Source organism: Urocitellus parryii (assembly GCF_045843805.1).
Source record: "Urocitellus parryii isolate mUroPar1 chromosome 10 unlocalized genomic scaffold, mUroPar1.hap1 SUPER_10_unloc_3, whole genome shotgun sequence".
Classification (NCBI taxonomy): domain Eukaryota; kingdom Metazoa; phylum Chordata; class Mammalia; order Rodentia; family Sciuridae; genus Urocitellus; species Urocitellus parryii.
Window position 1 is genome coordinate 19 of NW_027551756.1, and position 103,703 is coordinate 103,721.

The window sequence follows — 103,703 nt, forward strand, 5'->3', positions numbered from 1 at the left end:
AATAAAATTTGCCATCAACACCAGAAGCTCATTTCAGATCCCATGGGTCCCAAGTAGTTAATTTGGTGTATGCTTAATTCTCATAACAAGGCTTATCTAGGAAGCGTTTCTGGCATGAATTATAAGGACACCCACTATAGGTATCAGGAAAGTGCTTACAAGTTTTCTCAGTTTGGTCTACTATGAACCATAGCATTGCTGAACATAAGTGGGACAAGGTGGCCTGGTTGAATTCAGTAATATTAAGGCTGACCGCATAATTGCGGCCAGTGGAAGGGCAATCACCTTGACCCATAATCTGAGAGCCGCTGGTGCCATCCTGCTGCCATGATGCTTGGATGTAGAAGCACCATCTGTGAGTTGAGATAGAAGCTTGAGAGAGATTTATTATTAGTAACAGAAGAAGAGGGTTGGTGAGAAATCTTGAGTTTGGTGGGCCCCAGTGTGGTTGAAGTCCAGGACTGGACATTTGGAACAGGTGCTTTCTTAAGGCAGGAGACATGGTACCAGGGAAGTGGCCTAAGAGCTTGGCTACCATTGGGGTAGTAAGTATGATAGTTTGGGGTCCCCTCCATTAAGGTTCCAACAATTGAGGATGCAGCTCTGGAAGTAAGACTGCATCTTCCCATGTGAAGGTAAAGAGGTAATAAGAGTCAGGATGGAGGGGCACTGTAAAGAAGGCATTTTTTTAAGATCCAGGACAGTAAAGTGAGTGGTCAAAGGGGGGATATGAGAAAGAAAAGTGTGAGGGTTAGAAACCACAGGGTGGATGGGAATAACTGCCTCCTTAATTAGGCAGAGTTCTTGGACTAAGTGATAGGTACCTGAGAGTTTGTGTACCAGCAATATGGGAGTGTTGTAGGGGGAGTCAGTAGGAATGAGGAGTCCCTAGGCAAGTAAGTAGTGTATGATGGGTTTAAGTCCCTCCCTGTGGGTTTTGGAGATGAGAAATTGGGGAGATTGCAAAGGAAATTTAGTTTGCGGTTTCAGTTGGATATGGACTGGCTTTTGATGGGAGGCTATGACCAGCATTGAGATGTCCCAGACCTGGGGATCGACTAGATCGGGGGCAGTGGCAAAGTAGGTACTGTGGGGTTATTAAATAGGGTAAGAATTAGAGGCAGAAGAAGATGGGTGATAGTATTCTTGGGGTGTAGTAGGAGGGTTGCTCCTAATAAATGGAGAACATCTCTGCCTAGGAGACCAACAGGACAGGATGGAATTACCAAAAAAGAATATGTGAAAGGGTGTGCCTCCAGGGCACAGGCCAGCTTAGCAGTTCGGTTTGGAGAGGAGGGTTTGCTATCAATCCCAACAACTGAACAGAGGCCTAGAGTGGGCAGGTAAGACAGAATAGATAGCTCGTGTCCACAAGAAAGGCTATGGACTTATCTGCTACCTGGAGCATTACCCTGGGCTTGGAGAATGTGATGGGGGTCCTTGAGTTCGGGTTTCTTCAGTCTTCTACAAAACCCAAAAGTTCAGAAGGGACAACCTGGCTGGTCATACCCCCATGTAGAAGCACCAAGGAAGGGCCAGCCATGGATCAGTCACTCTTCCAATGTCCTGTCTGCTTACAGGTAGGGCATGGCCTAGAAGGAGGCTGTGGGTTTGGGCATTGGCAAGCCCAGTGACCTTCACATCCACATTCGAAGCAAGCCCCTGGTGAAGAGGAATGCTGGGTCCCCTGTGAAGCTCTCACTTGAGCTGTAGGCCTCAGGGCCTCTGCTAAGGCCTGGGTTTGGAGTTACCTTTTTCTGTAATTATGCCTCCTGGCTAGTTTAACTGACTCCTCCCAGGCATTATAAACTTTTTTAATTTTTTTTTTTAAAGAGAGAGAGAGAGAGAGAGAATTTTTTTAATATTTATTTTTTAGTTTTTGGCGGATACAATATCTTTGTTTGTATGTGGTGCTGAGGATCAAACCCGGGCCGCACGCATGCCAGGCGAGTGTGCTACCGCTTGAGCCACATCCCCAGCCCAGGCATTATAAACTTTAAAGGCCATTTTCATCAGCTCTTGGATAGGGGTCTGAGGGCCTTCCTCAGCTTGTTTGAGCTTTTTTCTAATATCATGGGCCAATTGAGTAATGAAATGGGTTACTAACACTGTAGCCCTGGCAGGAGACTCAGGATCCAGCGTAGTATATTTGGTAAGGGCCTCTATAAGGCGGTTGAGAAATAAGGCTGGATTTTCATCTGGATTCTGTATGACTTCTCTCAGCCTATCAAAGTTAACCACCTTATTGGAAACCACCTGCATGCCTGCTATAAGGTATTGAAGCTTGAGAATGCAGTGATGGTGACCTTGTTGGTCATCTTGATAGTCCCAGTTGGGTTTGGTTAGGGGAATGGCTGCTTCACCTGTGGGGAGAGTCATATCTGTTAAAGGAATTTGATCAGCATGATCTCATGCAGCCTGCTGGATGTGAGCTTGCTCATCAGGGTGTAAGGGTGGAGGACAGAACAACATAGACATCATGCCATGTAAGATCGTAAGCCTGGGAGAGGTATTGGAATTCCTTAATATAAGTAGAAGAGTCATCAGAGAAGGACCCAAGGTACTTTTCAATCTGGGAAAGATCTTGAAGTGGGAATGGAACATGTACTTGGACAATCCCTTTGGCACCAGTCACTTCCCTGAGAGGACAAAAGAACTTTGGGTTATCTGATAAGGGGGCCTAATGGGACTGGGTATGGGCACTGACAGGAGAAGAGAGGGGTGAGTGGGTGAAGGTAATCATAGCTGCAGGAGAAGAGGAAGGAGAGGAGGAGGAGGAGAGGGATGGAGGGGGAGAGGAAAAGTTCATATCAGTAGAAGAGTTGGGCAGAGAAGCCATGGCTGCAGGAGAAGAAGAAGTTGTGGGAAGTTGGGGAGGAGAAGCTGTGATAGCAGGAGGAGGGAGTGGAGGTATGAGAGGGGTCGCAGGAGTGGATTGGTGTGGATAGAGAGGAGGGAGAAGGGAAGGTGGGACTGAGAGCAGCTAGGGTGGTTCTGAGGATGTAAAAGAAGTTGAAGAACAATGGGAGAGAATTTTGGGATTTTTCCTAGCAAGGAATACTTGAGCAGGAGAACAGAACAGAGAGGAGGAAAGGACTGGAGAGCAGAGGGAAGGACAGGAGCATATCTCAGAAACTGAAAGTTTATGCCCACTTCCCAGTCCAGTGACAGAAATTGTCCAATTCAGTGAGGGTTTAAAATCAAAAGTTCCTTCGGGAGGCCATTTTGACCCATTCTCTAAGTCACCACTGGGGCCAGGCCACAGTGAGTAAAAGACCAGGTGGTCACAGTGTAGGTCTTGAGTAAGTCCTTAAGACCTTGGCAACTTGGCAAAACTTGAATATAGACAACCAAAGGACTCTTGGAGTCTAAGGAGATGATTCCCTGTTTCTCATGACCTTCCAGCACCCTTGGGGGTGGGTGGGAGCAGAAAATGCATCCCAAGTTTTGACTGCACTCACCTGAGGAATGGATAAGGGCCAGGCAGGGATTAAGGCATCCCTTTAACCCACTGGGGGCCCACAGAATGGCTCACATAAGAATTGGGGGCCCACGGAATGGCTCACATAAGAACTGGGACATCCCCACGGTTCCTGGGGCTTTGAACAGAATGTGTGGGAGTATATGGCACGTGCGTGACTTACGGGTAGACTGAAGCTGGTTGAGATAGCATTCAGCTTTCTTTCTCACTGATATAAGCATCCGGGGCTTAGTCCACTTTGGATTTAGTAATTTTGAAGGGTTCTATATGTTATGGAGATTTAAGATCAAAACACCTCTAGGACCAGGCAGATCCTGATCTCTGCTTGAAGTCTGGATCTCAGGAGCTTCCCAAGAATTCTACTTATAGGGCAGGGGAGCCAATCTGCAACAGGGCACACTCACTGGGCTGCCACAAATGTGACCTTCATAGGCTTAGTCCCTGAGTGTATTCATACTCACCTGTTCGGTTTCCCAGTCGTCTTCAGCTGGTCATGTGAATATTCACACTTAAAAGGAAAGTAAATTATACTCCCTTCCATATATTTTTTACTTGAATTCCCCAAGTATTATCTTCTCTGTGCCTATTTCAATTATATTCTGCTAGGTTACACCCTAGACCCTTCAGTAGATGCTCGCCAGGACAATATGGCAATTTTTGCTACCATCTACCATGCTCCTGTAGCAGCACACTGAAGCAGAGGCTCATCAAGATGGCTCTCCACTTTCCAGTTGTAAACACAGAGCACTCAAATGTCATTTGGTTGTACAGTTTCTGGATCATCTAAGTTCAGACTATTTTTCTGATCTTGGGATCTTTTCCTTGCCAAATTTTTCTGTTGTGTTTTTGTTTGTATTATACCTCCTCTCTGCAGCGAACCTGCTACACTGCAACTTCTACAATGAGCTTGAATACAATACACTTATTTTTTTTTCAATGCACCCAAATTTCTGAATCTTATGAGACTCTCATTGCACTGATACTGGTCTTGAAAAATGAGCGTCAGGTCCTCATTCCCCTGGTGTTGAAGATTAAATGCTAGAAAAATGGTGAGGCAAGCACAGGAAAAAAGTTTTATTTAGAAGATAGAACAGAAACATAATTCTTCTGGGAAAAGAAGGAGATCCAGAGGTGATATCCATGGGAGGAGGTATATCTTACCCTTTTATGAATTTCAGGTTTCCTTTCTTCTGATGCTCACTCCTCCCATCCTACCTACTGGCCAAAGATGGGAATAACAAAAAGGCAAGAAAGGAGTCACCTAGGTGGTCAATAAGAACTCCTTCCTGGGAGGAACAATTCCCTGGGGGTAGAGGTAAAGTTGGCAAGAGGTTGTGAGAAAGGGGAAGTGTTCTGTATGTATTAGCATTTTGTTTCCTTTTGAATTATCCCATCTTCCCAACCTGATCATCTGTCTACACTGACTGCTCTTTGTTCTTATCTCAGTGTGATACTGTATTTCAGTGAATTCCTTCTTTTGACCCACCTCACTGAGTAATACTCCTGATGTTTGTATCTTACCCAAAGAGTAACTGAAAATACAGCCATCCTATAATGTGCCATCTTAAGAATTTCTCCAGATCTCAAAATATGCATTATTAATCAACTGGAAATCACAAATTCATGGACCATTAAAACTGGAGTGATACTAACTTCCCTATTTATTTAAAGGATGAGAAAACTGATATAAGCAACTTGTCAAGAGTGTCTAGAATTCATTTCTCCTTTTTCAGGTCAATGAGTTAGACTGGATTTCTCCATTCCTGTCTGATAAGATGAACTATAATTCAGTGCATAATATCATAAGTTTTTGTGAAAATTTTCTAATAAAAATAACTATTGATGGCAACTGAAGAGAAAATAATTTAAAAAATTTTATTGGATACTTAAATCAAGGTATACTTTTATTTCCATCCAACTTTTTATATTTGTTCTAATTCTCTATTTGTGACTATAGAATGCATTTTGACATATGATACATAAATGGAGTATAACTTCTCACTCTTCTGGTTGTACATGATTTAGAATTAAACCAATAATGTATTCACATATGCACATAGGGTAATGATGTCTGATTCATTCCTATATTCTTCCACCCCCTTATACCCTTGCCTCCTTTCACTCCCCTATGCCTAAGCCAAAGTACCTCTATTCTTCCCTAGCCACCCCTTATTGTGAATTAGAATCCACATATTAGAGAAAACATTCAGCCTTTGGTTTGGGGGGATTGGCTTATATTGCTTAGCATGGAATTCTCTACCTCCATCCATTTACCAACAAATGCCATAATTTGATTCTTCTTTAAGGCTGAGTAATATTCTAATCTGTACATATACCACAATTTCTTCATCAATTTTTCTCTTGAAGTCACCCAGGTTGATTACATAGTTTAGTTATTGTGAGTTGAGCTGCTGTAAACATCACTATAGTGTACTGATTTTAAGTCCTTTGGGGGGGGGGGAAACAAGGAGTAGGATAGCTGGGTCAAATGGTGATTCCATTCCAAGTTTTCTGAGAAATCTGCATATTGCCTTTCATAGTTGTTGCACCAATTTGCAGCCCACCAACAATGTATGAATGTACTTCCCCCCCCAAAGCCTCACCAACATTTATTGTTGCTTGTATTCTTTATGATTGCTATTCTGACTTGAGTTGAGATGAAATCTCAATGTAGTTTTAATTTGCATTTCTCGATTGATTTTTTTTTTCTTCTTTGAAGTGTCCAGTTCCTTAGCTCATTTATTGATTGGGTCACTTTTTTTTTTGGTTTTAAGTTTTTTGAGTTCTTTATATTTACCTGGAGATTAATGCTCTGTCTGAGGTGCCTGTGGTAAAGATTTATTTTCTGTTCTGTAGACTCTATATTCACATGATTGATTATTTTCTTTGCTGAGAAGAAGCTTTTTAGTTTGAATCCATTCCATTTATTGATTCTTCATTTTATTTCTGGAGCTTTACAAGTCTTGTTAAGGAAGTCAGATCCTAAGCATACATGTGAAGATTTGGGCCTACTTTTTCTTCTACTAGGTGCAGGGACTCTGTTCTAGTGCCTAAGTCCTTGATACATTTTGATTTGAGTTTTGTGCAGGGTGAGAAAGAGGGATTTAATTTTGTTTTGCTGAATATGAATTTCCAATTTTCCCAGCACCATTTGTTGAAGAGAAAAGGCTTTTCTCTAATATATGATTTTGGCACCTTTGTCTAGTATGAGATAACTGTATTAATGAGAGTTTTTCTCTGTGTCTTCTATTCTGTAAAAGGTGCTTTTTCTTGAAATGTGAGAATGGTTCACAGTAAATTAATAGGAATTTAAGAATTTTTTTTTGAGCTGTGACAATCTTTGGTAGGTAATTATGAGGAAGATAATCATCACACAACACAAACTCAGGAGATTCTTCCATAAGCTCCAAGGTGAGAGATCAATGTCTTGGATTGTCAAGAATACTTCACCACTACACCTAAAATTCAACACAAATAAAGATATAATTTCATTCCTAGTATCTATCAAATTTTACTCAGTGTATATACTGTGTATTTATTTTTTTATATTTTATTTTTTAATTAGTTATACATGACAGTAGAATGTATTTTGACATATATACATGGAGATAACTTCTGATTCTTCTGGTTATACATGAAGTAGAATTACATTGTTCATGTAATCATATATGCAGATTCTTATATCCAGCTATAATGTCCCAATGCAAGGACATTATATTATATATCCTACATGGAGTATTAATTAATAATAAGTAAAGTAGGACAGCACATTTCTGAGAAGACATTTTTTCACTTTTCTTATGCTTTCAAAGGAGTCTGTGACCCAAAATTAAGAATTATTTCCTAAATGACACAATCCCTTAGGCCACAAGGTCCAGCTTAATGAAAAAAACAAACAAAAATATGTGTACAAAGACATGAATTGGCGTGAACATCCTTTGTATACAAAGATATGAAATATTGTCCTCTCTATGTGTATTAAGAATTGTAATGCATTATGCTGTTGTGTATTTTAAAAAATAAAATCAATAAAGAATTAATTAAGATGACACAAAAATCAATGTGGTTATCAAATCTTGCCAATCATGGTGATAAGAATACTAACAATGTAGAAAAATGAAAACCAGAGATAATTTCTGCTCTTTACTTTGGAAAACTCTTTTTAAGAGTGACTTGGTTGCATGTGGTGGTGCATGCCCATAATCCCAATGACTCTGGTGGCTGAGGCAGGAGAATCAAAAGTTGTAGGTCAGCCTCATCAAATTAGTGAGGCACTAAGAAACTTAGAAAGACACTGCCTCAAAATAAAAAAATGAAGAAGCCTGCAGTTAATCAGGTATTTTCTCTTCATGTCTAATAATTAACAGTCATTAAATGGTTACAATTTTGTTAGATACTATGCCAAGAAATTTGTACCTAAATACTCAGTTAAACCCTAATTCAATCTAAAGGGGTATTGATATTACTCACATTTAAAAGAGGAGAATTAGAGTTCACAAGCTTGGCCAAATTTGCAATCACACTGTGAACCAAGTTTCCAGCCTCCACAGATGAACTCATTTCCAAATTTGTAATGCTATTCTCTTCAAAGAAAGTATCGATCAGATAGCTTTTCACTTACTTCTGGTAAGGAACCCTCAGCTTTAACTGATGACACCTATGGTCCTTGCATAGTTCTGCTCATCCACAAGACAGCCATTCAAAGAACATAGGCTAAGAATTATAAAACTAGGACCAGGGAGGAGCAAGGGTTGCCAGCCAGAGTTATACTACGAGGCTCTTTCACCAAGACTGTGATGAGCATCACAGATACTCAGCTTCAGAAAGATACCAGCAGGGCCAGGAATCAGCCAAACCTTAGGTAGCTGCTGGTGGAGCAGGATGCAGTGTTCTTGCCACAGGTTAGAAAAGTGGCTGGTACTAAAACAGCTGGTGCAGTCACAATTATTGCTAATGCCATTCTTGTGCTTCTTTTCAAACTTAGAAATTTCAAGAAGATTCATGGCCTCTTTGCTGTAAGAGAAGCTTTCTCCTCCTTCTTTTGAGGATAAGCCTTATTATGTAAGTATGAAGCCTGTGGTGGCTTCTTAACTTGTCCTACTTTTCCCATCCACTTCATCCTGACCACCAAGTGTGGCATAGTCTTTTGTGTTACAAAGATGTCACACCTAAATCAAACCAGGATAAAGAAAACCCTCTTCACAGAGTTTTTTTTTTTCTTGTCAGTAATTAAAAATAGAAATTTATTATTACGAATAATTATTTCAAAAATCTATAAGAGATTTCACATACTGGCATTTTCTTTTCTCTTGTTAATTCAAAACTGCAACCAAAACATCAATCTTTAAAAAGCTCAAAACATAATTTCCCACGTTCAATACAATTTTGACTGTAGTAAAACACAAGCACAGCATGTTCCCATGCATTATTAGTGCACAAGGGCTTACTTCAGGGCTGAGAAGACTTAGGTACAGAAAACCTGTTGACCCTAGAAGGACTTGGACTTTTTCTAAGCCCAGGGGACTTTCTATATCACACCACAATAGAAAGTAAGCAAACACAAATGTATCATGATATTGAATACAACTTACATCACGTTGCTGGAACAACCTTTGCTTACTGTTGTATTGTGTCCTGAACAGAAGTTTTGTTCCAAAAATTCATTATACTGCAAAGCCTATAATACAATGGGTAAATTGTTTCAAATTTCAAAGGCCAAGGTGAAAGAATTTCAAGTTCAAGATCAGCCTGGGCAACTCAATCTAGTCAGACTTTGTCCCAAATTAAATAAAAACAGTTAGAGATATATCAAAGTGTTAGAACACATGCTGAGCATGCACAAAGGCCTGGGTACCTAGTACCCCAAAGAGAAAAAATAAAAGGTGACAAAGAAGTATCTCAGTTATATTCTCAAAATTAATCTTCATTATTATTATTATTATTATTATTTTATTGATCTATGGTAATATTTCTTGTTTGTTTCAATCAACACCAGTTGTAATTTTTGGAAATAGCAATTTGATTGTACTGTTTCAAGACACAGCTTTCTTTGGAGCCAATTAACTTGCTAAAGCTACTATGGCTCTGAGTATTACGTGGTCTTTGTTTCTCTTCTAATTTCCCTTTTAATATAAGTTATGTGTTCCAGTCTCCCATTCCTCATTTATTCCCTTATTGAACTGAATATGTTTTTCATTAATTAGTCAATCCTTCCTCTTTATTGAGATTTCTTCCCACCATTCATCTCTCTGAAACAATTAGGTGACAGAGGAAAACCCCAAACAAATCTCTGACTTTGTGATTACCAAGGCTAAACAAATACTCGTGCATTTCTTGTGAAAGACAGTTCCTGGATAAGAGACATTCAAAGGTCATGGCTGGGAAATGAGAGGATGAGGCTTGATTTTGTTTGTTCCCACCTTAGGAACCCCTCACAAAGACAGATGAAGACAACTTACCATATAGCCATAATGAGGAATACTGAAGTACTGAAGCCAGGAGAGCTGAGGTGCCATGGTTTCAAAATTCAATGACATACCCAAGAAAACCTATGAAAATCAAAACCAAGTATCAGAACTGGTGCAGCGTTTTTATGAGGAACTCTGAACAAGGTCCTCTATAAGAACTCCATCACCATCTAAACATTTCTGCTAGGATCTACTCTTTCTTGAAATTCTTTCACTTACTCTAAATGTTAATCTTTTTCTTTTGAATATCTATACCTTTGTATAGCTAAGGCAGTTTATGGTATTAAAGGAAGGATAATACACCTATAAACTATATTATATGTTTCACTTATTTGGAAGATTTGGGAAAATATACTTATAATCTGTATAATATGTTTTATTTATTTGGAGAATTCTTAATAATCAGGAATATGTCATTAGCTTTCCCCTGTGACTGCACACAATGGAAGATTAAGAAATACAGCTGTCTCTCAGTATCTAAGGAACTGGTTCTAAGATCCACCCATCTCAACCACAGGTACCAAAACTTGTAGATGCTTAAATCCCTTATTTTAAAAATGGCATAGTTTTGTATGTAACCCATGTACATTTTTATGCTGTAAATATACACATCTTGTATATTTTAAATCATTTCCATGTCTAAGGATACTTAGGAACAGATGCCAGAAAATCCTGATCATCACACATCCCCCTCTACTTCCATACAATATGATTTGTTATTTAGAAGGATCTGCACTATATATCCATAACTTTTGGTGTAATTTTGGGGCTCAAAATGCAGGCTTACCATGACCCAAAGCCTAAAATTGATAAAGAAGATAATGTGATAAAGTATGGCTGAAAAAATGGTCAATACCCTCACCTAAAGCTAACAGAAAGCAGTATCACAATGATGATGATAGGAGGGGATGCTTGAGATGAAAAAGAAACACCTATGTGGTCCACATAACACTTGACTTAACTGGTGTGACATGCCCTGGGATATGCAAAACAATGACAGTGTTGTGCTGTGCAAGCATATTTTTACTCTTGAACACTCCATGAATCTCTAAGCATCTCTAAGTAAAATGTGGTTTTATGGTTTCTAAATTTGCACAGAGAAATCTTTACATGTGAATCAGTCAGAGCACAAAATAAACAAAACACCTTAATTTATTGATGAACACTTCATTTACTGAATGACAGTATAGGAAATATAAATAAGACATCACTTTCTCAATGATATACATCGATAGTTGCCAAATTTAGAAACAGAAGAATTAAACTTTGGCAAGCACTTATGCTAATTCTGCTTCATATTGAAAGGCATCTGCTCCTACTGTAGTAGAAAGGACATATCAATGGCTAGGCACTCCTGTTTAGTTCACATCATAGTAGTAAGTAGTTCCATTCATCTGTTGATTCATCATTGTGAGTACAATCTTTAGAATATGTAACATTAGAACTAAGTAACCACTGGAAACAAAATAAGAGCAGAGAAATATTGACATAAGGGATCATCAGGAAGCCAGAAATAATTAAGCTTTATCAGTGGTTCCTACTTTGGTGTGTTGTCAAAAATAGGTATTTCTGGTGTTTTTATGTGAGATATATATGTATGGAAATATTCATGCAATGAAACTGGGAGGAAACCGGAGCATAATACATATGTTTGGGAATTTTCCACTATTTTAAAACTAAAGTTAGAGTCCCATGCTGCACACTCATGAAGTTTCACTCTGACATTGGAGAGTGGTGAATCCAACCAAACCATCTCTGCTATGGGTAAACAGCTGGCAATTCTCTGATACCAGCATCAAAGGCAGGCAGGTAACCAGTCTTTTTTTATGAGGGAATGGGCCAATGAGAGTTCCTCTGGATTATGAAGTTCTAATCAATGAAGGTGAATGTGCATGAAGAAACAAGGAGAGAAATTCCCTCTCAAAGAAACACAGGTTCCTACTCACCAGCATAAACACAAAATATGAAGTCACCAGAAGTGTTTTTCCAGATGCTGCATTCTTATGTATTCCTATAGCCAAGATCATGGAAGTGGCTGAATAAGTCACCATCAAAGCAGTAATCATTGTGATGAGGAAAGCTGTTATCCCCCGTTTCAGCCCTCAGAAAGAAAAGAAGGGGTCAGTGCAACTGTCTAGGTCACCTTGTATTTCAGAATGTTCAACATGCAAAGAACACTATAATTTTCCAGTCAACTAATATCAAAATGAAAAAAGACAAACATGATCCAACTATCATGGTTCACCGTTTCATTTTTCCCTCTTTGTAACTGCACAAAGCTATCATAGTTTTCTTTCATACATTTACTGATGAAGGACCTTTCCATGTAATACCTACTATCCTTTACATGTAATTATGAACAATATCAGAGTTGCTGAGATGGAGAGATATAGGCAACACAAATGGCTAAGGAGACTCAAGAACATATTCATGTACCCAGACATCACCACATTGTTCATTGTTTGCTGCAACTGCATTAGTGAAGAAACTGGGGTTCGGATTCCACAAGTGGATTTGGTGTCTTGGGAAATGGAGAGTTTCTCCATAATGGAAGACTTCCCTAGACAAAGGATCATATGGCTCTATGATACAGAATGGTTAGGTTAAATAACTACTTTATAAATGATAATAAACTCATGCTCTGGGTCATACGATGTGAAGATTTTGAAACAGCTTCAGGAACACCTAAGAGGAGTCTAGGGGGTCTAGATTTCATGAAAAATTCTTTATGACACAACTCTTATTTGTAAAGTGGAAGATTTTAAGCTCTATCAGTGGTTCTTACTCTCGTGTGTTGTCAAAAAATAGGTATTTCTTGTGTGTTTATATGTGTGTGTGCATGTGTGCACGTGTGTGTGTGTGTGTGTATGTGTATGTGAGACAGATGGAAATATTCATGCAATCAAAGTGGCAGGAAACCTGAGCATAATGCAAAAAAACACATCCATATCCACCAAAAAATAGTTTTATTAAATAGTTTTTTTGAATCAATCTACTTTATTTTTTTTTAAGCTTAGCAAATGCCCCCTTTCTTTTCTTTTTTTTTTATTTTTTTTATTGGTCGTTCATAACATTACATAGTTCTTAATACATCATATTACACGGTTGATTCACGTGGATTATGAACTCCCGCTTTTACCCCGTATACAAATTGCTGTATCACATCAGTTTCCCTTCCATTGATTGACTTATTTCAATCTACTTTAAAAGTCACCATCTTTCTTTCACCATAGAAGGAGATGGAGAGAATGTATGTGTATGTTGACTATCTATCTCTCTCAATAAATCTCTATAGATATTAGAGATATTACCTACATATCTATATTTTATCTCCATACAGAGATATATAGAGAGAGATAGGAGAAATGTAGATAGATAGGCAATAAATATCCCAGCTCCTCCAGGATAGTCTTAAGTAGTTTTATAAATTTCCTCAATATTCATGTATGACACACTGCATTTCGTCATAAAATGTAGTTTTAAAACCAGTTTTAATGTTTGGTTGCACTGGTCACAACGGCACAAGGTTGGCTTGGTAAACACAGCTACTTGGGAGACTGAGACAACAGACTCATGGCTAGCCTGGACAATTTATCAAGATTAAAATGTCTCATGTTAAAAATAAAGTGGTATATCCCTTGCCTAACTGGGTTTAAAACCCAGTTACTGCCCTCCCCAAAGTTTGTTTAGGAAAAGACTAAAAAATGCTCACATTTAGCATTAGAGATAATGCTATATTAGAGATAATACAATGTTTAAATAGCTTTTGGCTTAGTTTGTAGTTTGGAGAACTATGAACATCCTTACAAAGAGAAAATAGAAATTAGTATCAGCTCATATCTAAGGCTAAAGACACATCCTCTTTGTCTTGTTACTTACCTAACATCAAGTATACCACAAGAGTAAATATAAAACTTGGAAAAAACCTCTTGAATAGTAAATCAAATACCAGTTTTCCAAGGAAGTAAGATAACACTCGGTAGTATCCACTGATGTATTCAAGTCTTAAAAACAAAAGCACCACACATCCCAGATTAGTCCAAGAGGCACAGCCCAGAGGAGGTGCTGCTGTGGAAACTCCTGCTGTCACCAGGTCTGACACTGTAGCAGCCCAAAGACTCCAGGCTGACCCCCTACACCCTTCTCTACCTTAGGTGCAGCCTCCCTGGGGTATCAGCCCCCAAGGCCCTTGCTGTGACCCTCTCTCATGACAGCACCCCTCCTGCTGCTGCCCACTCTGGCCCGCATCACCCCTCCAGGGACAGAGTCTGCATCTCCTCACTCTCCTCAGAGACTCTGCTTCTCCTCTGTGGCTGGCTCTGCCTGAGGAGCAGTCCTTGAGGGGTTAATCCAAGTGTAACAGAGCCTTTTCTTCTCTCCATACTTCTGAGTATGAAGAAGGTGATATTGATTTTCTCCTAGGCCCCAATGTAGCTACACATCCCTAAACTCCTTTAACTTCTGCTACTCTCATGTTACAAAAGAAAAAAGAAGTCTTCTTCCTTCAATGATCACGTCTCCATAGTGCAGCCCTGTCGGCTACCTAATCCTCATCTTTCCTCTACCTCTTGTCTCTCATAAACTCTTCCACCAGTGTCTTTATTCCTTCACTCTCTGATGATGCCTGTCTTTGGCATGTAAGTATGGGAAAATCTTTTCCATCTTTGAAAACAGAAGAGACAAAACCAGTCTGCTCTTTACTGTAAGGCTCTCCTCTGCCATTTCTACTCCTCCATCCAGTAAGGGAAATTAAATTCTTTGTCAGTTTTACTTTCCACCTCTAATTTGCAGATGATCCCACCCTTTAATCTCTATTGAGCTTCTTAAACTTTTTCCGCAAGTGCCATCATGACCTACTATTTACTAAAAACAAAAAGATAATTTCAGCCCCTTTATTTCTTATTCTCTATGTAACACTGGGATTCACTGACCACATCTAACCATGAAACTCTCTTTTCCCTCAGTAGTAGACCCCACTTCCTCTTGATTTTCTATTCCATCCCTGAATGCTTCTTTTCAATTAATATTAGCAACCCCTATACAGACTTCAAAAGCTAGGTTGCACATTATATGTGTATACAATTTACATTTGTCAATTAAATGAACTAAGAAATAAAAGAAAACAATACTAGTAATCTCCCAGATTACATCCTTGGCTCACTTCTGGATGTTACCAGTTTGACCAGCTGGCTCTGAGGCTACTTCCTAGAGTGGAAACATACTCACATAAAAAGATTCCTCTCTATCAGGAAAATATCCCTGGCTGAGACACTCATGATGCATTGGAACACAATCAGCACATAGAGTGAACAGGCTCTGCAGAAGAGGAAAAAAACACTACAGTTAATTCAATACAATTAGGGAAGTTTTCTATTCACAGAACTTTTTATATCTGTAATGATATAACGTTAAGCAGATTTTTAAAAAATACAGGTTAAAATAGGGAAGTGTGGCCTCGTGAGGTCTCTCCCCAATTCTATGTCTCCACAGTGGTGTCTCTATGACTGTGTATTATAGTACAGTTTTTGAGGTGTGTGACATTTTGCTGAGCTCTTATGTTCAGACACAGCCATTAAAAAGTCTCATCAAGAAATGAGATTTTTAAGGGTACTTATAAAGGTAATTCCACAGGTAACAATCACTGCACTAGCCTAAGTGCTACTCATGTAACAACAAAATTCTAATTCTACCCACCGATCCTACACATCCTTGAAGAAAAAGGGGACAGTAAAACACTAGGCCCTCAATGCCCCTTTTTGTTCCAAAAATCTAGCCAAGTTAGGGGAACAATAAGAACATTCCTGGGACAAAAATTCCAGAAATATATTATCTTGAGGTGCCCTGGCTCTCTCTTCCATATGCCAGGAACTAGGGCAAGTTAGTGTTACCTGTTGAAAGTTACTTTCTTACACTTGTTCCTGGATAGTTATTTCTTAGGATGCTGGTCTTGCAAGTGATAGATGGTAGATAGACATGGGTGGGGGAGAAAAGCAGCTAAGAGGTTAATTCCCTAGGCTGAGCCTGCTGACTCCTCACATGTTTTCTTTAAGAAGAAATTTACCCAAAGCCAGTCAGAGTTATTTCCAGGGCTAAGGAATGGGTATTCAAATTCACCTCCATAGATAAGAGAAACACAAATTACCCTGATCCAGGTCTGGTTGGAAGGAAATGAGACCTCTACACAGAACAGAGATTCCCAGACACAGGAAAGGAGAATTATTAAGACAAGATTCCACCAACCAAAAGTTCTTTAAAACAAGTTCCAAAGAAAACCTGTCAGTAAGGCCAGGATGACTTCAGTTGTTAGCATATCATTATAATATCATCATCATAGCCTCCCTTTCCCCTCAAGTTTCACTTAAATGCCTGTAGATAAAAGCATGCCCTGTAGAGGTTTAGGAATCTAATGTAGTCTCTAAATCAGAGCTGAGAGGTGATACGTGGGTGGGACTTTGTAACAACTTCTCCACTTACCCCCAAGAAACTGAGCTCAATAAATAAACAAGTAAAACCAAATGGTCAATAAAACTCATCATCTTTAAGAAGACTTATCATCTTCCTTGGGGGTGCTTTCTTTTTTAGTAAAATGTGTTAAACTTTTACTGTGGTTTGTATCTTGCTTGAAATTTCCTCTGGTGAGAACATGGAAGCTGAGTACACAAAACAACCCCCAAGGAACAACAGTAAAGGAAAGGAGAAAAGTAAGTTAATGCTGCTAATGTCATTGCTTCACCTATGGAACCTGCCTCCCTGCAGTAACTGATGCAGACCAGAGCACAGTGGAGAGTGAGCTGCTCATCAGGCAGCCATCTCTGAACAGTATGGAGACAGATAAGAGGCATTACTTTCTGGCGAAGTCCCAGCAGCACCGAGTGCAGCAGAGGTACACCAGCCCACTGCCACTGGACCTCCCCCACACGTATTTCTCAATAAACTCTATAACTCCTGTCACATCTGTGAGTGTCTTCCTTGCTCTATAAATATTCTATCCCACTTCCCTAGAACAGATGGGCAGAAATGAGTGCAATTCTCAAGTCCAACAAAACAAAAACATATCAAAGAAACTGGCCCACAAACCACAAAAACAACAAATAGGCTACCTGGGATACCTCAAAATTAAAAACATTTATTCATCAAAGACTCTATAAACACAGTGAAAAGATAGCCCACAGAATGGAAGAAAATACTTGAAAATCATATATCTGATAAATGATTAATATTCCAGGAATAAGAAAAAAACTAAAATAGCAACAATAAGCCCCCAAACAATGCAATTTGAAAATTAGCAAAGGACTTAAACAGACATTTCTCCAAAGATTCAGTGGACATCTATTATTTAAAGAAATGAAAAAATAACATTCCGGTGGGGAGATTTAGAAATTGGAACTCTTGTGAACTGCTGGAGAAAAAACTGTAAAATGGTGCAGCTGCAGTGGAAGGTAGCATAGCAGTTGTTGAAAAAAACTAAAAGAATTACCATTTGATCCAACAAAGCTAGGTACCTACATAAAATACTGGAATCAGGAATTCAAACAAATATTTGTATACCATAGCAGCATTATTCACAACTTAAAGGTGTAAACAACCTGCATTTTGAGAAACAGAAGAATAATAAAGGAAATGTCATATATATTCAATGCACTATTATTCAGCCTTAAGATTGAAAGAAATTCCAACATATTCTGCAACTTGGATGATTATTAAGGACATAATGCTAAAGAAAATAAGGCACCAAAGGAGTAGTAATGTATTAGTCCATGGGTATGAGGATCCTAGACTGGTCAGATTCAGAGATAGAATTATAAGGTGGTTGCCAGGGGTTGGGATTGGTGAATCTGGAGGGTTACTTTTTAATGCATATGGAAATTCCATTTGAGAAGATGAAAAAATGTTCTGGAACTGGATGGTGGTGATAATTTTACGATGTGAATGCGACTGATACCACTGTACTGTATACTTAAAATAGATGAAAGGTCAAAATTTTGTTGAATATTTATCACTACATGCATACCTTTAAAAATATTAACTCTTCAATTCATTTTGTAGTGTGCTTATTTCACTGCCAATAAAAGAATGACATCCATCCCATACTTATTATAAATTCAAATTCATAATGACTCTTTATAAGCTTGAACAAAGTAACAGTATTTAATTTGCTTACTTATGATGGATTTCAGTACAGTCATTTTTTAGCGCAAGGAAAGTGCCACCTATTATGAGTCCCAGTATCAATGCAATGATTATCTTTTCCAAAAGAAAAATGAAAATAAAGTTGTGATTATAGGTTAAAAAATTTCCACATCATTTTTATGATACAATATATGGCTACATAATCAGATCCCTCTGTGGAGATAAACACTTTAAATGACTTGGTCAGGGTCTCTGGGAGAATATAAAGCAGTGTATGTTATTAGATTGCTTTCCAAATTAAATTGAAAATGTTTGGAGAACTCACAGAACAACAGAGCAGACTACTGGACAAGCTAAGATGCCTCCCAGTGTTCACCAGGAACTGCCAGTTCAAGCCCTAGCGCTGATACCAGACAGTATAGCAGAGTGATGCAGGCAACTGACAAAGTCACTTGGGGAATAAATTAATATCTAAGTGGATAAGAGTTCAGAATTGGATAAAACTCTCAACTTTTGTTTCAGAGCACATGCATAGTTTCATATTTCAAGAGGTTCAATTGAAAACAGAAGACTTGACTCATATTGAAAACAAATTAAAAAAAATACATGAACTTTCAGCACTGGGCATGTAGGTCAGCAGTAGAATGCTAGCCTAACAAGTGCAAGACATTGGGTTTGACTCCAGTGCCAAAGAATGGATAAATAATACGTTAAAAGTGTACAAACATAAATTTTGACGATGGTATTTTGCATGATAAAGACTAGTTGTAATTTGGCTCCCACCTATACAACCTCTGGTCAGTTCTGGCCAGCATGGGAAATTGTACTATCATTGTCACCAAAGCACTCAGCCAGTTTTCTCTGGGAACACCCAAGTGCCTCCATTACCATCTCTTATGCTGCTTCTTCAGCCTCAGTCAGTGAGGCCTACGGTCAATGCAGCCACCTGAGCTGACAATTCCTCACCATCCTCACCTACTCAGACTGTGGACAACTCCAAAATCACTTTTGTTTTGAGGATAAAAATTCTCTTAGGGATGCTTCAATCAACAAAAAGTTAAGGGTCATATTATCAAGTTTTACTTGATGAATTGACAAATAATGATTTTGTGGGTTAAAACAAAATACTCTAACATATATGTTGAAAATTTCAAAGTTAAAAAAATAATCAATGTTATAATTGTATCCAGACATGAAGTAATTTGTGAAGAACATTTTAGGCAAGAAGCAAGCCAAAATAGAAAAAAACTAAATCATTATCTGAAAAAAACTGGATGGGGAAGACCACAATCTGCAAATAATACTATTTAAATAGTTTACTTACAAGATGTCCTTAAACATAAGATTGAAATTTAGGAGAAAATTCATTCTGCTGACATATCTTCACTATACTTCATGTCAGCAGATAAAACTTTCAAAATAAATGCTGATGGCTCTGCTAATATGCAGCACACACAGGTACATAGCAGTCTATACTTCATACATGATAATTTATATTCGGTCTTGTTATCTAGAAGTTCTTCATTCATTGTTTCTTTTGCATTCACACTTGATATCTTATACTACCACATCACTAGGATGTCTCCTACAGGCTTAAAGTTCTTTATTTTATGTCAGTTTTCTAATATACTGGCAAATCAGTGAACCCCATGACTATTTCATGTTTTTCAAAGTGTACCTGTGTTATTCTTGCATTAAGAAAGGGAAAGACACAAGGCAAAATAAAATTGCACATTGGAGCAAATGACCAATCTTTGTGCATCTGGCCTCCAGCCTCAGTTTTGAACAGAAGCACTTGGAAAAAATTTTCTCCAAATATTTTATTCTGTTTTTGACCAATTTTATTTAACTAGAATTTCTTAAGGTGTGTTTTGAGAGAAGTTTGTGCAGTCACTAACAAAATAAATACATAGTCAAGTGTTTAATATGCTCATAGAAACAATGACTCTCCAGGAGATTAATGACAAGTCTTCCAAATTGGTGGTTCAGGAAAGGTTTGACATATTAAATGAAATTTTATTCAGATCATCAATTATTTCCAAATAAACCAAATAAAGCCTCTAGTTAGAGATCAATTCTGAGTCATGTAAATAAATAGTAGTTCAAACCAAAGTACAACAATAAGTCAAAAGATACAAGATTTATCATTAGAAAGTCATAAATATTTAACAACTCTATGATCAAAAACTTAGAGAAATAAAAATCATACAAGACTAAAAACCCTATGCAAAGAGTTAGTGGTTAGGATCCAACTACCTTTTTTGTTTTTTAAGTCCATGAGCTTTTCCTGTATTTTCTGCCCCCTTTTTAAAAGTTGTGGAAATGAGATAATATATCTTGCACTTGTAATTTATATGAAATTCAAATTCCAGAGTCATGAATACAATTTTATGTTCATTTGCTTTTATAAGAGCTACGACTATTTTCATGCTAAAATGGCAGGGTTGACCACCTGAGACAAAGACCATATGTGGCCTACAAAGCCTAAAACATTTACCATCTGGTCCTTTATTGAAAAGGGTTTGCCTATTGCTACACTAACACTTCAGTGTTCATAAATTTTAACATGAGTTGTTCTGATAAATTCCAGGAGCTTCAAGGTTCTACCCCTCTTCTAGAGATGGCTACTTCTCTGAACACTACTAAATTTCTCTTGTGAGACTAAGTTTGCTGATGAGGCAAGTAGGCTGAACATGCAACCTGGAGACTCTGGGTCTAGTGTTTTCTCCTTAAGGAAGCTAAGACCCCAAATAGGCACAATTCCTGGTATATTCCAAGGAGCCATATTCTATTCATGCCTATTCATATTCTATTCATAACTACCATATACGTGTCTTGGATGAGATGAAAACCACTTTTAGAGTCAGTAGGAAAAACCTAAGACATAAAACACACTAAAGAATCAATTCATTATATCACCCCACTGTTGAACAATGAGTGACCCAGGTTGATGGATCTGTTACTAGCCACGATTCCAAAATATATCAGATCTATTCTCAAAGAATAAAATATTACCTTTGATTGATAGAGCATGGCCATTTTTGTGTCCTGACAGAATGACAAATTAAAAGTTCAGAAACATTTGGAAAAATTGACCGCATGACTGAAATAGGAATGCAGCCTCTCAATACACCTGGAAGGTGACAATACTTAAATATGAAAACTGTGGTTCTCATGTTAAAAAGTCATTTCAGTAGACAGTAGAGCCTAAAACATGTCATCACTGAAAGTCAATGAAGAAAACCTTTGTATATGTAAAAACACAGTTGTGCTTTATGCACTGCTCCTATATCCCAAATGAAGTAGGGATGACAAATAAATGGAAGGGTGGGTAAAAGACACAGATTATATTGAAGTAGACTATATCAGAACCAAATTGCACCCATGTGAATATTTCACAGTAAGCTTATAAGAATCTCTAAGATTACCTGAAGTATCCAGGGCCACGGATGACCCACCAACTTTCTAAATGAACGCCAGAAAATCCATCTGAACTGATGGCAGAAGGCGGTGACATACTTGATCTCCTTGAAGGACGGGCTTCCATAATTCTGGCCACCTGAAAGTTTCTCTAATTAAGTTTCTGTTTCTCTGAGGAGAGGGGATTTGGTATAAAACTGAGCCAATTCTTCGATCATTTGCAGTTTTCTCATAAACAGCTGTCCAGCCTCATTGACTTTGGAATAAAAGTAGAAAAAGAAGAGAAACTTTATTAAACCAAATAATTTAATCCATTTTTCTGTTACCCAATTCGTGGATAACAAATTTTAAAGCTTACATGTAGAAAAACTACTAGCATTATTATTGCTTTACACATCAAAATAACAGGGAATTAACATGACTTCTTCCTGAATCTTATGGTGACTATAAATGCACAGACCTTTTTATAAATATGGGAACCCTAATCCTTAAAACAGACTCCTTAACATATAAAATTTAAGTCTTAATAAAAATATTTGGTCCTTGTTTTCTATTATTTCCAAAACATGAAGTGCCAATTTCTGTCTCTAAAAATATGACAAAAATTATTATATTTATTTTTTAATGAAAACTCCTTTTACAACTGCGTGTAGCACAAAAGTGGTCATTCATAAATTCAATTAAAAATATCCATAGCACTTATGAATAATAAAGCCTATATGTTAACTGTTATTATAACATTATACTAATAGGAATTCAGAAAGCCATGTTTTAATGAGCCACCACATGGCTGACATTCAGCCAAATCAACCAGGCAAAAATCTATGAATCTAAGATATTCATATACCTTCATAGACCTTCTTTCTGTTTCCTATCACAGGAGAGGAGTCTCCATTGATGACATCCATGAAGAAGTCTGAAGGGTTGTTGTAGAGCTCACAATGATAACCTATCAAAAAAAAAAAAAAAAGCAAACAAAGATGATGTTCATGGAAAGTACAAAGGACCCACTTCCAAAGAGTGAGAGAAGTGAGGCTAGGGTAGACAGAATCTAACATTTTTCTCTGCCATATTTGCTTTCTTCTCACATCACTAATTTTATACTTTCTTATTCATTCACACAATATTTCAACAATGCTTTGTTTCCAAATCATGTGTGTGAGTGTAAACACACATATGTATAATACATACATACATATATCACATGTATGGATATGTATGCATATATACATGTATTTATGTATACATGAATGTGTGTGTTTTTTCTGGGAGTTCAATCTTGGACTCATAATATATTGGTCCTTTTTTTCAAAATCAATCAATTCTTATGACTTCTTAAATATAGACACAAGAAAAAAATGTGTGGGTTTATTGTGTTTTCTGAGTTCATTAAGTAATGCTGAAATAGCACTATGCATGTCAACAAGATTGCTTCTACAACTATTAAATTCAAAGGTTGAAATTATCATTTTCGTGTCATGCTTCCATAATTCAAAATAGACAACAAATTGCCAGAACTGAATTCTTGAGAGAACATGTTCAGCACAGCACACTTAAACTCTCACTTCAACTACTTATGGCACAATCATCTGAACTTGGCCTGAGATCTGACTCTTAAGTTTATCTCCTCTGGGCTTTTTAAACACATACATGTTTAATTTTAAATGGCTGAGAATAAATTTAAAAAATTAAGATAGCTAATGAATATTTAAGAACACTATTTTGGGTCGTGAAAAAATATCTATAATTTCCAAATGTCTCTAAAATGAAGCAGTTTGCTTGCACCATTAAAAAGATCACACAACTTAATCTGAAATAGAACCTGGGAGTCCAGAAATGTTTGTCCACACAGGTCAGACTTAGGACCAGCCATTCCAGTGGCTAATAATAACTCACACCCACTCAAGCCAATTTAATGTTATTAGAAAATAAAGTTGCATCTCCATGAGCCCTCATAAAAGTAGAACACGATCACTATCTGTTACATGGTGGGGGAAGATTTGATGAGGAAGAGAATACTGGCATAATAGGCAAACTTCTTATCCAACAAAACACTAATCAATTCTTAAGAGCATAAATAGTAATTTCCCAGCAAAGAATCTCAGCAGGCAAAAATATGATCAGATGATTGGTCTGTGGTGATTGGTCACCTGTGGTCTGTGCTGTTAACATAATTGCAGCAATCTTTCTTTTCCCCAACCTCACTTTATGAATGCTGTTCTTATTCCCAAGAAATAGAAAGTAGCCAATATAAAACCTACCGACCTGGAGACGTGCTAGTCTCTCCTTGTTTTCTCATTGAGAGATAGGAGACAACTAACCGGCCCCTGAGATGGGGATGTACTGGTTTCCCTGTTCTGTCCTGGAGAAGACAAAGGGACATTCTGGTTTCCTTATTCCACCTCTGAGAGATAAGAAAACTGCCTGTCTATGTTCCCACCAAGCAAACTTGCCTTCCACAAGATCAGGGGATGCTTACTATGTCAGTCAAGACTAAACCCGCCCCTAGTGCACAGCCATGATTCTAGTATATAGAAGGTAAATTCAAGGGGGAGTTGCTGTTGCTCTCCTTCTTTGCTGCTGCTGTCCCTCTCTGTGCAGAGCAGCCTTGTTAGGCTCCTGACAATGAACCCACTTTTTCTCCTCTTCTTCTTCTTCTTCTTCTTCTTCTTCTTCTTCTTCTTCTTCTTCTTCTTCTTCTTCTTCTTCTTCTTCTTCTTCTTCCTTCTCTTTCTCCTTCTCCTTCTCCTTCTCCTTCTCCTCCTCCTTCTTCTTCTCCTTTGCATTACAATTCTTATTATACATATAGAGCACAATTTTTTGTATCTCTGTTTGAAACAGAGATACGAAAAATTGTGGTATATATATGAACCGGCTTCTTAACCCAGTGTATATGTGGTTATCCCTGCACTACTTTTCTTTCACATGCCACCCCAAGAGTATCATGCAGAGAAGTACACAGCAGCATTTTATGGTCTGAGTTTGCTTAGGGATGGACCCAACCCGGGGTCACCCCAAGAAATTTACCAAGAATGTCCAGGCATGCCAGACAGAGAAAGAGTCAGAAAATTTCCAAGAATAAAAAAAAAAAATAGTAAGAGCTAGAAAGTACATGTTCTTGCTAACGATCCTGAGGCAGAAAGAAAACAGATAACATGAGAGTTGGTGACATTGGATTAGAATCCTCAGATTGGATAATGATGAAAATGTGATTGTGAGTTCCGCACTGTGAGGTGCTAAGATGGACTGTTCTTGACTCTTGGAGCTCACTCAGAGGGGGTATTGGATATGATGTCAGAAAACAATTATGTAACAGGAGATTAGAGACCCAGAAAGGGGCAGGAAATGAAGTAAAATGCAGGGAATGTAGGTTCAGGGAGTGGGATGTATTTTTTTTCTAGATCTTCAAAACAAATCCAGAACCCAAGCTCTTCTCTTCACCTCACTTTGAATATAGTGGTCCAGACTCTGTCCTGTCTCAGCAGCTCTGCCCTGGTGACATTTCACTTACCCTTTATGGACTGCATAGCCTTTGCTCTGCTCTGACACTCTCAAAATGCTCTCACATTCCTTAGTGACAGGAAATGCCATAATTTTTACAGTGGCCTATGACATCTACACAGTCTGACACCACCCAAACTCTACCTCACATTATAGTCTAACTATGTGGCCTCCCCCAAATGCACAGGTTGAAGTCCTAACCCTCAGTGTCCCAGAATATGCTCTATCTCAGGGTCCCTGGGCTGCTCCTTCCAACTAGAACTCTTTTCTGCAGATAAAGCTGGTCTCACTCACTTATTCCCAGCTCATGTGTCACATGTTGTGGTCTTCCCTGACCTTCCTGCTATTTAAAACAGCTCCCTACCACCACCATGGATATCTTTCCATATGCTCTTTTTTTTTATTGGTTGTTCAAAACATTACAAAGCTCTTGACATATCATATTTCATACATTAGATTCAAGTGGGTTATGAACTCCCATTTTTACCCCAAATACAGATTGAAGAATCACATCGGTTACACATCCACATTTTTACATAATGCCATATTAGTAACTGTTGTATTCTGCTACCTTTCCTATCCTCTACTATCCCCCCTCCCCTTCCCTCCCATCTTCTCTCTCTACCCCATCTACTGTAATTCATTTCTCTCCTTGTTTATTTTCCCATTCCCCTCACAACCTCTTATATGTAATTTTGTATAACAATGAGGGTCTCCCTCCATTTCCATGCAATTTCCCTTTTCTCTCCCTTTCCCTCCCACCTCATGTCTCTGTTTAATGTTAATCTTTTCTTCCTGCTCTTCCTCCCTGCTCTGTTCTTAGTTGCTCTCAAATACCAAAGAAGACATTTGGTATTTGTTTTTTTTAGGGATTGGCTAGCTTCACTAAGCATAATCTGCTCTAGTGCCATCCATTTCCCTGCAAATTCCATAATTTTGTCATTTTTTTAGTGCTGCGTAATACTCCATGAAGGGCATCTGGGTTGGTTCCACAGTCTAGCTATTGTGAATTGTGCTGCTATGAACATCAATGTGGCAGTATCCCTGTAGTATGCTCTTTTAAGGTCTTCAGGGAATAGTCTGAGAAGGGCAATAGCTGGGTCAAATGGTGGTTCCATTCCCAGCTTTCCCAGGAATCTTCATACTGCTTTCCAAATTGGCCGCACCAATTTGCAGTCCCACCAGCAATGTACAAGAGTACCCTTTTCCCTACATCCTTGCCAGCACTTGTTGTTGTTTGACTTCATAATGGCTGCCAATCTTACTGGAGTGATATGGTATCTTAGGGTTTTTTTTTTTTTTTAAAGATAGAGTGAGAGAGGAGAGAGAGAGAGAGAGAATTATTTTAATATTTCTTTTTTAGTTATCGGCGGACACAACATCTTTGTTTGTATGTGGTGCTGAGGATCGAACCCGGGCTGCATGCATGCCAGGCGAGCGCGCTACCGCTTGAGCCACATCCCCAACCCCCATCTTAGGGTTGTTTTGATTTGCATTTCTCTGACTGCTAGAGATGGTGAGCATTTTTTCATGTACTTGTTGATTGATTATATGTCCTCCTCCGAGAAGTGTCTGTTCAGGTCCTTGGCCCATTTGTTGATTGGGTTATTTGTTATCTTATTGTCTAATTTTTTGAGTTCTTTGTATACTCTGGATATTAGGGCTCTATCTGAAGTGTGAGGAGTAAAAATTTGTTCCCATGATGTAGGCTCCCTATTTTCCTCTCTTATTGTTTCTCTTGCTGAGAAAAAACTTTTTAGTTTAAGTAAGTCCCATTTGTTGATTCTTGTTATTAACTCTTGTGCTATGGGTGTCCTATTAAGGAATTGGGAGCCCGACCCCACAATATGTAGATCAGAGCCAACTTTTTCTTCTATCAGACGCAGAGTCTCTGATTTGATATCAAGCTCCTTGATCCATTTTGAGTTAACTTTTGTGCATGGTGAGCATCCTGTTAATTGTTTCCAAGAAACAAGAAAAAAGTTATATTGTTTATTTCTGAATCCCTTAACCAAGAATATATGGTAGGCAGAAGTTACCAGATTTTAAATTAATGAAAGAGCAATATTCCCATAGCACTTACTTTTTCAGGAGCGAAAAGATACCATTTGCTGTGCTCCAGTCTAAACCAGCTGTGGGTTCATTCAGGAACAAGATGGAAGGATCAGTGATCAGCCCCATTGCTATACTGGTCCTTTTTATTTCTTCTCTAGATCCAACCTAAAACACAAATTATTACATTATTAACAAGGAAGAGAATAATCATTATCATTTGGTGAACTAAACTGTGCTACTCTTGCTAGAGAAATTTATTTCACCATCCTAATTATGAAACAGAAAGTAAATGAACCTGGGAGAAGGAGGAAATTTCTCTTTTACCAGATGAGTAAACTGAAGCTCAGGGCAGAGTTGTTCACTGGCTGGACCTGATATGAAGCCAGTACTTTTTACAGTTCTGTATATTCCTCACCAAGACAAATATTTAGTTTTAAGATAGTAAGTTAGAATACTAAAAAGATATGGCCCGAACTGTGAAATTATTGTCTAAAATAGGAGAAAAGATAGGAAGAGAAAAGGAAATGGATCTGTATGTAGTAAATCATTAGTCTTCTAGCAACACACCTGTTTCCACCCAAAGTTCCCAAGTAGACTTACAATAACAGGATGCACTCCAAAGGGAAAGTTCACTTTCTAACATACCATATTAGTACCTTTCCAATCACCATAATGCTTTGACAATGATACAATCTACACCCTGACTCACTGCAAAATTCCAAATTCACCCTTTCAGACATGTCCAGGGATATGGGATATTTATATCCAGAAGATGGAATATTCCACAGGGCAAATGGCTCAATCTTTGTAACAAGAACTAGTAAATGCCTATGTGTCTGATGAGGGAACTAGGAAGGTTTGGGAGGCAGAAAGTAGGAAATGGTATCAAAATTAAAAGTCTCAGAAGAGATAGTATTCAAATGTTACTCACAGTTCTTGATTGAATTTATTGATAACTAAACTCTAAGATGCTTTTGGAGAGGATTAGGGAAATGTGACTGAATAAAGGCTTAACATAACTGATGATATGAAATATTGTTCATTTTGTTAGTTGATAATTATATTGTAGTAAAGTAGGCAAATGTCCTTATTTTTTTGCAGATGCCTATTAAGTACTCAAGGATGAAATATAACATTATGTAAAATACTTAGAAAAACTACCTGTACTAATTATGGGTATAAGATGTTAACACCTGAGAAATCTAGGTGAACAGTATTTGTAATTATATTTTTATAGTAATTATCCAAAAGTCACTTCATTGGTATAATTAGACTGCCTTCTCTACTGTTTTATAATGTTTAGAAAGACATATAAGGTTAAAAAATTTAAAATTATTAGGACTTCAAGATGGAGGGCCAGAAAGAGGCAGCATCCTGTGTAGCTCCGTGACCTAGGTCTTACCTCGTTGTAATACAACATCTCAGAGAGTGTGAGAGGACCTCTATACAGCGGATTTTCACAAAAATCACCAGCACTGTGACCCCCCATGCAGAAATCAGAGCCTCTGCATTAGAGTAGGACTCCAGACTCTGGACCCAAAGCCTGCAGTTCTAGCTCATGCACAGCTCTCAAGCAGCTTAGCAGAATCAGCTATCAGCACCTCTGCAGAACTCCAGACTGTGCTCGGCTCCCATGCAGGTCACTCAGCTGCTATCTATCCAGAGCACAAGGCCATTGCCCAGCTCCCCCCACTTCTTGAGACACCCTGGCTCTGGACGCAGACCAACTCCATCTTGGAAAATCTTTCTCGCCATATTTGGTGGGCATGGTTCTCAGATTGAATCTCCATCTGAGCAGGTACCTGGTTTCCAACTCCCCTGCTGCCCCAGTGGTGATAATTCAGCACAATAACGACCCAATATAAAAGCAGCTCTCAGTTAGGCAGGTGAGCAGTGTGACCAGGGCACTGCCCACCTGGTATGAGCCTAGGGGTGAGAGGTGCTGCTATTGGGATCTGATAAGAAAGAGAGGGGAAGGGACTAAAGTCTTTAGCATAACAGAGAGACCAGGATCTGGAAAATCTTCAGGCAAGAAAGGAAGATGATACTGGGGGCCCAAGTCAGATGAGCTGTCCCAAAAAGAGACCTGTGAGGTACAATTTCCCTGCTGGAAATGGTGGGTGGCACTCCCCATTTACAGATGCTCTACACCAGGTCCAGTCTTCTCACCCAGGTTACCTACACCATTCTGAGGGCAGAGACACCAGCTTAAAACAGACAACCCAATTTACTGGATGAGAAGAGAAGCAGGAAAGAGACAGATCTCTAAAACTAGCAAAACCCATGTTTTTTTCTTTCAAATATGTTTTTTCTTTTTTCTTCTTTCTCTTCTACCCTTCTATCCTTGGGTCCTCACTTCCCAAACATATGTGAAACCAAGAACTTTGCATGAAATAGGACTTTGAGGACTGAGTCACCTGAATAATATAATATAGAGGAGTTGCATAAGCCCCCCCCCCATTTTACCCCCTTTTTTCTCTTTTTTCCTCTTTCTTTCTTTTTTCCCTTTTTTTCCTTCTTCTTTCATCCTCCAAATTTTACTATTTTTGCATTCTGTATTTTTCTAAATACATGTGTGTTTGTTTTATGTACTCTATTATCTTCCCACATACTTGTCTAACCTAAATTACTTCCTATTTATTCCCCTGCTACTAACCCTCCTCATTAGATTTCTCTTTCACATTTACTAAGACATATTAACTCTATACTCTCACATCTTTCCTCCTCAGAATATCATCCTAGGTCTGACCCCAGGTTCATTGTCCACCACCAAAAACTGTAAAGCTTCTTATGAAACTACTGATTATATTGTAAATAATAATTAAATCCAACATTACTGGACATTGAGACTACATCGTAAATGTCTTAATAACACCAAATTGTTCTTAGGTGATGTATTGTTGATATTGGGATCTGTTAACATTGTCCTTCCTCAAAAAGAGGGAATCTTGGAAAACTACAAGAGCACTACAAATCTATTGGGCAAAAGCAATTAGCACACCAGACCCACAGACCTGGAAAGGAAGACACACGAGCGACATGAAATAAACAAGTGTAGAAAGTACAACAAACAAATCAAGACAACACATCATTAGAAGCACTGGCAGCTAAGCCAGAAAAAACTACAGAGAAAGATTTCAGGATATAGATGGTTAAAATGCATTGTAAATTCAAAGAAGAAATAAGAGAACAAATACAAGCAGTGAAAGATCACTTTGACAATGTGCTACAAAAACAAATCCAAGAAGCAAAAGATCACCTAAATAGGGAGATAGAGGTTCTAGATAAATAAATAAATAAGCAAACAAACAAATCAAATGGAAATCCTTGAAATGAAAGAAACAATGGAATTAAAAGCTCAAATGAAAGCATGGCCAATAGAGTAGACCACTTGAAAGATAGGACATTAGACAATGAAGATAAAATATATAATCTTGAAAAGAACATAGACCCCACAGCAATAATGGTAAGAAACCAGGAGCAGAACATTTAAGAAATATGGGATTGTATAAAAACACCAAATTTAAGAGTTATTGGGATAGAGAAAGGCATAGAGGTCCAAACCAAAGGAATGAACATTCTATTCAATGAAATAATATCATAAAACTTTCCAAACATAATGAATGAATTGGAAATCCATATTCAAGAAGTCTACAGGATGCCAAATGTGCAAAATCACAACAGATCCACACCAAGGAACATTATAATGAAAATACCCAACATACAGAATAAGGAGAGAATTTTAAAAGCCTAAAGAGAAAGAAATCAGATTATGTATAGGGGAAAACCAATTAGAATAATGGCAGATTTTCAACACAGACCCTGAAAGCTAGAAGATCTTGGAACAACATATATCAAGTTCTGAAAGATAATGGGTGCCAACCAAGAATCTTGTATCCAGCAAAATTAAGCTTTAGATTTGAAGATGAAATAAAAACCTTCCATGATAAACAAAAGTTAAAAGAATTTATAGCTAGAAAACTGGCACTACAAAACATCTTTGGCAAAATATTCCATAAAGAGAAAATGAAAACAATGATGAAAATCAGAAGAGGGAGATAGTACACTCAAGGAAAAACTAATCAAAGAAGAAAACCAAGTCAAGTTAAATAACAAAAATAAACAAATATGGCTGAAAATACAAACCATGTCTCAATAATAACTCTAAATGTTAATGGCTTAAACTCACCAATCAAAAGACACAGGCTAGCAGACTGAATTTTAAAAAAGACCTAACAATATGCTGCCTCCAGGAGACTCATCTGATAGGAAAAGACATACACAGACTCACTCACAGGGATTGCAGAAGCAAGCAGGGGTCTCCATCTTCATATCAAATAAAGTAGACTTCAAGCCAAAATTAATCAAAAGGGATAAAGATGGACATTACATAGTGCTCAAGGGACCCATACACCAACAAGAGATAACAATTATAAATATATATGCCCCCAAACTATGGTGCAGCTATGTTCATCAAACTAATTCTTCTCAAATTCAAGAGTCAAAATGACCACAATACAACAATCTTGGGTGACTTTAACACACTTCTCTCACCACTGTATAGATCTTTAAAACAAAAGTTAAATAAAAAATAACTATAGAACTTAATAATATAATCAATGACTTAGGCTTTACTGACATATATATATATATAGACTATTTTAACCTGCATCAAGTGGATACACATTCTTCTCAGAAGCACATGGATTCTTCTCTAAAATAGACCATATAATATGTCAAAAAGAAACTCTTAGAAAATTCAAAAAAGTAGAGAAACTACTATGTATTTTATCAGTTCATAATGGAATGAAATTGTAAATCAGTGACAAAATAAAAAATAAAAATTTCTCCATCACCTGGAGACTAAACAACATGCTACTGAATGAAAAATGGGTTGCAGAAGACATCAAGGAGGACATTAAAAAATTCTAGAGGTAAATGAGATCATAGACACAACAAACTGAAATCTCTGGGACACTATGAAAAGAGAACTAAGAGGAAAATTCATTGCATGGAGTTATTCCTTAAAAGAAGAAGAAGTCAACAAATTAATGAACTCACACTACATCTCAAAGCCCTAGAAAAAGAAAAAAAAATAAGCAGCAAAAGCAGAAGGCAAGAAATAATTAAAATTACAGCTGAAATTAATGAACTCAAAACAAAAGAAACAATTGAAAAATTTGACAAAACAAAAAGTTTGTTCTTTGAAAAAATAAATAAAACTGTCTGACCTTTAGCCATGATAATGAAGAGAAGGAGAGACAGAACTCAAATTAACAGCATATGTGATGAAAAAGATAATATCACAACAGACACTTCAGAAATACAGAGGATAATTAGGAATTATTTTGAAAGGTTATACTCGAATAAAATAGAAGACATTGAAGGCATCAACAAATTTCTTAAATGATACAATTTTCCCATATTGAGTTACGAAGATATACACAATTTAAAGAGACCAATATGAAGTGAGGAAATAGAAGATGCCATCGAAGCTAACCAACCAAGGAAAGCTCAGGACTCGATGGATATGCAGCCAAGTTCTACAAGACCTTTAAAGAAGAACTAATACCCATACTCTTCAATTTATCTCAGGAAATAGAAAAAAAGAGGTAGCACTTCCAAACTCATTCTATGGGGCCAATATCACCCTGATTCCCAAACCAGGCAAAGACACATTAAAAAAAGAAAACTTCAGACCAATATTTCTAATGAACATAGATGCAAAAAATCTCAATAAGATTCTGGCAAATCAAATACAAAACATATCAAAAAGATTGCTCACCATGATCATGTGGAATTCATACCAGACATGCAAGGTTGGTTCAACATACTAATATGAATCAATGTAATTCATCACATCAATAGACTTAAAGATAAGAATAATCTCAATAGATCCAGAAAAAGCATTGGACATAACACAGCACCCCTTTATGTTCAAAACACTACAAAAACTAGGGATAATAGGAACATATCTCAACATCTTAAGGCATCTACGTGAAGGCTCAGGCCAACATCATTCTAAATGGGGAAAAATTGAAGGCATTTCCTCTAAAAACTGGAACAAGACAGGGATACCCTCTTTTATCACTTCTATTCAACATCTTTCTTGAAACACTGGCCAGAGCAATTAGACAGACAATAGAAATAAAAGGGATATGTATATGAAAAGAAGAACTTAAATTACCACTATTTGCTGAAAATATGATTCTATATCTAGAAGACCCAAAAACTCCACCAGAAAACTTCTAGAACTAGTAAATAAATTCAGCAAAGTAGCAGGATATAAAATCAACACCCATAAATCAAAGACATTTCTCTATATTAGTGACAATACTCTGAGAAGAAAATGAGGAAAACTACCCCATTCACAATAACTTCAAAAAATAAAATAAGATACTTGGGAATCAACTTAACAAAAGAGGTGAAGAATCTGTACAATGAAAACTACAGAACCCTAAAGAGAGAAATCAAAGAAGACTTTAGAAGATGGAAATATCTACCTTGCTCTTGGACAGGCAGAACTAATATTATGAAAATGACCATACTACCAAATGCACTATACAGATTTAATGCAATGCCAATCAAAACCCCAATGGCATTCCTCATAGAAATAGAAAAAGCAATCATGAAGTTCATACGAAAAAATAAGAGACCCAGAATAGCTAAAACAATCCTTAGAATGAAGAGTGAGGCAGGTGGCATCACTATACTGGACCTTAAACAATATTACAGAGCAATAGTAACAAAAACAGCACGGTATTGGCACCAAAACAGACTAGTAGACCAATGGTACAGAATAGAGGACACAGAGACTAACTAACAAAATTACAATTATCTTATAATAGACAAAGGTGCCAAAAACATGCACTGCAGAAAAGATAGCCTCTTCAACAAACGATTCTGGGAAAACTGGAAATACATATGCAACAAAATGAAATTAAAACCCTATCTCTCACCATGCACAAAACTTAACTCAAAATAGTTCAAAGACCTTGGAATTAAACCAGGGACTCTCTGTCTAATAGAAGAAAAAGTAGGCCCTATTTTTTATCAAGTGAATTCCGTGCCAACTTTCTTAATAAGACCCCTTAGCACAAGAATTAAAAAGAATCAATAAATGGGATGAAATCAAACTAAAAAGTTTCTTCTCAGCAAAAGAAACATTCTGTGAGGTGAAGAGAGAGCACATCTTGGGAGCAGATTTTTACCCCTTACACATCAGATAGAGCACTAATCACTAGGATACATAAAGAACTCAAAATGCAAGCACCAAAAAAAACCAAATGACATAATCAACAAATGGATGGATCAAGGACCTGAACATACACTTCTCAGAAGAGGATATACAATCAATCAACAAATATATAAAAAAATGCTCATCATCTCTAGCAATTAGAGAAATACAAAACTACTCCAAGATATCATCTCATTCCAGTCATAATGTCAGCTATTATGAAGATAAAGAACAACAAGTGTTGATGAGGATGTGGGGAAAAAGGTGTACTTATACATTGCGGGTAGTACTGCAAATTGGTGCAGCCAATATGGAAAGCAGTATGGAGATTCCTTAGAAATCTGGGAATGAAACCACCATTTGACCCAGCTATTCCTCTCCTTGGATTATTATCCAAAGGACTTTAAGAAAAAAAAAAGCATACTACAAAGCATACCACAGGGACACAGCCACATCAATGTTTATGGCAGCACAATTCACAATAGCTGAAATGTGGAGCCAACCTAGATGGCCTTCAGTGGATGAATGAATAAAAAAGTGGCATATATATAGCAATATTACTCAGCAATAAAAGAGAATAAAATCTTGGCATTTGCAGGTAAATGGATGGTGTTAGAGAAGATAATGCTAAGTGAAGTTAGCCAATTCCTAAAAACAAATGCTAAATGTTTTCTCTGATATAAAGAGGCTGACTCATAGTAAGGTGGAGAGGCGTAGCATGGGAGAAATAGATGAACTGTAGATAGGGACAAGGGGTGAGAGGGAAAGGGAGCGGGTAGGGGATTAGCAAGGATAGTGGAATGTGATGGACATCATTATCCAACGTACATGTATGAAGACACAAATTGGGTGTCAATATACTTTATGTATAAACAGAGATATGAAAAATTGTGGTACATGTGTGTAATAAAAATTGTAAATAAAAAACCCCAAAGTATATGTATGAAAGACATGAATTGGCATGAACTTTCTTTATATACAAAGATGAAAAATTATGCTTTTATGTGTAATAAGAATTGTAATGCATTCCACTGTCATGTATTACAAAAATCAATTAAAAACTTTAAAAAAATATTTCAATCAGTTAGAATGTATGAATGATGAGCCAAATGTGCCTCTGTGTATTTTTCCTAGAAATACAAGCAAGCACCTTAGGGCAGTGAATGCTTAAAAGAGAGTAAGAAAAATATGCACCCATATGGAAAAAAATCAAGTAAATAAACAGCCAAAGTAATGACAATTTAATCACTCTTAAACTAAAACAAATAGTGGCTTCACAGGGTTATTCTTCTAAACAAAATACATTTCACATAAGAAAACTATCAGCAAATATAACAGGAAGCAGCAACCAGTGGTACCCCCTTCTTCATTGCCTCTAGGAGGCAGGTCACAGGGGCTTAATCCAGAGTCACCACATTTTATTTGGCTCATTATCATCACAATCTTCAAATGTCTCATCAGCAAAAGTTTTGTACGGAGTGGTCAACTATAAAACTAACTCTTTCATCTCATTTTTCTTTCTTTATCCTGCACAACCCACAATAGGAGGAGTTTGTTTCTCTATTTTTTGTTACTCTTGCTGACAACTGCATTCCTCAAACCTGAAAGAGCCTGGTTTATAAGAGTCTGGAAATAAATATTGGCAGAGAAAAGGGAAGAAGGGAGAGAATGATGGAGGGGATGAGAAACAAAAGTGCCAAAGAAGCCATGGAAAAATAACCTGGTCACTGAAAAAATTCAATGTAAATCTTAATGAGAGTAAGTATAGTTTTCAAGACAAATTACACCAATATGAAACAGCAAGAATTTTTGGATTTTAGTCATTTATGAATTCCAGAAATATAAAAATATCAACTGAACAGAATTCCCCAGAGGAAGAAAGTGAAAAGAGCAGCTGAAATGAGACAGAGAAAAAGAGAAAGAAGAAAAGTCAGTGCAAAGACATCAAAAGAGCTGTGACTTGAACAATTAGGGTGGGAGGACAGTGGAAAAAGCCATGAGGAGCACTCTCCATAGGGACCAAACTCCATCCCCAGGATCACACCACAGTTCAGATTGCTTTTCCACCTTCATTTCCACCTTCATACTATGTAACCAGTCACCTTTCTCATCATTACAGAAAACAGACACTTTTGACCTCACATGCTCTAGGAAACTTCTGATTAAGGTCACATAGTCCACACAGGAAGGTCCTTGTTCCTGTCTGGTTCTGTTGGTTTTTTTCACATTACCTTGGAATCAGCCACTTTATCCAGACCTAACTCATCAATGACCATTTTAATCCGTTTATCTTTTTCATGTTTTTTCATAGTTGTTGGAAGCCGAAGAGCCGCTGAGAATGCTAAGTTTTCTCTCACCATCAAGGTGCCGAGCACGAGATCATCCTGAAGGGGAAGATGGGATTTCAATGGGACACACTGAGTCTTTTCTAAGACCATCACTCTAGAGTATTTAACATAATTCATGAAAACAATATAAGCAAGGTAAAGTTCTATCTAATGGTGAACTTTCAACTCTACAAATTTCAGTGATTCATACACAGACAGCTGCAGAGCTAGAAGGAGGCATTTTCATCCCCCACCTGCAACCCAGGTAGAACACAGGTAATTATGAAGACTTCTAAACACATCCAAACTTCTTTATGTGAAGATTTGACGAAGGCATCTTCATGGGGATGGAAAGAGATGAAAGAAGGACAAAAAGGACAATAGCAGACCCTTTTGGAAATGATACCAAAAGTAGAATTGACACCACTGCCTAGAAGTCCTCTCCACCTTTCCTATTTGTTCCACCCTCAATCTAAGCAGATATTGTGAAAAGCTGGTGTAAAGAAAGTCAATTCCTTAAGCATGTAAATCCAACTGGTAGCACACAAAACCATAAGCCAAAGCACTTCCCATACAGAAGTAGGGGAAACCCAGAAGGCAGACAAGCTAATACTTACTTGAACCACAAAACCTGAATTATATTTGAAATTGGCAGGTCCAGGGGCTCCATTAATCAAAATGTCTCCAGATAATCCACTTGGATCTTTCCTTGCAGCTAAGACATCCAGCAAGCTACAAAAAGACATATATGTTGTGTTTTCCCCCTAACACAGACCATATCTCTCAGCTATCCTGAATCCAAATTTTGCTCCAGGTAGAAAGAGAACTAGTCAAAAAACTCTATGGTTAAACTAAAATTATACAAATATATATGCGCATATATACTTATATTTAAAACATTTTATTAGTGCATAATGGGTATATATAATAGTGTGGTTCATCATGACATATTCATAAGTGCATATAACACAGTTTGTTTCATTCCAATCCTCAGTACTTCCATTTTCCTCCCTCCCTTCCATTCCCTGATCTCCTTCCTCTACTTATTCATTTTCCTTCTATTTATTTATTTTTAATTGATGCATCATATTTATATACAAATTTGAGATGCATTTTCATATATACATATATACTCATAGCATCATTTGGTCAACCTTATTGCTCCATTCTTCCCCATTATTTTCCCTCTTTTCTATCCCTGTTCCCCCATCTTTACTGATTTCTATTTTTATGACATTGCTTTTTTATTTCTTTTTTCCTCTCTAGCTTCTGCATATGAGAGAATACATTCAACCCTTGATATCCAAAGTCTGGCTTAGTTCACTTAGTATGATGTTCTTTAGGTCCTTCCATTTACTAGCAGATGACATAATTTCATCATTCTGTATGGCTGAGTAGAAGTGTCTCTCTTTTTCTTACTCTCTATGTGCATATATATATATGCATTTACATATATTTACATTTTCACCTTCCTTTACATTCTATGTTAAAAGAAAGCTCCAAAATGTAAAAGCAAGGTAACTGCAGTTTATCCATCAAAGACCTTCCATGTGAGCTTCTTGACTATTTGACTTTGATGGATCTAAACCACTCCTTTCTTTAAACTCATGTCTTCAATTATTCCTTCTGCTCCATCCCCATTTTTAATATCATTCCCTTCTTTTTCCTCCTGATTATCTCATAATATGGTAACAGCTGCATATAAATCACACTTAGCTAGGCTGATGTAATAAGACTTCTTGGTATTTGGAATAAAGCAACAAGCTAGCCCAACTGCATGTTATCTCCAGCACCTAGAAACAGATTGGTACACATACCAAAGGCTTCCACCAAAGTGATGTTTAAAAGCACACTGAAATACAAAGGCTGGCTTATACTTCCTGTTATACTCACAAAGATTTGCTTACACCTGTGCATTCCATAATAGCATTAAGGCCTGGTTTCATGATCCCACTGTAAACACAAAAGCATAATAAATTAAATAAAGTTCTATTAATATAGGGTCTGCATTGAATATAATCAAGGAAGGCTGATGAAATTGCAGATAAAAATAATGAACTGTTGATTAATAAAAGTCTAATATATAAAGGATCACAAGTCAGAATTTATAAGAAAGATGGCTCATGTTCCTTTATATTATTTTCATTTATTCTCTAAACCACTTACTAGTTTTGGAAAATGACACATCCAAGATTAAAGGTTGCTAGAATCTGGGGGTGGAGCTTAATTAATGGAAAAGCCAGCATTTACCATGCTAGAGGTCCTGGGTTCCATTACCAGAAACAATAACAAAAGTTCCTTGATATAAATAACAGTTTCTCATTAAGCTTTTCCATTGCACTTCTTCCTCTTAACATAGTGGAAAGCTCATAATGGTTTCTGAGAAATGTTTGATTATTGTTATGTTTTAGATGTGGTATTCCCCCAAAAGCTCACATGTGAGACAATGCAAGAAGGTTTGAAGGAGAAATTATTTGGTTATAGCCTTAATATAATCAGTGAATCTATCCTTGATGGGATTAATTTAGTGATGACTGGAGACAAATGGGGTGCAGCTGGAGAAAGTGATTCATTGTAGGTGTGGCTATGGGGTATATATTTTGTACCTAGAGAGTAAATTCTCTCCCTCTGCTTCCTGATCATGATGTCAGCTTCTTCCCTCTACCAAAGTTTCACTCCATGATGTTCAGCCTGGAAGAATGGAGCCAGCCTTCTATGGACTAAGACCTCTGAAACCATGAGCCCTGAAAATTTTCTTTCCTTTACAGTTTTCTGGTGAGATCTTTTAGTAATAGCAGTGAAAAAGCTGACTAAAACAATTATAAATACATTGAAATCATCTCACTTTGTACCTAGCAAGTTCTACACAATTAGTCACTAATTTGTATAATATCAGTTGTAGTGTTCTCTCTGCTAAAATCTCCTCAGAGCAAAAATCAACATACCTTAAGTAGAAATAAAAGGCTATAGTGAAGCACTCCATAGATAAAGAAAGCATTACTATGTCTTAACATGGAGACAACATCTTACCAATTAGAAAAAGAAAGAAATAGAGAAAAAGGAAATAGAGAAAGAGAGAGAGAGAGAGAGAGAGAGAGAGAGAGAAAGAGAGAGAGAATGAGAGAAAGAAAGAAAGAAAGAAAGAAAGAAAGAAAGAAAGAAAGAAAGAAAGAAAGAAAGAAAGAAAGAAAGAAAATATGCACACCTTCAAGATAGGTAATTTCCTTCCTTAAGTGCCCAGTAAGAGGACTGGAAAATGGTCAGTTTAGAATGGGGAGCCATCATTCCAGTATGGAACATCCTTTAATGATGCACATAAAAGTCACCAATATTTTCAAAAAAAAGTTAAGTGGGTATGTGGAGTGCTGAATATTCAGATGGAGTAGGAAGGAGTAAAGCAAATTACAGCAGGGCGACAGCAGGTACTGAAACAGATAAAACAGAGGCCTCACTTAGCCTGTTCAGAACCCTGATGTCTATGCCCAGTTCCTCTTAAGAATTTGGAAGCAGGTCAACATATATGTAACAGAGAAAGCAGTGCCTATTCCAAGGGAAAAGATCAAAGAGACAGCTATTTTTTCTCAGATAATAAATCTACAGAAGTTGGTTGATCCTCTGTCACAGCTCTCATGAGGGATGAACATGCCTGCACAACTGCCCCACAGTGCTCACATCCACAGGGACCTTGTCATTCACTGCCTGTGGCACCTGATCAATCACAATTATACTGTGGCTTCTTGGGACAGAGGAGAAACACACTTTTTATTTTGCTCATTTAACTGAAGACCTTCTCACTGAAAAATCAAAAGAAGGAAATGAGAATTCCATAAACATAGAGCAAGATATAACAAAAAAAAATCCCTTGTTTTTTTTGAGCTTTCCCCTCCCAAAGTAAAACATATTAATGACTAGGTATGCTTTCAAGGTGCATTTCTATACAACACTTGATGCATCCTCTTTATTAATAGATACCTATTATCTTCTTCTGAAATGACCAGGAAAAGCTTATTATTTACTAAGGCTTCACTACCAGAGAACTTTTTTTTTCATATTTTTCAATACCAACTCAAATAAAGACTATGTATCCCAAATTATTCAACCACAAACTGATCATAAATGTGTTAAGACAAAGAATTTTATAGATCCCCAAGTTTGGCTTGCTTTGACACTAAACCTTAGCAACACAGAAGACAACTGTGGGTGCTAACATACAATAAGGAGGAAGAGGGATAGATGTTAATTGAATTAGACAAAGGGAAATGAAGTGAAGGCAGAAGAGATATGAGGAGGAAAGATAATGGTATAAATCTGACATAACTTTTCTATGTTCATATATGAATACATGCCAGTGAATCTCCACATCATGTACAACCACACAATGGGGAGTTATATTCCACTTATGTATAATATGTCAAAATAGACTCTACTGTCATGTATATCTAAAAAGAAAAAAAGAAAAATAAATAAAAAAGAAACACTGCAACAACTTTTCTCATGTATCCCTAAACCATGTATTAATAAGTATTTATTAATACTAATCCTTGATGTCCTTTTAACTGTAAAAATTAGAGGAATTGTAAGATTTCCTTTTTTAAAAAAAGTGGCTGTACTTTTAAAAGTCTTGGGAAACAGAAGATAATGGCCTCCTCTTTGTTGAGATACACACTATTCAGCCATAAACACAATTGGAGATTTGAACAGAAAAACGGTGTATGAAGTCAGTATCCACTAGCTTAAAAAGTCAAGCAAGGTAAATGTACCCTCACATAGTAGGCACTTTGCATCTTATCAGAGATAAGATGCTCTCACAACCAGCCAAGCTGTTGTAGGAAAATCCGAGAAGGGTCCTGCATCTGCTGGTATATATTTAAAGGGTAATGTATTCCATTCTTTCCTATTGCAGCCTCAACTTTCAAAAATTACTTCACTGGTGAAGAAAAAGGTTACTAAAAACATTAGCAGGCCATGTTTGTTGTTCCATTAAGGTACACACTGAGGATTTTCTCCACCAATTGTGGTCATTTTGTGGAATTGGCTATCTTCTGTCTGTGGTAGAGTGAGCCATGTGGAACATAGCTGCTTGAGGCTTAAATGAACATTTGCTTTTTTGGGATACTGATCAGTAAAACACAATTCAGAAGACATAAAAATCTTCCAACAATCTTGAAAGATTGATCAAGTGCTCGTTTGTTCAGTTTTGTTTTGGAAGATGTTTAAAAGCTATTTTGGTGACATGTAAGATAGATTATCTTTCCTATTGGTGAAAGGGGTGAAGGAACACCTAAAAGTAGCAGATTTTGATCACCTAAAACATTTACCAAGGGTAGTCCTTGCTTCAGCCATCAGATAAATCTCTTGTCAAAAAGGGGAATGGACTAAATTAATCAATAATTACTCTATTTGAACTCAGGTTCTCCCTCCCTCAGTGAATTCACTTTATTTTTAATTCTGTGTACTTAAATTATATATATATATATATATATAAATTATATGTATACATATAATTTATATTGTGTATATATACATATATATGTGTACATAGATATAAATTATATATGTTTATATATACATATAATATATATTATATATGTTTATTTCTTCTATATGAAGTCTTTATCCCCCTGCCTTTTTGTAATTAATTTATTTAATTTACTTAGGTATATATGACAGCAGAATGCATTCTGATTCATTGTACACATTTTCAGCACAATTTTTCATTTCCGTGGTTCTACACAATGTAGCCTCACTCCATACATGCAGTCATATGTGTACCTAGGGTAATGATGTCCATCTATTTCTACAATCTTTCCTATCCAAATGCACATGCCCCACACTCCCTCCCCTTTGCCCAAGCACTGTTCCTCCATTTTCCCCATGCCTCCTCCATCCCCTTTGTGGATCAACATCCACTTATCAGAGAAAACATTAGGCTTTTGTTTTTTGTGATTGGCTTACTTCGCTTAGCATGATATTCTCCAACTCCATCCATTTACCTGCAAATGCCATAATTGTATTCTCTTTTAATGTTGAGTAATATTCCATTGTGTATATATACCACAGTTTCTTTATCCATTCATCTATTGAGGGCATCTAGTTTGGTTCCACAATTTAGCTATTGTGAATTGTGTTGCTATAAACATTGATGTGGCTCCATCACTGTTGTATGCTGTTTTTATATGCTTTGGATGCAGTTCAAGGAGTGGGATATCTGGTCAAATGGTGGTTCCATTCCAAGTTTTCTGAGGAATCCCCATATTGCTTTCCAGATGGGTTGTACCAATTTGCAGTCCCACCAGCAGTGTATGAGTGTGCCTTTTCCCCCACATTATCACCAACATTTTTATTTTTGTCTGTATTCCTAATAATTGGCATTTTTGACTGTTGTGAGATGAAATCTTAGAGCAGTTTTGATTTGCATTTCTCTAATTACTGGAGATATTGAACATTTTTTAATATATTGTTGATCATTGTATATCTTCTTCTGAGAAATGTCTGTTCACCTCCTTAGCTCATTTATGGATTAGATTGTTTGTTTTCTTGGTATTAAGTTTTTTGAGTTCTTTATATATCCCAGAGAATAGTGCTCTATCTGAAATATGTGCAGCAAAATTTAGTAAAATGTAGAATCTCTTTCCACCTTATTGATTGTTTCTTTTGTTGATAAAAAGCTTTTTAGTTTGAATCCATCCCCTTTATTAATTCTTGATTTTATTTCTTGTGTGATAGGAGTCTTGTTAAGGAAGCTGAGGCCTAATCCAGTGTGATGAAGATTTAGGACTAATTTTTCCTCTGTTAGGCACAGGGTCTCTAGACTAATTCCTAGGTCCTTGATCCAGTTTGAGTTGAGTTTTGTGTATGGAGAGAGATAGGGGTTTATTTTCATTTTGCTGCATATGGGTTTTCAGTTTTCCCAGCACCATTTGTTGAAGAGGTTACCTTTTTTCCAATGTATGTTTTTGATTCCTTTGTCTAGTATGAGAAAATTATGTGGGTTTATCTTTGTCTTCTATTCTGTACCATTGGTCTGCATGTCTATTTTGGTGCCACTACCATGCCATTTTGGTTATATAGCTTTGTAGTATAGTTTAGGGTCTGGTATTGTGTTGCCTCTTGTTTCACTCTTCTTGCTAAGGTTTGCTCTGACTATTCTAGTTCTCTTATTGATTCAAATAAATTTCATGATTGCTTTTTCTATATCTATAAGGAATGATGTTAAAATTTTAATTGGAATCGCATTGAATCTGTATAGAAATTTGGATAGTATGGCCATTTTGACAATATTAATTTTGCCTATCCAAAAGCATGGAAGGTTTTTCCATCTTCTAAGGTCTTCTTCAATTTATTTCTTTAGTATTCTGTAGATTTCTTTGTAGAGGTCTTTTGCTGAGGGCCATTGCCAAGTAGGAATGACGCATTGAAATTTCCTTGCCAGCGTACCCCATGGTGCTTAGAGGACATTCGATGGGACATTGAATGTATGCTTTAGTAAGGTGACCTTGCTCAAAGACCAGGGCGGATCCGGGTTTGGAGCTGATCAGGTTTGAGGAAGTTTCCCGCTCCTTGAGTTTAAGGCGTTCCAGGTTTAAGACAATAGGGGTTTTAGGGAAGTTGGAGGTTGAAGATTATTGCTGCTGGGATTAGGGTGTTCCTGCTGCTTGTTCCCGTTAAGTTCTCCTGAGATTCAAATGGGATTTGGAAAAAAGCCTCATGGAGTAGGAGATTGGAGGAGGCGGCATATTGGAGATTGGAGCAGAACGTGTTTGTAGACGGCCGGTGTGAGTTCGGGAATAAAGATTGCTGTTTGAATCTACAAGGTGTGTGGTGGCTCGTGATTCTGTGCCAAGCCGAGACCTTGGCAGTCTTTCACCTCTTTTGTTAGGTTGATTCTCAATTATTTTATTATTTTGAGGCTATTGTGAAAGGGGTAGTTTTCCTAATTTCTCTTTCAGAGGATTCATCACTGATGTATATAAATGCATTTAATTTATGAATACTGATTTTATATCCTGCTACTTTGCTGAAATCATTGATTAATTCTAGAAGTTTTCTGGTGGAATTTTTTGGATCTTCGAAATATAAAATCATGCCAGCAAATAATGATGGTTTGAATTCTTCTGTTCCTATTTGTATCCCTTTAATTTATTTCATCTAATTGCTCTGGCCTGGGTTTCAAGGACTATGTTAAATAGAAGTGGCAAAAGAGGGCATCCCTCTCTTGTTCTAGTTTTTAGAGGGAATATTTCCAATTTTTCTCCATTTAGAATGATGTTGGCCTTGGGTTTAGCACAGATAGCTTTTACAGTGTAGAGGTACGTTCCTACTATCCCTAGTTTTTCTAGTGTTTTGAACAGAAAAGAGTGCTGCATCTTGTCAAATACTTTCTCTGCATCAATTGATATAATCCTATGATTCTTATCTTTAAGTCTATTGATGTGATGAATTATATTTATTGATTTCTGCATGTTGTACCAACCTTGCATCCCTGGAATGAATCCCACTTGATCATGGTGCACTATTTTATTAATATATTTTTGTATGAAATTTGCCAAAATTTTATTGAGAATTTTTGCATCAATGTTCATCAGGAATTTTGGTCTGAAATTTTCTTTCCTTGATTTGTTTCTGCCTGGTTTTGGCATAAGGATGATACTAGCTACATAGAATGAGTTTGGAAGGGTTCCCTCCTTTTCTATTTCAATGAATAATTTGAGGAGTATTGGCATTAATTCTTCCTTGTAGGTCTTGTAGAACTTAGCTGTGAATCCATCTGGTCCTGGGTTTTTCTTGGTTGGTACAACATTTGTAAATGGCATCTCTTATTTCCTTGCTTAAAATTGATCTGTTTAAATTGTGTATGTCTTCTTTACTCAGCTTGGGTTGATCATATGCCTCTAGAAATTTGTTGGGAATCTTTAAGTTCTCTTATTTTATTGGAATATAAATTTTCAAAATAGTTTCTAATTGCCACTATTGTATTTCAATAGTGTCTGTCATGATATTTCCTTTTTCATTGCAAAATTTTTTGTAATTTGAGTTTTCTCCATCCTTCTTTTTGTTAGAGTGGTTAAGAGTTTGTCAATTTTATTTATGTTTTTGAAGAAGAAGCTTTTTGTTTTGTCAATTTTTTGAATTGTTTCTTTAGTTTAAATTTCATTGATTTCTGCTCTGATTTTAATTATTTCCTGTCTTCTACTACTTTGGGTGTTAGTTTGTTCTTCCTTTTCTAGGGCTTTGAGATATAATGTCAAGTCATTTATTTTTTGACATTTTCTTCTTTTAATGAATGAACTCTGTGCAATGAACTTTACTCTTAGAACAGCCTTCATTGTGTCCCAGAAATTTTGATAAGTTGTGTTGGACTTCTCATTTACCTCTAAGTTTTTTTATCTCCTCCCTAATGTCTCCTGTTATCCATGCATCATTCAATAGCAAATTGTTTACCTCTCTAGGTTTTGGAGTAGCTTCTCTTTTTAATTTTATCATCAATTTCTAATTTCATTCCATTATGTTCAGATATAATGCAGGGTAGTATCTCTATTTTTTATATTTATTTTTTAGTTGTAATTGGACATAATACCTTTTTTTTGTTTACTTATTTTTATGTGGTGCTGAGAGTGGTTTTGCATGTGCTAGGCAAGTGCACTACCGCTGAGCCACAATCCCAGCCCTCTATTTTTTCTCTGTTTGCTAAGACTTGCTTTGTGACATAACATGTGGTCTATTTTGGAGAATGATCCATGTGCTGCTGAGAAGAAAATGTATTTGCTCATTGATGGATAGAATATTCCATATATGTCTGTTAATGAGTAGATTGTGCAACTTCTATTTTAGGAATGATATTTTAAAGTAACTGCAATATGGATCAGCATTTGTGGGAATCAGTTCTACATTGGAACCTTTGGCTCCAGCTTTTTCAACGATTTTTTTCCTCATAAAACTCATCTGAAAACTTTTCTGTAGTATTGCTTTTTGATAGATGCTACTCTTTCAGATTTATCTCCAGTAGTCTGATAGGGCATCATTTGTTTGACACATTCTTAGAAATCCAGTAAGGAGTCTTATCAAGTACAAATGTCTTACTATTGTCCTGTTAATGCACTGAAATACCATCCTAGGGAATGTTCCCCTTTTAATTTCCATTAATGATAGAACAATAAAATTGGGTCCCAAGATGTGAGATAATTGATATGTGCTTCAGTCCATTGTTAGTTGAGGAGATTCTCTTCTTTGTTATTATTCGCTCTTATCCTCAAGAAACCTAACAGAACAAATACAAGTAAAGGAATGACACTGCTAAAGTCAGAGATTCTTTTAATAAAAACAAAGATGAGATCAGTATTTTCTGGAAGGAAACCAAAACTTATTCTATAAGTTCTTAATAATAAAAATATGCAGAACTAGGAGAAAAATATTGCTAATATCCAAATATGTCAGGATATATTTGAAAAAAAAATCAGTGATCAGTTCTCACATGTTGGTGAGGGCAAACTGAGTCTTATTTACTTCTTAAATCATTGTTTATATCAGAGAGTACACCTTCATATAGCCCATCTATGTCTAACAGGGCTTGCTCTATATCAAGGATTAGGTTTTCATCTACTTTTTAAAAAATATTTATTCTTAAGTTTTAGGTAGACACAATATTTTCATTTTAAATTTATGTGGTGCTGAGGATCAAACCCAGTGCCTCGTGCATGCTAGGCGAGCACTCTAACACTGAGTCACAACACCAGCCCTTAAGTCTTTATCTTCTTGTAGTGAAAGTATTGATTACAATATTGATTACAAAGAGACAGCAAGATCTGGTATTGAAGGTTCTTTGGAAGGAGATGCATCTGCTCCAATCTGCTCTGTTTTATCATTTCATTTTTCATAAGGAAATTGTTGTTCTTGTGAAATAGATTGTAATAGCTCTTCAGCTATTCTTATTAACTGGGCTACACAGTCAACAAGTCCACCAGCTATATAGTATAGGAACTGACCCAGACTTCATTTTCTTCTTAACAGATAAAATGTTACTAAAAACTGTAGCAAATGGATTCTTAATGACAATGGATCCTGTGGGGCTAGTAATAGTTCTTTCATTAGTTTAAAGGAGAAATGAGGATCTTGATATGATTGATCTTGATATGATATCTTGATATGATTCTGATGGTGGTCAAGTATAGAATGAAGTCAGTGGTACCACAGGACATTTTGATGATGTTGATGACCATCAAAAAATGAACAACAAAATGTATTTGTTGTACTCTTGTTTGTACTAGTAATGAACTGCTGATAATAGCAATCACCAGACAGATTGTCACAGGCAAGATTAAACAAAACAAAACAAAACAAAAAAAACAGCAAAGCAGATCCTTGAGAAGACAGGAATTCTGAGTTTGTCCACACCAATTTTGCATCTTCTTGTTTTCTTCAGAGAAATGTGTAACAGCCACAGCCAAGGCAAATACTACCCCAGGTAGTACAGACCACTTACAACCTTGATATTCATCTTCAGTTGTGCCATAACTGATAGATACTGTTTCTTTCTAGTCCAGGGTAGAAGAGGACTTATCTTCACCCTTCAATTCTTCTAGTTCTCAAAATGGACTAAAGGAAGAAGGGTTTGTAGATGTTTCCTGCCTGTGTCTTAAAAGGAAACTCACAATTCAAGTTTGATAGTCTAAGTCTTTTAAGATGTAAATTTTCTACCTGGCCTCAGTTTAGAAATGCAAATTTAAGACCTAACAGACTTATTTCAATATCAGGTAAAAAATATAGCTTTTAAAACTATTCTAAATTTAAGTCTATATGTTTATATGCTTATACATAGTCAGTTTGCAAGATACTAAATTGATTTATATTGACAAATGCCTTTCACATGAATTTAGTAAATCTGTGATAAGTAAATTAAACTTGTTTATAAGAATGTCTTTAAAATCTAGTAACTTGTGTTTATGGCTTGCTAACCAATTAGAATGTATGTCTACATATCTGAGGAATATTGTTCATTGTTTTCTATACAACAACCTCTTAGGATCTCTTTGGTGCAGAAATAACTCAAAAATATTAACTATGCTTGCAATCCATGAGTAATTTAAATATAGTTGTTAAAATGAGTATATTAAATGAGAGGTGTTTTGAATTCTTAAAACTGTATCTTTTAAAATAATTTTATTTTTATAAGGGAACATAAATCCAGAACTAAAATCTTAAGCTTTCCACATCTCAGAAATGTTCTGCTTTCTTTCAAAATTATGTAATGCTTACATGTATAGATGACATTCATGGTTTGTCTAAAATGTTAATTGTTTAATAGATCTGAAAATTCATGAGTGAGCCTATACTTATGCTTGTTCAAGGCCTAAGATAAGTCAAGGAAATAACTAATAGTGTAAAAGTCTGTTAACCTGTTCATATTTTCTACTTCTGGTTTCTGGAATGACATAATAAGATATTATGAGCTAAAAATTATAGTTTTGTTGTGGTGGTTCATTAACCACAAATCCTAGTACTATTTTCAAAAAATTAAACATTGGTCTGTCTATACCTTCATTCAGTAACCTAAATGCTATATAAGAATTTCTACATTTTTATCATAAATACTAACTGTACTTTCAAAAATTAAATTTTATGAACAAACTACCCACATAATATTTTTCTTATCACAAGGAACTTCGCTTTCTTTTTAAAAGGTTAAATGGATTTTGTGCTATGTTGATATCGAATATAATAAACTTAAGTTCTAGAGGAATTTAAAGCAACTTTAAAAAGGCATTTACGCTTGGAATCCAACTGCTCTTAACAAAGTTTACAAACGAACTGACTTAAAGAACAAAGATTTTATATTTTATCAAACAATATCTTATATTTTCTGCAGATTTTATTATATTTCTAATTGCTTAGAAGAAAATTAGGTATAAGAAGTTAGGATTTATTCAAATCTTCATTTGTTCTAATCTAAAGACTCCTCTCTCTTTTTTTTTGGTTTGTAACACTAGTTAAATATGTTTTACTGATACAAATGCTCTAAAATTTTAAAAATCTGACAGTTTGAGTATAATGCTGTTAATTATGATAATTGTCTTATATTCTGGAGGTAACTAAGTTGTTTTGCTATGTTGCAAAGTTCTTTAAGTAGTAATGGTAGTGAGTAGCTTCTATAGAAATTCTCCTTTCTCTACTCATTTATTTTCTACTTCAAAAACTAATTGACACAACAATTGCTTAAACATATAATACAATCATTTTTACAATATGCCAGTTGCTTTCGAAGTTAAACTTACACTTGAATGATCCAATCATTTCAGTCCAAGTTTAGTCAAAGGAAATGAAAGAATGAATTAATACATCTTTTCAAAGACTTGAACATAAATGTTTGTGGCAGCTTATTGGTGATAGGTAAAACCTATGAAATTCATTTAATAAAGTAGTATTTTGAAAAGTTAATGCACCTACTTGATATTTGTTAGTATTTCTCTCTGAAATGTTTCTCGGCGGCAAAGTAGAAAGTTGCTCTTCACTTCTTCTTGATGATAGCAGATGTTATGAATACTTAACAGGGTCCCTTGGGTGAATAAATTTGGGTCAACGGATACCATCTTAGGGACGCCACTGGTATTTCTTTGAGACTCTGGGATAAAAATCTGGTAATGGCTGAAAGACCTTTGGAGTTTCTGCCTTTCTGTAGAGGGAAAACGAATAGTAAGTTGATAGTCTAGATAAATGAGTGTATAAGCACTACAAAAAACTACACACTACTACTTTTATGTTTCTTTTGTTTTTGTTACTGGGGATTGAACCCAGAGTTGCTTTACCACTTAACTACATGCCCAGCACTTTAAAATTTATTTTTCAGAATTTTCAGGCAGATCTTGCTAAGTTGTTGAGGCTAAACTTAAACTTGTAAAGTCCCCCCAACCTCACTACCAGGATTTGCATTTACAGGCATGTATCACTGACCTCAGTTAGATAACAGAAGTCCATTTTAAACTGCACTGCAGTGAGTAGATTACTTTCCAATGAATAGCCACATTACCACGATAAGAACAACCATAGAATCTATAATGGGAGAAAGACAACTTTGAATACTTGCACTCCAACTAGATGTGAAATGAATTTCTAATAAGTTAATAGTGAAAATATGAAAATTACTCAAAACTCATGAAACAGGAAAAAGATAAGAGTCTTATATGGCTTGAAAAACCATATAATAATACAACCTAAGTTCTGGAACATCCCACATGATCATACTTATATCTCCTTTTTAAATTGATTGATCATATTTCAGAGTTTATAACATTATTTCTTTATTTACCTGTTTATTATATTTTATAGTTTATAACATTAGTATTACCAAAGGGGTTTACTAAACAGTCAGGGACAGGAGAAACTTCTCTGAATTTATAATTCTAGACTTCATATCTCTAATTGCTATTACATTTAATCAGCTAAGAAGGTATTACAGTTTGGATAGAATATGTCCCATACAGACCATGTGCTAAAGGCTTAATCATCAGTCTATGGTGCCATTGGAGGTAAAAACTTTTGGAGATTGGACCTGATTGGAGAAGGAGGATCACTAGGGATAAATTCTAGATAGATACAAGTTGCCCCTAGTTCCTTCTCTATTCTTTCCTGGATTCCATGAACTAAAAACTTTTCATCCTCCATGCCCTTTCATTGTGATGTTTATGCCTTTTAATATCCCTGGAAGCAACAGAGAGAGCCGACCATGGAATGAAATCTCTGAAACCATGAGCCATAATAAACTTTTCCTCCTTTAAGTTAGTTTTCTCAATTATTTTGTAACAGTGATGGAAAGTTGATTAAAACAAAAAAATTCCAAATTGTTTACAGAAAAATTAATAATTTTCTAGTGGACAAGAATATTAAAGTTTAAGAAGGTTTAAAATTAAGTATTAAAATGATTAAGTAAATCAAACAAATAGTGAAACAGCTCAAGGCTTTAAGGCAGATACTGCACATTAAGTTTATAAATGTTTAAAATGTTTCACTAAACAGTTTATGAAACAACCCTGAAACAATTTTAATTTAATTTAAACAGAGTAAGAACTTAAGGTGAGCTGAGCTTGTAAAAGAGTTTTGAAATGTTAACTGCAATAAACCTAGTTTTCATTTTTAAAAAACAAAGTCATCCATGAAGAGAAAGTTCTTCTTTCTCTCAGCTTATGGTGGACTAGCTGCTCCAAACTAATCATTCTCCTGAGAACAATAGAAAAATAGACCAAACAGGGGCCAGCAGTCAAAGCAGCCAGAGCTTGAGGAACCAAAATCCTGGAAATGAGGAAAAAGCACTGGAGCAAACACAGCACCCACTCTTTCTTCACCAGGCATTTGAACACACATACTATGCATGTGTGAGGCAATATAGGACCATCAGGTAGAAGGAAACTTTCAGAGAGGTCTTCCTGAAACCGCTGCTATTTCAAACATTTTAGCAGACTATCAGCCAGGAAGACAAAATTAAAAGTTGTGAGCCAGCAAAGATAAGGAGCCCTTAAATTCCTAGGTTTTGAGATCCCAGATGTCCTGGGAATATAGGCAAACCAAAATAGACCAGCCTCTGCTCTAAGAAAGTGATCTGCTCAGAATTTACAAAAAGAATGTTAAATATACTCTTAAAGGTGATATCATCAACTTAAATTATCAATAAAAAATTACCAGGCATGCCAGAAAACAAAACCTAAAATTCCAAAAGTGAGAGCATGGAAGTAGACTCATAGGTAATCCAGACTGGAGTTATCAAACATTGACATTGAAACACCTGATGAATATATTTAATAAAATAAACTTAAAAGTAGATATTCACTAAAGAATAATAATCTTTAAAAATAAAATTTAAGAATTAAAGGTGATAAACAATATAGTGATGCACATCAGTAGTACTAGCTACACAAAAGGCCAAAGCACAATGGTAATGAGTTTGAGGCCAGCTTGGAAAAAATAGCAAGACCCATTTCTCATAAGACAAATAAGGAGACTGAGGGTATAACTCTGTAGTTAAAACATATGCTCAAAGCCATAGGTTTATTCACCCTGAGTTTACCTAACTCCATTTGTGTCTCTTTGACTCTATTTCCTCCTTAGCTGTTTTTCTCTGAGCCACTTTTTTTTTCAACTAGATACCTTGGATTCCAGAACAAAAAGCCTGATTGATAAGTATCTTTATCACAAAGGACCAAAATTGCTTCCCTGAAAGCCCATCTAAAAATATTAAGGACCTCTTTAAAAATTTCTAATTTTATGGACCGTGTTATGAGATTCACAGAGCATATCAGCCCATGTAGATGCTGCCCACTACATGGGAACAGTTATTTTGCAACAAAACCAAGTCTGCCCCACAAGAGGAAAAGTCATCTCATAATAGATGCTAAATCACCCCCTACAATCAATGACAGGCCTTCCCAGAGCTTCACAGAATGAGTCTGAGATCATGGCCAATTGCATCATGGCCTGATCAGGATGATTTTACTCTGTGCAACCCCCTCTCCCAGTCATACAAACCCACCAAGACATTGCCTTTGGTCCTCTTTTCTATAAAATCTTCAAGTTGCTGGCAATCCCTTTAAGACAGAGCTTTGGTTACTATACCACTATATGTGTTTGTCCTGGCATGGCCACACTGATTAAAATACCTTTCCTACCCTTCAAACTGCTCTGCTTTTTTGCATATTACAAAGGGTGACCCACATTGGTCTGTCTAGACCTCTGGAGCCAGACCCTGTGTCCTAGGACTCTTGTAACACTGGCTACAGGTCTGGCCTTTGAAGGTACTTTAGCTTTTGTTTTCAGCATGAGATGATTAACTGTAGGATGTTGGGATAGAGAAAATAGCTAAAAACCAAAAATAAAACAAAAACAGGTTACTAGGAAATGCCTAGGGACTGAGGGGGAAAAATTAGGGCCTCTTTAAAAATTTCTAATCTTATGGCCCCTGTCACATCTTTTTGGGGGAGAGGGTCTGTGTACATTATCCTCTCCTCTGCTCTTATTGTATTCTAACAAATGAAACCACACTTTAACTTTATCGAAAATTGAAACATAGGTACACTAAAATGGGTTGGAAATCATAATCTATATCTTATATATATATTATGGTAACTAAAATTAATAAATATTATGATTATATCCTTACTATCATTGTTTGGCTGTATTATATAATTATATGTTATATGCTTACTGACGTTTTTATAGATGTTATACATCTGGGATGATGGGATAAAATGGTTTAAAATATCTATTGATGTTAATGCCAAGTCATTACAATTCTCACAAGGAATTAGAGGACTCAAGTTACTGTTAGATGATTGCTTCATATTAATGAACAGGAAAAAGAGTGTAAAACTTGGATTTTAAATTATGAAAATAAGTCCATTCATTGAGCTGCTGTAGGCTCCCACATCATTTTAGAAGGGCTCTGGAATGTGAGGTAGGCTAGACAGTCATAAGCAGGTGGGCAGGTGAAGGGCAATGAAGAACACCAACAAACCGGAAGAATATTAGACATATGCATTAGAAAAAATCCAGGAGTCATAGGACTAAAACACAGGCAACTTTATCATAGTAGAAAAGACTGGAAAATAGAAACCAGAAGGTCCTCTGTTCCCAAACTATAGATAATTATAAGCCTGAAGGGAACTATCGCTTCAAGACCATGCCACAGCTACCTCTTATCACCAGGTCAGCACCAAAACCATTTTGCAGCCACCCCTTTTGACTAGGTCATCATGACCCTCACATAGAGAGTTCACTGAAGGCTACACAAAGGGGTAATAATTTAAGGGGATATGAGATAACAGAACAAGAACAAAGGGATCCAAAATCATTGAAAATTCTTACTCTATAAAGGCTGCATATCATCCTCCCTCAGAGTAGGTTTCTTCAGTGCTTATCCTCAATGTCTGTATTGTCACTTTTTCTGATAAATTCTTGTTACCCTGTGTGATTCATTTGAAATACTTCTTGTGGAATCACAAGATATGGTGGTTGAAGACCCCTGAGGTCACTTTACTTTGTGAGTGGGTCTCTGCTGAAACATGGAGAAAATGACAAGATTTTGGATAGAAAGGAAGGGACTCTATCATGAAAGCTCTGCATGCTCAATGAGAAGCTTGACATCATTTAATCAGGAAAGGTTCAAAAGAACATACTAGTTGCTGTGTGGAGGATATTGGAGAAAGGGGGAGCAAGTCTGAAGGTATGGGCTCATTAGCAGACTACTGGAAAACAGGGCATAAATGCTAGGATTAGAGGGGTGGCCCTTGGTACTGGTAAAAAGGACGTCAAATTCAAGGGCTCAGAGGGATGAACTTTTACTGAAAACAGACAAGAATGAACAAGATTCTCCTGGATGGCAATCCTCCCCGTCTACTTTTGATTTTTGTTATGAAATAATATGTTGCCCTTAGGTTTCCTTAAATTCTATTTTAGGATAGGAAAACTCTTTTTCTCTCTCCCCTTTAAATTCTCCATCTGAAGTCCTGGAAATTAAACTGAGTCTAGGCTGCATGCAGTGTAGTTCAGTGTTAGAGTACAGGCTTAACAGGGCCTGGGCAAAATAAACAAGCAAACAAGGAAATAATAAGAACAAATGTGATAGATTAACAGAAGAAAAAATTTCTCCTGTAAGTATGCACAGGAATTTTGCAGTGATTTGGTAAGTGTCATCTTGTTAGACAAGGAATTCTCTCCTGAGTGAAGAGCTGACTTGGAGAGTTAACCTTAGAAATGGAAACTTCCTTCATATAATGTAAGCATTCTTTGGAAAAGGTTATTTGTACTGTATTTGTAGAAAAAGAGAGGTAAGAGTTCTACCAGTGTCTACAGCTCTTACCTGCCTTACATCAAAAATAATCCAAATACCAAAGAGAGATAGATACTTTGGGGAGGCATTCTTTGGCACTCTTCACTGCAAACTCACTTTTGAGAGAGCATCAAAATGTGAACTATTTTTAGAGCTGCATCAATGAACTTACACTATCACAGTTTTGAAATTTAATATCTTCATGGCTCCACCATTTTCAGAATCGATATAAAAAATCTTTGTCAGTAACCTCCCATTCTTTGAAAGAGATGTTTGGAAATGCTTGTAGTTTATCATGTTGAACTTTAGCTTTCAGATAGAGACAGAAATAAAATTAGGCCAGAGAGATCAGCAAAGGCCATAAAGGCTGAGTATGCCTGTTCAGGAGCAGAACCTTAACCCTGGAAGCCTGGAGGGCTCTGGATCACAAGGTTCCTTCCCCACCCTCTCCTCTCACAATATGGACATCCTGATCCTTCCTGAACTGACAAGGAACTCAGGAGAGCCAGTAGGGGATCTTGGAAATTAATGACTCATTACCAAAGAAGAAAACGTATGCTTTGGTAGAGCGTTCAATCCACACAGTTTAGCCTAATATTTATTGCTGTTGTATAGTAGTCACATATATTAGAAATGTGATAATGGCAAAGAGTAAACAGAAAAATTCCCCCTCTGTCAATGGAACTGTATATTTCAAAATGATAGAAGAAAAGATGTTAAATATTTTTAACCAAACACATTATAAATGTTTGAGGAAACAAATCATGTTTAACCTGATTTAAACATTGTACATGTGGACAAGTATTAAAATGTCATATGGTAACCAACTAGTATAACTTTTAAGTTTGTGTGTATTAATTAAAAATAAAATTAATATGAATTTTAAAAAATAAAAAATAAAATTTCAACTAAAACCAAAGGACAGAAGGAAAGTAAAATAGAAACCCCAGTGCCAACAACAGGCTCAGAGAACCACCAATCTCTTTCCTGTCCCTTTCATTTTTCAAATCAATCTGAATCCTCTCTTTAATGGATGCAAATGAACATAAAATTCCATATGACTAATCTATTTTCTTTCTATATTCTCACAAGACTTTTGCCCACATTAGTTTTAATCTGTGATAGAAAACCAAAACCCAGACTTCAGAAAATATTTAGTCAAATTATAGTTAATGTAACTAACATTAAATAAAAATTACTGTGTGTTTCATCCCTACTGTTTTAATGTTATCTACAACTTGGTCAGCAGTTTTACAGAGCACACTGAAATATTCCTTTCCTAAAGCTGCTTATAAAATGGTCCTAATCTATGGTACATTATATGGAGTTAGAGTTCCTCCTGTCCTTTAAATTTACTAAACATGTAATCTGATGAGAATAGCTTAGCCTCTCCAAACTTGTTTCTTACCAGTAAAGTCAATTCAGTAATTACTAATATTACATTATATTGCATGCACTCGAGATACATTGATGAACACAATATATCCCAGCCATCAATGAGGTTAACTGTGAAAAAATGTCAACCAAGAAAACAGGAAAAGAAGACACATGGTCAGGGAAGGGCTGTCTGGTGAAGCCATTGAGCAGTCATCTGAGAGTAGCCACCTGGAGCAACAGTGCACGTCCAAGTGTTATATTAAGGAATAATAAAGAGGCCAGACAACCTTGAGAATGAGGAGGAGAAGAGGATAGGAGATGAGGTCAGCAGAAGAATAGCTCAGGCTAAGCCTACCACTGACCACAATAAGGACTTTAGCTTTGACTTCAAATGAGATTGAGAGGCACCAGAAATTTCTGTTTGAAGGAATGTCATATTCTTACCATGTTTAAAGACTCACTCTTACTTTGATCAGGGGTAGGGATGCATCAAGAGACCAAATAAACTAAGTAATAATATGTACTACATGAGAAGCCTTACCATACATTTTACCCCAGTGCAACACCAAACATATAACATTCATGAACTATAAAAGCAAACAAAGAACAAGGTTTCTCAGACACACCCTTAAAACTATAGCACTGTCTCCTGTCCCACAAGATGGAGGTGGATGTGGGGAATGCAGGAAACTCTAGCAGGAGGAGAACCTCATTCCCACAGCAAGAGCCCAACCCAATAAAGGCTTTATATGGGTTCTTCTTTACTGGGGAGGAAGCAGAGGTTGCTGGAGATTATACACATTACAACATGTTTCACATGATGATGTCAAAATTAGTGGATAGAAATTGAAGGACAAACATAATATTTGCATAACCCAAGGTTATCAGGGTATCATTTTAATCTATATTTTTAGTTGTAGCTGGACATAATATCTTTTTAAAAAATTTTTTATGTGGTGCTGAGAATCGAACTCAGTGCCTCACGTGTGCTAAGCAAGTGCTCTACTATTGAGACACAACCCCAGCCCCGTATCAGGGTCTCTCTCTCTCTCTCTCTCTCTCTCTCTCTCTCTCTCTCTCTCTCTTTGTTACTGAGGATTGAACTCAGCAGTACTTGATCACTGAGCCACATCCCCAGCCCAATTTTAAATTTTAGTTAGAGACAGGGTCTCACTGAGTTGCTTAGCACCTCACTTTTGCTAAGGCTGGCTTTGAACTCACGATCCTCCTGCCTCAGCTTCCCAAATTGCTGAGATTACAGGTGTGTGCCATGGTGCCTGGCTTGGGTATCTCTCAAAGGAATAATGATAACTCTTTGAGATACTGTCAAACATCAGCTTCACCACGATTAACATCATCAATAATAATATACATCAACATCACACACTCCTGATATGATTCACTATGATTTGCTTCTTTGGTATTAACCCCCAAAACAAAACCTTAATCAAATCATTAGAAACCATCAAACAAATAAAAATGGGATGCATTCTACAAATTAACTGACCACATTAGTGTTAAGGTCATGAGAAAAATAAGGCTGAGGATTTGTCACAAATTGAAGGAAACTAGATATATAGAAGTTAATTGCAATATGAGAACCTGAACTAAAACCTGGACAGAAAAAAGATAGTGAAAAGACAGGGAAAATTTAAATAAATTCTGTACCCTCTAGCATTAAATTCTAATTAATAGTATTGATTTAGTCAGTTAATTAATAGTATTTTAGAATAGGTCAATGTTAATTTACTAGTTTTGAAAATTGTACTATAGTTGCACAGGATGTTACCCTGCACTGATTGTTGCTACATTTCAGTAAGTCAAAAATTACTTCAAATGTCTGAAATATGATATGTCAAGAGCCTTGTAAGGTTTTGAACAACCAATAAAAAAAAAAGAAACCAGGTTGCAGTGAAGGAGGAATGAATGGTAGACAAAGAAGAGAAATCAATAAGCATAAGAATAACGGGTGCCCTTCATTAAATGATCTTTCAAAGAAAAAAAAATTACTTCAAAATAAAATAAAATAAAATAAATACACAAACTTTTTCAATGTTTTTAATAGAAACATAATGTCAGATTTAACATGCTTTTTTTGTTCTTCAATTTTTTATAATCAAAATCTATAAAATCCAATGAAACCTGGATCCCAGAAAGCACATTTTTTTAAAGAATAACATATCAAACATAGCTCTTCCAGGTTACTGTGGTATATTTGTTTAGCTGAAATTAAAATGATATGATGCTCAATAAATTTAAAGGGATTTCTCTGTCACTCTGAGAGAAGAGTAAGTGCAGGAATTTTATAGTCTTGTAAACTTTCAGAAGTGTTTGCTTCTCTTCCATTTTAGGTGGAGAGTGTTTGGAAAGGGCAGCAATTGCTTTTTGTTGAAAAATTCAAGCCACTTGAATTATCTCTGGGCATAAACCAATTATCAATGTTAGGCATATATTGCTAATATGATTAGTAGGGGAGCCTCTGTTTCACAGCTGATATTCTGTGAAGCACATTCTGAAGCACACCTTCCTGGGTGAAGTCTTATCTCTGTGCATGTAATCAACACATAATGACTGAATTGTAGCTCCAGGGGAATAAGATGAGCTTCCACATCTACAAATATGGAACAGACATAATTATCTGGAAAGCCTTCTTGCCTTTCTTATTTTATTTCATTCATTGATTCATTTTGGCAGCTCCTACTTTATTAAAGCTCTGAGTGATTCTGGGAATTCTAATTTCCTCATCTATAAAATAGGACTAAAACACTGACTTAAAAGCTTAGTGTGAGTATGAGAATGGCTGAAAAAATAATTGCACAAAGTAAGAATTCAAATGCATATTAGCCTCTTCAAAGACACTAAAGATTTTTTTTCCAATTAATGGGATGGTTGAGATAAAGTGAAATATTTTATTCTTCTTTCTGTGTATTCTCTTGTCCTTTCTGACTTTTCCATCCCTTTTCCTTTTCACTCTAGGTTACAAGAAAGCAGAAGAAACTGACCTCCTGAATGAGTTAGGTTAAGTTCGTATATTTATTTAGTAGATTTTTTTTGTACTAATGGCAAAGAACCCAGGGCTTCGTGCATACTAGGCAAGCATTCTACCACTGAGCCTCATTTTCTCAGTCTTTTTATATTGAGGCAAGTCTCAATAACTTACCTGAGCTGGCTTTGTCTTGTAATTTTCCTACCTCAGTCTTCTGAGTAGCTGGGATGACAAGTGTGCATCATGACAACCAGCTAATCTTTTTTCTTCCTTTGTAAGTCACTTGCCTCCATTGGCTTCATGGGAGATACAAAGGATTGCAACTTTCTAGATACTTCCCTCTCATCCTTCCCATTATGTAGATTAATTTCCAAATGCAATCTTGGTCTAACAACTCATTTCTTGCCAGTCCCTGCCCTAAGTGCAACAAGATCTTTCCAGTCAGAAATCCAAGCGATTAAGCTAGTGATCAACAAAGTGCAGGAACTCATTAAGCAGGATCTTTGACCTAACAAAATTTCCTTCATTCTTCCTCTGAAAATAAACTTTTTCATTGAGATCAGGATAAGAGCAGAAAGTGGAGTAGAAAATTTGCTCTGTCCATAACCATCACCCCGATTTTAACAGCTGTACACTTCTACCTGCCAAAATGATGCTGTTGATCTCCATAAATTAGACAACTATGTAGCTCAAAATTAGATATTCACCACCCTTCTCAGCCTACCAGTGAATGGGGAATAACTGCTCAAAGTATGGGTCTTAATGAGAGAGGTTGATGGAATGTGCTGCTTGCACAATTCTGAATATATTACTAACCACAGTGTTGTACACTTTAAGTAGATGAACTGTATGATACATGAATGTTACATCAACAAACCATATTGAAAAGAAAATAACCATGAAGCCAAAATCATCTGTCAACCTATGTTTCATATCTTGAAGTGAGCTGGGCATCAATAAAATTTTTAAAGAACAAATTTTAGTTTCTTGTAGGAATATATATATATATATATATATATATATATATATATATATATATAGTGTTTCCTAAGGGAATTCCTACATAATGGCCAGAACCTGGAACAAGGATGCCTGATAAACATCTGTTAATAAGAATCTGTATGTTTTTGATTTTCACATTTCTACAATTATGTGAGAAAATGCTTAGAGGCAACATTATATATATATATTAATATATATATATATATATATATATATATATGTTAATCTAATTTTTGGCATTATAGTTTTCTGTATTGCTTGAATTTTTTCAATATTTTTTATGTGCATTGTGATAACTCAGATAATTTTTTAAAGTTAATTGTTAAAACTCATCTATCCACAGAAAAATTACAAAAAAGAGCCCAATGCTTCTTTAGCAAACCACCCGATGTTGTAGACAAACATTATGTCCTTGGAATAAGAAAAAGACAATATAGTGGTCAATACATTCAAAATATTAATGTCAACAAACTTCTCTACTTGTAGCAACTCCCATGCTCAGTAAGATTTTATCCATAACATATCAACTGCTTATCTTTACACATTTGGAGACAACTGCCACATTTACCTTAACAAACCCACCCACAAAACGCTACAAGATCTGAAATCAATTGCTTTACCACCTCATTTTATGAAAAAACACTATGAATTGCCAGTTTGTATTTCATACTCATTTTCAAGCGAAACTGCCAGAGGCTTCAGATGTAACAAGGACTTAGACCCTTCACTTGTGCTTGCAAATGTACAATGGACAACTCAAAACAGGATGAAAACTTTCTCTGGACCAGTCCCTAGGATTCTGGGAACAACAGATCTGATCAATAAACCTCTCCTGATGAGAAGAAAGTACCCTAGCAGGCAAGAGCACTTATTCCAGACAAGGACAATCTAACCAATCTTCAATAATGATCAGCCATATGGTTCAAATACTGATCAACCAGACCGCAGTTTGATCAAGACAAGTGAACTATGCATAACTTGTCTATAATCTAGGAGCTCACGTCAGTACTCCTGAAGACAGGACCAGAAATGCTGGTCCCCTTTGTATTCTTATATAGCTATGCTAACTAAAGTTCCTTTCCTGCTTTTCACTATTGCTCTTTCTGTTTGGTTTCTGGAGCATATGGCTATGTTATAAGCAACAAGGCCTGCTTTACATCTGAGGCACCTATGAGGTCCCTTTTCACCCCAATTCTTGCAAATACACCAGAACAATTTCAAACATTTTGCTCAGAGTAACAGGTATGAGTTTATTAGAAGGGGTAGGGAAAGAGAAAAGGAGAGAAAAGGTCCTCTCAGAGATTACAAGGACAATGTGACCCTCCCTGCCCTATTTAACTGGAAGTCTCAGGGAAGTTTCCAAAGAGTCCTGCCCAGGTCCACCTTCTGACTTTTGACTACAGCATAGGAACTGAATGTACTGCCTGGAGGAGAGATTGGCATAGTGCTCATGGAGCTGGAGTTTAAGCAAATTGAGTCCCAGGTTTTTGCATGAATTTTCTGCTTAATAGGCTTATTGCCCTTTACTAGCCATTAAACAAGTTTTCTTTGTGAGGATGTTGGTTGCCACAGCGATTGGGTTGGTAATAGGGAGGATACAGATCAACAGGTAGGGTATAACCTGATCTTTAAAAAAATTAGTTTTCTTTGGGGGAAAATTATGGCTATGGAGGTTTTAACATTTTTCAAGTCCCTATCTTCCAGGTGTTTGCCTGTCAGACAAGGCTCCTCATGGTTTTTATTCATTCTACATTTTACCCTCTCCTTCTCAGGACTCTGGCTTTGGACTTCAGTACCATAAAATCAGTCATCTCTTCTGAGAAGTGTGCTGTTTTCCAACAAAATGTGCACACAATACCCATCTACCTTTTCTGCCACACAAATGTCCTCCTCACTCAGCTTAATGGAGGTTCAGGTGAACAAGGGCTTCAGTATTAAGATGCATGTGCCCAGAGGTAGAGTGTTAATAGTCCTCAATATAAAGGTTGAGAGGAGTCAGCGCAAATAGTCCTGAAGCAGCAGCTTCCACTTAGTAATGACCTCAAACATCTGTGCTGTGGAATGCATGAAGAGCTTTCCAAAAGTATCCCAGGCTCCTTGCCTGGCTGTCACTTTCCCATGTCTCCCTGAGACAATTAAAGACCCCATAAAATCAGAACCTCTTAAGAGTAAGAGAATAGAATCTCTTAAGGGGGAAAATGAGACAGCAATCTCATTTCCTCCCCCCAAAAAAGGTAAATGCACTCCTAGGACCTCATCTCATAGCCTGTCAAGTCATTAAAAGTATGGTATCACTTCTTCACCACCCTCTCACTCTCTCCATCTATGGACATCAAAATCAGATGCATGGCAGGGGTGTAGCTTAGGGTTAGAACACTTGCCTAGCAACAGCAGACCCTGGGTGTCAAGTTCAGAACTGCAGAAACAAAGAAACAAACAAAACCCCATAAAGCCAGGATGGCTTCACCAACGTATCTCCAAAATAAACTGCACAAAAACAAGAAATCTGTTTTGGAATTGCTGCCAAAGGCAAACCAACTCCCAGAGCCTTTAACTTGTTCCTCAGTATGATTTATGCTTTCACACCATCTGTGTTCTCTCATAGCTTCAGGTGCTAGCCCATACCACCAGCTTTATAAAGGCTGTGCGCCCAATAGGAGAAATATAAATGCTCCCAGGCTCTGAACTGACAGCCCATTTCTCCAGTCTGAAGTGTGTGCACAAGAAAAGAACACCCTTTGACACTGCTCAAAACCAGTGAAAATTCCTAGACTCCACGGAACGCATCCCCGAAATCCCTGCACTTGATAAAAACGGGTCCCTGTCCTTCTTCCAAGAGCCAGTCTGACACTCTTGGTCAGAACTGTTTCTCCTTTCTGACCCCAGCAAAAGCCCCAATACAGCCGCCCTGAGTATCAAAGCTCTATTGATCCACTTTCAGTCCTACTGACAGAAGTAACAGACTCCTGTCTCCAGCATCATGCCTTCCTCAGTGGAGAGGGCTTAGTGTCTCTCGGTTTCTTCTTGGGAGGAGACCTGTGTGGACTCTGGACAGAGGCTGCAGCCCAGCAGAGCCCTTCTCTGGGATGACCCCACCGCGCCCATTTGCCTGGGGCCAAGCACTCACCGATGTCCACTCCTGAGCAGGAGCAGGGCTGCTCAGCTCAGAGTTGCTGGTTGCCAGAACCTCAGGGACCAGGCATAGCCCCATGAGGCTCTGGCTTTGGGGCCAGAACGCCGGCGGTGCCTTTCTGGAGGGTCTCCTCCCCAACTATCTCTCCAACCCAGGCAAGAATGGAAGAAAAAAGGCGGAGTGTGTTCTGGCTGATTACAGCAAACACCAGGACTTGAGAACCCTGGTCACCAAGAAGACTGTCACAGAGCATGCAGGGACCAAACCAATAACTCCGTTTTTACAGGAAAAGTGAACAAAAGGTTAATACAGAATAGGATAGCACAGGTGTGTGGTGTCCCTGTATGCGTGTGTGTCAGGAAGCAATGGGATGTTAAAAAGCCCAGATGCTGTGACAGGACCACTTTACTTCATATAATTTGCTTTATACCGCAGACTGGAGTCCAATAAAGAAATAATTCATTTGCTTATAAAGTTAACAGGTTAACCAGCTATAGTGGCACAGCTGTATTCCCAGCTACAAGGAGGCTGAAGCAGGAGGATCACAGATTCCAGTCTAGCCTAGACAATTTAGGCTATTTCAAATTAAAAAAAAAAATAGAAAAGGGCTGCAGATGTAACTCAGTGGTAGAGCAACCCTGAGTTCAATCCCCAGTATTAACAAAATGAGTAAAATCTTAGTTAATTAGCCCTATTATAAATACAGTGGGGAAAACATTGATTAGGCATTAGTAATAATTAACCTGGAGAGTCAGTATAGTAAAGAATGTAACATTGGTCCTTGCATTACAGCTTGAAATATCAATTCTGAGAGTTCACCATGCTCAATTTCTATAGTCATAAGGATCTTTGGTTTAAGTAAACTTCTTATTGAAGTAAATATGTATACAAACAAAAATGTAGAAAATCTTTGCAGACATCTTGATGAATATTTACAATGTGAACACAGCTCTATATATGCCACCCAAAATTTATATTTATAAATTAAATTTTATACATATATATATATAATTAAATTGATATATATATATAATTTATATATGAAATTATTTAAATATTTAAATTTTTTATTTAATAGAACTTATATATACAAAATTTAATTTTTTGTGTTTCTTGGGATTGGACCCAGGGTTTCTCTAACACTGAAATATATTCCTAGCCCTTTTTATTTACTTTGAAACAAGGTCTCACTAAATTGCTGACTGGTCTCAAAGTTATTATCTTCTTGACTTGGCCTTCAGAATATCTGAGATTACAGGCATAGGCCACTAAGTCTGTTCCAAGAAAGTTCATGTGTCTCTTTTTGAGAGATCAAACCCTTGAGAATGCTAGGCAATCATTTTACCACTGAGCTACATCCCCAGATCTGCCACCCAGAGTTTTAAAAAGAGCATTACCAGAAATTTTCCCATTATCCTAATTGTTATTCCTTCTAAAGATCACCACTATTCTAATTTTTGTACATTAGTTTTTAATTACATTTATGTCATTATGATTATTGTTATTATTGACATTGCTGGATATGTGACCCAAGGCCTCACCACATGCCTGCACTGGTTCATGCATGGCCCTCACAGGGAGAAGGGGAAGGGTGCTGTCATGCACTTATTTTTGAGAACTTGCCCATTCCTCTTCTCTCTTGCTAAGACTTGTCATTGAGTAATACACAAGCTTTTCCTACAATTTGATGACAATTAAATCAGTTCAAGACTAATAATTCTTTATTTATGGTATTTTGCATCTATGTATAAAGTGTTTATAGTACCTTCAAATATATGTCCTTATTTTATCTCCTCCCCATCCTGGGAGAATATATTCTAATACACAAGTAGAAAAGAAGTTAGTTTTCTTGTGCTAAGAAGTGGCAACTTCACTTTGTGGCATATGGCCTGAAATCTTGGACCACAACCTTTCAGTTCTACTATCTTTATGTCTGGAACTGTTACATTTTTATGGAAGTTTAGATTTACTCTTTGGCTCACAGGTAATTAAGAGGAAATTAAAAAAAAAATCTAAGTGAGGGCTAGGGTTGTGGCTCAGAGGTAGAGCGTTTGCCTAGCATGCATGAGGCACTGGGTTCAATCCTCAGCACTGCATAAAAAATAAAATAAAATAAAGGTATGTGTACACCTACAACTAAAAAATAAATGTTTAAAAAATGTAAGTGACTTAATTTTATGTGTAATGCTTATTCCTTCGTTGATTTTCAAAATTTATAATTTAAAAAATGCTGCCTGAGCAACAGATTTTGATATATTTGTACAACATATAAATAAGAATTCTTGGAGATGGGACATAAGTAAAACCAAGACATTGATTCATGTCTTACATGCACTTTGTTCACCAGCCTGAACATAATTTCATACAGTATTTTAAATAATTTTGTGCATTAATGTTTCATAGTGTGAAATTTGTCACATCTGGCATTATATTAATGATAAAAAGTTTCTGATTTTAGAAATTTCAGATTTCTATTACTATTAGCAGGTACTGTTTTGTGTATCTTGATGCTCTGCTATTCAGTACCAAAGAATGCATAATAGTTAAATGGTTGCATATGATATCATTTATAATTATTAAATTATCTTTTTATCAGATAGAACATTCACAATATAATCTCCTGAGAAATGATCTTAATACCACTTAAAAACATTTTCTTGCCTTCTTTCTTTTTTCTTCCCCCAGTACTAGAGACTATTTTGGGCCTTGCACATGCTAGGTAAGTGCTCTATGAATGAACTACATCCTTAGCCATTTTTATTTCTTATTTTGGGGCAGGGTCTCACTAAGTTTCATAGGCCTACCTGGAACTTAAAAAAATCTTTCTTTCTTGATCTCCAGAGTAGCTGGAATTACAAGCATGAACTACCATACCCAGCAAATGTAACAACTTTTTCAAAATATTTAGTCCCTTTTTCTTTTTCTTCTGTTGGTGACAGAATCCAGGGTCTCCATCACACTAGGCAACTTCTCTGCCACTGAGCTACATACCAGCCTGCATATTTTTCTAATTGCTTTATTTTTAACTTTCCTTTGAATGGACTTTTTATAAATATTCTATAGATATATTTTTTTAATTTTTAACAAATTATTTAAAACATTGTCATCTATCAAGTGTTTAATTCACTGGAATTTCATGCTGTTGTCCAATTCCTATCATATTATTTTTTTCATCATGTTCTTATTCTTTCCTGTTACTTTTTAATTTTCTTATCCTTTTTTTAGTCTCAATTTTTTTTCCTTTTTATCTTAATATATATAGTAGATTTGCTTCCAGAATACTCAGTATTTGTCTTTAATAGTTAAACCTATGCTTTTCAACAATATCAAGAATAAAATAGTATCCATTAGCTGTTTTGAAATTTAAAACACATTTTGAAGTCAACATTGGTTAGTTAACATTCTAATTTTTGGTTCACTGTGTTTTAAAATACTTTGTTGTGGCTTATTTTATGAAAAAACATGGAAACTCAGGGAATAAGACAAGAGCTAAATAGCAGAATTGTGTTCTAACTGTGAGCTAAATAGCAGAATGCATGTCCTCTATTTGCTATATTTTAATATTCTCTTCTCTTTTCATTGTCTGTTTCATATGGTAGCTGTGTCCTGCACAATTCATTTCAGTTAGAGAGAATGAGTTCCACCTTCCAAGTGGACTGTCTCTATTGGGGACTAAAAGAAAAAGTGTTATAATTGTCATATTTTCATTGCATTCTATAGTGTGCAAGTGTATACACATTTTTTTAAATGGGCTTCACAAAAGTCCTAGATATTATTCTCATTTTCTAGGAATAAAAAAGAATTCAAGCTCAGGAGAGTTAATAGCTGTCCAATATTTCAAGACACCAAGACCTACAATCATGAATCACAGAGGCAAAATTCAGAATAGAGCAAAGCTGAAATTCTGAACCAAATCAACTGACTCTAAATCCAGCAGTCATTTACCTACCAACTACATTGAACCATGTGTAGCTGCTTACAGGAGTGTAAAGAACTGTCGATGAAAAACACCTGGGACAGTCTAGGACTGGTGCAAGAGGGGAAATGAGTTCATGTTTCCTGATGAAAAAATCAGTTATAAAATCATCCCTTAAAGCTGGAAGGCAAATTTCTCTAGCTTTCCAGCAATTGATGCTACATGATCAAGAGGATCTGTCACTTTCCTTTTACTGAAGTTCATCCAACTTCATCCCAATTCTGGGACATTACCTGAAAAAGCATTCCAACATCTATAGCCATTATAAGAATGATCAGAGCTACATATTTCATCACCAAGACCTTAGCTATCAAATGTTGACTTGTTTCCCTAAGTGTTTCCCTCACTCAGATGATTCCCAAGCTATTAGCAATCAAGTGCAATAGTGGATGTGCAATAGTGCAATCAAGTGCATGATGGATGGATACTCAGGTACCAGGTCCATAGTGCCATCTAGGTATGTGCCAAGGTACTATTGTCTGCAGAACTTGCATTTAATAAAAGTGAACTAAATAAATAATAGAAATTTTTAATCAGAGGTACTACTTAAAAACAAAAGAAAGGAAGAAAAATAAAGAGTAAGGCAAATGGGATTGGAGTCCACTTTGGATAACATGTCAACAACACCCAAACACCATACAAAGGGATTACCTGCACATATATTTTCACAAACAATGATATAATCTCTTAACATCTGTATTTTGTCATCATATTTGAGGATAAACTCTCCTGTAATAAGACCATTTGTATGTTCCCAGTCCTTGTATTTAACAACTTTTGCTGCAAAATGATCACATTAAATCATATATTATTAGAAATGAATGGCAATCTATTGCAGTTATTATTGAGCTTTTGCTAATGATTCTGGTAAGGAGCAGGAGAGGATAATGACAGGCAAGCAATTGACATTTAAGAAAATGTCTATGTATAGAATTTCTTTCACTCCTTCCCCAGACTTTTTTAGGATAACCATCATCATGCAGTTATTTCATTTCTCTATACTGATTTATAAGTTTCTGGAAGTGGAAGTAGTTGACAAGTGCAGGGCCAGAATCAGCCAGAGAGAGATAATAATACACAGATGCCACTTCCTTCCCTTGGGCATACACTGTAAGGCTGCCACCAGACTCTGCTTTCATTTTTGCTCTCTTGAAATATTAGTCTTCACATCTGCTCTCTATTATATCAAATTGGAAAAAAAAGGGAAAAATTGACAAAGAAAATAAATCCTCATTGCCTTGGTCCCGGCCTTGACTTGGTCATTGCTGAAACTCTCATGGATCCTAGAAGCTCAGGTTTGGGTGTGGCCTCCCTGCCTGTACCAGAAAAGAAATGATGCATAACAGCTAATCAGGGGCATTTAAAACTCTAATTATAAAGCTATAGATTTTATTTTGATAGGAAGATGGTACAGTGTCAGTGAATAATTTAAATTTATCAATGTGATACCTGTATAATATTTTGTATTTCTTGTGTTGCTTAGAAAAATATTTTGCATCTAATAGAAGTCTTCAACTTATTTGGTGACTAAAGTTCTATATGAAAAAAATCTATACAGCATTTTGAGTAGTATCAATATTAGAAGAGTAAAGGAAGTGTTGTGGAAGAAGGAATTCTTTGGGATGAAGACCTTGGGAAGTCTGGGTCCTTTTACAGAGCAAGATTCTACAGTGACTGTATTGCCCATAATAACACTGATTAGCTCTCGCTGAGTCCTGCACAGTGAGGGAGCAGTTAACCATATGGAGGCTATGAGCCAGCTGAGAAATTAAAGAGCTTAACTTATCTCACTTAACATAATGTCTCATTTCATCCATTTTCCTGAGAATGGTATAATTTTACTTTTCCCTATAGTACAATAAAACCCCATTGTGAATATATACACCACATTTTCTTAATTTATCCCTTGATGGACACCTAGACTGGTTCCAGTTTGGCTATTGTGAATTATGTTGCTATAAACATAGTATGTATGTATTACTGTAATAAGATGACTTTAATTCTTCAGGATAAATACTGAGAAATGGTAACTGGTTCATATGGTGGTTTCATGCCTAGTCTTTTGAGGAACCTCCATACTGATTTCCATAGTGGTTGTATTAATTTACAATCAACATGGTAAAAGTGTCCCTTTTTCTCCAAATTTCCTCTAACATTTATTATTATTTGTATTCTTGATGACTATTATTCTGTTGGTGTGATCTTAATTATTTCCTACTTTCTAGTGGCTTTGGAATTGATGTATTCTTTTTTAAGGGCCTTAAGATGAATTATAAGGTTGTTCATTTTGAATTTTTCTGATCTCTTTTGTAGGCCTTCATAGCTATAAAATTTCCTCTTAGAACTTCCTTCATCATGTCCCATATATTCTGGTATGTTGTATCACTATTCTTATTTGAGTGTAAGAATTTTTAAAAATTTCCCTTGTTTTCTGCTATTGAAGCCAGATTTAAAGTTAGGTAGTCAGTGTAGTTAGGTAAATCGGGTCTAATACCGAGTGAAATCTAAAATGGAGGCCATGCTGGGAATGACACAGGGAAAACAGGACAACTCATGGAATGTTAATGAAGTCCTGAAGAGGCCCTAGGCCAAAGTCCACCTGGAAGAAGTATTAATGAATAGCCCCCAGCAGATTTGGAGATAGCCCATCACCAAGAAGTGATAATGAAGTCCTTCCTGCTCAGACCACTTCTTTGGCCCACCTGTGTCCCACCCCTCAGGCCTTCCAACCTACATTCCATCACTGAAAGAACTATAAAAAGGGGAGACAACTGCACTTCCACGGATTCCACCTTCTGGGTCCCCTTCTTCCTCCGGGAGAAGTCTTTTCTTCTGTCCTTTAATGAATTTCTAATCTCTACTCTGACCTTGCCTCGGCTTGCTTCTTTGGTGTTATTCTTCAACATCGGGGAGCAAGAACTCGTCACCGGTCAACAGCGGTAACACTATCATTCATTCATCATTCTAAAGTGTATTGTTTAATCTCTATATACTTATATAGTTTCTGTTGAGTTTAGTCATGTTGATTTCTAATTTAAGTCCATTATGATATAATAAGATATTAAGAATTATATCAGATTTTGATATTTGATAAGATTTGCTTTGTGGCCTAAAATATGGTCTACTTTGGAGTATGTTTCATGAGCCACCAAGAAAAATGTGTGTTCAGCTGTTGGTGAATGAAATATTCTGTAGATGATCTTTTAGATACATTTGATTTATAATATTTTTCACTTCTATAGATACTATCAAATTTACTTCTGGATGACATATCTAATAGTGAGGGGTGGTATTGAAATTGCCCAGTATTATCATACCAGGATTTATTTTGAATAATGTCTCCGTTACACAATTAGTTGCATTCACATTCAGGGCATAAATATTTATTATCATTGTATCTTCTTGTTGGGTTGTTCTCTTACCAATATGAATTGACTTTCCTTGAATCTTCTGATTAATTTTGGTGTAAAACCAAAGTACTTTGTCAAATGTAAAAGTAGCTATTTCCCCTTGGTTTTGGACTAAATTCACATGGTATTTCCCTCTTTTCACTTTCAGCCTATGCCTTTCTTTTCCTGTAAGATGCATCACTGGCAAGCAACTTATAATTGGATCTTGTTTTTAAATTCATTTTGCCAACATATGTCTTTTACTTAGAGAATTGAGACCATTTATATTCAATGTTATTTTAGACATGTTTATAATTTCTGTCATTTCAATTTATTTATCAGGTTTAGTCTGGTCCTGTTTCTCATTTGCTTAGCTACTCTTCAAATGAAATGTGTTCTTTTATGAGTCCTGATGTTTGCTTTTTATGTCTTCTGTGAACTGTATTTTCTTCAGCAAGTTCTGTAGAGCTGGTTTAGTAGTCATGAATTCCTTTAGTTTCTGTTTACCTTGGAAGTTTATATTTTATCTTTGACTTTAAAGAAAGCTCTTCAGGATGGAGCAGTCTTGTTTGACAGAGATTTTCTTTCAGGACTTGGAACTCAAGCACTCCTGGATTTTGGACTGAGAAATCGGAAGTGAGTTTGATGGGATGTTCCCTAAATATGACCTAACATTTTTTCTCTTAAAGCTCTTAAAATTCAGTTTTTTTCTGTATTTGAGGCATTTTAATTATTATGTGTAATGGAGAGCTTCTTTTCTGATTTTGTTTATTAGGTTTTCCAAATACTTCCAGTATCTTCATGTCCATTTTTTTCTTAAGTTTGGAAATTTTTGTCTGTTATTATTTCCATTAAGAGGTTATCCATTCCATTAGCTTGAATTTCACAGCACTCCTCAATTGCAGTGATTCCTAAATTTCTCTTAATGTTGTCCCATAATTTTTGTAGACTGTGACCATAGGTATTTATTTCCTTTTATATAATGTTATCTGAATGTTCAAGGCTGGCCACTTTTTCTTCCAGCTCTGAGATTCTATCTTCAGCATGGTCTACTTTATTAGGGAGACTCAACTACACATTTTAGTTGATTTACTGTGTCTTTCATTTCCAAGATTTCTGTTTGGTTATTTTTCAATATTTCTATCTTCTTATTGAATTTCTCATTTATATCCTGTATTGACTTCTTTATTTCATTCAATTGTTTTTCTGTGTTCTCTTGGAAGTAATTGATAATTTTTATAATGATTCTCTTGAATTTCTCATCTGATATTTCATGCACATCGATAAATTTGGGGTCACTTGCTGGTGAATTATGAACTTTAGCAGGTGTTGTTTAGATTGGTTTTTGTATTTTTTGTATCCCTGGGGTTGTGGCTCAGCAGTAGAGTGCTTGTCTAGCACATGCTAATGTGTGTTGGGTTTTATGCATATGTTGAGAGGGACTTCTCTCCCTTTCTTCTCTGTAGGCCTTTGTAAGACAGTCTTCACTTGCCAAAGTTTTCTAGAGTGACCTAGATTGAACCTCCCTTATAAGTGTAGCACCCATAGCATTTGTGTTAATTCTTTCTGTTTTGTTTTTACACTGGATGTCCATAGATGAGATCTGGGACTCCAGGGCTCACCATTTCTACTTGGGGTCTGGTCACTAATTGGTTGTGTTTTTTCCATTCTTTGCATTAAAGTATAGCTGAAGATTGAGTATCATTAATTTGTTTGTGAAGCAAGGTAATCTATCTTTTGTTTGAATTCACTTCAGCAGCAGAGTTTTTTCACTGTAAATCTGTAGCATCCCTGTAAGTTACCAGCACCCCACAGAATAGGGGGAAACAAACAATAGCAATGACCAATGCAAAAAATATATAGCATTAAAATAAATTCCTGGTTCTTACTATTACATACACAATATTAATTGCCACTCACAAAAAAACCCACAGAAATGGTGAGTTCAGAAATTGCCAACAAAAACAATAAGTAATCATGAACTATATCTGGAATTAAAGCAAACAACATGTGGATAAAAACTATGGTGGGGAGCACGAGTTATATAAACCAATTAGTTCTCAAGATGGTAACAATATTGTTAATTAAGAGAAAATAAAAACATTCCATGATAAACAAAAAAGGATTTATAGCTAGAAAACCAGCACTACAAAATATCTTCAGGAAAATATGCCATGAAGAGGAAACAAAAATTAATAATGAAAATTAGCAGAGGAAGAAGTCAAGTTAAATAACAAAAATAAACAAACATGGCTGGATATGCAAACTATGTCTCAATAATAACCCTGAATATTAATGGCTTAAACTCACCAATCAAAAGACACAGGCTAGCAGATTGAATTTTACAAAAAGACCCAGCTATATGCTGCCTACTAGAGACTCATCTGATAGGAAAAGACATACAGAGAGTGGAGGTAAAAGGTTGGAAATAATCATACCACTCACATGGACTGTGGAAACAAGCAGAGGTCTCCATCCTTATATCAAATAAAGTAGACTTCAAGCCAAAGTTAATCAAAAGGGATAAAGATGGACATTACCTACTGCTCAAGGGAACCATACACCAACAAGACATAACAATCATAAATATATATGCCCCCAAACAATGGTGCAGCTATGTTCATCAAACAAATTCTTCTCAAGTTCAAGAGTCAAATGGACCACAATACAATAATCTTGGGTGAATTTAACACACCTCTCTCACCACTGCATAGATCTTTGAAATAAAAGTTGAATAAAGAAACTTTAGAATTCAATAATACAATCAATAACTTAGACTTAACTGACATATATAGAATATTTCAACCTGCATCAAGCAAATACACTTTCTTCTCAGCAGCACATGTATCCTTCTCTAAAATAGACCATATAATATGTCAAAAAGCGACTCTTAGCAAATACAAAAAAAGTAGAGATACTATCATGCATTTTATCAGTTCATAATGGAATGAAATTGTAAATAAACGACAAAATAAAAAAATAAAAATTTCTCCATCACCTGAAGACTAAACAACATGCTACTAAATAAAAATGGATTGCAAAAGACATCAAGGAGGTGATTAAAAAAATTCTAGAGGTAAATGAGATCATAGACACAACAAATTGAAATCTTGGGGACACTATAAAAATACTACTAAGAGGAAAATTCATTGCATGGAGTTATTCCTTAAAAGAAGAAAAAGTCAACAAATAAATGACCTCACACTAAATCTCAAAGCCCTAGAAAAAGAAGAAAAAATCAGCAGCAAAAGCAGAAGGTAAGAAATAATTTAAATTAGAGCTGAAATTAATGAAATAAAACAACAGAAACTATTGAAAAATTTGACAAAACAAAAAGTTTGTTCTTTGAAAAAATAAATAAAACTGGTCAACCCTTAGCCACAATAATGAAGATAAGTAGAGAGAGAACTCAAATAACAGCATATGTGATGAAAAAGATAATATCACAACAGACACTTCAGAAATACAAAGGATAATTAGAAATTATTTTGAAACCTTATACTCAAATAAAATAGAAGACATTGAAGGCATCAACAAATTTCTTAAGTCATACAATTTTCCTAGATTTTGTTAGGAAGATATACACAATTTACACAGACCAATATCAAGTGAGGAAATAAAAGATGCCATCGAAGCTAACCAACCAAGGAAAGATCAGGACCCAAGGGATATGCAGCCAAGTTCTACAAGACCTTTAAAGAAGAACTAATACCCATACTCTTCAATTTATCTCAGGAAATAGAAAAAGAGGTAGCACTTCCAAACTCATTCTATGGGGCCAATATCACCCTGATTCCAAAACCAGGCAAAGACTCATAAAGAAAGAAAACTTCAGACCAATATCTCTAATGAAAATAGATGCAAAAATTTTCAATAAAATTCTGGTAAATCAAATACAAAGACATATCAAAAAGATTGCTCACCATGATCATGTGGAATTCATACCAGACATGCAAGGTTGGTTCAACATACTAATATGAATCAATGTAATTCATCACATCAATAGACTTAAAGATAAAAATAATCTCAATAGATCCAGAAAAAGAATTGGACATAACACAGCACCCATTTATGTTCAAAACACTACAAAAACTAGGGATAATAGGAACATATCTCAACATCTTAAGGCATCTACATGAAGGCTCAGGCCAACATCATTCTAAATGGGGAAAAATTGAAGGCATTTCCTCTAAAAACTGAAACAATACAGGGATGCCATCTTATATCAGTTCTATTCAACACAGTTCTTGAAACACTGGCCAGAGCAATTAGGCAGACAAAAGAAATTAAAGGGATATGTATATGAAAAGAAGAACTTAAATTACCACTATTTGCTGAAAATATGATTCTATATCTAGAAGTCCCAAAAATCTCCACCAGAAAATTTCTAGAACTAGTAAATAAATTCAGCAAAGTAGCAGGATATAAAATCAACACCCATAAATTAAAGGCATTTCTCTATATTAGTGACAAATACTCTGAGAAGAAAATGAGGAAAACTACCCCATTCACAATAACTTCAAAAAATAAAATAAGATACTTGGGAATCAACTTAACAAAAGAGGTGAAGAATCTGTACAATGAAAACTACAAAACCCTAAAGAGACAAATCAAAGAAGACTTTAGAAGATGGAAATATCTACCTTGCTCTTGGACAGGCAGAACTAATATTATGAAAATGACCATACTACCAAATGCACTATACAGATTTAATGCAATGCCAATCAAAACCCCAATGGCATTCCTCATAGAAATAGAAAAAGCAATCATGAAGTTCATATGAAAAAATAAGAGACCCAGAATAGCTAAAACAATCCTTAGAATGAAGAGTGAGGCAGGTGGCATCACTATTCTGGACCTTAAACAATATTACAGAGCAATAGTAACAAAAACAGCATGGTATTGGCACCAAAACAGACTAGTAGACCAATGGTACAGAATAGAGGACACAGAGACTAACTAACAAAATTACAATTATCTTATAATAGACAAAGGTGCCAAAAACATGCACTGCAGAGAAGATAGCCTCTTCAACAAACGATTCTGGGAAAACTGGAAATCCATATGCAACAAAATGAAATTAAAACCCTATCTCTCACCATGCACAAAACTTAACTCAAAATGGTTCAAGGACCTAGGAATTAAACCAGGGACTCTGTGTCTAATAGAAGAAAAAGTAGGCCCTAATCTTTATCAAGTGAGTTTTGGCGCCAAATTTCTTAATAAGACTTCTACAGCACAAGAATTAAAGCCAAGAATCAATAAATCAATAAATCAAACTAAAAAGTTTCTTCTTAGCAAAAGAAACAATCTGTGACTTGAACAGAGAGCCTACATCTTGGGAGCAGATTTTTACCCCTTACACATCAGATAGAGCGCTAATCACTAGGATATATAAAGAACTCAAAAAGCTGAGCACCAAAAAAACAAATAACCTAATCAACAAATGGGTCAAGGACCTGAACCTACACTTCTCAGAAGAGGATACACAATCAGTCAACAAATATATGAAAAAATGCTCATCATCTCTAGCAATTAGAGAAATACAAATCAAAACTACTCTAAGATATCATCTCATTCCAGTTGGAATGGCAGCTATTATGAAGACAAAGAACAATAAGTGTTGGTGAGGATGTGGGATAAAATGTATATGCATACATTTCTGGTAGTACTGCAAATTGGTGCAGCCAATATGGAAAGCAGTATGGAGATTCCTTGGAAATCTGGGAATGGAACCACCATTTGACCCAGCTATCCCTCTTCTCAGATTATTACCCAAAGGACTTAAAAACAGCATACCACAGGGACACAGCCACATCAATGTTTATAGCAACACAATTCACAATAGCTAAAATGTGGAGCCAACCTAGATGCCCTTCAGTGGATGAATGGATAAAAAATATGGCATATATACAGCAATATTATTAAGCAATAAAAGAGAATAAAATCATGGCAATTTGCAGTTAAATGGGTGGTGTTGGAGAAGATAATTCTAAGTGAAGTTAGCCAATCCCAAAAAACAAATGCCAAATGTTTTCTCTGATATAAGGAGGCTGACTCATAGTGGGGTAGGCAGGGGTAGCATGGGAGGAATAGATGAGTTTTAGATAAGTCAGAGTGGTGGGAGGAAATGGGAGGGGCAAGGGGATTAGCAAGGATGGTGGATTGTGATAGATATCATCATCCAAAGCACATGTATGAAGACATGAATTGGTGTCAACATACTTTATATACAACCAAAGATAAGAAAATTTGTGCTGTATGCATGTAATAAAAATTATAATGCATTTATTTTTTAAAAAATCAATAAAAAAGAACACTCTGAATTATCAGTTTGTATTTTATACTCATTTCAAAAAGCCACCAGGGCCATAAAGGTTTAGAGGAGCCAGCTAGACCTTCCAAATATCCCCCAAACAGTAGTTTCCATTCAATAATTACCTCAAAGTTCTGTGATGTGGAATGTATAAAAACATACTATCACCATAATATCTCCATGAATAAACTATATAATGAATGAAAATGTAATGGTGGTTCACTTTGTGCTTTGAGTGCAAATAGGTGGCTTATTTTAAAACTGACATTTTTTTCTTTCTCTTTTTTCCTCCTCCTCTCTTCTTCTTTAACAGCAGTAGAAAATAAGAATAACTTTTTTTTCATTTCCCAGGCTATCATGTACTTCATTCCCCCCTAAAATATCACTTGCCCACATGAATAAAAAAACGTAAACCTAGGAAATGGAGTGATGACTCTGTTGAAGACACCTTATAGACACTAATTAATTCCATCTACAGATAACATGTAGATCTCAGTTTCTGAGTTCCTCTTTTAAAAGTGCTGTGTTTCCACTAAATCACAAACACAGGGGGAATCATAGTTTCTGGGATAGTAGTCCCATTTCCCCTTGGTGAGAAAGTCAATATAAGTTTTTACTTTTTTTTCTCAGAACTTTGTCTTCATTAATGGATTGTCAGTGGAGAAAAAGGACCAAGATTTTGATATCAAATTGGTGTCCAAAGTGAGCCCAAGTGTAGTTCACCACTCTAGCCTTCCTGGGCAGATCTGGCACTCCAAAAAATACCCCTTCCATGGTGAAGATGTAGGGTTGCTGATAAGAGTCAACCACTGGAAGCATTGGAGATGGGGTGAGTTTGCCTCAAGTTAGACCATTTTGAGAGAGGTGTTACTCTGCAAAAAGGAGAAAAGACTGAGGGGCATTTCTGCTGAGGCTGCTTTTGTTTCATGGAACTCCTGCTGTCTCTCGCCAAGTGTGTATGATTCATACCACTATTTGGTCTAATTTGAGAAAAAGGAAGCTAAATTTAGTAAAGTCAATAACTTGGCCAAGTTTCCCAATGTGCATGCTGAGACCCTCAATTCTACACAGCTGGTTCTCCTCCATGGGAACTCATGCTTTACCTTCATGAGAACATCTGGTTCTTCCTTATGGAAATATTTGTGGCACCACTGGTATAGAAATCATGGTTAAGTGGAACTAGAAAGCCTAGGGGATTTTCCCCCACCTGGTCTATCTGTTCCATCTGTCAGTCAGTCTTGGATTGGGGAATTTCCTCTAGCTCTGTGTGTATGTGCACATGCCCATGCTTTTGTGTTTGTGTGTGTGTGTGTGTGTGTGTGTGTGTGTGTTTTGCTTTGTTTTTATCTGTTGCTGGCTCTTCAAAACATGGGCTATTCCACATCAACCCTTGCTGGTAGATTTTGGCCAAATGGGTCCTGCATAACTGTAATCATATGATTAAGAAAAAGATGGTGATTCACTGTAGTATACTCTAACCATTGGACAGTATTCTGAATTATACAATCTCATAATTGGAGTTGACATATCAGAGGATAGATAAATAGAAGAAATTTGTATGTGCTAGCATTTATGCAGTTATAGGATAAGAAGTCTGAACATCCAGAAATTAATTAATGATGTAAAAAAAGTCACCCCCTCTGGTGTGTTAAGCCAGCAGGACACCAGAATTAAAAGTTGAGAAGGATTTAAATCATTTTTCTTTTATATTTAATCCTGTGCTCCCTGGTCTGGCATCACTTCCAAATTGTACATTCCTTCTTTGCACACAGGGAAGTGTCCATTGGCTGAAAAGCACTCAGAAAGTCCCCTCTTCTTGACACTGTCATATTATAACCCAGGGACAAAAGTGACCTTCCTTTAAAATCTGATAGGACATCGCATTTGGCCATGGGACACCCATTACTGAGGTGAAGCAATTCATGCAATGTTAGCACCCATTGGTATGAGTGCACAGGATGTGCATCTGCAACAAGAGGAGAATAAAATGGAGGACAGAGCTCAAAAACTCTAGTCTCCTTCATCAGGCTTTGCAATTCCTGGGCAAGGGTGACAAACTACCCTTGGAGGTGAGCCTGGGCACTGAGGAGGCTGGCATATGCCAGACTGCAAAAGGCAGTGCCTATGAGATGAGCCAAATGTCCCCAAAGGAGCCCAACATACAATTGACAGTAGGGATTCAATTGAAGTACATCACTAAGGTCATGATAGGAGTGACAAATCAGGCTCAGTAGCATCCACAGCTCCAACCCTTTGAATGCAAGCTGGGGGAACAAAATTTGAGGCATAAGTTTTCCTTATACAAAGTTGTCCAATCCCTCTCCTGGGATGAAATTTATTGTGGAAATCAAATGCTCAAAAACCTTCTCACCCCAAAAGCAGCGACTCCATTTGCAAGTGACACTGGATAACACACCCCAGTTCCAGCTTTCACTTGCCAATCAGAAAAAGAAACTGAGCCCACTTTGCTGAAGGTTTGTTAAAAACAACAAAAAAAAAAAACAATTAAGGCCATGTGGGCTAACAGGACCCAAGGAAGGCAGATCAACACTGTCCCAATCAAGATGGAGGGAATAACCTGCCATGTCAAGAAACTACCCCTCTTAAGAGGATCCAGCCTCTTCTAAGACAAATTTTTTAAACAAGAAATCAGCTTTGTCAGATCCCCTATGATACTCCAATCCTGGTTGTTAATAAACCTCACACTGATGAGTATTGAAATGTATAAGACTTGGGAGCTATAAAAAATAATGTCCAGGATATTCACCTCACAATGCCAAATGCCTATACCCTGCTGACAGTAATTCCAGGTGACTATGATTGGTTCAGTGCTGGACTTATAGGGAGGCACTCTTCTCCATTCCACTTGAAAGCAAGTCCCAATTACCATTTGCTTTTGAGTGGTAGAACCCCCAAACCAAAGTACCCACATAGTGTCTCTGGAGTATCCTACCTCAGAGATTTAAAAACTCTCACAATTTGTTTAATGACAGACTAGCCAAAGACCTGTGAGGGTTATGGCTAGATCAAGAAGTACTTTCACAATATGTGGGTGACCTGTTTATAGCCAATCCTGACTGTGAACACTGCCCTTCTAATGCTATGATTTTACTAAACCAGCTTTCCTTGTGTGAATATAAGATGTCCACTGAATAAAGTCAGATTTATAAGAAGTCTTGTATTGCAGATTAGCCAAGGAATCCAAAGTTTGATGTCAGATCAGAAGCAGGCTATCTGAGAGAACCTAAGAACTGGAGGAATTGGTTCCTGGGAATGGCAGGATTTTTATGAATTTGGAGCTCTAATTTTGAATTAATGGTGAAATCCCTGAATGAATCTTAGAAGAAACTGACATAGATTAAATGCCTTTAATTTACCTTTGAAAAGTTAAAACAAAGCCTTATGACAGCCTCTGCCCTGAACATGCCCAAATTACAAAAGGACTTTTGCCTATATGTGCATAGGAAACAAGGGATAGCCCTGGAATTCTCTTACATTCATTAGGAGACATACCATGACCAGCAACTCATTTGGCAAAATAGCTTAATCAAACAGCAAAAAGATGGCTGCTTATCAGTGGTGATTGCCACTTATGATTTACTACAAAACTGATAAGTTCATTCTAGGAAAATCCATTACTATATTAGCTCCTCACCAAGTCTTAGTGACTAGCCTACCAAAAGCTGGACTGGGACCTTTTCACTGACAGGAGCAACTTTGTGGATAATGGCCAGCGGATAATTGGATACAGGGTGGTAATAAAACAAAAGGTATGGGAATCCAAGACTGCCACTGGAAACATCAGCCCATAAAGCCAAACTGCTCTAATAAGAGCTCTCAGATTTACCAAAGGAAAAAAGGTAAATGTTTATGTTAACTCAAAATATTTTCATGATAGTACATGCAGCTCTTTGAAAAGAAAGGGGGGGGGGGCTCCTCCCCTTTGAAAACAAGTACATTAAACATGCCTCTAGAATATCAACATTGATTCAGGTTGTGGCCAAACCACAAACTTCTCTAGTTGACAATCATATGCTGTCTCACTCATAAGAAGATGAACACTTAGGTGGCCAGGGAAAATAAGGCTGCTAATAGGTAGTCAAAAGGACCATATAAAAAATGTTTACAGGGGCTCTAATATCTCAGCTTGAATTTGACCAATACAAACCTCCTTGTACTGATGAAGATGAGAAATAGGCCACAGAGTAGAATTCTGACTTCTAGGATAACAGTACCAAGTGAAGGCAAAATTTCCATGGGCTGATCCTTTTGCCTGATGCACTGGTCTTGCCTTTGGTAAAACACTTACAACCAACAAGAAAGAATACTATGGGAGAGATTCCTTGGTAAATTTCATCAACTCCCACATGCAAAGACCATGTCTCCAACAGAGTATTCATAGATGATTCAAAACTATGTCCTATTTGGTGAGCCTCCTCAAAAGGAAGGTTATACTACATGTATATATGTGGTATGCCAAAATTCATTCTATTGTTATGTGGAACTAAAAAAGAATAAAATAAAAAGAGTAAATTAAAAAAAATTTTAAAAACTGTGTCATATTTCCTATGCACACAAAACAATCTAAAGGCATCCTACCATTAAAAAAAAAAAAAAAAAACAGAATGTTGTAGAAATGCAATGCAGACTTTCGATGATTGGTAAAGAGATTTAACCCACATGTTCCATGCCATGGGAAACTTCAAATTTTTGCTTATACTGGTAGACAACTTCTATCAGTGGGTTGAGGCTTATGCCATTAGAAAAGAAAAAGCCACAGAAATAAATAAAGCCGTCTTAAAAGAGCTAAAGACACAGACTCCCCTCCAAGGACAAACTGACAAAAAAATCTGTCATTTCAAAAGTAACCCAATAAGTAAGCAAAACATAGGATAGCCAATAGAAGCTTCTTCCATCCTAAACTATAGGAAAAAATGGAAAAGATGGATGGCTTTAAAAAATGATGGCTACATGACATCAAAGACTCATTTGCAGTGAGATAAGGTGTTATAAATTGTTCTCCATCAAATACAGGTGGTCCGAGAAGCAGGCTTAAAATAGCTCCTATAAAACAGTGAATGGGAGGCCTTTTCTGGTACTTCAAGGTGAGAATGGCAAATATGGCCATCACAGAAAAAAATTAGATTAAAACAGTATATGCAACAAACCAGACAAATATTAACTGCTCTACATGAGTGTGCTTCCTTTAGGTCCCCAACAAGGGTGGAAACAGGGCTCCTTCCCTACTGGTAGAAGCCCAGGAGGAAAAATAACAATAGCAGGCAAAACCTTCCATCATAAGGACCCTTCATCATCCATTTTCAGGAGGATGCAGCCAGGAGATGCTGTCACCCATATTTCCATAGAAATGGAGGTTAGAAATTGACAGTGGGGAAATGTAACAGGAGTCCTTTTTATGCTTTGAGAACAAATTTTACAGGTCATCCTCAGGTGGTTTGTTTTAAAACAGACATGTCTGTCTTTCTTTCCTCTTTCTTCCCCATTTTCCCGTCCCTAACAACAGAGAAAAGAAGATATGAATGTTCCAATCACCTAATAATAAGCTATCCTGTCCTTCTCCACCTGAAAAAATAATATAACTTCCCACATGAATACACTGTAAAAATGAGACGTGGAACAAAGGCTCTCTCAAGGACTGCACTGAACACTCATTTTATCTGCTAGTAATATTTGTATCTCAGCCCTTGTTCTTCTTTTAAAAGTTCCCTTTTACCCCTGGCAGGGAGAATCCCAGCAGTCCCAGGTTTCTCCTTTGCTAAAAAAATCAGTAAACCTTTTCCTTTTTCCTCATTATTGGAGTGGCAACAGAGACAAGGACTGAGCTTTCAGTATTAAAACTGTTGGGACATCCCACAAATGGCTAAAGGCGAATGTCTAGGACCTTTAACTTGGTACTGTTGAGATTTAGGCTTTCTTCCACCTGCACCTGTCTTGTCTGCACTGCAGCAGCTCACTCTTACCAGGGGCAAGGATGTTTATACAGGATGCGAGTCCAGCAAGAGGACTGCAAATGCTCCTTCCCCGAGGCCTAAGTGTGTGCAAATGAAAACATCTTTTGAAAATGTGCCAAAAATAAGCGAGAATTTTTAGATTCTATAAAGCCCACTCCTGCAACCCTGACACAGGTATAAAAACTTGACCATTTTTTGTTGTTGCTGCTGATCCAAGAGCCAGCCTAGCATGTTGGTCAGAGCTGTCTCCCTTTTGGCTCTAGCAGAGGCCTCAATACAGCTTCCCTGTGTATCAGCGCTGGCTATATTTACTTTCGGTCTCTGGGGAGAGGATTGAATGTTTCCCCCTTTCTCCTGTGCTCTGGGGATGGGGTCTGCAGATCCAGGACCCCACTGCAGCCAAAGGCAGAGCTTTCCTGGGACCAGGACCACGCCACAGTGCCTGCCGCCCTGGCCCCTCCGTCGCCACCCCTGCACTCACTGCAGGCAGCACCTGTGCACGTGCAAGGTGGCTCGTTCAGGGCCTCGAGGCTGTGGTGTTCAGGCACTGGTGGCATCTTCCCCTACCGGTATGCTCTGCAAAGGTCTACCCAGCCTGGGTGGGCTGAAGGAAGAAGACAGATGCAGCTGGTACAATTAAAATAAAGACAGGAGCCTGAGAACCCGGGTCACAGAGAAGACTCGCAGAGTATACAGAGACAAACCAATAACACTGTTTTTTACAGATGGGAAAAGTGAACAGGACCTATTGATCTGTGATTCACACAGAAGCAGATGTGTGTGTGTGTGTGTGTGCGCGCGCGGGCACGCGCGCGCGGACTGAATGAAGAAGAGACATAACTGTAACTGTCACATTTCCATGGCATTTTACAGTGTGCCACTGCCTTAACATAATTTCTATTGCCAGGCTTCACAAAAGCCATATATATTATTATGCTCATTTTCTAAAAAAACAGAATTTAATCTTAGGAGAGTTAATAGCTGTCCAAGATCCCAAGACACCAAGAACCACATTCATGAACTCAGAGGCAGATATTCAGCATGGGGTAAACAAACTCTGAACCAAATCATCTGATTCTAAATCCAGGGGTCATTGAGGGATCCTTGAATTGCCACCCCTATGGATTCAGGGTGCAGCTGACTCCTAGAGTGTATAGAACTCTTGCTCAAAACCATCTGGGATAGCCCAGACATGGTGAAAGAGAGGCTGAGCTGGTGTTTGCTGGTAAAAGGTCTGTTCTTCAAAGCTGGAAGAATGCTAGAGAAACTGCTGCACACCAAGGGAATCGATTGCTTCCCTTTCACTGAAGCAAAAAGCCAGTTTCTGAGAATTTCAAAATCAAAAGTCAGTATATTACTGTTTAAGCTCAACAGGAAAATAAGAAAGATTCATTTTCAAATCAGTGCCCAAAGAACTCGTGTTTACATATTTATCTGTAACTATATAATATTTATAAGTCAAATTTTTAAAATAATTTATCAAAAAATTTTTCTTAAAAACAACAGGTGAAAATCCTCAGAATAGTGTATAGTAATTAATCCACCAAAAGTATATTCTAATTTCATATTAATTGAGAGTAATCAACTGAATTTTATTTAATTGGGAGCCTCAACCTTACACTTTCATGTCAACTTTGTTCCACTCAATTGGCTCTGGATCCACAGAAGGACTCTGCATTCTATCTCTGTCCACCCCATTGTGGGAGTTGGGCAGGCAGCATGCTCTCTGGGAACACTATGAGTTTCTCTGTTGAAGGCAGAGGTCCATCTTATGCAGCTTCATGTCTAGTACCTGACCATGAATGTGAATGGGTTAGAATTTTTAATTTTTACTCAAGTCAAATATAGTTTGAGATGTGGCAGATCCTGTAAGGCATGAAGACTATTCTTATCCTAACTACTTTGGTTCAAGAATGACAGGTGAGGAAGCTTAACTAGAGGAAATGGAAAGTCATTCTTACCTCTCCTGATGTAATACACGTGTAGTGTGTATTGTATATATTAATTATCTAATTCTTGGCTTAAGATGAACTGCTAAACACGTACAAGTACAGATGACTATTACCAATTCATATGCTTTAGTACTCTTAATAATCCACATATTTTAAAGGGGAAAGAGGGCTTAGTGATAGAGATTTATCAAATTGCATTTAATCCCTAAACAATTTGATATAGGGTTTTGCCGCATCCAGCTGGGCTGGGCAAAATAGCTGGGGGTGAGTGAGGAGCAACTTGTGAAGGTTGATACAGTGGGAGCCGCTTTATTCAGAGCAGCAGAGGTATTTATACCTAACTAAATACACACAGCTTATCTCAATTAACATCATACAGTTACAGCAATCAGTCATCATCTTAACAATTATACACAGCTGAATTCAATTAACATCATCTTAATGACTCACTGGCGCTGGCATTACCCCCCAAAACATTCCTCCTGGCAAAGTGCCAGGCACCATCTTGATTTGATTGTGGTTCTCTACAGGGTTTAGTATTATTTTATGATTCCTGAATCTATTATAGAATCAGGTAATTAATAACCTGCTGGGTTTTAAGCAGTGTGGTCAAAAGAAATGTAAGACATATTCATTCCCCTTGAAACTTTTTATCAGCTAATTATAGGAATTACAGTGAATCAAACCTATGATCATTAGATTCCAGCATAAGATAGTACATGTTCAAGTGCTGATGTTTTTAATGAGTATGCTGTAGCAGATGAGGAAAAAAGAAGTACTGCTATTAGAATTTTAGTTATTATTTACACACCAAAAATACTGTAATTTAGTTAAGTATCCCATCTTACAGAGACGGAAATTGAAGATTATACTTTTAAGCCATCTGCTCAGGTGACAGACAGTAAGGAGCATCAGTTGATGGGCACTGGTCGATTCTATACCTTAGCTGCCATGAATAGTGCTGCAGTAACCACAAGACTGCAGAGGTCTCTTTAATGTTCCAGTTTATATATTCCTAGTAGAGAGAATGCTGAACCATCAAGGGGTTGTTCTTTAGAGGATCTCCATATAATTATTTAAAGTTTATCATCTGGTTTAAAGCCCATCCTTCTCAAATGTTATATTTATGATTTCTAAGTTTATATTAATACCTGTGTGTATTTTCATGGATTTTTGTATACTTTAGAATCTGTACCTCCAACAACTTGGATATAAAGGAAGAACTTTCCAAGGCCTCCTATGCCACAGAATTTATTGTCCCTCATGCTTCCCTGTAGTCTTCTGGTATATACATGACTTAAAATTCTGTATAATTTTTAATGGAATATTAATCATCCAACAAGTCTAAGATGTTTATTAAATTCACATAATTTTACTAGGCAACATGAAAAGCATAAGGAAATACAAACCATGCACTGGAAACACATATAATCTGGTTGAGAAGGAGAACATATATTTTGTAATACATAGAGACTGTAGCTCTTGCTCATTCATTCATTCATTCATTCATTCTGTAAAATCTACTTATCCTTGAATAATATGCCTCAGTTCTTTTCTTCCCTTTCCCAGAGTCTCTGGTTCATAGGTGTTCAACAAAGGTCTACTGTCTGAAGCAATAACATATATGATATCTTTCCCTGGCTCCTTCCCTCTCGCCCCCCTTTTCAGCTGTCATGAGCTAAGTGACTTTCCTCTGCCATGCACGTCTGTCATTTCTGTAGTAATCAGCCAATCATGGTCTAAGACATCTGAAACCATGAACTACAATAAATCTTTTCTCCTCTGTTTTTCTTGTCAGCTATATTAGTGATGAAAAACTGACTAAACACAGCATTGTGATGTATTTACATCATCACAACCAAATCACTCACTATTGTTAGTTAAGAAAATACAGGGCTTGGGATGTGGCTCAAGCGGTAGCGCGCTCGCCTGGCATGCGTGCAGCCCGGGTTCGATCCTCAGCACCACATACCAACAAAGATGTTGTGTCTGCTGAGAACTAAAAAATAAATATTAAAAAAAATTCTCTCTCTCTCTCTCCTCTCTCACTCTCTCTTTAAAAAAAAAAAGAAAATACAGAAAGTGTTATTCATGTGGAGGTGAAAGAATGCTTAGGTATAAAAAAAGAACTACATAAACATTTTGAATGGCAATATCAATAGCAACAGTATTCAAAATTTTTCTGTATAAGGGCTTACACTTTAGAATCTACTGTGTATTAGATCTTGTTCCAAGGGTGTTTCATTTAATTTTATTAAATTTAATCTTTACACTAACCCTCTAATCCTATCTGTTCTTGCCTCTCAAGTCACCTACATGTACACTTCAGAAAGAGTGTTCATGTAAAATAAAAATCCTACAAAATACATATGGCATGAAACCCACTGGCCCCTGTTGCTGTAGGAACTGCATCCCATATTCATGATGGGTATGTGACATCACACAGTTCATACAAATCAAGGTAACTCCTTGTGGATCCCCACATCCCCAGAGTATTAATAATGAGCAAAGTTATGAAAGAATTTCAGTATTTAAGGAAGTAGGGGGCAACAACTCTAAAACTAATTTTTCAAGTATCCTACACTAAGTAATGGCAGAGTGCAGACCATTCACAATAAAAGTTATTGAGCATTTAATCATTTGAGTTGTCAAAAATAATTTTTAACACTTATGGGTTTTTTTGTTTGTTTTTTACCAGAGAGAGAATCTACAGAGCTCTCATGTCACCATTTAAGAAGTGGTCTCCAATTCAAATTTTATATGCTTATAAAAGCACTTATATGCTTTTATTTTATTCAAAATAATGGATAATAAGATAGTGCAGTGTTTTCTAGCTGTTTTATTTACTTAATATATTATGAACATAATTCTATTTTATTAAATATTCTGTCACAAATGGTCAGCATCACCCCAGGAGCTCCTGCTCTTTTTCCTCTCAGTTCACAGAGGGTGGGAAAGGTGTGGAAAGTGGAGGAAGTTAGAACACTATTAACAAATGATGCTCCTGTTTGTGACCCATTGTTAATCTTCTGCATATTATCTATTTTATATAAACTTTGCCTGTGGATCCAAGTATTTTTTTTTTCTTTTTCTCATATGGAAATCTAGATGTGATCATTGAGTTTAGGAAAAAACAAAACAAAACACCTTGAAAAGTATACTGAATGATATGCCCAGTTTCCACCCCCTGTCTGACCCCACCCCACCCCGCCCCGGCCTGTATCTTCTCAGTTGATCAGGAAGTAGCCTTTAAAAGCTAGCCAAGAACTGCCAAAAGGCTTCTGAGTTTCACTTCCAACCACAAAATCAGTATTGCCATTTTCCAATTTGTGAAGTAACTAGAATTTTTCTTTCCACTCAGGAGTAACTCATGAACTCAATACATGGTTTTCCTTTACAAAAGGATTATTTTTATTTCAACTGCTTTCCTAGTGTGATTGTTTTTCAAAAATCAAATAGAAGAGAACTCCAAACCACACAATGTGTATGTAGTCATTATTTTAGATTTTATATGAATTATTCAGATTAGTGTTAAGTACTATATTTCTTCGTTAGTCTCTCATGACTAATGTTTGACCAACTGTACCCTAATTATTATATTAATTTAATACTTGCTTGAAATGAGATGAGAAAGCAATGAAAGCTCAGAATGGTGTTTCCAACCAAAATGAGAAAATTGGAAGAATTCTTATATTGTTGTTTTTCAGTAACTTGCTTAGTAGAAAAACTTCTCCATTTTTTCTTTCCCATGTATCTCATTACATATGCATCTAAATTTAATGTTACAACTTATTTAATAGGACCCACCAACTACTTTTTTAACTCAGAAAATATGTTTATGTTAAGCAAGATATTAAGAAAGTTTTAAAATTAATGAAGCATTATAAATCTAAAAAGTTTTGGTTTTACACCACCTGAATAATATAGTTTTCAAAAATCAAATGTTCTAGTTACTTTCACTTCATTACTAGACTTTGTAATTCAAATGAAGTTCAATTTAATAAAAAAGGGGGTTTGGTATTAAAAGTTCACCCATTCTCAAAAAATTGTAGTCAGATTTTAATTGTTATCACTGGTGAATGATAAATTTCTGAGGAAAATCTACTTCTCAATAAAAATAAGAATGTTATTTTTCAAACTGTCATTAAAGTGACATTCTAGGTGTTAATGGGACAAGCAAGAGAACATTCAATGTTGGTGAATAACCAATAGAAGAAAGCTTCCTTTTTTTCCAATACTGTGCTTAAATTCACAAGTGATTCCTTTAATTAGTAACATATGTCAACAACAATCTGTACTGGAAAGAGGAGCCCATAGCCTTTCCAGCTTAGCTTATCTATACAAGTGAAACATACTGTTTCTTTAATATTGTTCCCCATGGCTTCATCTCTGTTTTTAGTTTCTTTTGAACATGTTACACAAAGTTCTTGACTCCTACTCACTGAATATATATATATATATATATATATATATATATATATATATATATTATGTATTATATATATTATATGTAATATATATATTATAATAGATATATATTTAATATGTATTTATATCTATATTTTTGTATGTATTTAGTATGCATAGTATGCTGTTACATGTAAACAAATTTCAATTTAAAGTGGAGCCTTTTTGTGGCATCTATGTATATTGACTATGTGCCATATGATGATTTTGGTCACAACAAAGACTTTATGATATTTACTATGCTGGGTTTTTTTTCACTTACAAAATGTTGCCAGATTATTTCTTTTTACCCATAATTTCAGTACACTTTTCTTCTTGAGTCATGGAGAAGTTAGTCTCCATCTAATCCCTATAATCTTTCCATCTGTATGAGAGAAATAATTAAGATATTACATTTGTGAGTCTCCATAAACAATCAAGAATTTCATAATTGTGTATAACTGAGCACTTTACTTCTTAATATAGATGACAGAACAGTAGATGTATGAATTGTCTGTTTTCTAAGTAGAAACTGTTGAATCATTTATCTTTTATCAGGAGACTTTCAGTAAAGACTTAGACTTTGAAAATGATATCTTTCTATATGCAAAATCAACACAATTGACACATTTCCATGTTTATTAAAACCATATAAATATCTTCCGTAGCAATTTAATCTTTATGCATGGGGCTGTCATGAATTGTTTCTTATGTTTATTTCCCTCAGAAGTACAGTGAGACAAGGATTCCAGGCAGGGCATGTGGCTTATGTGGGAGGTGGCAGCAATGGTACCAGTAGAGTGGGGAGGACAGGAACATTTAGGTTTCAGTAAAGGACATACTATCAAGCTGGCTGAGGTGTAGACTGCTGAAGCTGTAAATATTTGGTGAAACTGACAAACCGTGTAGAACACATAATTAAGGCTTAACCCACCTAAAGAACAGGACTTTGTGTAGGAAGCTAGTCTGGATGAATGGTAGAAATTTCCTAGCCCTTCAACAGAACATCTCTTGCTGGCTTCTGAGCAAGAAAAGAGCCACAGGCACAGGTGGTTGAAACTTGGTGGGGATATACTGAAGAGCTGTGTCACAAAGGATTTGGGAAAGAGGTCTACAGTATTTAGTGTAATCACACAAATTTTAACTCCAAGGGATTCTATTCTTATATAATACAAGGGAAATGATGCCATATAGAGATGTTACAAAAGACTTCCTTTACAGATCACCCATAACACAAAGAGAAGCTGAAAATATAGGGAAAATAGCACTAGGCTATTTTCTGGTCTTTCAGCTGAGATTCTGGTCTTCACTCTCCACACCATTTAAGCACACCAAGATGCCTGGTACATGAGCCCACTTTTCTTTTCTTTTTTATTTATTGTATTCTAATTTGTTATATATATATATATATATATATATATATATATATATATATATATATATATATATACATACACACACACATACATACACACACACACACACACACACACACACATACATACATATATGGAAGCTCTCTATTCACCTCACAGATTGTTTCTTTTGTTGCAAAGAAACTTTTGAGTCCATCCCATTTATTGATTCGTGGTTTTAATTTTTGTGCCAAAGGTGTCTTATTAAGGAAGTTGGAGCCCAATTCAACATTATGGAGATTAGGGTCTACTTTTTCTTCTATTAGACGCAGGGTTTCTGGTTTTATTCCCAGGTCCTTGATCCATTTTGAGTTTATTTTTGTGTATAGTGAGAGATATTTTCCTATCCATATTTCTTTACTTTCTTTTGTCTGTCTAATTGCCCTGGCCGGTTTTTCAAGAACGATGTTAAATGGACATGGTGAAAGAGGTCATCCCTCTCTTGTTACAGTATTTAGATGAATGCCTTAAATTTTTCTCCATTTAGAATTATGTTGGTCTGGGGCTTAGCATACTCTTTATTATGTAGAGATATCTTCCTGTTATCGCTATTTTTTCTAGTGTTTTGAACATGACGGGATGCTGTATTTCGTCAAATGCTTTTTCTGCATCTATTGAGATGATCATATGATTCTTATCTTTAAGCCTATTGATGTGATGAATTACATTTATTGATTTCCATGTGTTGAACCAAACTTGTACCCCTGAGATGAATCCCAGTTGATCATGCTGCGTGATCTTTTTGGTATGTTTTTGTATTCAATTTGCCAGAATTTTAATGATAATTTTTGCATCGATTTTCATTACAGATATTAGTCTAAAGTTTTCTTTCTTTGATGTGTCTTTGCCTGGTTTTGGAATCAGTGTGATATTGGCCTCATAGAATGAGTTTGGAAGTGCTACCTCTTTTTATATTTACTGAAATAAGTTGAAGAATATTGGTATTAGTTCTTCATTAAAGTTTTGTAGAACTTGGCTGTGTTTACATCCATTCCTGGGCTTTTCTTGGTTGGTAGGCTTCCGATGGCGTTTTCCATTTCATCACTTGATATTGGTCTGTTTAAATTGTGTATATCATCTTGCTTCAATTTGAGCAAACCCTATGACTCAAAAATGTTGTCAATGCCTTTGATATATTCTATTTTATGGGAGTACAAGCTTTCAAAATAATTTCTAATTATCTTCTGTATTTCTGTAGTGTCTGTTGTGATATTCTCTTTTTCATCACCTATGTTAGTAATTTGAGTTTTCTCTCTTTATCTTCATGAGTGTATCTAAGAGTTTATCAATTTCATTTATTTTTTTAAAGAACCAACTTTTTGTTTTGGCAATTTTTGAATTGTTTCTTTTGTTTCAAAAACAATAATTTCAACTCTGATTTTAATTTTTTTCTTTCTTCTACTTTATGTGTTGTTTTGTTCTTTTTTCTAGTTTTTTGAGATATGAGGTAGGTCATTTATTTGTTGATTTTTTCTAATTTTAAGGAATGAACTCCTTCCAATGAACTTGCCTCTTAGTATTGCCTTCATAGTGACCCAGAGATTATGGTATGTTGTGTCACTGTTCTCATTTACCTCTAAGAATTTTTAAATCTCCTCCTTGATTTTTTTTTGCAACACATTGTTTATTCAGTATCATATTATTTACTCTCCAGATGTTGGAGTAATTTTTATTTTTTATTTTGTCATTGATTTCCAATTTCATTCCATTAAGATCTGATAAAATGCAGCATAGTTATCTCTACATTTTATATTTGCTAAAAGTTGCTTTATGGCATAATATATGGTCTGTTTTAGAGAAAGATCCATGTGCTGCTTAGAAGAAAGTGTATTTGCTTATTGAAGGATGAAATATTCTCTATATGACAGTTAAGTCTAAGTTATTGATTGTATTTTTGAATTCTATAGTTTCTTTGTTCAGCTTTTGTTTGGAAGATCTATTCAGTGGTGAGAGAGGTGTGTTAAAGTCACCCAAGATTATTGTGTTGTGGTAAATTTGGCTCTTAAACTTGAGAATAATTTTTTGATGAACATACATTCTTCATTTTTGGGGGATATATATATATATATATATATATATATATATATATATTTATATTTTTTATGTCTTGTTGGTGTATGGTTTCCTTGAGCAGTATGAAATATCCTTCTTTAGCTCTTTTGATTAACTTTGACTTGAAGTATACTTCATTTGATATCAGGATGAAAACCCCTGCATGCTTCCAGAGTCCATGTGATTGGTAGATATTTTCCAGCCTTTCACCTTAAGTCTGTGTATGTCTTTTCCTATCAAATGAGTCTCCTGGAGGTGGCATATTGTTGGGCATTTTTTAAACCAATCTGCTAGCCTATATCTTTTGAGTGATGAATTTAGGCCATTAACATTCAGGGTTATTACTGAGAGATGATTTATATTCCTAGCCATTTTTGCTTCTTTTGTTATTTAACTTGACTTGGTTTCTCCTTTAATTAGTTTTTCCTTTAGTGTAATATTTCCCTCTGCTGACTTTCATTGTTTTTTTGTTTGTTTGTTTGTTTCCTCTTCATGGAATGTTTTGCTTAGGATGTTTTATAAAATTGACAGTTTTCTAGCTGTAAATTCTTTTAACTTTTTTTTAATCATGGAAGGCTTTTTATTTCATCATCATATCTGATGATGTATCCATCATATTTTGCTGGATACAAGATTCTTGGTGGCATCCAGTTTCTTCCAGAGCTTGATATATGTTGTTCCAGAATCTTCTAACTTTCAGTGTCTGGGTTAAAAAAATCTGCAGGTGTTCTAATTGGTTTCTCCCTATATATAATATGATTTCTTTCTCTCATGGCTTTCATATTCTCTACTTATTCTATATGTTGGGCATTTTGTACATTTGTCATCCTGTAAGCCTCTTTGAGTTTGCTTTTCCAAATTATTCCTCATGTTTGGAAATTTTTGTGATATTATTTTATTGAATAGATTGTTCATTCCTCTGGTTTGGAATTCTATGCTTTCTCTATCTCATTAACTCTTAATTTTGGTCTTTTTATGCTGTCCCTTATTTCTTTAATGTTCTGCTCATTGTTTCTTACCATTTTCACTGTGTGGCCTACATTCTTTTCAAGATTATATATTTTGTCTTCATTGTCTGATGTTCTGTCTTCCAAGTGGTCTGCTCTGCTGGTGATGTTTTCAATAGAACTTTTAATTTGGATTCTTGTTTCTTCTATTTCAAGGATTTCTGTTTGTTTGTTTGTTTTTTAGAACCTCTATTTCCTCCATTGAAGTATCATTTGCATCCTATATTTGTTTATGTAGCTCTTTGTCGAAATGATTTTTCTGCTACCTGTATTTGCTCTCTTATATCATCCTTTAATTTACAGAACATTTTAACTATGTACATCCTGAACTCCTTCTTTGTCATTTCTTCTACTGTGCTAGCCATGGATTCTAAAAATGTGGTATCTTTGTTTGGGGTACTTTCTTCCCTTGTCTTTTCATGTTGCTCATGTTTCTTCCCTTCTAGTGCTGTGGGTCCAAGGTGTTATCATTTTTACCCTACAGGCTTATAGTGCTCCTTTAGGGTTCCAATACCTCTCTTTTGAGGGAAGGACAATGTTAACAGATCCAAATATCAACAATATACCACCTATAAGCAATTTGTTGCTATTAAGACATTTACAATTTGGTCACAATGTACAGAAATGTTGAATTTTATTATTATCTATAATATAATCAGTAGGGTTGTAAAAGGATTTACAGTTTCTGATGGTGAACAATGAACCTCAGTGGTGAGGCATAGGATGATATGATAAGGAGGCAGGATGTGAGGATACAGAGTTAGTATATCTTAGAAAGTATGAAAGAGAAGTCTAATGAAGAGGGTTAGTAGCAAGAGAATAGACAGGAAATAATCTGGGGTAGACAAATATGTGGGAAGACAATAGAGTACATAAAACAAACACACATATGTATTAAAAAATAAAGGATGTTTAAATGGTTTTAAAAAAGAATATGCAACACAAGTATAATATACTTTTCAGATAGCTCAGTCTTCAAAGTTCTTAGTTTCATGTATGTTGGGGATGTGAGGGCAGGAAATGGGTGGGGGTGGGGAAGCAAAAGAGAGAAAATAAATCTGGAAGGAAGAAACCAAGATTGTTAATTGTTTTGGTTGGAGACTAGTATCTTTCCTGCTTCCCTTCTCATCCAATAGGTGGGCTTGTCTGTTGTTAGGTGGTCTCACTGCCCTCAGTACTGTGAAGGTAATCAGGGTGGGAAGGCTGGTCCTGGTGTAGGGCACCTGGAAATGAGTTGTGGCACCCACCAGTCCCTGAAGGGAGACTGAACCTCAAGGGTCTCTTTTTGAATCTGCTCATATGACTTGAGTACCTGGTCCTATCTCCCCCTCTTGTCTGAAGATTTTCCAGTTTCTGGTCTCTCTGTTAGTCTCCAAACTGTTGCACCCTCTCAATCTGCCTTAATAATTCCCAATTAAGGAAACTGTCTCAATGGGCTCCATTGGATGGTGTCCTGGTCACATTGTGCACCCGTCCCACTGAGAACTGTTTTGTGTTGGGCAGTTATTATGCCACGTTACTGGCCACTGGGGATTGGAGGGAGTTGGAAACCAGATACCTGGCCAGCTGGAGTTCCAATCTTGGAGCTACCCCCACTAAAGATGGCAAGGAAGGTGACCCAAGATGGAAGCGGGCTCTTTCCAGCACCAGGGTTTCAGGTCAGGTGGGGGAAGCCAGGTGGTGGTGTTGTACAATGTGTTCAGAGATGAGTTCTGTGGCATGCAGTATTGTGATTTGGGCTGTCTTCCGAGCCTGTGAGATGTCCCAAGTGTAGGTGGACTACTGCAGGTAGGGGAATATGGCAGTGGCTGCCATGTGGCAAGATTAAGGTGACTGGGGGAGCCCCATGTTGGTAGATGGAGGTCCTCAGGGGAGAGGTGGCTGGAGTCCCTGTGGGTGGACAGACGCTGAGTATCCTTCATGGGAGCGGAGCAGTGTCTGGGAGTTCTGCACTGGTGCTGATGCCATGATCCTGCTAAGGCATCTGCAAGCCCTGCATGGGCTAGTAGTTGGGAGTTGGGTGCTGGGAATTGGGAGGGGAGTCTTGCTCTAATGCTGAGGCCTGGAGCCCTGTGCTCTAGTTAAGACCCAGGTCACAGATTGACACAGAATGTTGTATCCCCTTGGCCTGCAATCTTGGATGGTGACATTGTGTTTTTAATTACTCTCTTTTGCCACTATGAGCAAGCCTGTTCATTTAAAAATGGATAATCCCTCTACATATACATCCTGTCTTTTGCACAATTTTTTACTCATTAAAATATAATGTAATCCCTCATAATCTTACCAGACTAAACTTGGTTGAACAAGCACATCATACCCTTATGGCATGCCTCTTAAAACAGAAACAAAAAAATGGGACCTAGCCTCTCTCTCAGGTAATGCACTCAACATGCAATACAAAGATAATACTCACAATTGGTCATCTGCCTTGGATAGGCATTCTACTCCCAAACAACTGTTGCCAAAAATTTATGTAAAATACAGGGATCCACCAAATGCAGGATGGCAAGACCCTATGCTTCTGATAACATGGGAAAAAAGGGATATGCTGTTGTGCTTACACCAATAGGTTCTGTTTGGATTCCAGCCTCATGTATGAGACCTGTCAATCATGATTGGCATCAGAGATTTCATAACCTGATTCCCATGTTTCATTTGACCTTGGAGGAGGATTTCCCCAAACAAAATGATAATCATTCTCCTCGAAAGAGAAAGAACACTAGAAAAGGACCCTGAGATACTCAACCTCCAGTGACTTGGAGGGATAGAAAATCATTAACAGTCTCAGCCCAACAGCTTTTGACTCAATTGAGTTGGAATGTACTTTGAAAAATTTGGTTACTGTTTTTTTTTTCTAAACTTACACAAAACTCTGTGAATGTTTTGATCCTTATTATAATGTTGTCTTGCTGTTGTATATACTCTAGCTGTGGTAAATTCAGTAAAATCAGACTCTTTAATGTCTAGAGCCCACTATAATATCTGGGTTCACCCAGCTGAAATTGTTAATTAATCTGAGATTTGTGTTCACCAAGACATTGATGTGGAAAGTATATTGGGCTCCTATCTTCTTCCTGTGTGCTGCTTTGCACAAAAAATTATGAATATGACAATGTCCTCCAAAATAGGTATCCAAAAGCTCATATCCTACAGAGATTCTTATAATTTGGGAAGCCCTCAACATGCCAAGCCTTCCATGCTATGATGTTACTTACACCCACTGTTGCCTTAATTGCAACTGACACTTGTGCGGAGTTTCACAACTGTATATGCAAATGTGTTTCTTTGGGAAAGCCCCATTTAACTGTACCAAGGTGGAGCTCAATATGTATAGATATTTCATATCCATACATACCTTACCATACATACATACATACATACCCTTACCACCAGGATGGTTCTTGTGGAACATATACCTTCAATTATATCCCTGCTAATAAGTCTCATGTTACCCATCGTTGCATAGCAGATTGATTGTGTTTCTGCCATCCTCACAGGATTTGTTAGGCTACCATCCTGCACAACACATCCAAAAAAGAATATTCCCTTTAATAAAAATTGTGATGATTCAGTAAGGCTTCTCTCTAAGACAGAATTTGCTGCTTTGACATTTTCCAGGTTGGGCATCCCTGGACTGACTGTTGAGGCTTACAAAACATTCATGAAATTGGCCTGTGTTATGGTAGAAAATGTCAATCATATGTCTAGGACAATCACCATGTTAAATGAAGAGCAAAAGCAATACTGTCAAGCCATTTTTGACACTTGTGCTGCAATTGATTATTTATTATTGTTACTTCATAGAGGCTGTAGTGAATTTAACAATATGTGTTGCTTTAACCTAAGTGATAATAGTAAATCTATTTCAAAGGACTTAAATTACCTTAAAAACTTTATTGAAAAGATCCAACAAGATGATAGAGGCTTAAATTTATTGGACTGGTAGCTTCATGGTTACCCAATTTTATTAGATTAAACAACTATTCATAAGTGGGTATTTACTAATACTGGGATTGTTATGTAGTGCTTATTTCTGTCAATCCCTACCCTATTTTTTTGCCTCCACCAATATTAAAGAGAAAACAAGTGTTATTTATCCCAAAGGCCATACAACAAAAAAGGGGAGCTGTAGAGTTCTGACCATGGAAATATATCAGTCAGTATTCCTCTGGTGAGCAAACTTCTGAGAGGTAACAGGTGCTCTCTTTCCCATGGTTGGAATATTTTGCAGTCTTTCCCAGGTACTCTTGAGATAACCAATGTGTGCTTGGCCAGAGCACATGTCTAATGAAAGCAAAACATCTTATACTGTGATCAAATGTAACATATTGATATAAATAAAGCCAGCAGCTCAGACAAGCAGCCCTTTTACCACTTAGTCTTTGTTGCCTCTGCATCTTGCTTCTTTCTCCTTTTGCTTTCCTTCCAAGAAGGAATGTCTTGCATATTTCCATCTGAAAAACAAGAGGTTTGGGTATTTCTCTCTGGCCTGATTCCTGTTTATTGTGGATGCTCATGGAGTTTTATTCCTGCAATTTCCAGCTACTTGCACAAGAGTTAGCTTCCTTTAGATTTGGAGAAGGCCTGAAAGGAGAAAAGTAGAAAGTGGTGTGGTTCAGGCTTAAGGAGAGATAGTATCAGAATGAGCTCAGCCCACATGGAACTGCCCACCACAGTTGCAACCAAAAGTGGAGGTGTCCAGAAGAGAAATGACAGTACCAACAGTACTCACTTTTTCCCACCCCTGACATCATTCAGATCCACTCAATTATGTTAAGTCCTTTCTGCAATATTTGAGACACTAATTGTAATTTCTAGAAAATAGCACAGAGGGTTCATGGAACTAGCTGGTTTCTATTGTTGCTGCTAGTGACAGGCTCTGATCACAAATCTTCTCTCCTATGCCTTTCTTTCTAGAAGGTCCTCATTCTTTGCCAGTACTTCAGCTCTACTAAGTTGCTTGCCTGGCACAGTGATCCACACCTTTAAACCTAAGGGCTTAGAGTCTAGGCTCATATGCCCCTACCAGCATGAGGAACAAGTTTCCTCTACAAACTGTATCCATTGTGTGACAGTAACTAGAGCCTTCCAGGTGACAGGGATGACCAGTATTATAATATTTTTTTTTGCTGCTGTTCTAGCAGTATGGAAATCTCAAAGTGACTAAGTGACAGACACTGTCAGATTCCATAGAACCTCTCCTTTATTTCCAGGTGTCCCTGTCCCCTGACTCTTTAGAATTCAGAACCCCTAATATAGGAGGTCCTAAATCTACAGAGACACAAGTATAAGTTATAAAAATTATAATATTATGGAATGTTAATGGAAATAATATTATGAGAGGGAAATATTGCTTGATTCATCAACCTGAGTATTCCAACTATTGGAAAAAAAAAACTATTGATTTAATGTAGAGGCCTACAAGCTTACATAAACAGATTGTAAATATTTTAGGCTTTGTAGGTTATAATGTTCTTTATCAAAACCATTTTGCTATTGCAGACAATACAAAAACATTTTCGGAAAGGTAATACCTCCATAAGTATCTAATGCCCAAGATAGTCTATACATATACATATAAGAAAAAAATATATACATATAAGAAAAAATTCTGTTATTGCATGTAATCAACTTGCCAGGAAGTTGAAAGATAATCTGGTCTCCAAAGGTCAGGATTATACTAAGAACTTGGTGTCACCCCCTGCTATTTCAAGCTCAAGCATCAGATGTGGTCATGAGCTCATCAACCTTGGTGAGAGCCCAGCATCATAGTACCTGTGAAAGTTCCATTCCTGCCACCTTGACATTCTGTCATAAATACCATTGAACAAGCACTGGAGTAGGCCAAAGATATTTCATAAATGAATGTTGCTACTTTTTACATCTATGGATGCAATAAATGTTAATAAAATTAAAACTTAAAGATCGTGGAGGATGAATTCAAAGACAAGGAAAGAGGTATATATACTTACATTTCAACATCATTTTTCCAAATATCTCTCTTCAGAAATTTTTCCCCTTCTTCCCTCTCACCCCCAACACACAAGGAATCTTCCATGGCCTCAGTTTACTTGAAGTCATGCTTGACAACCTGACAAGAGTACCTGAACTATAAATAGCAACTAGCATTCATTTATTCTGTGGTTTATTGTGTTCCATTAACAAAATCAACTGGTCCATGCATTCTATATTAAATCTTACATCTAATAAAATGTAAAAAATATTTATAAGAATATATGCATTCTTAAGTAACTTTTCAAGAAGTAACATTTTGTTATTTATCTTATGAAAAATAAACTAACACTTTAAAAATGTTGTTGTAATGAATTTTATTATGTATTTTAATATAATAAAAATATAAAAAGGCAAAATTAAAATAAAAGAGAGGACAAATATAAAATAATATGTTTACATTCTTATTAATTGAAAACATAAGCATTAATAATTCTGTTTTTTCAAGTAGGCATATTTTGTGAATATTTCTAGTAGGCATATTTCTCTCTACTGAAGATGTTTGAACATAGGTATCTGTGAGTGAGGCATGATTATATATTAAAAGACTGAGTCAAAACCAGTAAAATTGGTGGCTATGCACTGCTACAGAACAAAATAGAAAGAACACAAAGGTAGTGGATACGATACCTATGGGGATCTTAATATGTATCATTCTAGGATACTTTGGCAAGTGAAGAATGGTCCTAAAGAGTATCTCACAATAGATGTAAGCCTAACACAAGAAAACAAAAAATATGAAAAACAAACTAACACAACACCCCTAAAGTTCAGCAGCTGACCCCAAAGATATTAAAGTGGATGACATATCAGATGATAAATTTAAGAGAATAATTATAAAAATGATCAATGAATTCCAAGAAAACACGGAAAAACAAATGAAGAAATGAAAGAAGCCAGTACAGAATATGAATGAGAAATTTAATAAGGAGATAGAATTTTTGAAAAAGAACCAAACAGAAATCTTAGAAATAAAAGACACAATAAATTATATAGTGTGTGCAGTTGAAAGCCTCTCTAATAGTGCAGAACATGCTGAAGACATAATATCAAAGTTAGAAGACAAAGTGGCCAGCCTTCAACATTCAGACAGCATTATAGGAAAAACAAAAAATATAACTATGATCAGAATATACAAGAACTCTAGGACAACATGAAGAAACCAAATTTAAGAATCACTGAAACTGAGGAGTACTGTGAGATGCAGGCTAGTGGAATAAATAAAGTTTTTATGGAAATAATAAAAGAAAATTTTCCAAACCTTCAAAGTGAGATGCACATCCAGCTACAGGAGGCATGTAGAAAAGATTAAAAAAATTAACAACCCCTCTATGACACATTATAATAAAAATGCCTAATGCACAAAACAAGGATAGACTTATAAAAGCTTCAAGAGGAAAATGTCACTTCACATTTGGATGCAAATCTATCAGAATAACTTCTGATTTCTCAGCACTCACTCTATAATGGAATCTTCCATGGTCTCAGTTTTCTTGAAATCATGCTTGATAACCTGACAAGAGTACCTGAACTATAAACAGCAACTAGCATTCATTTATTCTGTGGTTTATTGTGTTCCATTAACAAAAATAAACCACTATAACTTGGAACAATATGTTGGAATATGTTCCAAGTCTGAAAGAAAATAACTACAAACCAAGACTTCTATATCCAGCAAAACTACTATTCCAAATCAAAGACAAAAGTAAAAGAATTCCTGACTACAAAATCCAGCACTACAGAACTTACTTAAGGAAATACTCCACATAGAAGTAATAAAAAACAAGCCTCAGAGCTCACAAAAGAACAAATCTCATTGAATAGTTTAGTGAAGGAGAAATGGGACCAAATTAAACATTAGAGATAAGTCAAAATGGAAGGAATTAATAAATATATCTGTACAATAATACTGAATGTAAATGGTTTCAACTCTGCAATTAAAAGACACAAGTTGGGGAAACGGATTAAAATGTTGCTTGCAAGATTTGTCCCTTACAGGCAAAAATAGCCATAACAAAAAAATGGAATTGATATACCATGCAAATAGAATCCAAAAACAAGTAGAAGTGGATACTCTCATATCTGACAAACCAGATTTTACCACAAAATTAATTAGAAGAGACAAAGAAGGTCACTTTTTATTAATAAAAATAACAATCCAACAAGATGTAACAAAAATAAATATTTATATGCAAAATGTGGGTGCAACTAGTTAGACAGAAAAGACACCACTGAAATTGAAGCCCCAGACCGACCCCATATCATAAAACTTGGTGATCTGAACACACCTCTCTCCCAATTAGATAGGTCATTCATATATTAACTCAGTAAGACTCTTTGGACCTAACAGATCATCTATAGAATATTTCAATGGATCTAACAGATGGACCTAACAGATCATCTACAGAATATTTCATTCAACAACAGCTAAATACAGTTTCTTTTCAGAATCTTAGGGAATCTTGTCCAAAGTAGACTACATTTTAGGCCATCAAGCAAATCTCAGCAATACAAAAACAAATTTGATATATTTTTGCATCTTATCAGATTATAATGGAATGAAATTAGAAATACACATGACAAAAGCCTAGAGAGGCTGTAGAAGAAAACACCAATTCCAAAAACAGTAGAAGGAAGGAAATAAATTAAGATCAGAGCCAAAATCAATAAACTTGAGAATAAAAAAAAACATACAAAGGATCAATATAAAAAATCTATTCTTTAAAAAGCTAAATAAGATTGATAAGCCCTTAGCCAAGCTAACCAAAAGGAAAACAGAGAAAACCTAAATTAATAAAATTAGAGATAAAAGGAGAAATCACTATAAACTTTTCAGAAATCTAGCAAATCATCAGAGACTATTTTGAAACTATATACTCTAACTGAAAATTATAAATGAATACATTTCTAAACAAATACAATGTGCCAAAACTGAATCAAGAGGACATAGAAAACCTAAACAGACCAATAACTTGTAATAAGATACAAGTACTAATAAAAAGCTTTCCAACAAAGAAAGCTCAGAACCACATGGATTCTACCATTGTTTGTAGATGGTATGATCCTATAACTGAAAGATCGAATTCTACCAAATCTGAGAAGAACTTATGCCAATATTCCTCAAATTATTGCATAAAATAGAAGTGATGAAACACTTCTGAATTAATTCTATGAGGCTAGTCTCTTACTCATACCAAAATTAGATAAGGACACATCAAGCCAAGAAAACTATAGACCAA

The 103,703-nt window shown here is 36.3% G+C and overlaps 1 protein-coding gene across 1 annotated transcript; it reads right to left on the minus strand.

The window, feature by feature from the left end:
* Positions 1 to 2,440: 2,440 nt before the first annotated feature.
* On the minus strand, positions 2,441 to 64,002 carry LOC144251241 (broad substrate specificity ATP-binding cassette transporter ABCG2-like). Its single transcript, XM_077794266.1, has 14 exons — positions 63,828 to 64,002; positions 50,059 to 50,284; positions 38,512 to 38,571; positions 37,236 to 37,350; positions 36,523 to 36,675; positions 35,132 to 35,151; positions 34,657 to 34,671; positions 27,083 to 27,208; positions 23,820 to 23,860; positions 22,346 to 22,447; positions 11,895 to 12,049; positions 9,940 to 10,029; positions 9,073 to 9,158; positions 2,441 to 2,639 (listed from the first exon to the last, which is right to left on the minus strand). Exons 1-14 carry the CDS (start codon positions 64,000 to 64,002, stop codon positions 2,441 to 2,443), a joined length of 1,563 nt encoding a protein of 520 aa, XP_077650392.1.
* Between the last annotated feature and the right edge of the window lie 39,701 nt (positions 64,003 to 103,703).

Bases quoted from the DNA above. Each gene is read 5' to 3' on its own strand.
- LOC144251241 (XM_077794266.1), bottom strand. From the start codon at position 64,002: ATGGGGCTATGCCTGGTCCCTGAGGTTCTGGCAACCAGCAACTCTGAG. The intron at 36,676-37,235 runs GTAAGTATTAGC...CTTCCCCTTCAG, and splicing joins ATTCAGGTTTTGTGGTTCAA to GATGATCTCGTGCTCGGCAC. The intron at 10,030-11,894 runs GTGAGTAGGAAC...TGATTTTCATAG, and splicing joins CATATTTTGTGTTTATGCTG to GTTTTCTTGGGTATGTCATT.